This window comes from Melospiza melodia, chromosome 23 (genome assembly GCF_035770615.1).
Source record: "Melospiza melodia melodia isolate bMelMel2 chromosome 23, bMelMel2.pri, whole genome shotgun sequence".
In the NCBI taxonomy this organism is placed as follows: domain Eukaryota; kingdom Metazoa; phylum Chordata; class Aves; order Passeriformes; family Passerellidae; genus Melospiza; species Melospiza melodia.
In genome coordinates, this window is record NC_086216.1 from 10254626 (window position 1) to 10397911 (window position 143286).

The window sequence follows — 143286 nt, forward strand, 5'->3', positions numbered from 1 at the left end:
TAATAATTATCAGTACCTGCAGTAATAAATAGCCAGTACCTGCAGTAATAACTCGAGTCAGTACCTGCAGTAATAATTTTAGTATTTAGAGTAATAATTGGAGTCAGTTCCTGCAGTAATAACTGGAGTCAGTATCTGTGATAATCACTGGGGTCTCTGATGCTTTGTTCACCCTCTGAGCTGTGAATCTGACCGGGGAGGGCAGGTGTACAAGGGAAATGTTCCCTCCCTCATATCCCCCTGCCCCCTCCATGTGGAAATGCCCAAATTCACCAAAACTGGGCTGGAAGCAGCAGGAATTTGGCCTGGGCTGGTTCCTGGAGCGATCCTCGCAGGGGGAATTTGCAGGAGATGCTGCAGGGACCCAGCACAGATGTGCTGGAAGCAGCCCAGCACGATCCTGGAGTTCATCAGAAGGGAGAACCATTGGAAAAGAAGATTTCCCCTCCCTTGTTTCACCTGGTGTGTTCAGCTTTACAGCAGATATCTCAAACATTGTATTTTTAGCATGACTATTCAGGAATTCCAGTGGTCCCATGGAGAAATGGCCCATCCAGGCTGCAATAAAACTTCTTGGGTTCATTACATTCATGATTTTATTGTAGTAAAAACATTCAAAAATAATGTGGTGAGAGTAAAAGCACCTCTTTCCTATGAAGTTTGCAATTTAGTAAATTATTTTTTAAAAGAGCTGCCAAATCCTCAGAAGCCCTGGAGTTGAATAAACTGCAGAATCTCAGAACCTCTCTCAGATTAAATTTTAAAATCTGTTTCCCATTAAAAACAACCAAACAAACGTGTACAAATATAAACAGGGAGGAAATAAAATCGTAGATAGCTGAGTGAATCCCTGTTCATTATATTTTTATTACCTGTATCTCTCAGAGGATAGGTTGGAGTACACAGCACTGTGCTCCCGTGCTAAAATAGGGAGTTTTCTGATGATACATTTCATCTTTTTGATTATGATTACACTTGAAATGCTCTGAATTTCTGCTTCTCTGGGAGTCAGAGCTTGGCTAAGGAAAGAAAGGAGCGGAGATGCGTTCAGCAGCAGATGGCAGCCGAGCCCCACGGCTGAGCCTTCCCTGGGATGAGAGAGGGAGCGGGAGAGGCAGTGCTGACACCTGCAGGGCTCCGGCAGGAGCATCCCGAGCCGGGGGAGCATCCCGAGCTGCGGGAGCATCCCGAGCATCCCGAGCTTCAGGAGCATTCCAAGCCTCAGGAACATTCTGAGCATCCTGAGCCTCAGGAGCATCCTGAATATCCTGAGCCTCAGGAGCATCCCAAGCATCCCAAGGCTCAGGAGCATCCCGAACCACAGGGGCATCCCTAGCCTCAGGAGCATCCTGAGCATCCTGAGCCTGGGGAGCATTCCAAGCCTCAGGAACATCCCGAGCCACGGAAACATCCTGAGCCGGGGGAGCATCCTGAGCATCCCGAGCCTCAGGAGCATCCCAAGCATCAGGAGCATCCTGAGCCTCAGGAGAGTCCCAAGCCTCAGGAGCATCCCAAGCACCCCGAGCCTCAGGATCATCCTGAGCATCCTGAGGAGGAAGGCACAGGGACAGAGAAGGGAAAAGGCACAAGGATAGAGGAAGAAGAAGGCACATGGACAGAGAAGGAAGGCACAGGGACAGAGGAGGACAAAGGCACAAGGACAGAGGAGGAGGATGGGAAAGGGACGGAGAGAGGATGGGACAGAGGAGGAGGATGGCACAAGGACAGAGGAAGAGGAAGGCACAGGGGCAGAGGAGGAGGAAGGCACAAGGACAGAGGAAGAGGAAGGCACAAGGACAGAGGAAGAGGATGGCACAAGGACAGAGGAAGAGGATGGCACAGGGACAGAGGAGGAGGAAGGCACAAGGACAGAGGAAGAGGAAGGCACAGGGACAGAGGAAGAGGAAGGCACAAGGACAGAGGAAGAGGATGGCACAGGGACAGAGGAGGAGGAAGGCACAGGGACAGAGGAGGAGGATGGCACAAGGACAGAGGAAGAGGAAGGCACAGGGACAGAGGAAGAGGAAGGCACAGAGACAGAGGAAGAGGAAGGCACAGGGACAGAGGAGGAGGATGGCACAGGGGCAGGGACAGAGGAGGAGGAAGGCACAGGGAACTGCTGGCACAGAACTGGCCCAGGGAAATGCTGCCCAGGGCTGCTGTCCTGCAGCTCCCAGGGTCAGCTGGAAATATCAGTAAACACACACACACACACACACAAGCCACCAGATTGTGCTGACTTGTTAAATACAAACGAAAACATAATTAGATTTATAATGTGTCTCTCCTCATGCCCAATCACATAATTTACCAAAGCAGGTGGGGGGAGAAGAACAAGCCCTCACAACCTGCTGAAATATCATTATTAACATGCACATGAAAAGTCAATTATGCCAGAGGGAGGTATTTAAGTGAAGTGAGTTTCCATACTCTGGGATTACACCTTGGGGATTATGTATTTCTTATTTATTTATTTCTTTTCCCTCAGATCTCTGCTGCTGCTTAGCAGTGAGGAACAAAAAAGGTACTAGGAGATATTTTTAATTCCCCTGAAGAAATAGCCAAATCCGCAGATGAATAATTGTTCCTCTCCCCATCAGTATTCTCCCCCAGCCACACTCATAAAGACTCCGTGTTCCAGGCAGTCACACAGGTCTGGTTTGTGGTGTTTAGTTTTAAATGACACCAGGGACTGGTCTTGCAGCCCTTCCCTGGGGAGGACATTTGAAAGTGCTGTTATTATTAGTTGCAGTATTTATTATTTGTATTACAGCAGCGCCTTGGGGCTTCTGCTGGGACCGGGATCCCATTAGGGGTGGCTGCTGAGCAGGGAAAGGCAGCTCCGGCCTCAAAGAGCTCTCAGCAAAAGCAGAAGGAGCAGACGAAGGTGGGAGGGAGTGGGGAAGGGTGAAATGAGGAGTTGGAAGTCAACAGGGGAAACCTCCCCGGGAACTGCAGCTCTTAGGGGCTGTGTGACAGCAGAGCTCCAAACTGATCCTGAAGAACTGGAACCCCAAAGATCTGGGATCCCAAAGAGCTGGCACCCTAAAGAGCTGGAAACCCAAAGAGCTGGAAACCCAAAGAGCTGGAACCCCAAAGAGCTGGAACCCAAAGAGCTGGGATCCCAAAAAGCTGGAACCCAAAGGGCTGGAACCCCAAAGCGCTGGAACCCCAAAGCGCTGGAACCCCAAAGGGCTGGAATCCCAAAGGGCTGGAACCCCAAAGGGCTGGAATCCCAAAGAACTGGAACACCAAAGAGCTGGAATCCCAAAGAGCTGGAATCCCAAAGAGCTGGAATCCCAAAGAGCTGGAACCCAAAGGGCTGGAACCCCAAAGCGCTGGAACCCCAAAGGGTTGGAATCCCAAAGAACAGGAATCCCAAAGGGCTGGAACCCCAAAGAGCTGGAATCCCAAAGAGCTGGAACCCCAAAGAACTGGAACCCCAAAGAGTTGGAACCCCAAAGGGCTGGAATCCCAAAGAGCTGGAACCCAAAGAGCTGGAATCCCAAAGAACTGGAACACCAAAGAACTGGAACACCAAAGAACTGGAACACCAAAGAACTGGAACACCAAAGAACTGGAACACCAAAGAACTGGAATCCCAAAGAGCTGGAACCCCAAAGAACTGGAATCCCAAAGAGCTGGAACCCCAAAGAGCTGGAACACCAAAGAGCTGGAACACCAAAGAGCTGGAATCCCAAAGAGCTGGAACACCAAAGAGCTGGAACACCAAAGAACTGGAACCCCAAAGAGCCGGAACACCAAAGAACTGGAACCCCAAAGAGCTGGAATCCCAAAGAACCCCTGCAGAGCCCCCTCAGCCGAGCCCTGCCTTAGTGAGAACTGAGCTGCACCGAGAGGAAAACCAGGTTAAAGACCCAGCTTTAGCTCCCTGTTAATTGCAACTTATCTGGGGCCTGGATAATTGCTCATAAATACCTGCTGAGTTGTCAAGCCTGTGTTAAGGCTTGTCAGTCTTTAATAAATCTCCAAGATTTAAGATGCTGCTCCTTGCTGGTGCCCATCACTCCCCAGTGCAAGGTAGGGCAGAGCCAGGCAGGATTCCTCCCAGGCTGCAGGGACGTGTGAGAAGGGCTGTGCAAGAGCTCCTGGAAAGGTCACTGGTATTTTTGGAGCAATAAATCATGGAAGGGAAAGATTTGCATTTCGGCTGTATAAAATCCAGGGCTGGATTAGAGAGAGCATACTTTGCAGTAATATTTCTCTCCTGACTTGTTTTATTAGCTTCCTTTAAACATGTTACATTATTGCTTATAGAATTTCATTTACTTGGATTGGCAGCTTGATAAATATGTCTATTGGCGATGATTTGGATTGCTCTGGGCATTAATATTATTAAAACCTGTCACAAGGAAATGTCTGAAAGATGACTTACTGTAAAGATTACAGCATGAAATAAATCATACAATGGTATTTGTTACCGTTTATGGCCTCTTGGAGCCGAGTCAATCCCTTTTTATGTTGCATTATTTTTCAAGTTTTTATAGCCTTACATTATATATCGCTGTCAGAAATGAACAGATGGGGTGTCAAACACGAGCCTTCTGAATAATTCCCACCCTCGGGTTATTTGTATGAAGGACAAGTGTAAAGCTGTGTTCTGCAGGAAGGCAGCGGGATGGAGGTGCAGCGAGTGTTGTTCCAGCGGGCAGCTCCTTTGGCACATTTGTGCTTTTGAGCAGCACCTGGGCTCTGGGGCAGGGCAGAGCTTGGCACAGCAAACCCAGCCCCGCCATCCTCCAGCTCTGCTGCTGCTGCTGCTGCTGGAAGGGCCAAACCTCCCAGGGATGGGGGAACACAAACTGGGGATGCCTGGAGGTGCCTTGCACACTTCAGGGGTGGGATTCTAAAGCAGCCCCTCCTGAACCTCCCAAACGGCATTTCTGGAGCTTGGGAAGTGCACAGAGGCAGCTGAACAGGCATTTTGGACACTGATGGTATTTGGGATGCTCCTCTGGAACCCTGAAGAGCTGGAACCCCAAAGAGCTGGAATCCCAAAGGGTTGGAACCCCAAAGAGCTGGAATCCCAAAGGGTTGGAACCCCAAAGAGCTGGAATTCCAAAGAGCTGGAACCCCAAAGAACTGAAACCCTCCTCTAGGAAGAAGTGATATTTTGCACGCTCCTTTTTGCTGAGTTGGGAAGTCCCATTGTTCCTGCTCTGTATTTTTGAGGCTTCTCCTCAGAGTCAGGGGGGCAGTGGGGATGGAGGGATGGTTAGGCTGATAATGCACAGGCAGTTAGTTCAGTTTATTTGAGTTACAAACGCTCAGATGGGAGATATGGTCCAGCAGGGATTCACTCCTCCATTCACTTTGTGTTGGATTTTGTGAACAGGCCTCCTCCAGTTATTCCTTTTTCCATTCCCTTTCTTCCTCCTGAACCACCCAAATGGGGTTTCTGGAGCTTGGGAAGTGCACAAAGGCAGCTGAACAGGTATTTTGGACACTGATTTTGAGAACCGATAGTATTTGGGATGCTCCTCTAGGAAGAGGTGATAATATTTTGCACGCCCCTTTTTGCTGGGTTGGGAAGTCCCATTGCTCCTGCTCTGTATCTTTGAGGCTTCTCCTCAGAGTCAGGATGACAGTGGGGATGGAGGGATGGTTAGGCTGATAATGCACAGGCAGTTAATTCGGTTTATCTGAGTTACAAACACTCGGATGGGAGATATGGTCCAGCAGGGATTCACCCCTCCATTCACTTTGATCCTTGTACCTGGGCCCATTAATCCCACTCCAGGTTATACAATGGAATAATCACCTGAGGAATCTGCATGACTGATGCTGCTGTGAGTTCTGAGTGCATAAGGATAAGTTCATAATTAGCTTTCCCTGTGAACTTGTGCAAACCAGCCTATTCATAATTTGGTCAGCTCCTGGTTTTTAATGAGGGTGCTGAGAGGGACCGAAGCCTCTGGCAGCATCGTTTCATATTTTAATTACCCACAGTAATTCTGACAATTACACCAATGCCATAAATCACATCATAATGACCCATTAAAGAAAACACCCTTATTTAATGATTGGATGAGGATTTCAATTAAACACACACGCAATGGACTAACAAGAAGCCAAAAGCTCCTAGGAGTTCCAGAGACTTCCAAATCTTTTCATTGAGCCATGGCTCTAAAAGATTTTGTGCAAAGTTTCCTTTGCAGGCCAAGTCCTGATTTCCTGTCCATGGGATGAAATCCATTCCTGTGTCCCAGGCTAGGACTGGAGCTGTACATGATGAGAGCCTTTATTGGCCATTCTGGTCTCTTTTGTACTCCAGGAGGATTCAGCAAGTCCCTTGTTGTTGGCACTGCCAATCCCATGGTCACCAACATCCCCGCAGCTCACTGACACTGCATTTTAGCCAGGAAAGTTGAGTTTTAGGAGAGGTTGCATGGAGCCACAGCTCCCATGGCCTAGCAGGGAGCTTTTGGGGGTTGAGTGAAGCCTGAATTTATCCCTGAGTGTGGTTCCTGCTCACCACAGGGCCGCTTGCTGCTGGGTGAGGGATGCTCAGCATCACTTCTTCCCTCTGGTGATTGTCACAGACATCTTTTATGAAAAATCCTTTCCTTAGGATTTTTCCTCCTGAGAAGCTGAGAGACCTCAGGAACAAAATGTAAACATTGATTAGCTGCTGCTGTGGAATGCAACAGGTGCATCTGTGATTGGTCTCATGGGGTTGTTTCTAATTAATGGCCAATCATAGCCCAGCTAGCTTGGACAGAGAGTCTGAGCCACAAACCTTTGTTATCATTCTTTCTTTTTCTATTCTTAGCCAGCCTTCTGACGAAATCCTTTCTTCTATTCTTTTAGTATAGTTTTAATGTAATATATATCATAAAATAATAAACCAAGCCTTCTGAAACATGGAGTCAGATCCTCATCTCTTCCTCATCCTCAGACCCCTGTGAACACCATCACAGGTGATCTCTTGTGGGCACCTCTCAGACCCAAGGCAAGGCTGGGCTGGCCTGCAGGTGACTCCTCTGAGCAGCAGAGTCCCCACAAAGGTGCCCCCAAATCGGGCTGTGCTCCCCAGCTCAGGATTCAGCCCTGGGGCCCTCGCTGAAAATCACCTCCATTATCTCAGGTTCTCCAGCAAGCCAACTCCTGCTCTTTCTATTATTTTGCTATTAATAACGTCACAATAAGTGGGTGGAAGTAGCTAATGGCTCCAAGCCACAAATGATCCCAAATGTTCCCAGTCTCTGCTCTCCTGTAAACCTTGACAGATTGGGAGCGCTTAGTAAAATATTGTAACACTCAACACGCATTTACAAGACAGAGATCCGTCCCATGACGGCTTCCAGATGTGCGAGTGTGTGCAATTTCATCATTCAGGAACAGACTCTATTGCCCTCCGCAGATCCCCCATCAGGCTGCTCATAAATGCTGCTCATAATTAAATTAACCCACTAACTAGCCATGCAAATTTTGATAAGCGGCGACCGAAAAAATAAAAGCAGAGAGCTGTTGAGATGCTCTCAAGAAATGACAAGGTTGTCTTCAGGGATTTTTTGTCATTATGAGAAGATTTGTTGTTTTTTCCCCCCTTCCTGTTTGCCAAATTCTACTTTGTCCCTTCGTACATGACAACTGTTTTGAGGTTTTAATCTAATAATTAGGAGCTGAATTTCGCCACCCTTGCTCAAGCTGTCTGTCTGCCTCTCAGAGCAGCCTCCCTGGCAGCAAAGCAGCCTCTGATCTGTCTGTGGGGAGCAGGAGCAGCTTTTGGGGTTTGGGGATGAAACCTGTGGGGCTGGGGGAGAGCGGGATGGGATGGGATGGGATGGGATGGGATGGGATGGGATGGGATGGGATGGGATGGGATGGGATGGGATGGGATGGGATGGGATGGGATGGGATGGAGAGCAGGAGGAAAGGGGAGCAGAAGGGAGAGGCTGGGATGGGATGGAGAGCAGGAGAGAGGGGATGGAGCCCAGGAGCAGCAGGACAGCAGGAGAGAAGGGAGAACAGGAGAGAAGGGATGGAGAGCGGGAGGGATGAGATGGAGAGCAGAAGGAATGGAATGGAATGGAATGGAATGGAATGGAATGGAATGGAATGGAATGGAATGGAATGGAATGGAATGGAGAGCAGGAGGGATGGGATGGAGCCCAGGAGCAGCAGCAGAGTAGCAGGGATGGGATGCAGTGTTTGTTGGGAGTGCTTCAGGTGGGGCTTGGATGAAAAAAGGAGAGAAATAAAGAAATGGAGAGCAGGGGACAGTGGCCTCCCTTCTGTGTCACTCTGAGGTTTCTGTAGGGCCCTGATGCACCGAGCTCCATGTTCAGGCACTTTGGGATTTCTCCATGAACTCTTCAGGCTTTGCCATAGGAATTCTTCCTAAGAATTCTGGTTCTGCTCTGCAGTGTGGTTCCAAACAACCCCCTGTGACACAAGGATTCAGCCTTGTTTGTGCTCTGTAAATCCCAATGTCACTCAGCTCTCTCTCCTCAGCTCAGCTTCCTTCACCTCTATTGTTCCTGTTCCAAACTCTAAACAAAGCTGGAGTCCCTAACCTTGGTGGGGAGCTGGAAGGATTGCTGCAGTACAGATGATAACTACAGACTATTTTTATTTTAGTGTTTTCTGTGCAACTGCACCGACTTCACTGGGATTACATGTGCATTGCTCAGGGGCAGATTCGGTTCAGTGGATGTAATTAAGAAAAATTTAACTACTCATTTTTAAGATTGGTTTTACTTGTTGCCTGACGTATTCGTTAATTATGGGATGGAATACTCTAAATTAGAATATTTTGCAGCAACACGTAATACCTCTGTGCCGAGTAATTAAACCTTGTGAGGCAGGGGAGGCTCTGGGATGCTTTGGAGTGATTCCATCCAGGAGGAGGAGTCAGCCAAGCCCAGCCAAGCCCCAAATCCCACCAGGGCAGGGCTGGGTGAGGGCAGGGGGCTCCAGAGCAGAGCCAGAGTTCTTTGGGGTGTGTGGGTGTGAAACCCCACTCCTGCCATGGGGCAAGGGGAGCTGGAGGCAGGAACAGGGAGAGGATTCCCAGATTGGGGTGGGAACAGAGCAGGCAGGGAGTTCAACCATGCCCAGACAGGGAAGGAGTTGGGGTTTGGGCTGGTGGAGCCCCAGCCGTGGGGCAGGCACCCACAGGGCTCTGCCCTCACCTGGCTGAGTTTGGGGTGAGATCCTCACAGGGCTCTGTCCTCACCTGGCTGGGTTTGGGGTCAGTCAGGCACCCACAGGGGTTTGCCCTCACCTGGTTGCATCTGGGGTCAGATCCTCACAGAGCTCTGCCCTCACCTGGCTGGGTTTGGGGTCAGATACTCACAGGGTTTTGCCCTCACCTGGTCATGTTTGGGGACTGATCCTCACAGGGCTCTGCCCTCACCTGGCTGAGGTTTTGGGTTCAGGCTCCCACAGGGCTTTGCCCTCACTGCCCCCTCACCTGGCTGCACTTTTGGGCTCAGAGCAGCCTCACCCTGAGACCCTGCTTGCTCTGAGGGGCTTTGTGAGTCAGCTCTGACCCCACCACCACTCTGGGGCAGCTTCAGGACACCCACCCAGCCCTGATTTTGGAGAAATCACTGCTGTTCCTGGCTGGAGCTCAGAGGAACCCAAACCCCAACCCTCAGAGTGACACCAAGGCTTGCTCTGGCCACGTTTTCTGTGGCAAGGAGGAAGAGCTGACGTCGGGAGGCTGCAGGCGAGGGATCCAACAAAGCTTTAGGGCTTTGCAGAGGCATTATGAAGCATTTAAAGATCGCTTGTCAGCAGGAATTTGTTGGCAGCTCACAATTTGATAAAAGGACTTCCACTCCCTGCCTCCTAATGCTACAGACAACTGTTAATCACTTATGTTAGTCCTCAAATGAAGTTTGAAACATCTTGGATGTGTCTGGCCATCTTTTAGCGTAGCTGAGAGCTGCATTATCTCCTCTGATTCATGGAAATATGAGTGACTGCTTTGTACTAGGTCACGGCTGAGGGAAGAGGCTGAAAAGAGCTGGAATTTGTGGAGTGTGAGGCAGAAGGAAATTAATTTTAAAACTTTTTAAAAATTCAATTAAATTAATTTAAAAAGAGGGGCTGTTCAGGACTGGGCTTGGCCATCACCAAGAGAGGTTCCTGCAGTCTCTTCCCTCTCTCTCCCACTTTTGGGATCCAACAGGTGCCTCCTCCCAAGGCTGTGCATTCCCGCAGCATTGAAGGAGGAGCTGTCATCGCTGACAGGCTGTGTGCAGAGCTGATGGCTTTATTGTGATCAGGAGGCATCCACTGATTGATTGGGAGAGCTGAGTGGGGAAGGACCTCGTGAGGAGAGGCTTGACTCGCCAAAATGCCACGGGATCCGTGGTGGGCTGGGATTTGCTGTGTGAGGAGGGCACCAATGACTGCTGGAGATTTCTGGGATGCATTTTGGGGTCCAGCTTGCTCCCAGTTTGCTGAATTCGGGGGAACCACTTGGCAGCCTCTCCCTGCTCCTTGTCAGGAATGCAAATTTACCTTTCCTTGTGCTGAGGGGTGGGTGATTCACAGCTCTGCCAAACCCTGCTTGGTAAGGAGCTGTTTGCCTGTGGAGCCTGTACAGGAACGTGGCACCATCACATCTCCTGAAAAATCCTCTTTGCCCAGGATTTTCTCCTGGGAAGCTGAGAAGCCTCAGAGAAAAATGAAAACAATAATTACCTGATTTGCTTCTCCTGTGTTTTGCAGCTTTGGAATGTGTTTGGAGATTGTTTATCCAGCAAGTGATTTTTTCATTGGTTTCATGTGAATTGTTTTTGATTCTTTGGCCAATCACAGCCAAGCTGTGTTGGGACTCCGGAAGGCATCACGAGTTTTACATTATTGTATTTTAGTCTTCTGTCTGTATGCTTTCTGTATTCTTTAGTATAGTTTAGTTTAGTATTCTTTAATATAATATAATAATATAATAAAATTATAAAATCGCTTTAATAATATTATTATATCATATAAATAAATACATAAAATAATGATACATAATGTAATACATAAAATATATAAAATAATACATAAAATAATAATAATTTCATAAAATAATAAATTAGCCTTCTAAGAACATGGAGTCAGATTCATTCATTCCTTCCAACGACAGGCATCCCATCGTTGGGAAAAAAAATAAAATAAAAATAAAAAATAAAAAAGGAACCCTGCAAGGGGCAGAAGGGAACAGCAGGGACAGGCGCTGTATCCTTTAATTTAGTTTAGTATTTTTTAATATAATATAGATAATAATAAATTAACCTTCTAAGAACATGGAGTCAGATTCATTCATTCCTTCCAATGACAGGCGTCCTGTCATTGGGATAAAAATAAAATAAAAAAAAAATAAAAGAGGAACCCTGCAAGGGGCAGAAGGGAACAGCAGGGACAGGAGCTGCTCCTTTGACCTGGTGACTTCTCCAAGAATTTATCTCTGCACCAATTCCTTCAATGGCCAGAGCAGCCCCTGACTGAGACTGGTGTTCCATTCTTGCTGCTCCTGCTGCTGCTCACAACCACAGCACAGGAATCTGAAATTGGCCTCTCACAACGTCCTGCTACGTGGATGTAATTTAAAGTCTCTGAAGACAGGGGGAAAATTCCTGCTGGCTTCTCTTTGCTCTTAATCAAGCCTGTGTTTATATAAATATTGCCTCAATGAAGGTCCCCACCAAAGAGATCATTATTTAAAATAATCCTCGGGACTGAGTCCAAGCAGCAGTAAACATCCCAGCTGATACAATAACTCAAGGAAACACTTTGCAGTATATTTTTCCTCGTGTTTGTCTCAGCTGACATTGACAAAGGAATTCCTGCACCACACAACCCTTTCCCCACGCTGGCACGGGTAATGTGTGACTCACACAAGCTCATTTTTCCTCGCTGCCACAGACAGGAAAGCTGCCATGCCGACAGGGAGGGCACCTCAGCAGCAGCTGGGATGGGATCTGAGCTGCAGCTGCTGAGGGGCTGCTCTGGGCTGGGCAGCTCCTCGCTATGCCCTGGGTCTGGTGGCCAAGGAGGGACAGCAGGGCCTTCCTGGACTCTGCAGGGCTGTCCCCATGGTCTGATGGCCAAGGACATCACAGGGACAGCAGAATTGTCCTGAGCCCTGCAGGGCTGCTCTTGTAGTGAGGAGCTGCTCCGCTGCACCAGGCTCTGCTGGTTTTGGGGTCTTGCTGCCCATCCAAACCCTTCCTCCTCATCCTCTGGAACAAGCTGGAGCCCTCACCACTCACTCCAAGGCCGTATTTCGTCGTGGTTTTGGCGGTAACCTGGGAACAGAGAGATCTCCAAGGTAACGAGGGATCAGCGATGCCTTCTGTGCTCAACCAGAGCAGGGCAGGAGCTGTTGGGGAAGATGAAACAGGAAAGCTTTACAAATATGATTGCCTGGCAAAAGATTTTGAGAATATGGAAACTATAAGTGAGAATGAAATGAAAGCAAGCTTTGAGATCCCTCAGTTACTGAACAACTGGAAAACAATGGTGTGGCTGGCTGAAGGTGATCCCCTTTGGATGGAACAACACCCTCTGCTTGCAGACAGCTCCAAGGCTCAGAGCAGACCCTACAGCTTGGCAGAAGGGCCCAAAGAGGAGTTTGTAGGGTTTAAAATGTAACACAGTGTGCTAATGTAGTGATTCTTATAGGCTGTATGTAAATGCTGTAGGATTTGTATCTTGTACTAGACTGGTTAGTGAGAATCAGAATATTCAGCACAGAAGAAGATTTATTGTATTGTAACGAAAACTTCACTCTCTTAGCTCTTACCTCTTAGCTCTTACTTTTCTATGCTCTTACCCCTTTTACTCTCTTATGCTTTTACTCTCTTACCCTCTCATCCTCTCTCCCCCTCTCTCCTCTCAGGCCTCCTCCGAGCTGTACCTGGCAGCTCCAAACAAGGCCTGCACTTGGCCCTTTGCAATAACCCCAAATTCCATGACCAGAAGAAGATTTATTGTACTGTAATGGGAACTTTGCTCTCTCATCCTCTTTACCATGCTCTTTCTTTCTCTCTCTTTACCTCTCTCTCCCTTCTCTCCCTCTTTGGGGTCTGCTCTGAGCTGTGCCTGGCAGCTCCCAGCAGGGCCCTGCACCCAGGCCCTTTGCAATAAACCCCAAATTCCATGACCTGGCTGCAGAGATCTCTCATCTCCATCCATCCCCACCATCCCACCCTCCAACACTCCTACAAGGCACCTTCCCCCAGGAGATGAGCACAGGAGGCTCTGCCTGACACCTTTCCACTCCTCAGTTCTGTGTGCTGTGTCCCCTGGGCCCATGCCATTATTGATCAGGATATCTCGGAGACAGTTTGGTTTATTTATTTAATGCTCCTAATCCGTAAAAGAACAAACCCCATCTCGAAATGGCAGGTTGTGCTCAGAGCTGCCAGGGAGCTGAGAGTAGGCAACCAGATCTTGCAATGAGGTGATCAAAGATTTCATCAAAAATACAGAATGTTCAAGCTGTTCTGCCAGCTGGGAGACTTTGTAGCAGGCTGGAATTCATGCTGCTTGAAATGCTGCAGCTTCCTCCCCAGCAAATAAAAGGGCCCTATTGCCCAGCAACCTCCAAAACAGGATTAGTCACCACAAACGGGCAGATAGCCCAACAGGCTGGGAGCTCAGCTCTGGCAGCTCAGGGGGGATGTTTGGAGAGGATCTTACAGGCAGGTTTACATGAGGGAGGAGCTCCTGAGTGCTGGAGTGTCCCAGCTCCCAAGTGCTGGTGTGTCCCTCTTCCCACTGGTGTGTCCCAGCTCCCAGTGCAGTGTCCCAGCTCTTACTGGTGTGTCCCAGCTCTCATTGGTGTGTCCCAGCTCCCAGTGGATGGATGATGGATGGATGGATGGATGGATGGATGGATGGATGGATGGATGGATGGATGGATGGATAAAGGATGGATGGATGGATGGATGGATGGATGGATGGATGGATGGATGGATGGATGGATGGATGGATGGATGGATGGATGGATGGATAAAGGATGGATGGATGGATGGATGGATGGATGGATGGATGGATGGATGGATGGATGGATGGATAAAGGATGGATGGACAAAGGATGGATGGATGGATGGATGGATGGATGGATGGATGGATGGATGGATGGATGGATGGATGGATAAAGGATTTACATTACAGAGTCCCTCCTTGATAGCCATGCAAAGCACAAGCCATGAAAACGTGTCACAAAATGATCCTCTTTTTTTTACGTGATACATTAAATATTTATGGGGTTTTTTTAATTTTAACATTGACCAAGATGTCTGGGAATTCCAGTGGTTTTTTCCCCCTTGACCTCAGCCATAAATGCCAGAGCTGGGCAGTGTTTTGGGAGGAAGGCCTGAATCCTTCCTGGTGCCTCACCTGGCCTTACTGCACATTCCCTGCTCTGGCTGCTCCTCTCGGGCTTGTAATTGTGCATTTCCTCTGCAGATTTCAGCAGTAATAGTTTTTCCAATTGTTCCTATAAAATAAGCTATAAAATAGATTGTGTTTTTAATTGTTTAGCTTCATTCAGCAGACTAATCGTTGGACTTCAGGCATGTTACATTAAATACAGCTAAAGGTTTCATTATTCAATTTAAACTAATCTAATTAGTCAGAGACAATCATTTAATTTGGTTATGATTCTAATCTCTCATCAGGAAACTTCTCCCTGACAAAGTCCCTGCTTTCTCTTTGGGAAATAAAACTGCCAAGGAGGGAACGTTGTAGGGAATTAGCCAGGAAAAAACCACCAGGCCAAAGTCATTACTGAGCTCCTGGCATTCAAGTGGTGCTGCTGCCTTGTTCTAATTTCTGATGTCTGCAGCCAACAGGGATGAAATTTTCTCTGCTGTAGGGCACACTTTCGGAACTCAGCACATCCCTCTGGGTGTCCAGAGTTGCTGAGGACCCCGTCAGGGGGCTCAGAGACCCTGGCACACAGCCCAGAGCACCTGGGGATTTGATTTTGGCCCCTGGAGCAAGTTACCAGCTTTGTATGAGGACATGAAAGTCACACGCGTTTGAATGGTGTAATAACAAAATGATCACAGGGTGAAAAAGTAGATTTTGGGGTTTTTGGTATGGGGGTTATGGGGACAAGATGGAGGAATCTGGGCTTGTCCAGCCTTTCTTCTCCTTCTTCTTGTTCTCCATTTTCTGCAGTGATGTTGGCACTTTGGGATTGGTCTAGAGTAGAAGTGCACTGTCTAACACAGGTGATGGGTATTGGGAATTCAGTGTAAATATGTTACACGTAGTTTGTAGTATAAAAGGACAACACAGAGTGCCCGTGGCTGCCCTGCTGAGCACATCTCGGCTGGGCAGAGAGAAAATTTTATTGATAAGAATTAATAAACAACCTCAAGACGGAAAAGTGAAGAGTCCAGACTCGTTCTTCAGTTGTGCGGGCTGGAGTGGAGACATCCTGCACATCTCAGGGCAGCAATTAACAACCAAAAACCCAAGACCCAGCAAGAGAAAAATAATCCCTTTTTCCTCGAGGTTACAAGGGAGGGTTTGCTGAGCTCAGAACTGCAATGGAAGCAAAAGCAACTCCAGCCCAGCAGAATATTTATGGCATCTCTTCCTTCCTTAATTTGGCGAAGGAGCTGAGATTTCTCCTCTGGAGAATGTGGAGTATTAATTAACTGAGGACGGGCTGAGAAATGGATGGCTCTCCTAAGTGTTTTCCCTATACTTTATTATCATTCTAGGCTTTTAAAACAATGGCCGTGCCAAGGAAAAGATTAGAGTGAGGCAGAGACAGGGTTTTTTTAATAATAACCAGACAAAATAATATCAATACACAGCATATACCATCAGAACAGAAGACAAATTCGTTACAAGGCATATTTGAGTAAGAGGTAATTGTGACTTGAATAGATTACTTTTATCTAATGTATTTATTGCTACATAAATATAAAGATGTATAGAGCTTTTCTGACGGTATCCAGAGACGAAGTAAATAGTATGGATTTTTATACCTGTAATTTATGTCTCTCCATCTGCAGTGACAGATACAGATGCTGTACCTTACAGCCTGCCCTGCATCTTTGCAGCTGGGGGTGGAAAAAACACTCAGGGCAGGAAGATTTCAGCCCTTCCATGGCCGTGCTGCTCCGGGAAGTTTTGTTTTATCAGAGCTGCAGTGCCTGGAGTGCAGAACATGAGGTTCTGTCCCCAAGCCCCTCCCCAGCTGCCTGCCCTGTTCCTCTCAGGGGTGGCAGCTCTGCCTGGCTCTGGGTCTGTGATGGTGTTCACAGGGGTCTTAGCATGAGGGAAGAGACGAGGGTCTGACTCCATGTCTCAGAAAGCTTGATTTATTATTTTATGATATATATTACATTAAAACTATACTAAAAGAATAGAAGAATGGGTTTCATCAGAAGGCTGGCTAAGAATCGAAAAAGAATGATAACAAAAGCTTCTGTCTCCGACAGAGAGTCCAAGCCTTCTGATGAAGGTTTAGGGTGGCACTGTGACCATCCCCAGTTTAGGTTTAGGGTGGCACTGTGACCATCCCCAGTTTAGGTTTAGGGCGGCAATGTGACCATCCCCAGTTTAGGGTGGCACTGTGATCATCCCCAGTTTAGGTTTAGGGTGGCAAAGTGACCATCCCCAGTTTAGGTTTAGGGTGGCAATGTGACCATCCCCAGTTTAGGGTGGCACTGTGACCATCCCCAGTTTAGGTTTAGGGTGGCACTGTGACCATCCCCAGTTTAGGGTGGCACTGTGACCATCCCCAGTTTAGGTTTAGGGTGGCACTGTGACCATCCCCAGTTTAGGTTTAGGGTGGCACTGTGAACATCCCCAGTTTAAGACTGCAGTGTGACCAACCCCATTTTAGGGTGGCAGTGAGAATATTTCACACCCCACAAACCCCAGCTGAGCACATCCCTTCCCCCCAGGGTGGGGAACAGGCAGCTCTGAGAGAACCAGACCAGAACAGGGCAAACCCTGCAGGAATGAGCATTTGTGGGGTCACTGCTGCTGCCAAGGGCTTCTCATCTTTCCCCTGGAAAAATTTTGGTTTTGCAGTAATGCTGTAATTACCCCCCTGTCATGTCACAAAGCAAACAGGTTGGCAAACCTAGGCACAGAACTAAATAATCTGTGGCATAATCTAAACACATAATGGTAATTAAAGCTGACAGCTTAATAAGATACTGAGATCCAAATGTACAGTAGTAATCTGCAATTAAGTAATCTTTTGTAATAGCACCCTGCCAGTTGGTGAAATTTCAGGTAGAAGGGCTGTGTACTGTTCCACAGCACAAATATTGACACAAGGAAAGGGAATCCAGGCAGTGAGCAGCACCCAAACCCCCTGGTACTGTCCAGGGAAGCCCAACAAGGATCTATCCTAGCCTCAGCTGCTGCCCCAAGTTTAGCTGAACATCCCCAATCTGAACATACCCAGAGCTGCCTGGCAGCAGAGCAGAGCCCCCAGCCCCTTTGAGGAGACCCCAGCCCCTTTGAGCAGCCCCCACTGTGACCGTGTTCACGGGGGTTTGAGGATGAGGGAAGAGACGAGGATCCGACTCCATGTTTCAGAAGGCTTGATTTATTATTTTATGATATATATTACATTAAAACTGTACTAAAAGAATAGAAGAAAAGGTTTCATCAGAAGGCTAGTTAAGAATGGAATGGGAAAGAATGATAACAAAGGTTTGTGGCTTGGACTCTCTGTCCGAGCCAGCTGACTGTGATTGGCCATTAATTAGAAACAAGCACATGAGACCAATCACAGATGCACCTGTTGCATTCCACAGCAGCAGATAACCATTGTTTGCATTCTGTTCCTGAGGCCTCCCAGCTTCTCAGGAGGAAAAATCCTAAGGAAAGGATTTTTCATAAAAGATGTCTGCGACACCCCAGCCCCTCTGAACAGAGCCTGAGAGTGGAGCTGGCACCTCCAGGCAGCCCTGGGAGCTCCCTGCAGGATGTGGTGTGTCAGCAGAGGGAAAACATCTGCACTCTTGTTGACACGGTTTGGGTTTCAGCCCCGTCAGATCTCTGACAGAACAACAAATTGAGCCCAGTCCCGAGCTCATGGATGCCTGCCCTGCTGCAGCCCTGAGCTGCACAGAAATGTGGTCACATTCACAGGGATGGGCTGGGAGGCAAAGGAACCCCAGGAATTTCGGACCTGGAAGCAGCAAACAGCTGAAAAAAGGCAGCTGGAGAGACTGAACAAGCTTTCCACCAATGCCTCTGGTGGAACTTGCCCAGGACAAACGCTCAGCGCTGTGCCCACGGCTCAGAACAAGCTGAAAGGGCAGAGCTTGGCATTTCCCAGAGGGATGAGCAGGGCCTGGCACTCCTCAGGGCTCTTGCTGGCTCTGACCCAGCCAGAGGAGACCCTCAGACCCTTTATACCTTCCCCATGGAGGCTGGGGGGAGTCTCACCATTAACCAGGCTCATGCAGGACCATTAATTGCCAAGCTCAGCACAAGCCCCATTGAGCTGACCACAGTTCCACATTTCAGGAGTTTCTGAGCTGGTGGGAAGCTCTCAGGGCTCAGAGGCAGGTCAGAAATGGAGATTTCTCAGAAACAATGGACCAGGATCTAGGAAACCCGTGCCACGAGGAGTCAGAGAGCCAGGAGAAAAGCAGCAGGGTGGTCTGTGAGGAAACAGGAATACTGCAGATAATATGGGGAGCAGAAAGGTGCAATAAGGCCCCTGTGCTGTGGCTGCAGCCCAGGAGTTTCCCTGCAGCCCCTCAGGGAAAATGGATACTCTTGTGTTTGTGGGGTGCCCCGTGGCAGGGAGGAAATGATGAATCTGACTCCTTGTTCTCAGAAGGTTAATTTATTATTTTATTATGTATATTATATTAGAGAATGCTATACTAAACTATACTAAAGAATACAGAAAGGATACAGACAGAAGGCTAAAAAGATAATAATGAAAACTCGTGACTCCTTCTAGAGCTTGACACAGCTTGGCACTGATTGGCCAAAGAGTCAAAACAATTCACATGAAACCAACGAAACCATCACCTGTGGGTAATAATCTCCAACCACATCCCAAAGCAGCAAAACACAGGAGAAGCAAATGAGATAATTATTGTTTTCATTTTTTCTCTGAGGCTTCTCAGCTTCCAGATTCTTCTCAGGAGAAGAATCCTGGGCAAGGGGATTTTTCCAGAAAATAGGATGGTGACAGGGTCCACGAGTTCTGACCCATTCCTCCCCTTCTGTGCCCCAGCTCAGACCAGGGGACAGTGGACTGTCACTGGACAAACACCAAGCAAGGTGTGACTGCCCAGGACAAGGGCGCCAGGCCCTGTTAGGCTGTTCTGGGAAGGCTGCAGTGCGAGGAGAGGATTGCATTGCTGCTGCTCACTGATATGTCAATCAGCCCCAGGGTATATTAATGAGCAGCTCCAGACAGAGCAGGGCCTGCCTGAGAACATCAAATGTCCCTCAGGAACTGTCCTGAGCCTGCCAGGAATGGGCAGCACTCAGCCCTGCTGCAGAGGACGGGCACTCCGGGCTGAAATCCAGGCAGAAATCCAATGTTGGTGCCAGCAGTGCAGGGACAGAGGCTGTGAATGGAGGGACAGCAGGGAGGGAGCCCCCAGCAGCTCAGAATTCCCTCCTCTGTCACTGGGAATTTCTCAGGACACTTCTCAGGAGCTGCGCTGCTGGCTCCAAGTGAAAGCTGAAACCAGACCAGAGAGGAGTTTGGGTGGCATAAGGTGAGCTGGGGTGAAATGTTCACTCTCAGAGAGGCAGCAGAATTGCCAATTGATCCAAGAGCTCCCAGGAGCTGCATGGGCAGAGAGAATCTCAGTGAGCACAGTGCCATGGCCCAGGTCCTCCAGAGAGCCCCGAATTCCCCCTGATGCAGCCCTGGGTTCCTGAGCCCAAATGAGCCCTGAATTCCCCCAATTCCAGCCCTGAATCCCCCCTGATCCAGCCCTGAATTCCCCCTGACCCATTCCTGGGTCCCTGATCCCAAATGAGCCCTGAATTCCCCCAGTTCCAGCCCTGAATTCCTCCTGATCCAGCCCAGAATTCCTCTTGATGCAGCCCTGGCTTCCTGAGCCCAAATGAGCCCTGAATTCCTCCTAAGCCCAAATGAGCCCTGAATTCCCCCAATTCCAGCCCTGAATTCCCCCTGATCCAGCCCAGAATTCCTCTTGATGCAGCCCTGGCTTCCTGAGCCCAAATGAGCCCGGAATTCCTCCTAAGCCCAAATGAGCCCTGAATTCCCCCAATTCCAGCCCTGAATCCCCCCTGATTCAGCCCTGAATTCCCCCTGACCCATTCCTGGGTCCCTGATCCCAAATGAGCCCTGAATTCCCCCAATTCCAGCCCTGAATTCCTCCTGATCCAGCTGTAGGTCTCTGAGCCCAAATGAGCCCTGAATTCCCCCTGATCCAGCTCTGAATTCCTCTTGATGCAGCCCTGGGTTCCTGAGCCCAAATGAGCCCTGAATTCCTCCTGAGCCCAAATGAGCCCTGAATTCCCCCAATTCCAGCCCTGAATTCCCCCTGATCCAGCCCTGAATTCCTCCTGATCCAGCTGTAGGTCCCTGAGCCCAAATGAGCCCTGGATTCCCCCCGATCCAGCTCTGTGTTCCTGACCCTGCAGTCCCAGCTCTGGAAGCTCAGCACCACCTCAGGGTGGGTGGCACTGGGCAGCTGCTGGGTGATGGCAGCAGATTTTGGCCTGGCTCTGCGTGCAGAGGGGTTCCCAGCAGTGCAGCTGCCACCAGAGGAAGGACACATCTCCTGGGCACGTCACACACATGCTGCTCCTTCAAAGTGCCTCCAAACCCTCCCCAGAGCTGCCGTGTGTCACTCCTGAGGGCTCGCACACACACAGCACACCTCCACAGCCTCCCCACCTTTCAAATCCCTGCAGTGTAACTCAGCAAAGGAAGTACAGAATGAGGGTGACATGCAAATCCTATTAATCCACCCAAGTATGGAAATGCAATCCTTTTGATGTCAAAAAGTACAGCAATGATATGTTAAAGAGCTCAGCACGCTTCTGTTAAATATGTAAAGTGCAGATTCCCCCCTCAGCTGTACCACTGCTGCCTTTGAAAGCCTGGGAATTACTCTAACAGCATTACAGGCCTGTGCCCAACAATGGGGGCAGATGTTGCTAAGAGGATTTGGGATCAGCCTAAGGGATTTAGTGACACCCTTCTTCCCCAGCTCGGGTGTCGGGATCTCTGCTGGTCAGAGTGACCCCGAGAAAAGTTCCAAAATCTCTTTTCCCAGCCTGGAGCTCGAAGAAGGGGTCAGAGCTCTTCATTTCTCAGTCTCAAGGTTGTTTATTGCATCTTATCTATAAAAAATTTTTCTCCTGTCCTGCCGAGGTCCGTCCAGCAGGACAGTTCCAGGCACTCTGCCTGCCCCCAGGGCGGTGTTATGTCTTTATACTAAAAACTACGTGTACAATATTTACAATTCCTTCCCAATACCTATCACCTATGTTAGACAGTGAGCTTCTACTCTAAACCAACCCAAAAGTGCCACATCACAGCAGAAGATGGAGGCCAAGAAGAAGAAGGAGAAAGGCTGGACACACCCAGTTCCCTCCATCTTGCCTCCTGAACGCCCATACCAAAACCCCTAAAATCTACTTTTCCACCCTGTGATAACTTCACTAATATTCTACTTTTTTCCTCCTGAGAAGCTGGGAGGCCTCAGGAACAAAATGTAAACAATGGTTATCTGCTGCTGTGGAGTGCAACAGGTGCATCTGTGATTGGCCCATTTTGGTTGTTTCTAATTAATGGCCAATCACAGTCAGCTGGCTCGGACTCTCTGGCCGACACAGAAGCTTTGCTATCCTTTCTTTTTCTATTCTTAGCCGGCCTTCTGATGAAATCCTTTCTTCTATTCTTTTAGTATAGTTTTAATGTAATCTATATCATAAAATAATCAATCAAGCCTTCTGAAACATGGAGTCAGATCCTCATCTCTTCCCTCATCCAAGAACCCTGGTACCACAGTCACAGACAAGGGCACAGAGAGATGTTTTCAGAATGTGGCAAAAAGGAGAGAGACAAAGAAGGAGTGTGGCACTCCAGGCCTTGTTTTGCCTTTGATCTGAGTTTGAAGTTTTGAGTTTTCTCCAAAAAAATACTGACTGAAGCAAGGGCACAGAGAGATGTTTGCAGAATGTGGCAACTTCAGGGGGAGATGGAAGAGTCCTGGTGGGATTTATTTCAGGGAGTTCTTCTCCTCTCACCTGCTCTCGCCACTGATTCTGCCCATGTCAGGATTTCAGTGATGGTGCAGCTCCAGCTCTCCTAGGGAGACATTGAGTCTTGGTTTAAAGACTCTGAGCAATCAAAACATTCATCCCATCCTTCAGCAGCTGCTCCAGAGCCAAATTAGCTCTGCTTGAAATGTGTGTGTCCCATTCCTGAGCAAAATGAAACCATTCCAGAAACCAAAATTCAGGTTTTTTGCAGCTTGAGCCAAAGACTGGATTGATAAGCATGAAAAAAACACAAACAAAAAAAAAAAAAAAACAAACCCTGAACTTGTCCCATAAATCAGGCCCTGCCTGCACATTACTGAGTCAGCTGAGGGAGGAGAGTGATGGTGTTTGGTGTTTTTTCTCCCTCTCTTTCCCCTAACACTAATTAGGTTTGAAAGGCTGCAGCTTGAGTCCAGATCCCACATGCTGAGAAGAAAGGAACCCAAACAGCTGACGCAGAGCTCAGACTAAACTAACTGCAAGCTCCCCAGGGACATCACAAGGTAAACCTGATAGTCCCTGTCATTTACAATCATTATCAGGCTGCAGAGGCGCTGTAATTTTAATGGGGAGCCAATTAACAGATTCCCAAAGCTCGGGGAGAAGGTCCTGCTCCTTTTTTGCTGGTTTGGACAGCGAAATGGGGGAAGAAAGGCTTTGTTTGCAGGGGATGTTCCAGGAGGTTTCGTGCCCAGGGGAATGGGCAGGGCTGGGCTGGTGAGGAAAAATAAAAGGGCAGAGGGTGGCAGAGGCAGAGCCTGGCTCTGGTGCCAGCCCTGCACGGCTGGATGAGGTGTGGGGTGTCCATCTCCATCCCAGCACAGCTGGGTGAGGTGTGGGGTGTTCTCCATCCCAAAGCTGCACATCTGGCTGAGGTGTCCATCTCCATCTCCATCCCACCACATCTGGATGAGGTATGGGGTGTTCTCTGTCCCATCCCAGCACATCTGGCTGAGGTGTCCATCTCCACCCCAGCCCTGCCCACAGGACACAGAGCTCTGTCCCTGACCGCTGAAACAGCCAGGGCTGGCTCAGCACGGGGCACTCGGGTGCCCAACACCAGGGAGAAGCACGAGCAGAGCCTTGACCCAAAGCTGCAGATGGAAATGTGGCTGTGCTGGGGAGCTTTGGGAGCTCTGGGAGCTTTGGGAGCTTTGGGAGCTTTGGAGTTTGTGAGGTTTGGGAAATTTGGGAAGTTTGGGAGCTTTGGGAGGTTTTGGAGCTTTGGGATTTGGATCCAGGTCTGGCTGTTCCTGTGCTGGACTCATCCTCCCTGGAACAAACTCCTGGTGCTTTTGCACTTGAGGACAGATTGCAAGCAGGACTCAGTGAACCATGCACAGAGGAAGTGTTCAGCCTTCCCCCAGCCAGGCCTGAGCTGCAGCCAAGGCAGTCAGCTGAGCTCCTGTTAAGAGATTTTTGGCCTAAAAGCACCCCTGGAAATGCAAACTTAGCTGAGGATTTGTGCAGGGGGATCTGTTTACCATCCTGGCCAAGCAGCAGTGTCTGAGGCCAGCCCTCAGCACAGGGAAATTCTGAATTTTAATCTCTGGAAACACAGAGTTTATAATTCAGAAGGAAAAGCCTGGGCAGGGTTTGCAGCCTCTGAGTGCTCAGGATCCTCACACTGAGATCCTGCAGGTTCTCTGAACCTTCCCTCACTCCCAGCTGGAATTCTGTCCCACAGAGTGTCACATCCCTTTCCCTTCCTTATGCTTTGCCTGCTTTAAAGAACCACACATGCCTGGGCCCCTGTGTTCTGATATTAAGCAGATTTTGTGCAGTGCCAGGGCATTTTGCACTACGAAAACTGCAAGAAACACCAAAAGCTGTTCGCAGGTGACTCCTGTCCCTGGCAGCCTTTGTTCAGCTCTCTGCCTGAGCCAGCACTTCTGCTGCTGGGGAAGGAGGGAACAGGCAGAGAAATCCTAAGAAAGGTAAAAGCATTAATGGGTCAAGGCCTCCTTTGCATAATTCTATTATCACCAGGAAGATGCTGCAATAATCATGTTAGGCATGTGCTCTGGAGCATCAAAGTGACTTGTCTTACCTTACTTTTTGATGTTAGACAGGTTTAAATGCTTTGTACAGCTGAGGCACCTCCGACAGCTGATCAAGAGAGCCTGTGCTGTTCAAGCAAAGCAAAGGCCTGTTTTGCCTTTTTTTTTAATGTCAACAATGCCACATTCTTCCAGCAAGGAATAATCTCTGTTGTCACAAGCTGTGAGAAGCAAAGGTGTGGGGGAGAGGCTGTGTGGGGGTGCCTGGAGCTGCCAATTCAGCCTGCTGGGCATTGTTGGGGCAGAAATGCAGGGAGCAGGGTGGCACAGCCCCTGCCCTGTGCCCAGGGATGTGCAGAGCTCCCCTGGTGTTGGGGAAGATGGAACAGGAAAGCCTTATCAATATGATTGTCTGGCAAAAGATTTTGATAATATGGAAACTATAAGTGAGATTGAAATGAAAGCAAGCTTTGAGATCCCTCAGTTACTGAACAACTGGAAAACAATGGTGTGGCTGGCTGAAGGTGATCCCCTTTGGATGGAACAACACCCTCTGCTTGCAGACAGCTCCAAGGCTCAGAGCAGACCCTACAGCTTGGCAGAAGGGCCCAAAGAGGAGTTTTTAGGGTTTAAAATGTAACACAGGATGGTAATGTAATGATTCTTATAGGCTGTATGGAAATGCTGTAGGATTTGTATCTTGTGCTAGACTGGTTAGTGAGAATCAGAATATTCAACACAGAAGATGATTTATGGTATTGGAACAGGAACCTCGCTCTCTTGTCCTCTCATCCTCTCTCTCTCTCCTCCTCTTTACCCTGCTCTTGCCTTCTTTCCCTTTACCCCTCTCTTCTCTCAGGCCTGCTCCGAGCTGTGCCTGGCAGCTCCCAGCAGGGCCCTTTGCAATAAACCCCAAATTCCAGCCCTGGCTGCAGAGATCTCTCATCTCCATCCATCCCCACCATCCCACCCCTCGATGCTCCCACACCCTGGTGCCTCCTCCATCAGGCTGGTAGAGCTGTGGGGTGGGATTAGAGCTCCCTGATGTTCCTGACTTCTGCTGGAGCTTTCATGGAGAGCTTGGGGGTTGATTTGGTTTGGGTTTTTTGTTTTGTTTTGTTTTTTTCCCCTTTTGGTGGAACAACAGGATTTTTGTTTCCAGCCAGAAGGAGGAGCCAGATCAGTCTGGAATTTGGCTCTCTGGTTTTCTGCTACAACAAAACAAAACAAAGTAACTGTGAGAGTCATTCTTTGCCCTTTGGGGAAAGGAGAAAGGAATATTAGTGTTTTGTGAAAGGGAAGTGGATTTTTAAGTTGCTTTTCACTGATTTCAGGGTTGGGGTCAAAGCTTTAGTCCTGTTTCACTTTCACCCCTGACTCAGCCCATTGCTTAAGGAAAGCTTTAAAGAGGACAGGGCTGCTCTAACTTGATTTTGTGACTCTGTGGGACACAATCTGAGCAGGATGAGCTCCCTCCTCCCTGGGTCTCCTCTGGATCCTGTGGAACAGCAGCAATGAACTGGTCCCAGCGCCTTCCCTGCTGTGTGAGCCTTTGTTCCAGCTCTGGTGTCCTCCCTTCCCCAGGCAAGCACCAAAGAGAAGCAGAAATGCCCTAAATGCCAGCCTGGAGCATCAATCATAATTGCTGAGCTGCCAGCAGTCATGTAACTGCTTAAAGACCTCAGCAGCCCTCTGGCACTTAAAGAAAAAAAATCTTCTAATTAATCACAGGTGAAACAGCTTGGACCTGCTCCAAAAGCCCCTGAATTTACTGCCAAGCTTTGATGCTAATTTTCCTTCTAAGTAACCCCCTAAAGAAATTTACGATTAGGTAATTAAAGTGATGAATAAAGAGATACTTAGAAGAAAAGAGGAGAAAGAGGGGGGAAAAAAAACCTTGAGTCAAAAGCCTTAAATCTCCTCCCCTCCTCAAAGAGAAATGTTAGTCATTTCTGCACGTGCTTTGTCTCTGGAAATTGGGTTGGATTCCCACAGGAGACTTGAGAAATACTCCTTAAATTAATGTTTGCATAACCAAATAAAAGAGAAAAGGAGGAACTCCTAAACAGATTGTGATTCCGAGGTGGCTGAGGGGAAAAGGGACTTGTGGCTCCTCTCTGAGCAACCCACTCTGAACAACTTCTGTCAGGAGCTGCCTCCTGCCTTCCCCATGGCTTTTAAAGGTAATTAGAGACCCAGGAATGCCAGCTAATTAAAAGATGCAGTGATATCTAATGAAGAACTCTGGAGGAGGTGAAGCTTTAAAAGTCTGACCAGGTCCCAGGTGCTGTGTGAGGCTCTGCTGTGGTTTCCAACACAGGAGAAGGATCTCAGCAGCCTCTGCTCCTCCCTGTGCTTTCTTCAGGCAAATGTTCCCCACCAAACCCAGCACAAGGGAGCTCAAACATGGGCACAGAGGCTGAGATTTTGTTGTTTCCACTAAAAATGCAGAGGTGCCCCCAAAATAATGGACAAATTCAGGATCCAGTGTCAGTTCCAGGCTCTGCCTGACACCCCTGACTGTTCTGTCCACAAACCCCCTGAGCTGAGGGAAGAGCTGCTGGGTGATTCCTGAGGGGACCAGAGAGGATAAAAAAATGGGAATAACGCAGAGATTTCGTTATTCCCACTAAAAATGCAGAGGTGGCCCCAAAACAAAGGAAAAAATCAGGATCCAGTGTCAGTTCCAGGCTCTGCCTGATACCCCTGACCCTTCCCTGTCCTGCTGACCCCTCACAGCCCCCCTGAGCTGAGGGAAGAGCTGCTGGGTGATTCCTGAGGGGACCGGAGAGGATAAAAAATGAGAAAAGGGGAGATTAGATCTGAGGTGACAGAGATGAGGAATAAAAGCCATTAGAGCCCATTTGCAATGTGCCCTCATTGAGTCAAGTTTCAAGGTGTTTTTTGCAGATTATTAATAGGCTGACAGCAGTTTTTGTACAGGGATCTGATAGGGGAACTGCCACTCGTGTGTGCAGTGTGAGGGAAAGTGGAGGCCCTGCATTTATTCACCTGGAGAAGTGAATTTATTCACCTGGAGAAGTGAAGTGCAGCAGAGCTGCAGCTGGACAGGCAGAACCAAATTTCTGGGCTCCAGCTGTGCCATCTCCAGGCTCACATCTCTGTCACCCTGAAGGGCCACCAGAGGAGAACCTCTGCAAACCAGCCTGGGCTGCTTCCAGTGCTCTCCATCACTTGGTGTTCATCAGCTTGGGTTCTGCAGACTGAAAATCTCCCAGGGATCCAATTTATTCCATGTGGCTTCTTTTAAACCCAACAGAGCAGCAATCCTGAGAGTTCTTCTGTCTCCTGCCCTTATCTGAATGATCTCAGCTGTACCCAGGGCAAGGGAAGGGGGCAGAGGGAGGCGAGCACAGCAACACCTGGGCCTGTGGGAAAGGAAAGGTTCAAACATTCCCAAAGTTCCACTTTGGAGCTTGTAAAAGAGAAATACCAGGTGGGGAGAGCTTTGAACTTGCCAGGCTTTGTGGGGCTTTGCTGTCAGCCGTGAGTAATTGCAGCTTTCTGCAGGAGCATGGGTTGGGCTGGAGCTCTGCAGATGGGGATGGCTGCTCCTCCCTGGCTTTCTGTTCTACTGCAGCTTTCCCTTCCCCAGCCCGTGCTGCTGATCAGAAATAATCAAGTTTCACTTTTTTATGGCGGAGGCAGTGTCTTGGTTTGCAAAGCCAGGAGTCTGCTGAGGAAGGCAGGAGCCTCCCCTGAAATGGAAAATGTAAAATGTAAATCCTCCCCACCCCTCTGAATTGCTATAAATTTTAAATTAAGGGGCTCTCAGGCAAAAATATGGGAACAGGAAATAACAGTTCTTTAATAGGGAAAGGAAAAAAATATAAAAGGGTAAAATAAACAATGCAGTGCACTAGAGCAACACTGCCAGAGTCAGAACCCAACCTGACGCCCTGTGGGTCAGGGTGTTGGCAGCAGTCCCATTGGAATTGTGGCTCAGCCCTCCTGCAGTGTCAGGGGTGGTTCTGCTGGAGCAGGGATCCTGTAGAGAAGGATGGATTCTTCCTCTGAAGATCCAGGGGAAGAAGAGGCAGCTGCTGTTCCTCTGGGGAATCCAGTGCAGAAGCCGTGCTGGTGTCTCAAAACCTCTGGATTATACCTGGGTAGCAATGCTTGGCTGGTGTTCCAGAATCTCCAGATTATATCCAGGCAGGAATGCTTGGCTGGTGTTCCAGAATCCCCAGATTATATCCAGGCAGGAATGCTTGGCTGGTGTTCCAGAATCTCCAGATTATATCCAGGTAGGAATGCTTGGCTGGTGTTCCAGAATCTCCAGATTATATCCAGGTAGGAATGCTTGGCTGGTGTTCCAGGATCTCCAGATTATATCCATGCAGGAATGCTTGGCTGGTGTTCCAGAATCTCCAGATTATATCCAGGCAGGAATGCTTGGCTCCTCCCTCTGGGCTCACATCTCCCAATGGGATGCTGTAGTTCTTATCAGCCATGCAGTGACATTCAATAGCTGTTATCAGCATATGTCCCCTCCCGAGGGAGGTGTGATTGTGGTCACTCAAAGAGAGAGTTAAGGCAAACTGCCCACTTGACAAAGGTAATCTGCCATACAGAAGGTAATGGAAAACATCTTGCACTGCAATCTTCAACAGGCAGCCAAGCCAGTGACCAGTGGAAGTCCAACACAATACAAAAGAAATAAAAAAGCTTTTCTTCTAAGAATATCTAAAAAGTGACTTTTTCAAGTATAACTTTTTTCATGCAGTTTTTCAGTGAGGTTTTTCTTTGACCCTATCCTCCAAACTGCAATTTCTTAACCATTTAAGACTGAAATGATATTTCAGCCCTGCAGGACAAAACTCAACCCCAGGCTCAGAGTGCTGAGCTCTCCAGCCTGGAAACTGCCTGCCCACAGAACATTGGGGTGTTACTGCCCTTCCTTCGTGGCTCTGCACACCCAGAATTTCCTATGTGACCCCTCCTGTGTGGTGGCAGCTCTGCCCCAGCCCTGCTCCTTCCCTCCCCAAGCTGCCCATGGCAATTCCAGTGGCTGAATGCCTTCCTCCAGTAAAACCTTAACAAGTCGAGCTGAATCTTCAAACAAATCCACGTCTCCCTCAATAAATATCAAAAGGGAAATCCAGCTTAACATAAACAGGGGATGGTGCTGTTTATATGGCTCCGTTTCCCTCCAGTTAAACCACTAATGGCACTTGGAGGGCTCGTAATGAGCAGCCACATCTGACAGAACAAAGTCATCCCTGGCAGCCAAGGCAGGGCAGGATGAAAGCACCCCCAGCACAGGCCCAGGGCCCAGCTCTAGGCCTGGGCTTGTCCTGCTAGAGCAGGGCTTGGCTCTTGTGCTTGATCCAGGCTCAGAACAATTCCCATCTCCAGGGGATTTGTGCCTGTTCCTGTGCCTGGCTTTCCTGAGGCCGAGTGGGTTCCTCTGCCTGCGCAGGATTTGCTCAAACCCCACAAATTTGGGGCTGATCACAGACTCCAGCCTTTCTGCAGAACCTCAGACTCCATCCTTTCTGTACTTTGCTTTTGCAGAGCCCCAAACTCCAGCCTCTCTGTGCTTTGCTTTCTGCAGAGCCCCAAACTCCAGCTTTTCTTTACTCTGATTTCTGCAGAGCCCCAAAATCCAGCCTCTCTGTATTTTGCTTTCTGCAGAGCCCCACACTCCATCCTCTCTGTATTTTGCCTTCTGCAGAGCCCCAAACTCCAGCCTGTCTGTACCTTGCTTTCTGCAGAGTCCCAAACTCCATCCTCTCTTTACTTTGCTTTTTGCAGAGCCCCAAACTCCATCCTCTCTTTACTTTGCTTTTTGCAGAGCCCCAAACTCCATCCTCTCTTTACTTTGCTTTTTGCAGAGCCCCAAACTCCATCCTTTCTGTACTTTTCTTTCAGAATCCGGCCTGTGAGTGCTTTGCTTTTGCAGAACCCCAGACTCCAGCCTCTCTGTATTTTGCTTTCTGCAGAACCCCAAACTCCCGCCTGTCTGTGCTTTCTTTACTTTCTGCAGAACTCCAGACTTCATCCTTTCTGTACTTTGCTTTTGCAGAGCCCCAGAATCCAGCTTTTCTTTACCTTGCTTTCTTCAGAGCCCCAAACTCCCATGAAACCAATGAAACAACACTGTCAATACTTTGCTTTCTGCAGAGCCCCAGAAGTGCTCAGGAGTGCAGAGCCCAGAAAAAGCAGCAAATGATGAACACCAAGCATTCAAGCTGGAGCTGCAGTCACACCTGACTTTTATTTTAGGGTTTTTTTCAGTTCATCTCAGCTCTTCTGCCCAGCCCTTGCCTGTGCCACTCCCCAGCACAGCCAGGAGCAGCCCATTAGTGTGAGGGATGCGTGTCACTGCCTGCTGATCTAGGCCAGGGCTCGGCTGCTCCTCAGAGCCAGTGCCCAGAAGCACAATTAGACACCAGCCAAGGCTCTCAGCAGTGATTTAAAACGGGTTTTGATTTTAGAGGCGCGTCTTAAAAGCACCTGGTTTTGTAAAAAAAGTCAGAGCTGCTCAGGTCTCAGTGTCTGCAAATCAGCAGCTCTCAAATGAGGTGCATAAAAGTGGCAGCATCCCATGGTGAGAGTCTGCTCTGGAATTGTTGTCAGTGCTGCTGGAGCAGAGGTTCTCTGAGCCTCACAGCCATCCCTCTGATCCCTGCACAGCAGCTGTTAACTCTTCCACTGCTCCACACACAACGAGGATGGGAATATTCTGCATACTTCGGCCCAGGAATTCAGTTATTTACAGTCATCCCTCCAAGGCTTGAAAGGACTACTGGTTGTTATGGGGGAAAGGAGATTTATTTAGGCAGGATAAAACCTGAGCAGAGGCACAGCTGCTCAGAGTCTTTCAACATTTACCCCTTCTCCTTTTTCTTTTTTTTTCTGTATTTATTTCTGAAGGCAATTCAACAAGTTAAGCCTGAGCAAGTGCGTCTGACCCACAGCTAAGTAACATCTGTGATTGTCCTGTGCCATTTGCGAGCTGGAACAGCTCTAATCTCCAGAGCACACTGCTCTGCCCTGACATTTCCAGGACACCCGCACTCCGAGAGGCAGTGGTGGCAGTTTAAAATAGAAACTCTGCGTTCGTGCCGTGTAAGAGCCGAAATGAGGGATGCAGGACTCCAAAATGCAGTTTATTCCATCCAAGGTGTTACAGCAGTCCAGGGTGGTGGGTGACAGAGCTGTGCCCACAGCTGTCAGCTCCAGCTGCAGGCAGGCCTGGAGACCCTTTGGTTTTGGTTACATTGCATTATAAACTTTTCTTTTGGTTACAATGCATTATTTACTTTTCTATGCTGAGCATCTTCATACAGTAGAACCAATCTATACCTTAACTATTATCTACAGCCTATCAAAATTACTATAATTACCATATTCATGTTACTGTTCTCCAATCACTAAAAGTCAGTACATTACAGTTTAAGCTTGAAGTTGTTTTTCAGTTTTCTTGCAGTGGAAAATTCTTTTTTCTACTTGCCACATCTCCAGGCAGCCTTGTTTGCCTGTGCTATCTTCCTGCTGGGTAAAAACATCTTCTTGTTTGGGGTGGGTTTATCCTTTGCTCTAAGCCATAAAAACCCCTTCTAACTAACACACCCTTTGCCTCCCTGGTTACCGAGCAAGCCTGGCTCGGCAATTCTTTTTTTCTATATCAAAACTTGCTTCCTCTCTATTCCTTCATCAGACTCTACATTCAAAAATCTTTCTGCCGAGCACACATATCTGTGAGAATTTCTTGTCAAACTTTCATCCTTCCCAACAGTGCCGCGCTAGGGATGGGCGGGGAGAGGCTACCCCTGCGGAGGAGCTGCGGGTACCGGCGGGGCTGGCTGGGACCCGCTCCATGCTCCGCATCCCGACCCGGGATCCGCTCCCTGCTCCGCATCCCGACCCGGGAGCCTCTCCGAGCTCCGACCCGGGAGCCGTTCACCGGCACGGCCAGGGGAGCCCTCCCGCTGCCCCAGAAACCACCCGGGCACTGCTAATTAACAGGATAAATTAGAGCAGAACCGAGGCTGCTGCTGGCAACGGGGGCAGGAAGCGAAGCGATTCCAGCGGGCCACAGAACCGGGAGAGGCTGAGCGCTCCCCGGAGCGAGGGATGAGGGATGGGGTGGGGAAGGTGCAGGGATGGTTTAGGGATGGGGAAGGTGTGGTGTAGGGATTGTGTAGGGATGGGGAAGGTGTAGGGATGGAGTGGAGATGGTTTAGGGATGGTGTTGGGATGGTGTAGGGATGGTACAGGGATGGGATGGGATGGGATGGGATGGGATGGGATGGGATGGGATGGGATGGGATGGGATGGGATGGGATGGGATGGGATGGGATGGGATGGGATGGGATGGGATGGAGATGGGGACAGTGTAGGGATGGTGTAAGGATGGGGATGGGGTGGGGAGGGTGTGGGATTGGGGTGGGGAAGGTGTAGGAAAATGTGCAGGAAAGGTGTAGGGATGGTATAGGGAAGGTGTAGGGATGGTGTAGGGATGGTATAGGGAAGGTGTAGGGATGGTATAGGGAAGGTGTAGGGATGGTGCAGGGATGGTTTAGGGATGGTGTAGGGATGGTGTAGGGATGGTTTAGGGATGGGGAAGGTGTAGGGATGGAGTGGAGATGGTTTAGGGATGGTTTAGGGATGGGGAAAGTGTGGGGATGGTGCAGGGATGGGGTGGAGATGGGGAAGGTGTAGGGATGGGGTGGGGAAGGTGTGGGGATGGTTTAGGGAATGTTTAGGGATAGTGTAAGGACGGTTTAGGGATGGGGTGGGGGACATGCAGGGATGGTTTAGGGATGGTATGAGGAATGTGGGTGTGGGATGTGTGCTCTCTTTCCCTCTTTCCCTCGCTGCAGCCCCGACCTGCCGAAGCTGTGGCAGGCCCCTGGGGTCAGCCAGGCTGCTCTGGGGCCGGCGTGTGGCGGTGGCAGTGCCATGTGTGAGCCGGGAGCCGCTGTGACGTTGCGCCTCCTGCTCGTTTCGCAGGCTCAGCTGGTGGCAGCTCTGCTCTTTCTCCCCTTCTCTGTAATGCAAAGCAAAAATCATTCCTCTCGCGTTGCTAAAGGTGCTTTTCATAACTGTGAGCCTGTTAACGCCGGTTTCCTAACAAATACCAGCTGAAAGCCTTTTGTTTGTTTGTTTTGGGCGCGGTGTTTTTAAACACTCACAGCAAGCGGCTGCTTGGCTCTGTTGGTAATCAGGAGCTGCCAGGTCTACCTGGGCAGAGGCAGAATCTGAACAAAACCCGGGTGGAACTGGGACAGGGCTCTGTCCAAGGGGCAGCTTCAGTCTGAAGCTGATTTTCCCCCTCAGCTGGCCTTACAGAGGAAACTCTTTTGGAGCTGTTCTGCTCGTATCTCAGATTTCCAGGTAGGGTTGGATGGGACTTAGAGGGGCAGATTCTTGCCTGAAGCTGCTTTTCTCCCTGAGCTGGGCCCTACACAGGAGCTCTTGCTCTGGAAACTCTTTTGGAGCTGTTCTGTTCGTAACTCAGATTTCCAGGCCCGGGAACAAGCCAGGCTTGTAGGAGATGTCCCCACCCACGGCATGGGGTGGCACTGATGGCATTTCTGGTCCCTTCCAACCCAAACCTTTCTAGGATTTGAGCTGGACATCCCTCTCTAGCACAGGGAAGTGGGACCAAGTGAGATGGATGCTCAGCAAACTTAATCCCCTTCTCCTCCTCCTCCTCCTTCCTGTCCTTCCTCCCAGCGGCCCAGCGCCGCTCACTGGTGCCCATCCTCGTGTTTTGTGGCAGCTTCCCGGGGGTTCGCAGGGAGCAGCCGGTGATTTATGGCTCCCAGCGCCTCTCGGGTTTGTAATAAAGTTTTCAGCAGCTCTGTCGCGCCCGTCCCCGCCCCCGCGCACGCACAGCCCCGCGCTCGCTTTGTTCTCCTCGCGCTGAATGTCAACTCATAAACCTTTCATCAGCTCAACCAGGTGGAAAAAACCCATTACTGAAAGAAGTGTTCATTCAGGTTCCGATGGGGGAGGAGAAAGTTCCCCGGTGGAAGGAAAGAAAGGGAGAGGGGGAAACGCGGGGTCCGGCAGTGCTGCCAGCCCCCAGGACCGGGAGCATCCCTGGGCATCCTCCAGGAGCGTCCCTGGGCATCCTCTGGGAGCATCCCTGGGCATCCTCCGGGAGGCAGCGATTCGGGCCCCGCGGCGCTGCTCAAAGGGAAAGGGACCCTCGGTGCCAGCCCTCGGTGCCTTTGTGAAGCTGGAGCTGCCCCAGTCCCGCGAGGCTTGGCTGGGGCAGCGCTGGAACTGTGGGAGAGGAGAGAGACACAGGGACAGGGACAGGGACAGGGACAGGGACAGGGACAGGGACAGGGACAGGGACAGGGACAGGGACAGGGACAGGGACAGGGACAGTAAGGTGCCCTGGGACAGGGACAGGGCCAGCAGAGTGTCACCGAGGGAGGACAGGGCCAGTGGGGTGTGTGGGAGAGGGAGAGGGACAATGGGGTGTCCCAGAGGGGAAAAGGGACCAGAAGAGTGTCTAAGAGAAGGACAGGGACAGTGGGGTGTCTCCAGGCAGGGACACGGAGAGTGGGGTTTCTGAGAGAGGAGGAGGGACAATGGGGTGTCCAAGAGGGGGACAGGGACAGTGGGGTGTCTGAGAGGGTGACAGGGATAGCGAGGTGTCCCCAGAGGATGACAGGGCCACCAGGGTGTCCCCAGAGGGTGACAGGGCCAGCAAGGTGTTCCCGGCAGCACCACCCCAGGAATGCTGAGCTCCAAGCTGCAGCCGCTGCTGCCACACCTCACTGCACAGGTGTGAACCCATCCCTGTTCCGGGGCTGGCAGTGTCCCACGGGCAGGGACAACACAGCAGGACCCCGGGCAGGGACAGCACGGTAGGACCCCGGGCATGGCACCTTCCCTGCTGGAATTCCTGCTGGAATTCCTGCCTCCCACCGGGGTGCAAACGCCAGGAAGGCGCTGCTGCCTGCAGGGGCCATCGATCCCCGTCATTGATTGGGGATGGGATTTCAAAAGGGCTGTGGGTGGAGTTGGCTGGAAAATGAAATCTCCATCTCCCCAGCGTGTTCGTGTTTCAGGCACGCGCTCCTGGGGTTGGCGGATCTTTCTTTACACACGGTGTGTAAAGTTCTGCACTGAAGTGTATTTAAATGAGGTTTTAAGCTGTGCAGCCCAGAGGTAAAGCTCTGGAGAAGGGCAAGAGGGCCCTAGAGGATGGAGAAAGGACGAGAAACAACAAAGGAGAACAGGCGGTGACATCTGTCACTAGTATTTTATAAGTTAAAAATTCAGCATAATCTCCTGCCACCCTGTCCGCTATACTGAGTTCCAACAGCAACAGAATTGTCATGATTTCTACATGAATTAATTCAGATCTCTCTTTGCATGATATGGCGTAAGAAAGGGGCCATCTGGTTTATGTTCAGGGTGTCAGAACCACTCATACCAGCACACTCGCAGAGTGCAAGATGGGAGCTGACTGCACACATTAACGTCTCCTTACCCTCTGCTCCCCGGGCCCCAGCGCTGCTGTCCCACTGCCATTGCCACTGTCAGTGCCAATCGTGGCCCTGAGGCAGAGCCTGGGCACCTCCTGGCACCTCCAGCCCGGGGCTGCTCCCCAGAACCCACCCAGGGCTGCTTGGGGGAGTCGTGTTTTGATTTCAGGGTTTACCCCAAAACCTTGGGTTCTCCCCTGATAATTCCCTGCCAGGTGTGTCAGTCACGCCTCCTTTCCCCTCCCAGCCCTGTCTGTCAGTCCTGGAATTCCTCTGTCAGTCCTGGAACTCCAGAAGGTATCGAGTGATTGGCAGATCCAAAGGATGCCCTCTACCCTTGGGTTTTCCTTCCGATCCAGCAAAAAAAACCTTCCAATTTTTCAATTTTACACTTTGTGCTCCAAACCTTCACTGGGGACAGGGAGAGGTCAGCAGGTGGCTGGATATGAGGATTTGGGGCTGATTTATGGCTCCCTGTGACTCCAGGAAATGCAAACCCTGAGCCCAGCTCTGCACAGGCTCGGGAATTGTTGCGTTGTGATTTCAGGGTTTGCCTCAGAACCTTGGGTCCCTCCCTGATAATTCCCTGCCAGGTGTGTCAGTCACCTCTCCTTTCCCCTCCCAGCACTGTCTGTCAGTCCTGGCATTCCAGAATTGGCAGATCCAAAGGATGCCCTCTACCCCTGGGGGCATTGGGCCATCCAGGTGTCCTTTGTCCCTTTGTCCCTCCCCTCCTGTCCCTGCCTGGTGGCTCCCTGCCCCTTCCCTGCCCCTCTCCCCGGGGTTCAAAGGAGCAGCAACCACGGGCTCAGGGAGTTCTGTTGGAGCTGGTGCTGCATTCAGAGGCCTGTGGGCCAGAATAAAGCTCTGGGTCCAAACCCTCCATCAGAACCGACTCCTTTCCTTCACCATCGCCTCAAAGCTTCTCCACAGAGGGAAACCTGAGGAGCAGCCCCTGTTATGGGGGGCAGCTCCATCCCAGCACCACCAGAGCTCCTGCAGGCCTGGATTTCTCAGCTTCCCAGCAGAAGAAATCCTGGTGAATTGATTTTTTCCAGAAAACATGACAGTGACAATAATAACTGAGATAACAGTCAAGCTTTAATGGGGGTGTCTGGAGGTGATGACATCATACAGGTTTACACTGCCTGCTTTTCCTGGATGCATTATTTTTTACCTGGATATACTAATTTTTACCTGGACGCATTCTTTTTTACCTGGATATATTAATTTTTACCTGCATGCCTTAATTTTTACCTGGATATACTAATTTTTACCTGGATGTATCAATTTTTACCTGGACACATTAATTTTTGCCTGGATGTATTAACCCTCACAACACCCTAAACCACAGCAGTGCTTGCAATTCCCAAGTAACTGCAGGGAAAGAAAAGGGATGAGGAAAACAGGTCTTTTGAGGCTGTAAACCAGTGCACCACATTTTGATTAATTAATTATTACAGCAATTTTTGTTTTGCCTGTGTTACATCCCAAACTGGTTCACTATGATTTTTCCAGCAGTTACTTGAATATACAAAATCCAAGTAAAATTGGTTTGCTGAGACAAGGCACCAAAGCCCCAAATTCTGTTCTCTTTGCTGGCTGAAAGGGGTTTGGGAGAGTGGGAAAGAAGCCCCACAGCAGAAAATCCTCATCTAGAACAGATTAGCTCTGTTTATATTGCAAAGGCTCTGGCTCAAGCGAGGGCTCTTTTTGCTTAGAAATATTGTCTTAGCATGAATTTATCTTCAAATGAACTTTGTGGTAAATAGAATTCAAACATGAGCTTAAATTTAAGGTCTTATTTAAGTGCTTTCCTACCTCACTTGCCAGCTGAGGATCTGGCCTGAGCTTTGAACATCTTTGGGGAGAAGCAGCAGATTAATGAGATTAGAACATTTGCAATCACTTTTGTACTTCCCTGGGCCGCCTGATCTCTGTAATCCCTCGTCTCCACGGGGCTGGGGAGTTGTTGGCTGGGTGCTGACGGACAGGGGTGATGAAAACAGGGCTGGCTGAGCATCCTTTCAGCCCTGGGAACACATTCCGTGGCCCCTGGGGATCGCGCTTCCAGCCGTCAGCGCGTGTTTAATCTCTGCGCTCTGCCAGATCCATTCCAGTGCTTCCCTCTCCACCCCTGGGCCTCATCTCCTGGCTGAGCTCTGCAGCTGGTGCTCCACAGCCAGAGCATCAAACTCGTGCTCAGGGAAGGTGGGAAGGGCTTCACCCAGAGCATGGAAACCCCAGGGAGATCCAGGCTGGTCCCTCCTGGCCATTCCCAATGGAACATCCACAGTGGATATTTTCACCTCGGACGAAGGAGGAATGATGAGGAGGACTCCGTTGATATCAGAAGGCTAATTAATTATTTTATTATACTATATTATTATAGTATTATATTATTATTATATACTACATTACATTATATTTCATTACATCTAAACCGAATCTGCCAAGCGCTCAACTGCTTTTGCAGCTTTCCCAAAACCCTCTGATTTTAGGGATTCCCACAAACTGCACAGAATCTCATGACTGTCAGCCAACACACGAGAATCCAATGATCAATTCCCTTCAGGTAAATCATCTTCCACTCGTGGACAACACAGGAGCAGTAAATGAGATAAGAACTGTTTTTTTCTTTCTCTGAGGTTCAGAGAAGGTGAAACCCAGAAATATTCCTGGGAAGAATTGTGCCTTGTTTTTCTCTGTGAAGAGAAATGTGGTGACAAACATCCTCTCCCAGCCCTGGGACTTTGTGAGCAAAAGGCAGATCCTGAGTTTTAATGCAGGATTGCCAGAAATGCAGCCAGCGAGTCGTGCAGGGCCAGGACAAACAGGGCAGGAAATGCAAACCCCACTCACTGCTCCATTTCCTGCACCGAAAGAGTAATTATAATTAAAAATGAATCACTGCTGCTTTTAGTTTGATGAAATTACCACTCCTATTAAGAGCAGCTCGAGCTGACTGTAAATCATTTTCTGCAGAGTGTCACGTTGGGGTTTGGGATATTTGATGGGGTAAAGGATGTGTGGTGCATTTTCTGCAGGGTATCATGTTGGGGTTTGGAATATTTGATGGGGTAAAGGATGTGTGGTGCTGCAGCTGCAGAAGGAGAGGGCAGAGAAGGAATCACACCAGGCTGGGAGCAGCACGTTCCTGTACTCTGGGGTGCCTGGAGCCTGGAAGAAATGAAATTAGCACTTCTGAAAAAGAACTGATTAATGCAAAGATGCTCCAAACCACTCAGTTCATCTGCCTTAATGGGATGTGGGAGGCAGTTTTGACTTGCTGGCCAAAGGAGGGGCTCCCAAAGGCATGAACTCTGTTGACAGCCATCACTTTGGTGCTTTTTTGTTTCTTTTAATGTGTCAAAAAACTCGGCTGCTCTCCAGAAGTATTAGAAGTTCAGAACTAAAACTTTTCTGTTGTTGAAGAGCATTTTCTGCAGTTGCTGAGGGGCAATGGGAGCCTGAACTCCTGGATGCTGAGAGCCTGGGCTTTACGAGGCTGCAGAAAGCCTGGTGAGCACAGGGCCCAATCTGGAAATGCATTTAAGGCACTCACGACTTGGAGCACATAAATACTCGCACAGAAGTCAATGGGACATAAATTCATAAATTTGCCTAAGTGCTTTGCTGGATCTCTGCCGAAGGAACCACTTACCAGGAGTTCCAGTCACAGAATCAGGGCCCTGTTAATGAGCAGAGCCCTGGAGCAGAGCAGCAGGGAGATGTGAAATCCAGCCCCATGTCATGCCCGGGCTGCTGAGATCCATCCCATCCCATGGTGGGTGACACTGCTGTCCCCTGCCCTCTCCACATGGATTTACAGGGTCTGTTTTACACTGCAGGCTCTGCAGAGCTCAGATGCAGAGGGCAGGAACCGGAGCAGCTTTTTCTTCTAGAAAAAGGCTGTTCCGGGTATTCCTCAGGGAATTGTGCCTTTCACCTTCCACTTTTTTCTTTTAAAATTCTTTTGGCAGCAGAGGAGGCTGGTCAGGAAAGAGGAACACGAGTGACTAAGATCAGTCAATATTGTCAGATCTCTGCATGCTCCATTAGTGCTGGCAGGCACCAGAAATGCAGATTTCACTGTGCAAGAGCCCATAAATCACGTTGGGAGCAGCAGCCGGGGTGGGGATGCTGGGGAGGGAGAAGAGAGATGGTCAAAACCCAAAGCAGGACCAGAGCAGCTCCTGTGCCATCTTTATCCATGTTTATCTTCACAAGAGGAGGGTGGCAATGGGACAGGGCTGGAACACCCTGGATCCTCCAGCATGGGCAGCTCTCACGTTGGGCTTTCCCCTGAACCAGAAAGCAGGAGCAGCCCTGGGAGAAGCGAGGCAGAACACGGGTTTGTTTGCTCAGTGTCACTGTGAGCTGTTCAGCACATTTGGGTGTACTCAATAAATCCCTGTCAGGATCCTTGCACTGAGAGAGGAAAGGCTTGTGACAAATCGCTTTTGTCTGTTGTTCTGCACAGGCATTTCTTTCAATCAAGGGAGAAGCGCTCACACATCATAAGGAACTTCCCCCAAAAGCTCTGTGTGTGAGCCAGGGCTGGCCACTGGCCTGGAGCCCAGGGCATGGGGGACCAGCAGCTGCTGCCAGGGGTGCCCAGCTGGAGCAGGAACACAGAGCTGACCCTGCAGGGCCACATGGATACCCTAAAATCCATGGTAACTCAGGAATGTCAGGGAAGAAAATGCTTGGAAGGTTTGATTTGTGGAGATCAGCACGTCACGTTCTGGTGGTGGGCTTGGAATCCAGAGGTTTTCTCCAGCCTAAACAACTCAGTGATTCTGTGTTTTGGGAGCAAATTTTGGAGTTGTTTTCTAGAAGCAAATGACAGAACTTTTCCAGAATTCCCAGAGAGTTTGTAGGCGAAAGGACCTTCAGTGCTTCCCATTCTCACAGCATCCTCCGCTGTGGTTCACACAGAGCTGTGTTAACATGAGTCTGGAATATCTCAGCACATAATTATTTATCCTTCAATAAAACAAAGAAAACCATGTCTAAATCTGACTAATATCCCCTCCTCAGCCTGCCAAGTGGGGCCTTGTGTTTTCAGCACTGAAAAGCAAGCCTGACTCGCTGCATATTTTGTGTTACCATGGTTTATGTCCAAATGCAAGGATTTAATTTTGTCCGTCATCGAGCCGTGGTTTCCATATGACACCAGTGCATTTCTCCCCTCTGCCTGCTGTTCTGACAGACGACAGAATCGAATTAAACCTTCCAACAACCCCGCTGCAAACTCAGGAGCTTCTGTTCCTTTGGCTTTGGGGATCAAGGGGCAGATCTTTACAGGGTAGGAATTGTGCTCAGCACAGCCACAAATGTTTGCATTGTTTGCTCCATGTTGGGGAAGATGAAACAGGAAAGCCTTATAAATGTGATTGTCTGGCAAAATATTTGGAGGATATAGAAACTATAAGTGAGATTGAAATGAAAGCAAGCTTTGAGATACCTCAACAACAGGAAAACAATGGTGTGGCTGGCTGAAGGTGATCCCCTTTTGATGGAACAACACCCTCTGCTTGCAGACAGCTCCAAGGCTCAGAGTAGACCCTACAGCTTGGCAGAAGGGCCCAAAGAGGAGTTTGTAGGGTTTAAAATGTAACACAGGATGGTAATGTAATGATTCTTATAGGCTGTATGGAAATGCTGTAGGATTTGTATCTTGTACTAGACTGGTTAGTGAGAATCAGAATATTCAACACAGAAGATGATTTATTGTATTGGAACAGGAACTTCGCACCCTTACCTCTTGTCTCTTAGCTCTTACCCCTTTTACTCTCTTACCCCTTTGACTCTCTTATGCTTTTACCCTCTCATCCTCTCTGCCCCTCTCCTCTCTCAGCCCTGCTCCGAGCTGTGCCTGGCAGCTCCCAGCAGGGCCCTTTGCAATGAACCCCAAATTCCACACTCTGGCTGCAGAGATCTCTCATCTCCGTCCATCCCAACCATCCTACCCCCATTGCTCCTACAGCCCCGACTGAGGTCTGGCCTGGGATGTCTTCATTGCCCAGGATAGTCCAAGAAAATGGATCAAGCAGGACTGACAGATGAGACAGACTCTCCTCTCCGCTGTGCTGGCCCTTCTGAGTGTTGATTATTGTGTTTCCTCCTGGACCAGCCCCACTTCTCCCTCTGGAGCCAGCAAAGAGAAAGCCCTGCACATATTTCTGCACTAACTCCCTCCCTCCCTCCCAGCCAACTGCAATTTCATGGTATCAACATTTTAAAAAAGCCAATCCCCAGGCTCTGCCTTGCTGAGACCTCGAGTAGAAAAATGACCAGTTCCTTCTGCAAACACCGGCTGGGCTTTCAAAGCAGCCTGAGGGGATTACACACACATCTCACTTTGAAATTTAAGCTCTGGATCTTGAAAGAATCAGGTTTATTCTGCAGCTTCACACCCTGAAGGGACAGCTCATTGCCTGGGATTGCTGTGATGTCATCCTGGCAGGGAAACTTTCCAGACACAGCCCCTTGTTCTGCACAGAGCAGCTCTGGGTTGAGCCTTTGGGGTTTGAGTGCTTTGGGTGCCACAATTCCCTGAGTGTCCATCCTACTCCGTTCAGGAATTGAGTTATTCCTAAACAAACCCCTGTGGGTGGGAAGGGGAGAGCCAGGATCCCCAGGAAGGAAAAGGAGTGCAGGAGGATGCTGGCAACCATCCAGCTGGGCCTGCAGGTCACTCCTGGAGCTCACAGAACCACAGAATCACTCAGTTCTGGGATTCTGTGGTCAAAATCCAGCTGGGCCTGCAAGTCAGCACCGCTCCTGGAGCTCCAGCAGGGCTTGCAGTGCTGCGTTTGTCCTGGGTTTGTCCTGGGCTTACAGGGCAGGGTTTGCAGTGCTGAGGTTTCAGTTCTGGGTTTGCAGTGTTGGGTTTGTCCCGGGCTTGTCCTGGGTTTGCAGTGCTGGGGTTTCAGGTCTAGGTTTGAAGTGCTGGGTTGGTCCTGGATTGGTCCTGGGTTTGCCCTGGGTTTGCAGTGCTGGGTTGGTCCTGATTTTGTCCTGTGTTTGCAGTGCTGGGTTTTCCTGGGTTTGTCCTGGGTTTGTCCTGGGTTTGTTCTGGCTTTGTCCTGGGTTTGCAGTGCTGGGCTTTGCCCTGAGCTTGTCCTGAGTTTGCAGTGCTGGATTTGTCCTGAGTTTGCAGTACTGAGTTCGTCCTGGCTTTTTCCTGGGTTTGCAGTGCTGGGTTTGCAGTGTTGGGTTTGTCCCGGGCTTGTCCTGGGTTTGCAGTGCTGGGTTTGTAGTGCTGGGGTTTCAGGTCTAGGTTTGAAGTGCTGGGTTGGTCCTGGATTGGTCCTGGGTTTGCCCTGGGTTTGCAGTGCTGGGTTGGTCCTGATTTTGTCCTGTGTTTGCAGTGCTGGGTTTTCCTGGGTTTGTCCTGGGTTTGTCCTGGGTTTGTCCTGGGTTTGTTCTGGCTTTGTCCTGGGTTTGCAGTGCTGGGCTTTGCCCTGAGCTTGTCCTGAGTTTGCAGTGCTGGATTTGTCCTGAGTTTGCAGTACTGAGTTCGTCCTGGCTTTTTCCTGGGTTTGCAGTGCTGGGTTTGCAGTGTTGGGTTTGTCCCGGGCTTGTCCTGGGTTTGCAGTGCTGGGTTTGCAGTGCTGGGGTTTCAGGTCTAGGTTTGCAGTGCTGGGTTGGTCTTGGATTGGTCCTGGGTTTGCCCTGGGTTTGCAGTGCTGGGTTGGTCCTGATTTTGTCCTGTGTTTGCAGTGCTGGGTTTTCCTGGGTTTGTCCTGGGTTTGTTCTGGCTTTGTTCTGGCTTTGTCCTGGGTTTGCAGTGCTGGGCTTTGCCCTGAACTTGTCCTGAGTTTGCAGTGCTGGATTTGTCCTGAGTTTGCAGTACTGAGTTCGTCCTGGCTTTTTCCTGGGTTTGCAGTGCTGGGTTTGCAGTGTTGGGTTTGTCCCGGGCTTGTCCTGGGTTTGCAGTGCTGGGTTTGCAGTGCTGGAGTTTCAGGTCTAGGTTTGCAGTGCTGGGTTGGTCTTGGATTGGTCCTGGGTTTGCCCTGGGTTTGCAGTGCTGGGTTGGTCCTGATTTTGTCCTGTATTTGCAGTGCTGGGTTTGTCCTGGGTTTGTCCTGAGTTTGTCCTGGGTTTGTCCTGGGTTTGTTCTGGCTTTGTCCTGGGTTTGCAGTGCTGGGTTTGTCCTGAGTTTGCAGTACTGAGTTCGTCCTGGGTTTCTCCTGGGTTTTCTGGGCTGAGTTTGCAGTGCTGAGTTTTTCCTGGGTTTTTCCTGGGTTTTTCCTGGGTTTGCAATGCTGGGTTTGTCCTGGGTTTGTCCTGAGTTTGCAGTCCTGGGTTTTGCAGTGCTAAGTTTTTCCTGGGTTTTGTCCTGGGTTTGCAGTGCTGGGCTTTGCCATGGGTTTGTCCTGGGTTTGCAATGCTGGGTTTTTCCTGGGTTTGTCCTGGGTTTGCAGGGCTGGGCTTTGCCTGCATTTTCAGACTGCAGAGCTGCTCTCAGGGTCTGGAGCTGTGGCTGGGTGATGCTGCTGCTGCCAACAGCCCAGGAGAGGGGTCCTGGGACCTGCTGGGACTGGGGAAGGAAACAAATTTGTATTAATTAGGAACAAATGCTCGTTGCTGGCTAATGGGCTCCACAGCAGATGTTTGTCCCAATAGCCAAGAGATGGGTCATCTCCAGCAAAAGTGATAAATAACAGGAGTGAGGTTTCTGCTTGTTTCATGTTTTCTCAGGTCAAAACCATGGGTTACTCAGGGCTGGAAATACCATTAATTAATGCTGACACCTGAGTTTGAGATGCCTTACTCACACACTGCCCTTTGCTGAATTAACCACAGTCCCAAGATGAGGTAAATCTTCCCTGGAGCATTAATATCCAGAACCAGCAATTTGAGATTCACCTGTCCTGAAGTGAACATGACCTGCAGCTCTCCCCTGGTGGCCCCAAACATCCTGTCCATGCTGTGGTGCTCGCAGACCATGTGGGACAGACATACAGACACCTGGGGCTCACTGCCAGCACATTGAAACCAAGACATGGGTGGGCATTGCTGGTGATTCTGAGGTTAGGAATGGCTCAGCATGAAGCAACTCCTCAGGAATATGGTCCTTAGTCTGTTCTCACATTGACAAACAGTGTGAGTAAGCAGTTTTAAGAGGGAGAAATGAAAAATGTGGGTGCATTTTTCACCTGGGAGGTTCCCAGTGCTGGTCCTCGTGTGTGTGTGGATACTTAGGGAAGTGTTTTGTACTGAAGCTGTGTGTGCTGGGACAAAAAGCCTCCATTTGAAATTAATTTGTGTAAATACACATGTGCATGGGAAGCCCCCTGCTGCAGACACCCATACATATGTGCATATCTAATCATATTTGTGTACACAAACACTCACAAATTAGGGACAGAAAATTAAGCATATGCCTGTCTCACCCCCCCAGTGATGATCCCTCCAAGGAACATCAAACCTGTTTGTGTCAACACAGACCCCTGGGCCCTGGAGATCCCCATCCAGCCTGAGAAAAATATCTCAGTGCCTGCGCCATCCCCACACCTCTGTCCCCTCCCACTGCAATCTCTGTCCCTCCCAGGCACAACTCCCCAGCCAGCATCCTCTGATCTTTGCCCTCTTTTCCTTCAAATTAAATTTCAACTTTTTTCAAATCTCTGCTGAGTGACAAGCCAGAGCCAGAACTATCTTTTAATACACAAAAGCATAAATAATGCCATCCATCAGAGCTGTCACTCAGCAAGATGGATTGCTACTTGTCCAGACACTGGAATGACACAGAAGTGAAAGTTAGGAACTGTCTCTTTTCTTTGCTTGCTTTCTTTTTCTTCTCCTCTCTCCCTTTTTTTCTTTTTTTTTTTTTTTTTATTTGCTGGACTGCTTGATTCTGATTAATGGTGCTGTCAGGGAGGGATTCCGCTTGCCCGGATAATGAGTCAGGAATGTATTCCCTGTCACAAACACAGCAGATGTCAGGGGCAGAAGGGCCCGGGAATGCCAGAAACAATATACAGTTTCTTCCTAGTCCCCTGACAGGCCAATATGCTGCACAAGGTCTAATTTATGTAGACAAAATGCAGGCAAGGGGCTGTGGCAGCAGAGAGGCTGTGGGGAAGTCTGGAGTACAATGCAGGAGGGAGGTAATGAAGGCGAGCACTGGGACTCAATAGCACTGCATCAAACGGCCTTAACAAGAATGGCCCAGGACCACTTTGACTCCATTAAAGTGCACTTTACATCATTATAGAGAGAAATCAAACAGGGCAGAGGGCTTCTGTTTCTTTTAATGGCTCGATTAGGTTATTCACTCATCGGGCTCGCAGCTGTCACCGCGGTGCCAGGGAGGGACACTGGGCTGGTGGCACAGGGGCACTGCAGCAGTGACTCTGCACCCCCTGTCTTGGGAATTCTGCTGCTCACAGTGACCCCAAGATGTGTTAAAGTCTCTTTTCCCAGCCTGGCAGTTGAAGAAGGAGTCAGAACTCTTCAGATCTCAGTCTCAAGGTTGTTTATTGTTTCTTATGTATAAAACTCTTTCTCTGGCCTGCTGAGATCTGTTCACAAATCTGCTGTTCTTCTCACAGAGATGGGGTTGCCCAGAGCCCCCGGGGAGCAGGAACTGTTCAGAAAGCTCAGGCAGAGCTGGGGCGGCCAGAACTGCTCCAGCTGAGCAGGATTTTGTGCTCAGCCCTGAGCTGTCCCCTGACGTCCTGCGCAGTGTCACAGTGCTCACAGCAGCTCTGTCCTGTGGCTGGCACCTGGGATAAGAGTGACACACTCTAGAGAAGTGTACTGTCCCTGCTCAGGGGCTCTGTACAAATCACGAATGGGACAGGACTGCTGTGGAACGTGCCTTGAGCTGTTTTATTTTTCAGCATCAGCCTCATTCCATGGTTATGACAATGGGAAGATGCCACCAGCTCACATCCCAGGAAGCAGACTAAGAACTTAATGTTACAACTCACTTTATAAGTTTTTTGACCAATCACACAAAGCAAAAGCACATTGACAGTAGTTCTATCCAACCACTATAAGCACACATGGTTAAAGCAATGCTTGCTTATTTAGAATACAATACTTACTTGTTAAAACACAACGCACAGATCTCCATTATTAAGCTTCAAACTTCCTAATATCTCTCTAGATAAACTTTCTGTAGCTTAGAGAGTTATTCTAGACAAGCATTAATACACAGACCATTGTTCTATTTGTCCTTGCTTTTCTACAGTTTAAATAATTTTTCTGCTGACCAATCTCATGGCTGCTGCTTAGCTCTGATCACAGTTCTGCTGTCTCTGAGGCCTTTTGCAGTTTTCCCAAAACCCTCTGATTTTGTGGATTCCCACAGATCATCTTTGCCAGACCCTTCTAAATTGATGAGGTCATGCTTTTTTTTCCTCCCCCTCTCCCCCGAAACTCAACATGGTTTTTATTTAAAATATCTTTATTCCTGCTCAGAATGTCCCTAATCAGAACCAGCACCTAACTGCCTGAACATAAAGGAAATAAAATTAAAGGCTGCAATTGCTTTGGTTTTACAAGGCCGAGGCCTGGTGAGCTCTGCTCCAGGGGAGGGGCAGGAGGGTTTGTTGGTTTTGCTGGCATTACCCTGATCAAAGCAGCTCATTGTTAAGCGAGAACAAAAGTGGATTTAGAAAGTTAACACATTAAAATAGGTGTGATTGACACCAGAGGCAGCGCTGGGAGGGAGAGCAGGGCCCAGACGAGGAAGGCGTGACGGGCAGCTCCACCGGCCTGAGGGGTGTCGGGATCTCTGCTGCTCAGAGTGACCCCGAGAAAAGTTCCAAAGTGGATTTAGAAAGTTAACACATTAAAATAATATATATCATAAAATAACAAATCAAGCCTTCTGAAACATGGAGTCAGATTGTCATCTCTTCCCCAATCCAAGAACCCCTGTGAGCACCATCACACTGGAGCTCCTGAAGCTGCCACCAGCTGAACCCTGCTCAGGTCACAGCCCAGAAGATTGATGCCTGTGGGAGCCAGCACAGCGTTTTCAGTAACCTGAGTCCTTCCCGGACCAGGTCAAAACCTGGGCAGTGCTCAGGCACCCCCTGTCCCACAGCCCCACCAGAGGGGATTGGATTTCAAATGCGCTCTGTGTGCCGTCCTTGGGAGACAAAACACCAACAATAACCACCCCAGGAGCAGGCACCGGGGCACGGGGAAGGCACAGCGCTCCTCTGATCAAAGGGACCCTTGGCTGAGGCGCAGCCCTGGGGAGGGAGGCTGCAAAGACCAATTTTCACAGATCTCAGCACCAGGAAATAGGCATTTCATCATGAGTTGAGTCATGGGAAGGAGGATTCGGACAGGCTGCTGCTGCTGCAACACAGACAAATGTAATTTATTACCCCGAGGCCTGGGGAGGCTTGGGGAACTCAGGAGGAACATGCAGCATTAAGGAGCCTGGCCCCCCTGAGGAGGCTTTTTGGAGAGTGACTAATTGAGATGGGATATTGGGATATTCTCCTGTGCCTGAGCACATGCAGCCCTTTCCCACAAACCCTGTGCAGCTACAGGGAGGTGGCACAGACTGTCCTGCCCAGGAGCAGCTCCAGGCTCTGCTGCTTCCAGCCCTGGGTGCACCTGGTACCTGGAAAATAGTTGGGATTGGTTCTCTGACCCAAGGCTGGGATGGAGCAGGGCCTGCTGTGCCCCAGCTGCTGTCTGGGGGTGTTTCCTTGGGAATTCTGCCTGTTCTTCCCCATTTCTGTCCAGTCTGGGTGTGTTTTGGGAGATCAGGGAGCGAGGGAAGGCTGTGACCTTGCAGCAGAGATTTCCTGCGGCCACGCCACAGCTGTGTCTCTGTGCCTGTGCTGTGGGGAGGGCTCATCAATATATCTGAGGTGTGTGAAGAGTTTTCAGGTGAACTGGGGCCTTTTACAGCCGTGCAGGAAGGTACTGGGTGCTTTTCCTGCGCCTGGTGATTAACTGTTGGTATTAAACACCAAACCCACCCTCCCCATATGTGCGAGTGTAGCAAGGCCAGGCAAATGACTAATGCAGACCTGAGCAGAGACAGCAGAGCATATTGTAAAGATCAACCCTATTTCAGCTTCTGCTCGCATCGGAAATGCCAGAGATTGTTTCATAGTCTTCTGCAATGTTCATTATAAAAGTCCCCAGATGGCAGATGGCTATTAGCTCACTGTGACCTATATAAATGTCAAACGTAAAGCTATTGCCCCAGTGAAAATCTCAAAATAAATAACAACAGGAGGGATGCTGTTCCGCTGCCACCAGGATTTATGGATTATGAATTCGTGCTAATTCATCCCAAAGCCAGTGAAAGAATGAATCTTGTCCTTTTGGATGAATTCACTTAACACCTGCTGGCAGGCTGAGCTGAGTCCCCTGTGCCTGATCCTTGCATTTCAGAATCTTTGCTGGTTGTTGCGTTGTGATTTCAGGATTCACCTCACGACCTCGGGTCCCTCCCTTGATAATTCCCTCCCAGGTGTGTCAGTCACCTCTCCTTTCCCCTCCCAGCACTGTCTGTCAGTCCTGGCATTCCAGAATTGGCAGATCCAAAGGATGCCCTCTACCCCTGGCGGCATTGGGCCATCCAGGTGTCCTTTGTCCCTTTGTCCCTCCCCTCCTGTCCCTGCCTGGTGGCTCCCTGCCCCTTCCCTGCCCCTCTCCCCGGGGTTCAAAGGAGCAGCAACCACGGGCTCAGGGAGTTCTGTTGGAGCTGGTGCTGCATTCAGAGGCCTGTGGGCCAGAATAAAGCTCTGGGTCCAAACCCTCCATCAGAACCGACTCCTTTCCTTCACCATCGCCTCAAAGCTTCTCCACAGAGGGAAACCTGAGGAGCAGCTCCATCCCAGCACCACCAGAGCTCCTGCAGGCCTGCACTTGTCCCCACGGGCCCAGTGCAGCACCCAGCCAGGCAAAAGTGTCTGTGGGGTGAAACACCACATACCCACAGCCCAAAGTGTCTGTGGGGTGAAACACCACACACCCAACAGGCCAAAGTGTCTGTGGGGTGAAACACCACACACCCAGCCGGCCAAAAGTGTCTGTGGGGTGAAACACCACACACCCAGCCAAAAGTGTCTGTGGGGTGAAGGAGAAAGAAGGACAAAACACTCTTAAATTCTCCTATCTTGGGACTCTGAACCAGGAAATTAATTACACACCATGAGCAATTGCATGTTTATATTTTGATTTTTATTTTATTTTAATGTATATAAATAAACATGTTTATTTATATTTATGTGAATAACACACCACGAGCAATTACATGTGTATATGTATATGTATATGTATATGTATATGTATATGTATATGTATTTTTAGTTACAATTATTTATATTTATATTTATATTTATATTTATATTTATATTTATATTTATATTTATATTTATATTTATTAAGCTAAACAAATATGTTTATTTATATTCATATGAGCGACACACCACAAGCAATTGCCGGTGTATATTTATATTTAATTTTATTTTTATTTTATTTATATTTATATTTTGTAACAATTTTATCTACTTCTATTTTATTTATATTTATTAATTTAAATAAATTTACTTATTTATATTTATGTGAGTGACACAGCACAAGCAATTGCACTTTTATACTTATAATATACTTATAATAAACATATAATATACTTATAATAAACATATATTAATAAATGTTTATTTATATTTATGTGAATAACACACCACAAGTAATTACAGCTTCTGTGGCAAAACTTTACCCGTCCTGCCTGCTGTGCTCCAATTCCTCATGTGGCACAAAGGATGCAGAATTCAGCAAGAAGCTCATACAGAACAGGCTGGTTTAAAAAATAGATTATATTAAATGGTGGTGTATTGGAAAAAAAGGCTCCCAATATTACCAGTTAGATTGTGCCTGGGCCAGTCTGACCCTCGCTGCTGGGCCAAAGGCAGCAACTGCGGTGTATCACCCCAGAGATACCTTGGCTTGCTGGTGGTTGCAGCTGGGCACTGAACAAGTCCAGGCTTGTTAGGACCCCGTTACCTCAGGAGGAATGGCTTCAGGCGATGGTGAAGAGAAAAAGGAGATGGATTCTGCTGGAGGGTTTAATGTCCAGAGGTTTATTCCATGGTTACAGAGGTCTGAACGTGAGCAACTGCTCCAACAGAACAAGGACCGCATGGTCTGATCACCTTTTTAAGCTCAGGGACAGGGGGAGGGGAGGTACAGGTGAGCCACCAACCAGGTGAGAGGGGCAGGGTCTCAGGGGAAGATGACACCCAGTCAGGCCAATGACCTCTGGGCATAGGGGCATCCTTTGAACTTGACCAACCACACGACGCCTTGCTGGAACGTTTAGCCTGATTGACAGGACTCACTCAGCATGGGGGCAAGGGGGAAGGGATCGACGTATAGGCACACCTGGGAAAGTGACCTGGAAGGCCAAAATGGGACATCACAGCACACCACAACAGTGGTGTCTGAAAAAGTCGCTTTTTTCCGCCTCAAAAGCAATTTTCACAAAACAAGTTGTTGTTGCTGCTGTCAAAATTCTTTGAGTTTCACCAACACATATTATGTTTTGTTTTTTTTTAATATATTGCTTGGTGAAAAACATAAATGAGCAGATTTTAGAAATATTTCATCTTCATAAAAGGCATTTTTAGTAAACAAATGCAAGTGAATATTTTATTAATGTTTTTGATAAAGGTATGAACATGTAGTGATGTCATGCAGGGAATGAATCAGCTTATTAAAAAATTAAGAGAGAAATAGGAATGTGGGTCATTTCTATCCACACAGGAACAGCTTCAACCATATTTTTCTCACAAATACGAGATTTCATTTTTGAACTGTTGCAATAATAAACATTCCCAAGGAGCATAAACTTGCTTCCCTCTCTTAGCACACCAATTTATCTCAGCTGAAAGCTCCCAGGCCTCTGAATCTGAGGATCTCCCTTTTTTGCTGCTTTTACCCTCCCTTTTCATGGGAAGGAGGGTAAAATTCCACTCCTCTTCCTGGTACCTATGGGTATAAAACGAGATTGCACCTCCCAAATCCATGAAAATCAGCCTGACCGTGATTGGTCATTAAATAAAAACAATTCATATGTTGGATAAACAATCTCCAACCACATTCCAAAGCAGCAAAACACAGGAGAAGCAAATCAGAGAATTATTGTTTTCATTTTTCTCTGAGGCTTCTCAGCTCCCTAGGAAAATAAATACTGGGCAAAGGGATTTTTCAGAAAATATGATGGTGACACCCGGGTCCCGTTCCCATGGGATCCATCCCCACCATTCCCTGGTTCTGGATCAACAGGCTGCTGAAATTGCACTTGAGAGTTCATTTCCCCCCAGCTCTGCCCCCAGCTGACAGGTGACAGATTGCTGCTGCGCTTGGGGCTTTATTGGCTGTGCCCTAACGGGAAATGGAGGTCCTGGAGCTGCAGCTCTTGGGTTTTCTGGGCCTTTTTCACACCTGCAATTCCCCAGGGCCACGGCCAGAGCTGGGCAAGGGCAGCAGGGGGGCCACAAGCCCAGAACTCAGGTAATTGGGCCCCAGGTAATTAGCAAGGAGGGATAATGATCCTCACTGTGTATCCATAGGAACTTTGGGATTGAGGGTTGATTGTCCTGGAAATGGAGGGACAGGACAAAGGAGAATGGCTTCACATCTTCACATGGACAGACAGAGGGTTTAGATGGGATTTTGGGCAGGAATTCCTCCCTGTGAGGGGTAAGGCCCTGGCCCAGGGTGCCCAGAGCAGCTGTGGCTGCCCCTGGATCCCTGGCAGTGTCCCAGGCCAGGCTGGATGGGGCTTGGAGCAGCCTGGGACAGTGGAAGGTGTCCCTGCCCTGTCCCTGCCATGGGATGAGATGAGCTTTAAGGTCCTTCCAATCCAAATCTTTAAGGTCCTTCCAATCCAAACTATGCCAATCTGATTCTCAGATTTTATACTGGAAGGATGGACAGATTCTCTTCAATCTTCTTCATATGCCACACCAAACTTTTCTCTTGCTTTTTTTTCCTGAAGTGAAGGAGAGGGGCATGAAAAACAAACTCTTCATCCCATGCCCAGTTCTGCCCACAGCAGCTCCTCTGCTGCCCCGAGGGCACTGCTGGCACTGCTGGGACTCTGGAGGCTCCCCAGGGGATGCAGGGCTGGGGAGTGATGACAGAGCCAGCCCTGTTGTCATGCCAGGCCTGCAGAGAAAGGAAAAGACAGCTTGGCTGAAAGCACATCTTTTCTCAGAGGCCCAGCTCCAGCTGCCCATGGAAGCCAAGGAAATGTGTGTGAGATGCTGGTATTTGAGGAATTGCTGTGGGAAGGATGTGGGGCTGGAACAACAGCGTTCCCTGTGCTGCAGCACGGCAGGGCTGGGGTTAACCTGACCCAGAAGCAGGAACAAAGGAGGTTTTCCTTTTCCCCAGCTTTGGCAGGCCTGCTCCTCGCCTCCCCGAGCATTTGCATGGCCATAAATCCCGAGCTCTGGAGGATATTCCCAGCCAAAGCCTACATGTGCAGGATACCGTAATGTAAACTGCATATGTTGTGAGAAGTTGTTAAATGGAACCAGCAGATGACAGCGTGCCCAGCACTGCTGTGAACATCCCTGCACTTCCTGCAGCACAGGGAACACAGGACCTCTGCCCCACCAGCCCTGCCATTCCCACAATCCAACAGAGAGGGGATTTTGGCTGTCAGAGCCCCAGGAGCTGCCCCATGGCACAGGGAACCAGCAGATGACAACGTGCCCAGCACTGCCACAAACACAAGCACTTCCTCCAGCACAAGGAACACAGGACCTCTGCCCCACCAGCCCTGCCATTCTCACAGGCCCATCAATCCAAGCAGAGAGGAGATTTTGGCTGTCAGAGCCCCAGGAACTGCCCCATGGCACAGGGAACCAGCAGATGACAACGTGCCCAGCACAGGGAACACAGGACCTCTGCCCCACCAGCCCTGCCATTCTCACAGGCCCATCAATCCAAGCAGAGAGGAGATTTTGGCTGTCAGAGCCCCGGGAGCTGCCCCACGGCGCAGCAGAGCTGGTTCTGAGGAGCTCCAGCTCCTGCAGGCACAACCAGGGCTCGCTCCTTCTCATTCCCATCTCCACGCTCTGCCTCGCAGACAGTGAGACTTGTTAAAAAGTCTGGCACAACCCACTGCATCTGCCACCTTCCCCAGCCTCTTTCCCACTGCTTTTCCATTGGAAAAAGCTGTCCCTCTTCCCTGGGTGGATTCAAGGTCCACGGGAGCTGCAGGGTTTTCTCCTCGCTGGTGAAGCCTCGTGGTGGGCACAGCAAAGCTTCAAGGGGACACAAAACTGGCACCTTTCTCTGCCAAAGCACTTGGAGGTGGGTTTGTGTCAGGAGGATGATCTGGATGCTTCTCCTGCAGTGAAATCCTAGCAGAGACCATTCCACACACTCAGGTAAAAGCTGAAGGAAAAGAAAATTCCAACACCTTTGGTGCTCGTGGGGGGCAGTGAAGAAGCACCTCTGGCAGGAACAGCCAAAAGCTTCAGAGAACAGCGTTCCTAGTGAGGAGGGGGTTAATTAAGAGGGTTTTTTCTATTAAGCCTTGAAGATTTTCCCTCCAGGGCGGGTGTTAAACAGCCTGAGCTCTGTCCTGAACCAAATTCTTACCTGAAGAAGACTGGAAGGAAATACTCTTGGAAACACAGCACAATTTTCATCCTGTCCTTTCCCCAGGGAAGATGAGTGCCCATTTCTGAGACAGCGAGCAGCAGGGCTCCAATGGGGTGAGAAATCCTCCTGCTTCCTTTGCTCCTGCTGGAGTGGGCCCTTTTCATTCCACACTGGCAGTTCCCTGTGATTGAAATTTGAAAGCATGTAGCTGTTAATCTGGGAGTGATTAAAGAGCCTCATTTCTTGGAAGAGTCAGTACTCATCATCTGCCGTGCTGAATGAGCCTCTAACATCCCCTGATCCCATTATATTGTGATTAATTGTGCCAGTTTAAGTCAATAATTCATTTGTTAAAAATAGGCCTGCAAAGTATCATTTGTCTCAGGGGAGATATCAGAATAAAAAAAAAAAATTCATTTGATACTTCTCATTAAATTAGTGTTGGGAGTTCTATTGAAGGGTTCTGTTCATGAAACATTTATTGCAGGCTTATTTGATAAGAAGTTGTATTTGTCTAGAATTATGCCTGCTAACAGATGTAAGGGCCTGCATTTCTCCATTGTTAATGAAAGGATCAGAGCCTAAACAAGTGCGTGACTGGGGAGAGGGGTCTGTGGTGACAGGAACAGAGATTTGGGGACATGTGTTCTACAAAAGAGGCAGAAACAACATCCTCATCCTTCCCTTTCAGAGTGGGGCCCCCTTTTCCTGGCTGACAGCGCGGTAATGGGAGGCTGCAGTGAGATGGATGTGCCTCAGAGCCTGCACATGGTTATCAATGCTGGAAATTATCAATTATCAATTCCTTTCCATCGAGTCATTCCAAATGGCTCTGAAAGGAAGAGATGGGGACCAATGGCTGGTGTGCTGAGGGAAATGGCCAAACCTGACAGAGACACATTCCAGATCCTCATCCTGCACTCAGGAGCATGGGAATGGCACTGGGGTGTGGGCAGGGATGGATGGATGGATGGATGGATGGATGGATGGATGGATGGATGGATGGATGGATGGATGGATGGATGGATGGATCCATGGATGGATCCATGGATGGATAAAAGATGGATGGAGGGATGGATGGATGGATGGATGGATGGATGGATGGATGGATGGATGGATGGATGGATGGATGGATGGATGGATGGATGGATCCATGGATGGATCCATGGATGGATCCATGGATGGATGGATCCATGGATGGATGGATCCATGGATGGATCCATGGATGGATAAAAGATGGATGATGGGTGGAAGGTGGATGCTGGGATCTCACAAAAGCAGCACAACCACCCCTTCATGGGCTGTGCTGTGTCCCCAGTGTCACTCCAGGCCAGGTCACTGGGGCTGACCCTCACTGATGGACATGCAGTGGGATCAAAGGGCTCTTGGGTTTCCTTCTGGAGCTCAACCACAGCCTGGATGGTGCCAGGCAGAGCAGAGGCTGTTTGGTTTGGGGTGAGATGCTCCGGTGAGCAGCGCTGTACCTGCACAGGTGGGAATTCAAACCCTGACCCTGGTGCCACAAGAACACCTGGACTGGGCCTGGCATTTGTTCCAAGCAATGAAATGAAGGATGGGGAGAATGTGCTGGGAAGGAGACACTGGAGAAGACAAGGAAACACTGCACCACTCAAGGAAATGTGCCTGTCAAACCAGGCTGGGTTTGGAAACCCCACCGAGTCCCACGCCAGGGTCTGTTCCAGAATTTATACCAAAAAAATCCCCACAAACCACAAGGCTCTCTTCAAACGTGGGCTCTGTGTTTTTTGCTGGTGTCTTTGAGCTATTTTATAGCTCTTACATCACATTACCTGGTGATCTGCCCATCGGGCCGGACAATCCCCGCATTGTCTGCGAGCCCCGTGTTTGACAGCGCGCTCTATTAATGTGCTGTGCCGGGCCAAAAATGTGTCACTGCTGCCAGGGGGCGAGCTCAGAGCGCCTTTGATGTGTGAGTGACAAGGCTCATGTGTCTGCAGGGTGGGAGAGCAGCAGGGGCAGGGGGGGAGCCCAGGCCAGCAGCTGTGGGTGCAGCTCTGCCCTCTGCCAGCGCAGCATCACTGCTCTGCCCCCTTTCTAACACAATTATGGCTTTGCAACCCTTTAATGCACTCGTGCTGCTCCTGAGGGTGCCCGTGGAGGCACGGGGATGGATCTTGTTTATGCTGAGCAGAGCTCGGCTCAATTAAGTCGATGAAGCCAAATCAAGGACGATTTCTGTTCGATGGAGCTGCGAGTTTGGGCTCTCTGTAAAAGCAGTGCAGGTTGTTTCTCTGTCTGACAGATGGCTCGAGGAAGGTAGGGGTGCCTTGTCATTCTCTCACACTTTGGCAACATTTTGTGTAGCTTCTCCCGTCGATAAAATCTCATTTGAATTGACCTGAATTGACAGATAACTATTGACTTGAGCAAGAGATGGATCCAGTCAATAAGCTCTCATGCCTCAGGGCATAAGCCAGTCACTAACTCAGGGAAGGTTAGAAGGAAATATCCCTGATGTGTTGATTATTCCATAAAATTGTCCACTAGGAGGATTTATGGACATTTGGTTGCTCACAAGTACAACATACAGGACTGTAGGGACCATTAACCTGTTGTAGCCCAACAGCTCTGAGGTTCTGCAACACTGAGTGTCTTTACAAGAACTGTAGAAGAAAAATTGAGTATTGGTGGTGTTTAAAAGCTTGGAAAGAAGAATTTTGTTGTTGAATCTTAATCTAAATATCAGAACCTCAGACATTCTTTCCCTGTTTCCCCTGTAGTTGTCCCGCTCAGAGCTTTTGGCGCCTGAATATAAAATAAGAGCTGAGTTTTGTGTCTCGTCCTTGTGCTTCGCACTCTGGAGCACCCAGGGTTAGGAGGAGGGAACTCCTCAGTTCCAACAGGTGCTGGAGCTGGGGCCCCATCTGTGTGCTTTGCTCTCCAGAGGGGTTTTGGTGCTGAGTCCTGTCCTGGCTCTTCAAGCCTCGAGAATTCCAGAGCATGGGAAGGAATTTCCAGCGGAGAGAGCAGGGGTGAGCTGGGAGGTTGGTACCAAAGTGATGCTGAAAACATCCCCAGGATCTCAACTGCAGAGTCCCCCCAGAACTTTGGGCTGCCTGCAGAGCCCTGGCAGGGGAGCTCCAGGTGAACCCTAAAAGGAAGATCCAGGTGAATCACCAGAAGGGGAGTTCTAGGTGAATCCTTGGAAGGGGAGATCCAGGTGAATCCCTAAAAACGAAGATCCAGGTGAACCCTTGGAAGGGGAGCTCCAGGTGAAGCCCTGGAAGAGAAGATCTGGGTGAATCTCTAGAAGGGAAAATCCAGGTGAATCCCTAAAAAGGAAGATAAAGGTGAATTCTAAAAAGAAGATCCAGGTGAACCCATAGAAGGGGATCTCCAGGTGAATCCCTAAAATGGAGGATCCAGGTGAACCCACAGAAGGGAAGATTCAGGTGAATCCCTGGAAGGGAAGGTCCAGGTGAACCTCAGGGAGGGAAGATCCAGGTGAATCCCTAGAAAGGAGGGCTCAGGGGAACCCCTTTAACTCTCTGAAGCCCCTTAGAGGGAGGTGCCATCCCTCAGGCCCTCCACTGCCCCTTCTGAGGACTTGAGAAAAGCTGGGTCTGGGGGCATTTGTGCCCCTGTGTGTGAGGGGTGGGGAAGCATCTCTGGGGACAGCTCCTGCAGCAGGACAGGCGGGGCTGGGGCTGTGGCCAGGAGCTGTCCCCGCTGTCCCTTTAAGCCATCGGCTGTTCCCAGCACGGGAGGCTGCCTGTCAGCAGGGAGCAGAAAACAGATTGTGACACAGGGCAGTGATTTTTTTTAACAATCCTATTATGAAAGACAGAGTGCTCCCATTTCCTTTGCAGCTTTTATCAAGACTTAAATTGCTGCCAAGGGAGAGAAGGGGGGTGAGGGGAACCTCACTGCTTTTATTTTATTTTTAATTTTTTTAAGAAAGGATTTTGCTTAGTTACTAAATTCCTGCCTAAGTCTCCTCCAAGCAGAGATCCAACAGTATCCCTATTAAATTATATAGAGCGAGTCCAGTCCTTGGCTGTCAGCGGGACCCATCAGTCCTAATTTATCGCCCCAGGAAACACAGTACAATTATGGTAATAAATAATAATAGGATTCAGTACATGACAACATGAATGATGGAGCCTCTCAGAACTCATTTACATTGCTTTGTGTTGCAATCACCCTGCTTCTAATGTAATGCCAAGCAAATGAGCCTTTTTGAATATTGTGCAATCTATTGCAAGTCAACTGGCACAAAACTCACTCAATAAATCATGTTCAAACACATGCCTCTAATGACAGGTAAATCAACAATGAAGTAATTGCATTTAATGTATTGAAATACTGGACAAAAACAGTGACCTCGAAGTGACTTTTTGGAGAAGGTTTGCTACACTTGCAGTGGCAGAGGGGTGGTTTTTATCAGACCCACATGAGGATTGATGATCCTGCTCCCTGTCCCAGCCTCAGCAGGGCAGAGCCAGGCTCAGGGATGGCTCCAGGGATCAATTCCCTGGAAAAGCAGCGCCAGGGGCTCTCTGTGCCTGCAGCAGAGGCAGCTCAGCCCTGCAGCACGCACCGGGGGTTCTGCCCTGTTGCTTCCAATTGCCTCGGTTCACTTTCCCCAATTTCCGTGTTCCATTGGTTTCAATAGGAAAGGGAGCAGAGGTGTTGGACTGTGAAGCTGCTGTGGCACCTCCCCTCAGCCCCTCACGTGGCTCCATAAGTGGCAGGGTGGGTTTTGCCTTGGGTTTTGGGGTTGTTTTTTTCCTAGGAGGCTGGAGAGGGTAGAAAGAAGCAGCTTTAGCAAAGCAGTCCCTCGGTTGTTGCTGCCCCATAAAAACATGATGTGAGCTGAGGAAACTTTTAAGATTCTGTTTAAAGGCTGATGAAGAAACAACTTTGCAGATTTTGGCTCTGAGTTTACTCCCTTACCCTTCCCCTGCAAGGGAATTTGGCAAGTGTCAAAGGTCTCCGTGGATTCTTCAGGCAATCGAAAGGTTTTACATATCCCCAGGCTTGACTGTCTCTGCTGATAGCTCCCATATGATAGAAACTGATTAGCAAAATGTCTAGAGCCGGGACAAAAGAACTATTAACTACAGAAAAAGAAAACAACGAGAAATTTCTGTAATTTCAGAAAATTGTTACCAGTTGTACCTGCCATCCCGTTTGTTCCGTGGCAGCAGGAATGTCAGGATGCAATCACTCAGCTTTCCTGGACACTAGGACTCTGGGATCTCACTTATAAACACATCCAGTGTGGGTGCTGAGGTGGCTGTGCAGGGATTTGTTTTGTTTCCATCGCTGTTGGGATGGATTCCTGTCATCCTGCAAGCGTGGCAGGTATTTGGCAACGTGGCTTCCTGCTGCCACAGCTCATTGCCCAGAGGTGAAACCCTTCCCACCCCACAGACTAAACCCAGGGCCCAGCTGGGGAAGCTTGTTTGCTTTGGGTTTTTCTGGGAATCTCACATAAAGCTCTGCTCTAAACTTTTATACACTTCTGTTGCTGTTTTTAAGAGCCACCACTGGAAAAGCCTGAGCTTCTGGTGGTGTGATATTTGCTGGACAAAGGAGGAAATGATGAATCTGACTCCATGTTCTTAGAAGGCTAATTTATTATTATATTATATTATATTATATTATATTATATTATATTATATTATATTATATTATATTATATTATATTATATTATATTATATTATATTATATTATATTATATTATATTATATTATACTATACTGTACTATACTATACTAAAACTATACTAAAGAATACAGAAAGGATACAGACAGAAGGCTAAAAGATAATAATGAAAAACTCGTGACTCTCTCCAGTCTGATACAGCCTGACCATGAATGGTCATTAAATAAAAACAATTCGTGTGTTGTATAAATAATCGCCAACCACATTCCAAAGCAGCAAAACACAGAGAAGCAAATGAGATAATATTGTCTTCATTTTTCTCTGAGGCTTCTCAGCTTTCCAAGAGAAGTATCCTGGGCAAAGAGGACTTTTCAACAAAATATGATGGTGACAGTGGTGGGAACGTCAGCCTGGATAAAGGCTGATCCTGGCTGTGACTGCTGAGAATCCCAAGCTGGAGGTTGGTTTGAGCCTGAGATTTGGCTGGGGGTTGGTAAACCCAGATTTCCTGCAAGTGAACACCTTTTCCTTGGCTGTCCTCTGCCATCTGTCTGTCCCTGGACATGGTGCCACTGCAGAATGAGAGGAGGATCCCTGGGAAAGAAATAGGGAATAAAAGGGATGTTCTTGGGGTTCCTGCAGTGACCACACGTGCACCAGCGTGCTGCAAGTAGGGCCTGGACTCAGCTCCTTTCCCTCTCAGCTCCTTTCTCTCTCAGCTCCTTTCTCTCACTCATGAATGCCTGGTTCACCTCCAGGGCCTTGTCTGCGCCCCAGAAGTTTTGTCTTTATAAAAAAAGTCTTGAAGGCTCTGTCAGCGCAGTAAATCACTGTGAGAACAGAGCTTGGGTTTCAGGCTGGTTTAAGGTGAATTAAGAGATTAAGAGCACCGCCACAGCCTTTGTGCTGGGTTGCTAAGCCAGTTAAGGGTTCTCTATTGACATGTCAGATGCATCATCACCTCAGTGTGGTTCAGCAGTCGCTTCTCACATGCACAAAGGCAGAGGAACGTGCTGGAACCTGCCCGTTTCCCACTGAGCCTGGGTACAACTTCACCTTTGTTTGCTCGTTCAGTGGCTCTGGTGACTCACAGCGAGGGTGTCGCTGCCTTTGAGGCTCTGCAGGAGATGTGAAATGTTGTTGTTGTTGCCCTACTTTGCAGAATGAGGAGATTCAGTGAAAATGGGAGAAATCAGTCCAATAGCACTCAAGAAACTGGCAATAAAGAAGGCATGTCAGTCATTTGTAGGAACAGAGGGAGATTTTGGATTTAATTCACCTCAAATTGCAGTTGATTCTGCACAAGTGAGTAGTGATTTTTGATTCCCCGCAGACAAGAAAAAATGCTGATTTTGCTGGCTGAGTCAGCTCTGAGAATCTGATTTGTGTATGGCAAGGTTCATTCTTTTGTTATTACAACAAAATAAATAACAAAAAGGTGTTCATCAGAAGGGAAAGTGAGATCCTGCCCTGAACTGACCTGACCTTTCTCTTCTGTGAGTGAGTGATTTCACACTGTGAGAGGCTCCTGTGTGCAAAGCCAGCTGGGCTGGAGATGGCACGAGGGAGGAAAGGAGAAGGAACTGATGCAGTGAAAGTTTCCAGGGCCTTCTGGAGCAGCCATACAAAGTCTGTGTGATTCACATTCTCCTGTGAATCTCTGGTTCACACTCAGCCTTCCCCCAGGGCCCTCCCCAGGCTCACGCTGCTGCGTCCATCAGCCCTCAACAACTCAACCACACTGTGCTTTGCTCTGCTTCCCTCCAGAGAGGGCTTTGCAGCCCAGCAGAGCTCACCAGAGGAAAGATTTCCTGGTAATCAGTCTGAATTTTCCTTCGCTGGCTTTCATCACGTCGCTAATTAGCTGTAACCCATTGGCCCGTTCCTCCTCGGTGAAATGGCCTTACAAACCCACTTCCAGCACCTCCCAGGGCCTCATTTCCTCACCAGTTCCCCCTCCTGTCTCTCATCACTCCCCGTGTCTCTGGACAAGCCATGCCTGGGTGTTTTTTGGTGTTAACCAGCCCTGCTTCCCAAAACCAGCGCCCTCAGAGCAGGGAGGTCGCTCAAAGAATTTGCTGGAGCTTCAAAGATCTCGGGTCAAGATCCAGCAAACTCCATACCCGGGGAAATTGGGTTGCTAGGATCCCAAGATTGTTTATTATGCTCTCAACTTTAATTAGCTGTAAGTAACATCATGTCAGTGTTCTGCCACAAATGCTAAAGCTGTCAAGGCAATTTTACCGAGTCTGGCAGCTTAAATCAGAAACAAGAAAGTCAACATGTCAATAATGGATCTAGACATGATGGATATATTAAAGGGGAAACCTAAAAGTTCTGGACTTCATTATGCTGCCTTCAGCTCTGACAACGTGTGCCAGAGAAATCTGCACCTCGTTGGAAAAGCCCCTTGGAGATGCTGTTCCCAATTAGGGGGCACCTCTGCTCACCTCCAGGCATGGGTTTGGGCTGGAGGCACCTCCCTGCGTAAATTAGGACAAGGGCAGGGGTGGCAAGAAGCTGCTCAGGTTCAATTTCTACAAATAGATCTGTGGAGGTGGGGTGAGGCTGATTTTTCCCATGGATGTTGTTGTGCCTTTTTGGAAAGTTCCCTTAGAAAGGGATGGACACTTTTTGGCCATTGGAAGCATCTACATTTTCCTGTAGAAGCTTTTTGGGCGTGAGCCTGAGCAGGGAGCCACGAGGAGATGATGGACCTGTGGCTGCAGGGGATGTGTGTGGGAGAGGGAAAGTGCAGGAACCAACTTCCTTTCTATTTCATCAGTTAATGGTTGTTTATTTTCTGACATGTCCCATTTTAAGTGTATTTTGGCTTGTGTGTTATACATATGTCTATGAAAATTAAGCAGATTTGCCACGGTCTGACAATGTTAATACTGCTCTGAAAAAATATAAACAGATGTTTTAGGAGCTCTCAGGTCATGGGATCACCAACAGCTGCCTGTGCGTGTCAGGGGCTCTCTGTACCTGGTGGGAAAGAGTCCATGCGTCCTGAGGTGGGGCTGGCAGCAGGCAATGCCTTCTTTTACACCAAATAATGGCAGATTCAATGTTTGTTTTAAAATCTGGAGGTGGGATAGTTCTACAGAGCAAAAGAACTAAAGAAATCCAAAGCTTTGAGTGAAGATGAACCGGCCGATGGGTTCAGCAAATTCTGTGTGCACCTGCCAAGTGTGGAGCTGCTGGAGAAATAATGACATTATTTTCTGAAATAATGCCTGCAGCTCCCCCTCAGCCACGGGCACAGAGCTCCGAGGCAGCCAGGGCCGTGTGTCACCTCTGCAGGGTGACAGTGACAGGCCCTATATGGGGTAGGAGCAGCAGGGACAGATTTGGGGACAGGGATGCTGCTCCTGGTGTTGCCCTCACTCTGCTCACCCTTCCAGAGCTGAGAAAGCTGGGGGGACGATCAGGGGGACTCAGCCTCAGCTTTTGGGGCACGAACAACACTCTGTGCTCACACAGGCCCTGTGTTTCAGTGCTGCTGTCCCTGGCTCCTCAGGTACCCATTGAGTGACCATGGGGCTGCTGCCCCCCAGAGCCTTCCCTTGGCTGCCTCTGAGCCTTTCCAAGAGCTGCTCCTGAGGTTCAGCAGCACCCTGAGCCCAGCACAGAATCAAGAATTTGGCCCCTCTGCTCAAGGTTTCCTTCTCTTCCACATTCTGCTCTCCCAGATGTTTTTGGTCATTTCCAGGTTGTAATTAATGATAATAAATCAGCAGAGTCCGTCAGGGCTGGCTGTTTCCTGCCACCACTTGGATTAGAGAGCTCCGTGTTTTTCCAGATTTTCCAACTGTTGGTCAAGGGAAGCTGTCATGTGGGGACTGTTGGTTAATAATAAACCCCACTGCATTCCTCCCTGGGAAAGTAACATCTTCACATCTGCTTTTGGGTGGAAACATCTGTCCCATCCAAGGCCTGTCTGTCTTGAGAAGAGACAGGCATTGTGGGAGAGCATTCCAGCTGGGTGAGGGCTTGCTTCCCTCTCCCCCTCCCGAAATCTCGCTGACATTGACGTGCACCACGCAGCCAGCACCGTCCCAGCCCTTGCCAGGCATTTGTCTCTTGCACAGAGCTGTGCGAGAAACCCGGGGGAAATCGTGAAAGATGCAATTATAAAAAAAAAAGAAAAGAAAGGGGGGGAAAAAAAGGCTGCTGCTTCTTAAGGATGCAAATATTTGAGGAAGGTGTTAGCAACAGTGTGAGCGTGCAGGAGTGAAGCAGTCAGAGCTCGGGGAGGTTCAGGGTAATCATGAACTAGTCCTGCTGTGTCATTGAGTTTCTGTTCACAGATCTGTAGGGAAGGGAGAGCAGCACCCATAGGTAACCCCAGCTCAGCAAAGGAATGACTCCCAGAATGTTCCTGAGCTGGAACTGCACGTTCAGGGGGCACAGCAAACATTTTGCTTTATCTTAATGCAGAAGCCAAGGAGTGGCTGTGAGCAAGAGCCAGAGCCCGTGGGTCCTTGTCTCAGATCCAGATCTGTGCCAGATCCAGGCTGGTGCTGGAGGAGTCAAACTTCTGGTGAGCCAAAACCTTCCTCTGTGTTACCTGCACCAAGCAGTGCCCCTGTGCCAACCCTCCCCTGCTCCCCTGCTGTGGGCAGAGGGTCCTGCTGACCCAGCTGGGCTGAGGAAGATGAAGGGCAGGAAAAATGCCCAGCTCCAGCTGCCTCTGGCAGGGTGCAGCCCTTCCCACCAGCTGAAAGGCGCAGGGAGGCTCCTCCAGCTGGGTGGGGATTTCAGGCTGCAGCAGAACTTCCCTCCTGCCCTCTGTGCTCAGGCAGAACCAGTGAGACCACAGTGCCAGTGAGACCACAGTGCCCACTGCCAGCCCTGGGTGGATCATGGATGGATGGATGGATGGATGGATGGATGGATGGATGGATGGATGGATGGATGGATGGATGATGGATAGATGATGGGTGCATGGATGGATGGATGGATAGGGATGGATATAGGAATGCATGGATGGATGGATGGATGGATGGATGGATGGATGGATGGATGGATGGATGGATGGATGGACCCATGGATGGATGGATGGATGATGGGTGCATGGATGGATGGATGGATGGACAGACCCATGGATGGATGGATGATGGATGGATGGATGGATGGATGGATGGATGGATGGATGGATGGATGGATGGATGATGGATGGATGGATGGATGGATGGATGGATGGATGGATGGATGGATGGATGGATGGATAAATGGATAGGGATGGATGGATGGATTCCCACATGTGAGGGGGATCTGTCTTTCTGCAGCCGTCTATCCCTGGATCAGGGCAGAGCATCCCCGGCTCTGTCTCTCGCCAGCCCAGGGCTGGACCCTGAGCTGCTGCTGGCATTTATTGCAGGAGCAGAAAGTGCTTGCCTCATCACAGGAGCAGCTGGAGACAGAGAGGCTTTCAAAGGCGTGTGACTGACCTCTACCTCGGCTGCTGGGGGCCGGGGATTGCCGACTCAGTGGAATTTTTTTCTTCTTCTCTCCGTCTCTCTCTGCCTCCCGTTCCTTTCCGCAGTGTCCTGACCTTGTGAGGCCTTGGTCTCCCCCCTATCCATCTCCCACCGCTCAGTCTCTCCTGTGAACTCATGCTGGGAGATTAATTGCCACTATCGCCCCTAATCCATCACACTTCCCAAAGATTGTTTTGACATCTAGTTAATTTTTGGCTGATGATTTATCAAATTCTTATTACCGTGCTCTGAAGGGGCTCATTTATTGTGTTGATTCATGGTAATGATAAAGGGGAACCTTTTTGAATTTTAACTACATTCCCTCATGTTCTCCCCAGCACAGCTAAAGAGGAAAAAGGGAAAAATATAGCTGGGGACTCTTAATTCAGAAAGTAAAAGGGGAGGGGGAAAAAAGCCCCTCTATCCTCCATTATTTGTTTGAGAGCCAAAAGTCCTAAAAGAGGTTAATATATATTAAGACATATTTTTAGAGTTCTGGTCTGGACTGTGTTTCAAGAGCATCCCCCCAAGGCTCTTTAAAACATTTATTGCCCTGTAATATTACCTAAATGTCTACTACCATTTTATTCAAATAGAAGTTAATGCTAAATGATGTCAGTCATGTACCAGTGGAAATGTAAAACATGTCTCTCTGCCAGTCCATATGGCAATTCCAGCTTTTAAAAGTACACAGAGAATTTTCTGCAACCCTTTATGTCATTCCCCCATCTTTGTTCCCACCTATTTTTAATTTGCTGCGCAGTTTTTAATAAGCCCAGATGGTAAAAGAAACACAGTAAATGGCCATTCTCTCCTTCCCTTCCCAGGCAGCTCGGGGAGCTGGAGCCCTTACATGGAGGGGAAGGAACGCAGCAAGGGGTGGACTGGGATTTGTAACTGGTTTGGGGAAGGAGCAGGGGGTACACGTGGATTTGTACATGGTTTGGGGAAAGAGCAGGGGGTACACATTGACTTGGGCCTGGTTTGCAATTTAGGGCTCAGGGCAGACACAGACAGAGCCATTTGAGAGACTCCACAAGGGCCCAGAGCTATCCCCTCCCACATGGGCTATCCCGTGACAAGGAACCAGGCCTGCCATAAAATGGGATATGGTGCTCACTTGGGGCCAGTCCCACAGGATATGGTGCTCATTTGGGGCCAGTCCCATGGGATATGGTGCTCATTTGGGGCCAGTCCCATGGGATATGGTGCTCATTTGGGGCCAGTCCCACGGGATATGGTGCTCATTCGGGGCCAGTCCCACGAGCTCAAGCAGCATGAGCAAGGCTGAGACTTGCACCCCAGAGCCCTCTTGGTGCTCTGAGCAGCACCTGTGTGAATCCTGTACACCCAGTAGCAGAATGCACCCCGCAGAGAGCCCGAGGCAGGCGCAATTGCTCGTTTACATCACGCCCTCTCCTTATCTTTTATTTCTCTTCTCTCTCCTCTTCTCCTCCCCTGCACCCCCCTTCCCTCCCTCGCCCCGTGCTCCTCTGCTGTCCCTGCCTCTCTGCGGGGTCACGGCGAGCGAGTGAAGGACGCGGGCGGCGTTGGGGTCACCCATTAGCGGGGCCGTGCCCGCGCGGCTCCGCGCGCCCGCGGCTCATCCATCACGGCCTCCACCACTCCATTAGGCCCCGCATGAAATATGCCCCGCTCTGGCTGCGGGGGCCATACATCTCCCGTCTAGACACCTTCCTGTTGTGTGAAGATCAATGCCACACGGTCATGCATCATGTGTCAGCCAGTAGCCCTCACTCTAATAATCGTGTCTATTCTCTAGTCTGCACTATAAATTATGGGCGCTGGGAAAGTACTATATTATTCAGCAACCTTGGGCACTAATGGATTATTGGTTTAATGGCTGATAATGCGAGCTCCTTTTTTGGCTGGATCCTACCTTTATTTATTTATCTTTTTTCGTGATTATTATTCTCAGTGATGACTGATTTGGATTCTTATCCAGAGGCTCTCACCCTTGCAAAGCAATTATAATAATAAAGCCCTTTGACCGTGGGCCTGCTGTCCTGGCTCTCGCTTAATAGAGAGGCTTCTGCTGAAACAAACTCAAATACCCATCTCTGCCTCCCAGCTCTCCCCTCCCCAGCCTGTTTTAGCTGGGGTGGGGCCTCAAGGAGGAGACTGGAAGTGAGGATCCCGGGATGGGTGCTCAGGGAATCCCAGCCCTCCCTGCGCCCCACCAGCTCCACATGGTCACAGCCACACACTGCGGTGGCTTTTCCAGTTCTCCCAGCAGTGCTGGGACTCCCTGCACCACGAGGATGGCAGAGGGGGATGAAGGCCACGAGGAGGAAGCAGATGGGGGGTGGTGGTGAAGCCAGAGGCCAGCAGTGGGACACGGGCAGGCATTAATTGCCTGTAACGAGCGCAACGATGCCGCGTCGCTGAGCCGCGGCTCCCGCGCGTGTCAGCTGCTAATTTGTTGCTGTTTGTTTGTACATGACAGTAATGTGTTTACCTCATTAGGGGATGTCAAAGTTCCCCAAATCTGGAGCTGGGAGACAGCGGGTTTCCTGCAGGAAGCGGGAGGCAGGAGCGGGGTTTGGCACCGCGGGATGCGGAGCGAGGGATGCGCTAACCCAGGCTGCACGCCCTGCCCTCACTCCCAAATCCAGAGCCCATGGATCAAACCGTGGCACTTAAACACCCTCGGATAGCACATGATGTAAAAGCTGTAAAAGCTCTTAGAGCAAGGACATGAGGAAGAATGGGCATATAAAGAGCAGGGATTAGGGAGCAGCCGCGATCCATCACCGTCGGCTGCTCGAGCCGCAGCCAGGCCCTTGTGCAGCTCCTCATCGAGCAGTGTCTTCCCATTAATTATGATTAAACCATCCTACAGTTAGTTGTTCCTTCATTTGTAAAATGCTCCTGTTTTCCACCCAGTTCTAATCTTGGCTGTAATTATCCTGACGGTGGAGGAGTCACTCCAAGAGCCTTTTCTCCTCTCCCTGATGTGTTGGAGGCTAACCAGGATTTGTGGCTCTGTCCTGGAGCTCCTGCCCAAAAAGGAGATTCTGGGGGGCTTGGCCATGTCCAGCACTCCTTGCTGGTGTGGGGGCCCTTTGTGACCTTCGCCTTTCCTTGTTCCATGGCATTCATATGACAGGACCGCCCTGAGAATTAATTAGTTAAATTTGTGCAGATTATTCTGAAACTTATTATTATACCAGAGACTGCTGCTGCCTATGTTTTCTGCCAACGCATCACATTTCCCACCTTCCATGTGAATGAATTCCTAGGATACTGTCCAAACTGACAAGAGGAGCAGGAAATGCCTCCTGCGAGGGACGGAGGAAGGTGTTAGGAAATTAAAGGAGCAATTTGAGAGCTGCAGTTTTTCTTTCACTATGAGAGAAAGCAGTCCCCGTGTCCCACTCCCACTGCTCTCCAGGATAAGCCAGGCCATGTTTCCTCAGCCCCTGACGTGCTGGGGAAGCCCAGGGTGGATGGCAAACCCCATTCCTGTGCCAGTGGAGGAGCCTGAGGGGCGGGGGCAGGAGAAGGGGCTGGGGTCACTCAGCACATGCTGGGAATCCCTCAGCAGCTGGTATCTCCCACAGACAGAAGGAATATCTCAGGGAGGATCTCCGCAATCAGCTTGACGGGGGCAGCTGGTTCCGCTTCCTCTGAGACACAGCCCCGGCACCGTTTGACTCGGCTGATCAGATAGGAGCTGCATTACAAGGCAATGCTGTGGTTTGCCTTAATGTCCTGCCAAACTGCATTTATCTTCCCCACCCTCCCGGAGGAAGCCTGCTCAGGTCACAGCGTGGAGAGAAATGTGGGAATCCACAAAATCAGAGGGTTTTGGGAAAGCTGCAAAAGGCCTCAGAGACAGCAGAACTGTGATCGGAGCTAAGCAGCAGCCATGAGATTGGTCAGCAGAAAAATTATTTAAACTGTAGAAAAGCAAGGACAAAGAGAACAATGGTCTGTGTATTAATGCTTGTCTAGAATAACTCTCTAAGCTACAGAAAAGTTTATCTAGCAAGATATTAGGAAGGTTGAAGCTTAATAATGGAGCTCTGTGCATTGTGTTTAAGGCTCACAAGCAGGGATTGTATTTGAAATAAGCAAGCCTTGTTTAACCAAAGGTACCTGTGCTTATAGTGGTTGGATAGAACTACTGTCAATGTGCTTTTGCTTTGTGTGATTGGTCAAAAAACTTATAAAGTGAGTTGTACCATTAAGTTCTTGGTCTGCTGCCTGGGATGTGAGCTGGTGGCATCTTCCCATTGTCATAACCATGGAATGAGACTGATGCTGGAAAATAAACCAGCTCAAGGCACGTTCCCAGCAGTCCTGTCCTGTTTGTGATTTGTACAGAGACCCCCAGCCAGCAATAAGAAAGCCTTCCCTTGGAGGAGGAGGAGGATGGGGCCCTGACACAGAACCTGTTTTTTTATTAGCCAGGAACACGGCACAAGAACTTAATTAGATGTGGTCTGACTGCTCCAGTGTACAGAGGGCTCGACCTACAAGGAAGAACACTCGGAAGGCTGAAGCAGTGGTTGTAAAATCCTGGCATTTATAATACTATTTCAATTATTCAATACTATTCAATACTATTTCAATACTGTTTTTAATACTATTTCAAAAATGTGGCTAAAAAGAGGTGGAATTGTGAATATGTAAATACAAGGAGCAGGCCAGTGTGATGGGGCTGCCTTTGAGGGTTGGAACAGCACTTTAATTCCAGCTCTGCTGACAGAGGGTGCTCCAGGAGCTCCTGACTGGGAAGGGGGAGAGCTGGAACACAGCAGAAAACCCCTGGGTTTAGCCTGGGTGGTGAAATAAGGGCTTCCATCAGCTGGCGGACAGGAGGAAGGATTGAGCTCCAGATCTGGGGAAAGCTCTGCAGGGAACAGGACAGGAGGTGGGAAGAGCTGGGCCTGTCTCTGTCTCTTCAAACCTCGTGAGGAATTGCAGCAATTTGTCCAGGAGCCTCAGCAGGGCTGTGAAGGGCTGCTCCCATCACCCCGAATCAGCTCAGGAACGAACACCCTGAGCAGCACCAGCCAAGCCATCACCTGGCAGTGCCAAGTGCCATCAAGCAGATGGCCAGCCAGGGCACTTTGTCATTTCTGCCTGGCGGGACTGAAACCCTGAGCTGGCAGCTTCCATCTGCACCCCAGCCCAGGAGAAAGGCTTTCCTCACGCAACCTCTGTGAAAAAGGGACCTGTTAGCCCTAAAAACTGGGGAAAACAGCTGGGCTGGGGTTCTGAGCTGCAGCAGTTTGTGGTGTGCTGGCAGCCATGAAGTTGTGGCCATGGATTGGGTGGGCCCAACTCTGAGAGATTTGTGCTGGGTTTAATGAAAAAGGGACCAGTTAGCCCTAAAAAGAAAGGAAAAGCAGCTGGGCTGGGGTCCTGAGCTGCAGCAGTTTGTGGCACGGGCACACACAGAGTCACTGCTGCCACCTTTACACAGGGTACACCTGCCCAGTATCAGTTGGGAGCCCGACAAAGTTATTTTGGGGGTGCAGAGCATTCCAGGACAGGTGTGTGTGGAGAGAGGAGGGAAAAATGCTGGAAAATGAAATGTATTGACATCTCTCAGGTCTCTGCTGCTCCAGAGAGCTCCTGAAATCACATCTTGCTGTGGTGATGGAGGTCTCGCAAGGCTTGGTGGGATCCTCCCTCCACCTTCACAAGAGAAAGAGAAGAAAGATACGGGGGAACCTAAAATTCCCAATCATATTTTTCCACTCCCTTGATGCCAAGCCCAGGCCCTGCACCTGCAGAAATCCTCAGCTATCACATTTCTCCTGCTCCGGATGATAACGAAGATAATTGTTTCATCCACTTTGTCAAGCTGAAATGAAAAGAGGGCAAAGCAAAATGATGCCATCATAAATCATCAGGCTGAGACAGCAAAAAGAGGACAAGATAGTGACTTCATTAAGGGTTATGTATTGTGTCATTAAGCTGGCAGGGGTCACCTTTCATGTCACGAAGCAGCCCCATGATGCATCGCTGGCTCCTCTTTCCAATAAAATTAAACGTAGATGTAAAACTGATTAGGCCGTGTTTGCCCGAGCCCAAGGCAGGGAACTGCGCCGGGAATAATTGATACAAGATCGTGGCTGATTTGTAATGGCAGCCATTTCTCTTCCTGGTCATTTCTCTGCTGACCTTGCCCATTAAAATAAGCCCAGCTGCCTTGAAAAGAGACACGCTCGTTCCACCCCTCCCTCCCCCTGCCCCAGCCACTTGCCTGGAATTCATTTCCTCCCTCGTTTTCCCTGGGATTGCTCATTCCCACCCCTGCCAGGCACAGGCTGCCCCAGCAGGGACAGCCCCTGGTGCCTGCTGGTGTCACTGCTGTGCTGGGGACAGCCCCGATCCTGCCCTGCCCTCCTGCCTGCTCTGGATCCATCCTTACCTGTCCCAAGGCTCTGCTCTCCTCCCCTCTGTAGGGCTGGGGATGATCTCTGGGGTCACAGAAGCACAGGTTCCTCAGGGATGGATCAATCCTGTCCCAAGGTTCTGCTCTCCTCCTGTGCCCTGTGCAGGGCTGAGGATGCTCTGCAGCATCATAGAACCTCTAAAGGCACAGGTCCCTCAAAGATGGATCAATCCTGTCCCAAAGGCTCTGCTCTCCTCCCCTCTGTAGGGCTGGGGATGCTCTGAGGGGTCACAGAGGCACAGGTCCTTCAGGGATGGGATCAATCCTTACCTGTCCCAAGGCTCTGCTCTCCTCTTCTGTGCAGGGCCGGGGATGCTCTGCAGGGTCACAGAACCTCCAAAAGCACAGGTCCCTCAATAGATCAATCCTTACCTGTCCCAAGGCTCTGTTCTCCTCCTCTGTGCAGGGCCAGGGATGCTCTGTGGGGTCACAGAGGCACAGGTCCCCCATAGATGGATCAATCCTGTCCCAAAGGCTCTGTTCTCCTCCTCTGTGCAGGGCTGGGGATGCTCTGTTGGGTCACAGAACCTCCAAGGGCACAGGTCCCTCAGGGATGGATCAATCCTGTTCCAAGGCTCTGTTCTCCTCCTCTGTGCAGGGCTGGGGATGCTCTCTGGGGTAACAGAGGCACAGGTCCCTCAATAGATCAATCCTTACCTGACCCAAAACTCTGATCTCCATTCTGTGCAGGGCTGGGGATGCACTGTGGGGTCACAGAACCTCCAAAGGCACAGCTCCCTCAGGGGTGGGTGAATCCTGTCCCAAAAGCTCTGCTATCTTCCTCTGTGCAGGGCCAGGGATGCTCTGTGGGGTCACAGAGGCACAGGTCCCCCATAGATGGATCAATCCTGTCCCAAAGGCTCTGCTCTCCACTCTGTGCAGGGCCAGGGATGCTCTGTGGGGTCACAGAACCTCTAAAGGCACAGGTTCCTCAATAGATCAATCCTTACCTGTCCCAAAGGCTCTGCTCTCCACTCTGTGCAGGGCCAGGGATGCTCTCTCCATGTGGGTGGCTTGCAGAGGGATTATTTATCCACTTAGAGCTAAATACTTGTGTTTACATGCTCTGCTGGAGTGGAACTCTCACTTGTGTCAGCTGTGCCTCGCTCCCGATGCCTTTTGGCCAAGATTGTCTTAAGTGGCCACTGGATTTGGGACACTCTGCTCAAGAGAGGCCCTGAAAGGGCCCGAGTTTCTGAGCACTGTTAGGAAAATTAATCCACAAACACCAGGGGTTTATGTCCAAAAAGGAGACAGAGGAGTCCTTTGACTTTATTCCAGTTTTATCCCAATTTCCAGCCGTATTTCCCTTCTTTCTTTCCCCATTTCTGAGGTACTTGAGAGGTTCAGATTTCCCAGAACACCTGATCCCAAAGATTCCCCCCTAATGTATAACCCTTCTTTTAATTTTTAATTCTTATGGAATTTAGGGGGTTTTCCCCATTTCTGAGGTACTTGTGAATATTATATGTGTTGTGTTAAAAAGTAATGCTGTATTAATTCTCTTAAGTAGTGTTTTAAGTATAGGTTTAGGTTATAACAAACTGTTAAAATAGAAATGATTCTATGTAGGATACTTTTTTTAAAGAAAGGACTTGCAGCGAGATAGCAGCCGCAGGACACCTGAATTTTTCAGAGAAAGAGAATTTATTGCCCTCTTATCAGAAGAAATGAACTTCTTCCCACCTCAAAGGCGCTGTTAGGATTCAGAGGAAGAAGTTGATGATGACCAGACAGAATCCTGTGTTTGAATGGAATTTATGCATCATGGATGAGGTGTATGAATATGCAACAGGCTGTTGCTTTTAAGGGTTAATCCTCTGTTAACCTGGGTCCTTTTTGGGCTTATTTTGCCCAGTAAAGGTACCCAGATCTGTAACTCCTGATGTCTGTAACTCTTTGTCTCTATTGTCTCATATTGTCTTAATTCAAATTGTCCAAATTATTATTACTGTAATTGTATTACTATTTTTATAACCATTTTATGACTATTAAACTTTTAAAATAAAAAAAAAAATCAAGTGATTGGCGTTTTTCACATCAGGCTGGAGCCTCTGAGAGGGAAAACCATCAGAGAGACAGCAGCAGGAAAACAAACCAAATTCCACGTGCCAATCCCAGATTTATGGACTAAAAATACAGACAGGGAGAGAACGAGGGTGCACTGGAGAGAGAATGCAAAACCTTATAAATGGAGAAGTGAAACCCACTCATTTCCCACACAATAACAAACCTGGGGGAACAAAGGAGCTGGGACCTCATGCCATAAACAACCAGGCAAACACAAACCTTTCTGGGGCGCAGATGGCTGCTGCTCGGATTTTTATTTTTCTTTTCTATACATCTGACAGCTAAATTCAGTCATTTGTGAACAACGCGGCCATAAAAATGAGTAATAATGATTGGAGGTATCTTACTTTTGGTTTAATGGGCTCTGGAGTGGTGCTGAGGAGCTGCTCCCACCCCTGGGGGCAGAGGGGGTTCGATGCTGGGCTCTGCTGGCTGCTCACAAGGCTCAGGCAGCAGAATCACACCAGCTGTGGATGGGGTTATGCAGCTCTGGCTCCAAACTCCAAATTAATGCTGTCCTCAGCTGCACTGCCTCAGATTGGATTGCACAACCCTGTTGCTGACACAGCTCAGAGCTTGTTGTTCTTCCCCCCTCCCCAGGCCAGAGGGGTGGGCTCACACAGATTTTATCAGCTTTTCAACTTTTCCCTCATTCATTATTTCAGTTCTGTCAAACTCGAGCAGAGGGTTTTTGCAGCAGCCCTGCAAAAAAAGAGAGAGTTAGGGCCTCCTTGCCAGACTTAATTGCTTGTGTAAAAACTCTTACTGAGAGACTTTCAGAGGGGTAAAAATGCAGCTTCCAGGAACTGGAAGGGGCTCCAGGACTCTGTCTTGGTTTGGAAAGACAGGAGTCTGCTAAGGAAGGCAGGAGCCTCCTCTGAAATGGAAAATGTAAACCCTCCCCACCCCTCTGAATTGCTATAAATTTTAAATTAAGGGGCTCTCAGGCAAAAAATATGGGAGCAGGAAATAACAGTTCTTTAATAGGGACAAGAAAAAAAAACTAAAGGATAAAATAAACAATGCAGTGCACTAGAACAACACTGACAGAGACAGAACCCAACCTGACACCCTGTGGGTCAGGGTGTTGGCAGCAGTCCCATTGGAATTGTGGCTCAGCCCTCCTGCAGTGTCAGGGCTGGTTCTGCTGGAGCAAGGGCAATCTGTAGAGAAGGTTGGAGTCACCCTCTGAAGATCCAGGGGCAGATAGGAATGCTTGGCTGGTGTTCCAGAATCCCCGGATTATATCCAGGTAGGAATGCTTGGCTGGTGTTCCAGAATCCCCAGATTATATCCAGGCAGGAATGCTTGGCTGGTGTTCCAGAATCCCCAGATTATATCCAGGCAGGAATGCTTGGCTGGTGTTCCAGAATCCCCAGATTATATCCAGGTAGGAATGCTTGGCTCCTCCCTCTGGGCTCACATCTCCCAATGGGATGCTGGAGTTCTTATCAGCCATGCAGTGACTTTCAATAGCTGTTATCAGCAGATGTCCCTCCCGAGGGAGGTGTGATTGTGGTCACTCAAAGAGAGAAATAAGACAAACTGCCCACTTGACAAAGGTAATCTGCCATACAGATGGTAATGGAAAACACCTTGCATTGCAATATTCAACAGACTGTCTGCAAGAGTTTCAGTCTACTCTCACCCACAGATTTGCTATAAAATCTGGGGGAATCAAAAAAATCCACTTTACCTTCCCAGAGAAGATACTATACTACATAAGCAGCTTTGAGATCCTCAGATTAAGGAAATTCCAGGTGATTTTTTTGTTTGCTTTCAGAGCTTTTCCACACTGAGCACTGTGAGCACCTCGTTATTGTCAGGGGCACCAATTCTGGGAGCAGAGGAGCTGAGTCGCGACAGCAACACATTTGGAAATCTAAATATAGAGAACACTCCACAGAAGCACAAACTCCATCCTCAGCACTGTAATTTTAATGAGATTATGTTTAATCCTTCTGTTGACACTTCTGCCAGGGCAGCACAAAAGACGGGGGGGTTGTCTGTGTCCATCTCCCACAGAGATGAGTTTGGCCCCACTTTTAGGAATCTGCCTGGAGGGAGGTGAGGCAGAGCAGGACAGCCCTGCCAGCCCCCCAGAGCCCTTTGCAATAAGCAGATCAAATGTTAAGTCACCATTTCGTGCCTCACCACCTTCCACAGGCTGCTGAGGACAGGGATTGTCCACAGGGGAGCCAGGGATGGTTCTGGTGAGCTCAATTTGTGCCTTTCTCCAGGAGAGGTTTTCAGCACCTCCTTCTCCAGGCAGGGAGAGGGAACACAGAGCTCTGGGGCCGGGCTGTGCCCCAGCTCACCAGGAGCAATAAACAAAACCCTGCAGCAGCTCCTGAAATCCAGCAGGGTTTCTCTGAGGGGTGCCAGGCAGCACCAGCAGCCCCTTATCAGCAGCAGGAGGGGCAGGCTGGGTCCTGCCAGCACGGAGACATCCCCAGAGCTCCTCTGGCTGCCACAGCTCCATCCCTGCCAGGGCAGGAGGCTGAGCTCTGATCCCACAGCGATTTTTCTTAATGTCTTTATATAGATGAGTTAACTCAGAACCTTTCCAACATAAGCATGTTTTTCTGTTCCTTCATCCTGACCTTGGCATTTTCTTTCTCCACTCCAAGTTCTCTGCTGTCCTCTGGCCAGCTTTGCCTCTCATTTGTCAATGTTATTATTGAATTTTCAAATGCCAGTAGTGCACATAAATCAATGGCTGGCTTCTCCCCAGTGGCATATCCCTGCCACGTGTGGTCATTCATTTTTTTTAATAAGTCCTCCTCTCCTTTCACCCATTTATAAAAATGCATCTTGTTCTGCTGCTGCCGTCCATCATCCAGGGAGTCCAGCTATTTGTTGCCCCTGAGTGCTTATTCATCAACGTTTTCAAAAGCAAAATCACTCCTCGCCTCCTGCTCTTATTGTGCCATCAATCTCCGCTGGGGATCAATAAGCCTGGCTTTGGCAATCCTCTCCCAAAGTCTGGGCCCTGATTTCCAGTTTTACCTGCTCTGGAGGGGGTGGGGGCACTGGGTTAGGCTTAGGGTTTAGGGTTAGCCTTAGGCTTAGGCTTAGGTTTAGGGTTTCAGTTAGGGTTTGGCTTTGGCTTTAGGGTCAGGCTGAAATTTAGGGTAAGGGTTTGAGTTAAGGTTTGGCTTTGGCTTTAGGGTCAGAGTTTGGGTTTGGCTTTAGGGTTGGCCTTAGGTTTAGGGTTAGGGATTGAGTTAGGGTTCGGGTTTGGCTTTGGTTTTAGGGGCACGGTTAGGCTTAGGCTCAGGGTTAGGTGTAGGGTTAGGGTTAGGGTTAGGGTTTGAGTTAAGGTTTGGGTTTGGCTTTAGGGTCAGGATTTGGGTTTGGCTTTAGGATTAGGCTTAGGTTTAGGGTTAGGGATTCAGTTAGGGTTTGAGTCTGGCTTTAAGGTCAGGGTTTGGCTTTGGCTTCAGGGTTCAGCTTAGATTTAGGATTAGGGTTTGAGTTAGGGTTTGGGTTTTCATTAGGGTTAGGGTTTGGGTTTGGGTTTATGGTTGTCTTTAAGGTTATTGTTAGGGTTAGTGTTTAGAGTTGGGTGTTATGGTTTAGGGTTAGATTTAGGGTTAGTGTTTGGATTTGGGTCTAGGGTTAGGGCTTAGGGTTTGGGTTTATGGTTAGGGTTTATGGGTAGGGTTTAGGGTCAGCAGTTTTGGTTACGGTTAAGGTCATGTTTAGGGGTTAGTTGGGTTAGGGTTAGGGTCAGGGTTAGGGGTTCAGGGTTAGAGAGCTCCCCCTTCTACCAGGGTGGCATCGCTCACCTAATTCTGTCCAGAGATCTCCACACTCCCCATTGTCCCCTTGTCTTTGTCCCCAGAGCAGGAATTGGGTACAGCAGCACCCCATGCCACAGCGTTGGTTCAAACATAAACCCTGGGGACCAGAACTGGGTGAACATTTGTCTTCCAAAAATCGTTTGAATGACAAATAGCTTTTCCCTGAGAACTGAAATTTCTGTTGCAAAATGTTTCTTGTTCTTCAAGAACAACAAACAAACCCAAAAACCTCTTCCTTAAAAACTTTCCTCTTTCAAATACACACTTAAAAGGCTGACATTTATTTTTGAAACTGTCTCCAAGAAAGCAGACTATTTTATTTTGTGACCAGAAATGTTTTCCTGAGCTGAATATTTTCACGACTTTTGAAAATCGAAACGTTGCAGTTATCAGTTCTATCTTTTGTTGAAATTCTAAAAAAGAAAAACCTTCTCTGGAGCTGAAAAGGCTTTCAGCAACATCGATCAGCTCCTAAAATTTTCCGAGCTAATCTGGGCATTGAATTAAACTTTGCTCCTCCAACCCATTCCTTTGCTCCCAGTATACCCCAGTTCAGGTTCATTCCTTACTGGGAGCAGGATTTTGCTCCTCCAGCCCATACTTTGCTCCCAGTGTATCCCAGTTCAGGGGTCATTCCTTACTGGGAGCAGGATTTTGTTCTTCCAGCCCGTTCCTTTGCTCCCAGTATATCCCAGTTCAGGTTCATCCCTCACTGGGAGCAGGACTTTGCTCCTCCATCCCATTCCTTTCCAGGGACCCTTCCCTGAAGTTTTGGGGCATCTCAAAGTCCTCCACCCCAGAACCTGAGCCAGGAGGGAGCAGCAGATGGAATCTGGTGCCAAGGCAATAAATTCAGGCCACAATCAGCAACATTTTGTGGTTTGACACTTAATTGATTAACTAATTTGAGGCAACAAGATTTAGTGTAGCTGCAGATTAGTGTCGAAGGGATAATTAGGGCTGAGCTGCAGCTTCCAGAGGCTGCAGCCATGGCCTGGAGCTGCAGGAGCAGAGCTGGGGCTGAGCTGCAGGGAGAGGCCCTGGCTGGGCACCCAGGGATTGCAGCAGAAAGGTCAGGCACTGACTTATCAGCATAGACAAAATCCCTTCCTATAATGTATGTGTTTATTCTCAAATTAAATATATTAATGTATTATTTGTTCTTAAAATGTCATTCAATAGATAGTGGGCTTAGCTTTCCTGGCAGACCTTTGAAGCTTAAAGAGTAATGTAATAATAGCACATTAATCCATAAGCTACACAGGCTGCTCCCTGCAGACCCCAAACCCCACGGCTGCCTCTGGAGCTCTGAACCTCTGCCTCTGTTTCTAGGAATTTCTGTCCAACAGCAATAGGCTCGAGCTAAAATTTAGGGAGAATCAGGGAGCCCCAAATCCTGCCTGGCTGGCCCAGCACCCTCTGGGCAGCTGCAGGTGTGTGTGCCCATCCCTGTCACAGACATCTTTTATGGAAAATCCTTTCCTTGGGATTTTTCCTCCTGAGAAGCTGAGAGGCCTCAGGAACAAAATGTAAACATTGATTATCTGCTGCTGTGGGATGCAACAGGTGCATCTGTGATTGGTCTCGTGGTTGTTTCTAATTAATGGCCAATCACAGCCAGCTGGCTCGGACTCTGTCCCAGCCACAAACCTTTGTTATCATTTTTTGCTATTCTATTCTTAGCCAGCCTTCTGATGAAATCCTTTCTTCTATTCTTTTAGTATAGTTTTAATGTAATATATATAATAAAATAATAAATCAAGGCTGCTGAAACATGGAGTCAGATCCTGGTCTTTTCCCTCATCCAAAAATCCCTGTGAACAACATCACACATCCCTGCCCTGCTCCCAGCTCTGTCCCTGTCCCTGCTGAGAGCAGAGCTGCAGAGCCAGAGCTCGCTCTGGGCCAAGCCCCAGTTTCAGAGAGAGGAAATTCTGCATTTGGACTTTTCCCCAGGCTGAATTCTTGGCACAAGCAAATCATCTCTTGGAAAAAAAAAAAGAAAGAAAAAAAAAACCCAAAAAAACTGCTCTTGAAAGAATGTCTCCATCTCTTCTCCAAATCAGCCATCCATCTCCCTGTTTGTGTGTCTAGAGTTGATAGCTTGAGAGCTATCGAAATGCCAAACCTGATGTTTTGGAGAGCTTGGAACCCGTCTCTGAACTGCTCTGATTTTAATTCTGCAAGTCTTAATACTTGATTGACAAACACAGCTAAACAATCCATCATCCATCTTATCTGAAAAATGTAACCTTTTTCTGTTTATGGAACATGCACATGTGGAACATGTTTTTCCCTCACTGCCTATTTATTCCCTTTACTTGGGGCTTTTGGATTTTTTTTCCCTTTTCTTGCTGGCCTGGGCTGGCTCTTCCCACTTCCACCTGGGAGCCCTGCAGGGCACAGGGAGGGGAAAAGAGGAATTGGAGGGTCCCAGGGGATGGGAAAGGGAAAGGGAAAATGGAAAGGGAAGGGAAAAGAGAAAAGGGAAAAGGGAAATGGAGGGAGAAATGGAGAGGGAAAGGTGAAAGGGGAAAGGGGAAAGGGAAAGGGAATGAGAAAAGGGAAGGGAAGAGGGAAGGGGAAAAGGGGAAAAGGGAAGGGAAAGGGGAAAAGGGAAGGGGAAAAGGAAAAAGGAAGGGAAAAAGGAAAGGGGAAAGGAAAGGGGGAAGGGGAAGGGAAAAGGGAAATGGGAGAAGGGAAGGGAAGGGAAGGGAAGGGAAGGGAAGGGAAGGGAAGGGAAGGGAAGGGAAGGGAAGGGAAGGGAAGGGAAGGGAAGGGAAGGGAAGGGAAGGGAAGGGAAGGGAAGGGAAGGGAAGGGAAGGGAAGGGAAGGGAAGGGAAAGGGAAAAGGGAAAAGGGAAATGGGAGAAAGGGAAATGGGAAATGGGAAATGGAAGTGAAAAGGGAGAAGGGAAGGGAAAAGGGGAAAGGGAAATGGGAAAAAGAAAAGGGGAAAGGGAAGGAGAAAAGGGAAATGGGAAAAGGGAAAATGGAAGGGGAAAGGGGAAAAGGGAAAGGGAGAAGGGAGAAGTGAAAAGGGAAAAGGGGAAGGGGAAAAGGGAAAAGGAAGGGAAAGGGGAGAAGGGAAGGGAAATGGAAGGGAAAAGGGAAAGGGAAAGGGGAAAAGGAAAGGAGAAACAGGAAAGAGAAAAGGGGGAAAGGGAAGGGAAAAGGAAAAAGAAAAAAGAAAGGGGAAGAGAAAAGGGGAAGGAAAAGGGGAAGGGAAAGGGGAAGGGGAAGAGAAAAGGAAAAAGGGAAAGGAAAAGGGAGAAGGGAAGGGTGTCTTTGTGCCCACATCTCCTGGGACAGCAGCGGTACCACCTGGCTTGGTGTAGCCCCCACACCTGGGCACAGCCAGGCTGAAATTCCCCTTCCACCCTCACCCAGGCTGCAGCAGGGCTGGAGGGGCTGGGAGCCCTGCAGGGGCATTGTGCCCTGGTTTGTTCATCCCCCTGGACAGGCTGGGCTCGGACTGGAGCCTGGGGGTGCTGCCAGAGCGACGGGAACAGATCTTTTGTTCGTTTTCTCACCTCTTAAGATAAATGTGAATCTTCTGTTGTTCCAGGCAGATTTGGTGGGCTGCCAGCACAGCAAGAATGTCCAACAAAAATTGATGTTGAGAGCTGCTCAGCACTGTGGATGTTCTCACTACCAGTGCTGGCAATTAATAAATGGGAGTTATTGCCATAATGGTGGTGAAAATAATGGTTGTTAACTGCGAAGGCAAATTAACATCTTCTGCAATTTCACCTTTGGGGACGAGTTTAACACCCTGGAGATGCTGGAGAGAGCTGAGATGGGGACAGCCCATGCAATTCCAGCTTCCTGCAGCCCTGTTTGCATCCCATCCCACCCAGAGCAGCTCCTCTGCCTGAGAGAGGCTCAGCTCTGCATGGAAATATGGAATTAAATATCTGCTCAAACGAGTGAGCCTGGCAGGAGGGGAATTCCTCCCTCCTCAGCTTCCCAGATGTTCCTCTGCTCTCCTCCCCACCCTGTGGCCATCCCAGGCTGTCCCCAAGGTCCCTCCCAGGGCACGACAGGGGTGGCCTTGTGTGATGGTGTTCACAGGGATCTCAGGTTGAGGGAAGAGAGGAGGATCTGACTCCATGTTTCAGAAGGCTTGATTTATTATTTTATGATATATATTACATTAAAACTATAAAAAAAGAATAGAAGAAAGGATTTCATTAGAAGGCTGGCTAAGAATAGAATAAGAAGGGATGATAACAAAAGTCTTAGACTCTCTGTCTGATCCAGCTGACTGTGATTGGCCACTAATTAGAAACAACCACATGAGACCAATCCCAGATGCACCTGTTGCATTCCACAGCAGCAGATAACCACTGTTTACATTTTGTTCCTGAGGCCTCTCAGCTTCTCAGGAGGAAAAACCCCAAGGAAAGGATTTTTCATAAAAGATGTCTGTGACAGCCTTGTCCCCTCCTGGGGTGACCCCAGATCTCAGAGCCAGAGAGGTCACCCAGGGAACAAGGCTGGGATCCTTCTCCTCAGCTCTTGTAATGGCATTAGCAATGACTGTTTCTTACTCAATCATACTCCCAAAGGATTTTCAATAAACTTTTTATGTGCCATAACTGTTACATTAAATAAAGCTGAAAGTATTGAGTAAACTGACTGTAAATCACTTTAGATGCCTTGGAATTACATTAAGTGTGAGAATTATGGATCTTTTTGCTGCTTGCAGAAACAGAGGGACGACAGAGCCAGAAATTTTTATGCTCCCATCCCTTCTGAAGGTTTTCTTAAAATTATTTTCTTGCGTCACACTAGGGGCTTCTCTTCTTTCCATGGCCTGTGCAGGACCAGGTGCCATCCCTGGCTGTGGGGGATGAAGTGATGTGAAGTTCTCCCTTCCCCTGGAGCAGCTTTGGGTTCCTCAGCCCGGAGCTGGCCATTAATGCTGGGCAGGGGCTGCTGCAGCAGAGCTGAGAGGTTTGATTGCATCAAAAGCGATTTTCTGTTCACAGCCAATAATGCCCCAGCAGTACAAATCTGTGTTTTAGGGTGGATGAATGCTGAGGGATACCTTCTGTGTCCCCAGAGCTGGCTCAAAGGGTGTCACGCTCAGTGCCCACAGAGGGCAGGCATTCATAAAAGCACCACAAAAAATAAAAGCATCACAAAAAAATAAAAGCACCAAAAAAAAAATTAATAAATAAAAGCACCACAAAAAATAAAAGCACCACAAGCCCCTCCAGGGCTGAGGGTGGGCATGGAGAGAAGAATCACGTCAGAACCCAGGACATCCCTCTGGCTGCCCTGGATGGTTCAAGCCCCTGCCAGGGGGCTCAGAGACCCTGGCACAGAGCCCAAGAGCCCCATGCCTTTGATTTTAACCCGTGGAAAAAAACTCCTGAGCCTCTGTGTCCTGCTGTGGAGCTCAGTTCTGACCCACCCCAGCTGCTCCTGCCCCAAAGCACCCCCAGATGTGGCTCCATGGGACCAGGGGCTGCTCTGACACAAGGAAGGCGTTTCGGAGCTGGTCTGACACCAATCCAGGGGCCCTTGAACCCCAAACTTCAGGAGTAACACCTCAAATTCATGAGGGGAATCCCTCTGCCTGCTGCTGGGGTGTTTTCCTGCTGTAAAAAAGGCACAGAAAGCACAGCAGTGCCTGGTGCTGCTGCCCTCAGAGGCGCTGCGGATAATGGGGTGCAGCAGAGGAGCAGCTTCCCCACGCTGGGTTGTGTTATTAAATCTCGTTTCAGAGCCACATCATGAGTTAGAACTCGGGCAGCCTCTCCCCTGCCAAGTTCCCATGCTCCTGGTGTGGAATATCCATGGGTTTCTGTGGTTGGGCTTAAAGACCTTGTGCTGTTTGTCCCAGGTTCCTCTGGTGCTGGAACCTGCCAGACCCCTCCCGGCTCTGAGCCGCTTCCAAAGGGGTGAGCACTGTGTTTTGGAGAAACATTCTTCTTTTTTTGGTTTTTTTTTGGGGTGGTTTGTGGTTTTTGAAGGAACTGGAAAACTGTTGAAAGCAGAAATTGCATCAACTCTGCTGTTAACTTTGGTCGTGGATCTTGGAAATTTCTCTTTCCTGTGAAATCCCAGTGGCTCTTTGGAGTTCAGCACCCCTGGGCTGTGGTTGCAGATTGGTCTAAGTGGTGACTGGGTGCTGGAGGGTTGTACAGCACCTCCATAACATGACATGGGCTGATTTCCACTTAAAACCAGGCTGGGCTGGCTGATCCATCACCATCTTTTGTCCAACTCCTCTCTCCACCTCTGGAAGTTTTGAACGCCAGTTCTGCGTTTCTGATTTCGGCGCCAGCACTGCACCAAGTCCATGGTGGAAGCAGATCCCAGAAGGGTCCTGGAGGCCTCTTAATTCCCTTTGTGCTCAGAGCAGGGCTCCAGAAGCCCTTGGATGCTGAGAAATCAGCGTGGCTCTGCTGCTTTTCACCCCAGGGATGTGCCTGGGGCTGAGGAGAGCAGGGATTTCCCTGCCAGCCTTTGTCTCACAGGCAGAATGGCTTTGGCATTCTGAACTCCCCTCCATCAGCTCCTAAACGCTTGACAGAAAGGTCACGGCCATGCGGAGATAACGAGGGACCCTGCGAATTAGGAGCAAGAAATAACAGCCTGTGGGGCTGGCTGGAGACTTCAGCGTTCAACACCAGGAAAAGCAGGAGTGAGATTTCCTTGTGACCTTTCGGAGAGAGCCTGGAAGGCTCCAGACTGAAGGAGCGGGGGCTGAAAGGGACCACCCTGGGCACCATCCCTGTCGATTTCTCGGCTGTTTAGGTGGCCTGGAAAGGCCCAGGGTGGCTTTGGACAGCCCGGCGCTTCAAAGGACGAGGAGAGACTTCTGATCTTGTTTCGGTCTCGGTGTTTATTAATTGTTTATTTAAAAGATTTTCTTTCAGCCCGACAGAGGTCTGCACAGCAAGTCAGCCATGAGCACACTGAGAGCCCCCGGGGCGGTCACTTATCTTTATACCCGAAGTTACGTATACAATATTTTTAATTTTTTCCCCAATACCTTCTACCCTTATTAACCGGTGCACTTCTAGTAATAACCAATCCCAAAGTGCCACCATCACCACAGAAGATGGAGGCCAAGAAGAAGAAGAAGAAGGACAGGACACGCCCCAATTCCTCCATCTTACTTCTCCAGACCCCCCTGTACAGAAATCCTAAACCCTGTGTTTCACACTCTAACTAACTTATCCCTTCACCATTCACCCAGTGAAATCCTCCCATCGTCATACAGGTGTCGTCTCCCGTGCAGGATCAAAGTGCAGCCACCAGACACTTCTGGCAACATTCCAGGACTCCCGAGCCCCCCAAGGGGGCTCTTGGCCACTCTGCACATCAGGACTGAGGTGCTGAGATCCCACACATCCCGGGCTCCATCCCGGGCGCTGTTCCCTCGGAAGGAGCCGCTCCGGGCTCTGTCTCCTCGAACGGGGCCACCCCGGGCTCCGTGCCTTCGAATGGGGCCACTCCAGGCTCGTCCCCTCCTCCCGAGCTGCCGGTGGCCGTTCCCCGTGCGGGACCCTCCTGGGGACATTCCGGGCTACCCAGGGGTGGCACAGCAGCGGTGCCTGGGCAGAGCCCTGGGGTGACCCGGGCTGGAGAAACGCGTTCCGTGCTGAGAACCTGCGGGCAGCGCGTCCCGGGCAGCCCGAGCGGTCACCGGCACCTTTCAATGTCCTTTTGTGGCCTCCGGAGCGCTCAGCAGGAGCTGGGGACCCTCTGGGGGTGGCTCTGCCCGTGAGGGGGTCGCGGGCAGGGCCGGGAGTGCGGGGAGACATCACCGGAGCTGCCTGGGACCGGCGGCCGTGCGAGGCGGGCTGGCAGCTGCTGGGCTCTGCAGCAGAGGTCACTGTGCGGCCGGGAGAGCTCCGGGATGCGGGAGGGATGCGGGGCTGCGAGAGCACCGGGATATGGGAGGGATGCAGGAAGGATGCGGGATGCGGGGCTGCGAGAGCCCCGGAATGCGGGAGAGCACCGGGATGAGGGGCTGGGAGAGCCAAGGGATGCGGAATAGTGGGAGAGATGCGGAATGCGGGGCTGGCAGAACGTCGGGACACAGGAGACCTCCGGGATGCCGGAGGGATGTGGGAAAGATGCGGGATGCGGGGCTGGGAGAGCCGAGGGATGCTGGAGGGATGCGGGATGCGAAGCTGAAAGAGCCCCGGGATGCGAGACCGGGAGAGTGCCGGGATACGGGAGAGCCCCAGGATGCCGGAGGGATGCGGGATGCAGGGCTAGGAGAGCCCTGGCATGCAGGATGCGAAGCTGGATGAGACCCGGGATACGGGAGGAATGTGGGATGCGAAGCTAAAAGAGCCCTGGAATGCGGGGCTGGGAGAGCCCCGGGATGCGGGAGGGATGCGGGATGTGAAGTTGGAAAAGCTCTGGGATGTGGAAGGGATGCGGGATGCGGGGCTGGGAGAGCCGAGAGGTGTGGGAGGGATGCGGAGCTGGAAGAGCCTCGGATGCAGGGCTGGGAGAGCCCCGAGATGCGGGATGCAAAGCTGGAAGAGCCGAGGGATGCGGGAGGGATGCGGGATGCGGGGCTGGGAGAGCCCCGGGGATGCGGGAGAGCCCCGGGATGCGGGATGCGAAGCCGAAAGAGTCCCGGGATGCGGGATGCGGGACTGCGAGAGCCGAGGGATGCAGGAGGGATGAGGGGCTGCCGATGATGTGCGGACGGGTCCCTCCTGCTCCCCGCATACCCTGCCCGCTCTCCGGAGCCGCATCCCGGCGGGAGCTGCTGGGACAGAGGGAGGCGGCCTCTCTCCTCCCCTGGTGCGAAATTCCAGCAGGGAATTAGGGACGTTCACCGGCCAGGGCCGGGCTGGAGCTGTGGTGTTAGCGAAGTTGATCCAAACTTCCCCAAAGTTGCAAAAATCACAGTGGGTTTAACCCTGCCTGCCCCGAGGATGGAAAACCTCCCCATTTTTAGGGAACAATGGTGAGGGGACGACTTTTTGGGGCCTAAAGCAGGTGGATATGAGATGTTGGAGGTGGGAATTGTGCAGGTGCTGGAGCAGCACACCTGGAGGGGCTCAGGGTAGACAGCATCTTCCAGGCACCCAAACCTTCCATTATTTGTTATTATTGGTTATTTAATGATTATTGTTGGTTATTTATTGGTTATTATTGCTTATTTATTGGTTATTATTGGTTATTGTGCAGGTGCTGGAGCAGCACACCTGGAGGAGCTCAGGGTAAGCAGCATCTTCCAGGCACCCAAACCTTCAATTATTTGTTATTATTGGTTATTTATCTATTTACTGGGAGAACACTGGAGAGGGAGATGGATAATGGAAAGGTTAAGCAGCAAATTGCTGTGCTGCTGCCTGGCCAGAGAGCACAGGGCACAGCCTTCCCAACCTGTAATACCCGTCCTAATGGGCAAGGAAAATTATTTTGGCTTCCACTAAAGGGCAATTTTCTGATCAGCTCTCATTTTCTCAGTAGAGAGAACAAAAGGAGAGAAATATATATATATATATCTAGGTATAAAAAAAAAAAAAAAAAAAAAAAAAGGAGGAAGAAAGAAAGAAACACTTATGCTTTAATGGAAGCTCATTTTTGTAAAGTACCCTCATGGCCCCTGTGGGCCCGTGGAATTAAGCGCTGTCATTCAGAGCTGAAAGCGGAGCCATCCAGTTTGCAGACACCTGTCATAATTAAACTAATGGCTCTGAAAATGTGCCTTGATATTAAATCTATCTTCCACCGAGGAGCAGGGCTGATTAAAACCGCTGTTTGACAGTTAATGATGAACCTCCCGCTCGCTGCGCTCCGTAACTGGAACAGACCGGTTCAGCCCCCTCCCCTCCCCATGCAGAGCCCTTCCTGCACCCCCCTCCCACCTAAATTCACCCCTAAATTTGTCTTTTTTCTTAATCTTTTTCCAGTGGAAGCGCACCTCTAACTGTAAAGCAAATTTAAGCTGAATGACAATACGCTCATTGGTTCCTTTCTGCAGTCTTCTATATCTTTGAAGCATTCAAAACAGAAGGGCTGTATCCAGATTACCCAGTGGCAATGGTCCCTGACTCACCAGAAACCCCAGATTGTCTTCCTGTAGTTTTGCAGTGATTATGAACCAAGATGCCGACATTAATGAACTTGCCCATTTAGATGTAAGAGTTGTATTCGGTTTTCTAGGTGAATACAGCCCTAGAATCATATCTAACACAAACCAAAAACCAAGCATGGCTTTCTTAAAATCTCTGTAAAGAGGCAATGTGACCGTGTTCACAGGGGTTCTTGGATGAGGGAAGAGATGAGGATCTGACTCCATGTTCAGAAGGCTTGATTTATTATTTTATTATATATATTACATTAAAACGATACTAAAAGAATAGAAGAAAGGTTTCATCAGAAAGGTAGCTAAGAATAGAATAGGAAGGAATGAATAACAAAGATTTGTGGCTCGGACTCTCTGTCTGAGCCAGCTGACTGTGACTGGCCATTAATTAGAAACAACCACATGAGGCCAATCACAGATGCACCTGTTGCATTCCACAGCAGCAGATAACCATTGTTTGCATTTTGTTCCTGAGGCCTTTCAGTTTCTCAGGAGGAAAAATCCCAAGGAAAGGATTTTTCATAAAAGATGTCTGTGCCAGTGCCAGTGTGAGCACCAGGCTCAGCAGTGCTGCTGCTGCCTCACATTTCCCTGCTCAGAAAAGGAGCCCAGGCTGAGCCCAGGGCAGCACTCAGAGAGCTCCTTGCCAGGGCTGCTCCTGGTGCTGGGACATGGATCTGCCTCGCTCCAGGGTTATTGACTCCTGCTCCTTCCCCAGAGGATGCCAGAGCCAATTTCCTCTGACATCACCCCTGGTTGCCAGGGCAATGGGTTTGGTGTTCCAAAAGCAGGATTATTGCTGAACAGAGAGAGTTCTTAGGGAACAGAATCGGTGTTCACTTGGAAATGTGTCCAGCAGCCACTTTGTCCTTCCCCTGGGCCAGGCCGTGTCTCCCTTCTCCTTTATTCTCATCAAGGACAAAATTGAGGCAAACCATGAGGGTGCAAGTCCCAAATGCCCCACAGGGGACTGGTTTTGGCTCTCAGTGATCAGAGGTACAAAAATCCCCCTGTAAACCCAAACAGACACAGCACTGCTAATTAGTGCAGCACAAACTCCGCAAAGTGCAGAGGAGCATCAGCAGCTGCAAGGTTTGAATTTATTATTATTATTATTTTTGTTGTTGTTTGGTGGGTCTGGTGGTCTCTGGATGCTTTAATTCCCCTGCTCTGCAATGGAGATAACAAACCTCCCTTATCTGGGATGTTTTCAGGGGTGATGAGCTCTGTGGGCTGCCCAGATTTGGGACATTCCCCTGTGGGCAGGTAACTCCTGTTTGTGAGGGGTCCTTGAATCAATAAACAGATCAAAAAAGATTAAGAATAGAGATGAGAGGGCAGGTTTGTGGGAGCTGGCTGTGCCAGGAGCAGCCCTTTCCCTGTCATTAGCTTCCTTACCCAGCCCCGATGCCATCGCTGCCACAACAGCAATTACCAGCAGATTAGGCAGCATTAAGCACTCTTTAATTTGACACATTGCAATGATCTCCATTCAGCCTTTCTGCTCCAATAACTCTCCATAAATATTTTGTGAGGCTACCAAAATAAACAGAGGCTGGGGCTGTTTGCACAGCTGAGATCCTGGCAGGGCCCAGGGGGCAGAGCTGAGGGTGGCACCAGGGGATGGAGGGCACTGAGTGGTCAGCTGGGTGTGAGAGAGCTTTGGGGACTGGGAAAACACCTCTGCAGAGCAAAAGGAAAAATTATAACCGTAATATATGCCTTGCACCGATGGCAATTTAATAGGGAACATTTTTTAAACAACAGCCCAATAAAGAGAGATGGGTATTTATGCAAGAAGTGGCTGCATTAGAAGAAATAATAATTACACTGGAGTTGTGTTCTCTCCCCTTTTTTTTCTTCTTTTTTTTTTCTTGTGTGTGTGCTATTAGCCTAGACATTATTCATTAAGTAATGCAATGGAAAACCACTGTTAATACAGCAATAAATCCCACAGGGCCCCATTGCTTCTGAGATAGGATCATTTGGTAATTACAGTGCATTAGAAGTTCAATATTCTTTCATTTTTTTTTCCCCCCTCAGCTCCTCAGCCTGGCTGAGGGGTGGAGGGTTCCTGGGAATGCTCTGGGTGTCCCTGCACTGGGGACACCTCCAGGGACAGGGACCCTGGGCTGGTGGTGCTCCCAGGGGCTCTGAGCTGGAGTTTCAGGGGCTCTGAGCTGGAGTTTCCAGCCCTCTCTGTGGGCAGCCTCTCCTCCCTGAGTGAGGAACAGCCCAAGGGGTCAAAGGGGGCCAGGAGGGGTGACTGGGACAGAGCTGGGAGAGCCAGGGGCAGGGAAGGGGGGTCTGGGTGGGTTTTTAGTGAGATCTCGGCTGAAATAACAGGGAATGATGGCAGAGGGTCAGGGACAGAGCTGGGAGTGGCAGGGCCAGGGAGGAGGAGTCAGAGTGGGTTATTGGTGAGATCAGGGTGGGTTATTGGTGAAATCTGGGCAGAAATAGTGGCTGCTCTCAGGGAATGATGGCAGAGGGCCAGGGATGGAGCTGGGAGCTCAGCTCACTCAAACCAGAAGCTTTCAGAGCAGCTGGGGGGTGTGACATCACGGGGGTGTGATGTCACGGGGGTGTGATGTCACAGGGGTGTGATGTCATGGGTGATGTGATGTCACAAGTGGTGTAATATGATGGGTGGTGTGGTGCAATGTGATGTCATGGGTGATGTCACAGGTGATGTGATGTCACAGGGGATTTCACAGGGGGTGTAATGCCATGGATGATGTCATTGGTGTGATGTCAAAGGTGGTGCAGTGGATGATGTCATGTTGTGGGTGGTGTGATGTCACAGGTGGTGTGAGGTGAGAGGTGATGTCACAGGTGGTGTGATTGATGTCACATGTGATGCAATGTCACAGGTTACGTGATGTCATGGCTGATGTCACAGGTGATGTGATGTCACAGGCAGTGTGATGTCACATGTGATGTCACAGGGTGACACCATGTCCTGTGTGTTCAGCCTGTGCTGTGGCTGAGCAGGCTCTGGGTTTTCCCTGCTGTACCCTTGCAGTGCCCCCATGGCAGAACATCCTTTCCCCCCTTCCCTCCCCTTGCTGTTGTTTCCCATTTTGTGGTCTCACTTTCCCCTTCCCCAGAAGGTTCCCCAGCCCCTCACACCTCCCAGCTCACTCAATTCTGAGACTATTTCAGGCCCTGGGAGTTTTATTTTTTTCCTGTTCTCAATTGCTCAGGGCCAGTGCTTGAAATTAAACTCTCTCCGAGTGATGCAAATCAGACAAGAGAAGGCAAACGAGCCCTGTGTGTTCATCTGCAGAATCCTGTTCTGCTGAAACTCCTTCTGCTCCCTTCTGATCTTAGACAGATGTAAATCAAGAGCACTTATTTTAAACCAATGTCAGCAGGAAAAAGCTCAGCAGAAATAACAGAACCACCGGGTCTCGTGTGTTTATCGCCCTTTGAGGTAAAATAAACTTCCAGCTGGAGATCCCTCCAACGTTGTGCAGGCTCTGGTGCAGCTCCCAGTGACCCAGGGGCACTGGTCTGTTCCAGTTCCTTGGGCTGGCCCAGTTTGGGAAGGGCAGCTCAGAGTGACTGCAGGAAGGGAATTTGGGGAGCTCAGATTGTGGAGCAAAGCAAAAATCTGCAGCAAGAACGAACCCACCACAGTGAGGAGGAGGAGCAGGGGATTGGGACAATCTGATCTCTACAGGCCCTTCCAACTCAAACCTTTCCTGAATCTGTGCCTCACCCACCCCACGGGTCACTCTGGCACAGGGACACCCAGCACAGCAGCCCCTGGGGATGCCCATGGCACAGAGCTGTGGTCATGGCACTGCTTCCAGAGCAGCAGCACAAAGGAGGAAGAAGAAAAGGGGAAAAAAAATCACAAGTAAATAAAAAGGAGCCCATTTGCAAATATTGTAAGGAATGCATGTTCTCATACGTGCTGCTATTAAGTCCGTTCGTATCATATCAGCAAACATCATGTCAGCTTGGAGAGGTTCCTGCTTATTTCTTTTTCCCTGTGAAATGTTTTTCAATGCCTGAGCGAATCAAAATGAATGTAAATGAGGTTTATTAAGTCAGCCCCACACGGCGCTGCATTGTCGGCGTTTGTAGCTGTGACAGGTTAGTTATTGCAGCTTGAAGGGAATGTCACAGGCACAGCAGTCTGCACAGGCAACTTTTTCAAAGAATAGTAATAATAATAACAACAACAGCAGCTCAGGACTCTGGGTGCCTCTCTGGGAAGCTGTTCTGAAGGGTGGGGGCTCTGCAGGGCTGTGCTGGGACAGCTCTGTGCTCTAGAGCCCTTTCCTCTCCTGGTGCCATCCCCAGGACAGCTGGAGCACATCCCTTTGTGGATGTAACCCCGTTGAGCTGTCTCAGTCTTGCTGGTCTTCACTGAGCCAGGCTCATTATTTTTAGTAAATTACTTGGGCCGTGGCTATGCTGCCAAAAAAACAACTGGTAGGGGTGGTGTTAATGTAGTTATTTATTTAGATTTAAAATAGCAGAGACGCCCATCCGAGGTTCTGGGTGTTAATTGTACAATAAATTCCCATTTATTATACACTCAGCTTGTTTATACCCACATTTCCATGGGCACTGAGCAGCCCCCACCCCTTGTCCTGCAGAAGCTCTGTCCATCCCTCTGCAGAGCTGTGGGACATGGGACAGGCCAGTAAATCCTGGGTGGTTCTAGAGGACACAGCCTCAAGCTACATCAGGGAAGGTACAGGTTGGATATTAGGAAGAAATTTTTCACCAAAAGAATAATAAAGCACTGGAATGCTCTTCCCAGGGAGGTGGTGGAATCACCATCTCTGGATGTGTTTAAACAAAGCCTGGACATGGCACTGGGTGCTATGGTCTGGGTGAGGTGTCAGGGCACAGGTTGGACTCGATGATCTCAGAGGTCTCTTCCAACCTCATCATTCTGGGATTCTGTGATCCTGTGATTCTGTTCTGACCCAGGGGCTACTGGGCTTCAGGAGCAAAGTCAAAACAATTCACATGGAACCAATGAAACAATCACCTGTGGGTAAACAATCTCCAAATACATTCCACATGTGAGCACAACACAGGAGAAGCAAATGAGATAAGAATTGTTTTCCCTTTTCTCTGAGGCTTCTCAGCTTCCCAGGAGAAAATCCTGGGCCAAGGGATTTTTTAGAAAATATGAATGCCACAGGAGCTGGAGGCTCCGGGAGGACAGGCTGGGCAGTGAGGGCCAAGTGCCCGTGGTGGGAATTTGGGGAGCCCTGGTGAGACAGAGACTGAGAATGAGAATGAGCAGGGGCCATGTTTGGGGGCAGATGGATGTGTTTGAGAGCAGACTGATGTTTTTCGGAGCAGCTGTGCCCTCACAGAGCCCTGGGCTGCCAGGGACCCTGTCCTGCCCACACACAGCCCAAGTGGGACCTCCCAAAGCCCCATCAGCCAAGATGAAGGACTCTGTTGCAGACATCTTTTATGAAAAATCCTTTCCTTAGGATTTTTTCTCCTGAGAAGTTGGGAGGCCTCAGGAACAAAATGCAAACAATGGTTATCTGCTGCTGTGGGATGCAACAGGTGCATCTGTAATTGGTCTCATGTGGTTGTTTCTAATTAATGGCCAATCACAGTCAGCTGGCTCAGATGGAGAGCCTAGCCACAAACCTTTGTTAGCATTCTTTCTGATTCTATTCTTAGCTGAGCTAGCCTTCTGATGAAAACCTTCTATTCTTTTAGTATAGTTTTAATGTAATATATATCATAAAATAATAAATCAAGCCTTCTGAAACATGGAGTCAGATCCTCGTCTCTTCCCTCAACATAAGACCCCTGTGAACACCGTCACAGGACTCCTCCTCATCTCCTTGTCCATGGCAGAGGGGCAGGAAAGGCCTCCCAGCATCATTCTGGGGGCTGTGCCTGGAGGAGGCACATCCCTGCCCTGGGGAGCAGAGCTGCCCAGCCATGGGCAGAGCTGGCAGAACAGCCAGGGTGCCAGGGCAAAGGTGGGGCTGGATTTTCCAGCCTGGTGCTTTTTTTGCCTTCAAATCCCAGCCAGCTGCCACATTAACTGGCGTGACTCCTTGTCTGTAACAGCACATAATGCAGCTCGAATGATGTAACTCACTGTGATGCCAGAATTTATAGGAGAAGACACTGCTTGCCGAGGTCAGGCTGGTATCTGATTTAAGCTGGCAGCAGGAGCAGCAGTGTTTCTGCAAACCTACACCAGGGCTCTCCAGCAAATCACATTACTCTGAAAGACTTTGGCGGGCCCCTCATCCAGACAGCTCTTCAAAGCCAGGGACATCAATTAGGCTGGAGTGCATCAAACCCACGCAGGGCACTCCAGGGGCAGACTCGCACTAACTCCAAAAGCACTTCCAATCAGAGAGATTTTTTTTTATTTTTTTTTGGGTGGCTTTTTAAATTTTTTTTTTTTTTTCTTTTAAATGAGCAGAAGGATTCTAGATAAACTCGATAAGGGCTGGAATCAAAACAGGATCCCGGAGCCAAAAGTGGAGTGACAGCTACTGGGGGTAGTGAAATCGCTGACAGCTCCCGAGCAGACAGAGAGGAGCGCGATCAAACTGGGGCTGTCACCTCCATCCCACCCCATCCCCGCCACACACACACGTCCCAGCGAGGGAGCAGTGCCAGGAGCTGGGAAAGGGAGCCCGAGGAGCAGCCCTGGAGCTCAGGGTGTGGGGCTGTGTTGTGGTGTGATTTCATGGTTTACCTCAGAACCTCGGGTTCTTCCCTGATAATTCCATCCCAGGTGTGTCAGTCACCTCTCCTTTCCTCACCCTGACCAGTGCTGGAGTGGTGTTATCTTTTTAGACTAAAAACTACGTGTACTTCATTTACAATAATTTTCCAATACCTATCACCTATGTTAGACAGCCTGTCTCTACTCTAAACCAATCCAAAAGTGCCACCACCACAGCAGAGGATGGAGCACGAGAAGAAGAAGAAGGACAGGACACACCCAGATTCCTCCATCTTGCCTCCTGAACCCCCATTCTAAAAACCCCAAAATTCTACTTTTTCACCCAGGAATAAATTGACTATTATTGTATTATTCTATTTTCCTTCTGAAGGCAAGCAGAAATTCAGGACTGCAATGGAGTTTCAGCTCCTCTGGTTTTCCAAGACCTTGTGAAGTGCTGTGGTTTGTTCTCTGGGAGCAGCTCTGGAGATTCTTGTGCTGCACCTGAAGCTCCATTTGCACAACATTACCTTTAAATTAAGTGCAGATTTTTAAGCAGTGGTGAAGGTCTCACACAAGGTGAAGGTGTCCCTGTCCTTGGGAGGGAGTGGAATGGGTTGAGCTTTAATGTTCCTCCCAACCCAAACCATCTGTGACTCCATGGTTCTCCTTCCCAAAGCAAGCAGAAATTCAGCATATTCAGAGTTTCAGCTCCTCTGGTTTTCCAAGACCTTGTTGTGTAATGCTGTGTTTTGAGCTCCAGTTGGTCTCTGGGACCAGCTCTGGAGGTTCTTGTGTGCACCTGAAGCTCCATTTGCACAACATTACCCTTAAATTAAGTGCAGATTTTTAAGCAGTGGTGAAGGTCTCACCAAACAGCTTAAAAGGATAATTTAGAGCAATAATGCGCTCGGACACGAAATAAACTCACTGCTGGTGACACCAGTAATGCACAGAATAATCAAAGCTGTGCTGCTTGTGGTCAGCCTGCACGTGCCAGCAGAGAAACCCGGGGAAGGTTTTCCAATCACTCCAGCCACCATCTCTAATTCTTTCCCTAAAGTATAAAATCATTCTTCCCCCGCTCTGGCTTGTGGTCAGGGCTGGGTAGGGGCCCATCACTCACGGTGGTGATTTGGTTCAGCAGGTGTTGCTGGGGCCATCGCTCATTCCGGGCTAATCTGCTGGCGGCTGTCAGGGGTTATGGAGTATTTATTGAGTTTGTGTCAGCTCCAGATGACCAATAGCCAGCAGCCTCTGGATGCCCATTGACACTGATGATATTGCTGAATTAAACTAGGTGATGTATACAGAACTTGCTTAGAGCTAGTAATGAAGCTGGGAACCATTTGAAACACAATACAGGGCCCCCAGCGCTCGGGGCTTTGCTCTCTACCTTTTAAATAAAAAATTATTATTATTTTCTTTGAACGCCAAAGGAGAAGCCATGAATCGAGCTCCCCCTGAAATATTTAGAGAGAAAAATAGAGTAACCCAATGGAAATGAAAATCATCTTTATATTCTGCAGATTTACTGCCTGCTAGTTGGGCAGTGACTGAGGAATTTCTCAGCTGCTTTTTAGAAAAGGCATCGTGGGGCAAGGAGAAGCAGGGAGGATGATGAACTGGTTATTGATTCCGCTTCAAGGATCCTTTAAAAGGTTTTGCTGAGCACCTTCAAATCTCATTGACGTGGGCTCAGCACAGGGCAGGCTCTGGCTGTGCCTGGGCTGCTATGGCAGCTGAGCTGCATTTGGGGAGCTGCACCCCTGTCCCTGTGGTGTTTTGAGCTCTGGGGCTCCCAGTGCTCCCAGCAGCTCACCCTGGATGGGAATGGGAGGGGAAAGTCCCCCCAAAAAGGCCGAGTGGGCCATGCAGGACAAGTGTCCTTCTAGCAGGAGGCAGGGCTGGGGTTTGGGTTTTGAGGATCAGGGGCAGGATGGAGTTTGGGGTGACCCCAAAGTCCCCATCAGAGCAGGGCTGGGGGATGTCCCTGAACACCCCTGAGCAGCCCCAGCCCCCTCTGAGCCTCCCGTTTGACATCCTCCTGGGGATGGAGCCAGGCTCGGGTTGGTGATCAGAGCAGGCTGCTGCTGAGTTATCCTGCTCAGAACACCAGAGATATCTGGAGTTCAATCAGCCTGTGTGGGGCTGGCTCTGCACACAGAATAAATGGTTAATTTGGGGTGCAGTCAGCCTGTGTGGGGCAGTCAGCTGTGTGGGGCTGGCTCTGCTCAAAGCACCAGAGTTAATTTGGAGGGTTTCAGTCAGACTATGTGGGGCTGGCTCTGCAGAACACCAGGGTTAATTTGGGGGACAGTCAGCCTGTGTGGGGCTGGCTCTGCTCAGAACACCAGAGTCAGTTTGGGGGTTCAGTTAGCCTGCATGGGGCTGGCTGTGCAGAACACCAGGGTTAATATGAGAACAGTCAGCCTGTGTGGGGCTGGCTGTGCACACACCAGGGGTAATTTGGGATTCACCCAGCCTGTGTGGGGATTGCTCTGCAGAACACCAGGGTTAATTTTTGGGGCAGTCAGTCTGTGTGGAAATTGCCCTGCTCACAGCATCAGGGTTAATTTGGGGTTCAGTCAGCCTGCGTGGGGCTGGCTCTGCACACACCAGGGTTAATTTGGGGTTCACCCAGCCTGCGTGGGGCTGGCTGGAACACACCAGGGTTAATTTGGGGTTCACCCAGCCTGTGTGGGGATTGCTCTGCAGAACATCAAGGTTAATTTGGGGTTCACCCAGCCTATGTGGGGCTGGCAGAGCTGCTCTGGGTAATTTGGGGCTCACCCAGCCTGTGTGGGGCTGGCTCTTCACACACCAGGGTTAATTTGGGGCTCACCCAGCCTGTGTGGGGCTGGCTCTGCACACACCAGGGTTAATTTGGGGCTCGCCCAGCCTGTGTGGGGCTGGCTGGAACACACCAGGGTTAATTTGGGGCTCACCCAGCCTGTGTGGGGCTGGCTGGAACACACCAGGGTTAATTTGGGGCTCACCCAGCCTGTGTGGGGCTGGCTCTGCACACACCAGGGTTAATTTGGGGTTCAACCAGCCTGTGTGGGGCTGGCTGGAACACACCAGGGTTAATTTGGGGCTCACCCAGCCCGTGTGGGGCTGGCTCTGCACACACCAGGGTTAATTTGGGGCTCACCCAGCCTGTGTGGGGCTGGCTCTGCACACACCAGGGTTAATTTGGGGGACAATCATCCTGCATGGGGCTGGCTCTGCACACACCAGGGTTAATTTGGGGTTCACCCAGCCTGTGTGGGGCTGTCTGGAACACACCAGGGTTAATTTGGGGCTCACCCAGCCTGTGTGGGGCTGGCAGGGCTGCTCTGGCCCCGTGCTGCAGCAGGAGCACTCGGAGCTGTGACCTTGGCGGGGCCAGGGCAGGCTGCAGCAGTGATGGATGCCGGCGAGGAGGCTCTGGAGCTGCTGTGTGAATACCTGTTTACATGTGGGATAATGGATGGGCAGCGGCTGCCTGCAGGCTGTAACTCACCCCGGGGATGCTGGGACCGGGTGACACCATAAAGCAGGCAGCAGAGAGCAGGAGCAGCTCGGCCCCAGCGGGATTTACAGCCGGGGCTCGCTCCCTGACCATCTCATCTCTGGGCTTTTATTGCACGCACGCTGCACGGGGGAATTATTATTGTAAAAATTTGTTTAAAGGAGCTGGGTAAACTCTCTTTGATCTGACAATTTCACCTTAAAAATCTTCCTGTTCCCGTGGCTGGAGGAGAGGGAGTTTGGCACGTAAATCACCAGCAGGCACAGCTGCATCCAAGTGTGTGCTGTAATCGTGGGAGAGAATTCTCACTTTGCTTTGACCTCGGGATGTGGAGCCCTGGGTGGGGAGGTGATGCTGGCTGGGGGCTGTGTACAAATCACAAACAGGGCAGGGCTGCTGGGAACGTGCCTTGAGCTGTTTGATTTTCCAGCATCAGCCGCATTACTTGGTTATGACAATGGGAAGATGCCACCAGCTCACATCTCAGCCAGCAGATCAAGAATTTAATGTTATAACTTAATTTATAAGTTTTTTGACCAATCACACAAAGCAAAAGCACATTGACAGTATTTATATCTGTATAGTATATATTCTATATTGACAGTAGTTCCATCCAACCACTATAAGCACAGGTACCTTTGGTTAAACAATGCTTGATTATTTCAAATACAATCCCTGCTTGTGAGCCTTAAAACACAATGCACAGAGCTCCATTATTAAGCTTCAAACTTCCTAATATCTCTCTAGATAAACTTTCTGTAGCTTAGGGAGTTATTCTAGACAAGCATTAATACACAGACCATTGTTCTATTTGTCCTTGCTTTTCTACAGTTTAAATAATTTTTTCTGCTGACCAATCTCATGGCTGCTGCTTGGCTCTGATCACAGTTCTGCTGCCTCTGGGGCCTGCCTTGTGCTGCTTTCCCAAAACCCTCTGATTTATGGATTCCCACAGGGAGGAGCAGGAGACAGAGTTAAGTGACCTCGGTGTGGGTGGCCTGAGTCCCACAGAGCCATGGGGGCCCTGTGAGACCCAGGCTGGGCTGGTGTTTGCCAGGGCAGAGAGGGGTTCCAGGCTCTCCCATCATTATCCAGCCTACCCTGAGCCCCCCAAAACCAGGGTGGTGCTGTTGACAAGGGCTGGGGACAGAGCAGAATGGGTCACCTCGTTCTCCTGGCAGGAGAAAAGGTGCTGATGGCTGCTGGGAGCTGCTGCTGCTCCTCCTGATGAATAATCTCCCTGCAATCTCTTCCGAAAAGCCTGGCTCGGGATTAGGGCTGAGAGCTCGATTTGATTAAAAGAGTCAGGAGCAAATTAGGAGCCACTGGGTGCTCAGTCTTGCCACTTCTTATAACGGGGCCCCAGATGAAAATATTTCAGTTGCTGTTTGCTCCTCTTCAGTGTCTCTCTCCAAGGGGCTCTCCCAGCCCAGGTGGGCACAGGGACCCAGGCTCAGCCACTCTGTGACCTTGGCTGGGCTCTGCCTCTCTGCTGCCTGTGCTCAACAGGAGATAATATTTCTCTATTTCCTGCAGCGCAAGGTGAAAATAAATCAGGTGAGAACGGTGGCTGCTGGAGATGTCTGGGAGCCAATGCCCTCCCGAGGTTCAGCTCTAGACCTGGGGCAGATAATCAGGAGTTTTATATTTTCTTTATACAAATACAAAGCCAATGGGGAGCCAATGCCCTCCCGAGGTTCTGCTCTAGACCTGGGGCAGATAATCAGGAGTTTTATATTTTTTTATACAGATACAAAGCCAATGGGGAGCCAATGCCCTCCCGAGGTTCAGCTCTAGACCTGGGGCAGATAATCAGGAGTTTTATATTTTTTTATACAAATACAAAGCCAATGGGGAGCCAATGCCCTCCCGAGGTTCAGCTCTAGACCTGGGGCAGATAATCAGGAGTTTTATACAAATAAGAATCCAGTGCCTGCCTCCCACCCTGTGGTTTGCCATTCCTTGGCACCCAGAGCTGCAGATCCTGATGCCCTGAGCGTGTTCCCCTGGCTGGAAAGCAGGAGGGAACTCCTCCTCTTGTGCCTAATTGTCCAAAGCCATCTCTCACACAGAGATGATCAGTAAATGCTGCACCTCTCCGTGTCTGCATGGCAAGGAAAGGCAAAAAGCAGTTTGGAAAGATCAATCATGCACACTCATCACAAAAGGCATTGGCACGCAGGTCCCTGCCCCTCCTGGCTGAGGAAATGATGGTGCTGGGAGATTAAGGCTTGAGAGGAGCTGTGCTGTGTCTCCTCAGCACTCTGATCCTGAGATAGATTACCCAGAGAGCTCTCACTGCTCCCTGCTTGTGCTAAACAGAGATAATGGCCTCTGGAGTCACCTCCACGTAATGATGCAGCCACCAAATAAATGATCCTTCCTCCCTGCCCAGCACAGAGCAAGGGAGGGGGTTTGGTCACCCTGATGGCTGGGAGGAGGAAAGGAGGAAACAGGCTGGGGTTTGCGCCCTGCCTTTAAAAAACCCCACAAGTTCCTAAACAGCTGAAGAAAAAAAAAAAAAAAAAAAAAAAACATTAAATGCTCCATATACTCTCTATAAACAAGCAGTTAGAGAAATCCAGGCTGGAAAACACTTGGTGGGATAAGGTCAAGCTTCTCATATGAATCAAATTAGTGGCCACTCAACGAGCAGCACACAGCGTTGGGCTGAGGGGAGCAGGGAAATGCTGCATTTTCAAGGTTATGCTTTTGTTCCCTGCTGGGGCTGCTCCCTGCCAGAGGACTTTGGCCACTCCGAGTCACTTTGAGGATGTTTGATGTTCCCCGATTGAGGATTGGGGATCAGAGATCAGGGGATTGGGGATTGGGGATCGGGGGATCAGGGATGAGGGGATCAGGGGATTGGGGATCAGGGATCAGAGATATGGGGATTGGAGGATAAAGGATCAGGGGATCGAGGATCAGGGGATCAGGGATCAAGGGATTAGGGGACATGGGGATCAGGGATTCAGGGACTGGGAGATATGAGAATCAGGGATTCAGGGACTGGGGATATGGGGATCAGGGATCCACTCCCCCTGCCCTGCAGCCGTGCTTTGCAGCTGTCTCATTCACTGTGTGACACAGCTAGGCTGTCCCTGTCATCCCTCCCTGCCTGGCTGCGTGCAGGAGGGCCTGCTGTGGTTTCCTGCAGGAGAAGGAGATGCAGCATTGCTCTGGGTGCAGGGAGAGTTCCTGAGACTGAAGTGTTCAATTTTACTCCAGCGAGCATCCAGTATAATCCATTGAAAGGGCACTGTCCTTCAGGCCTTTCAGCTGGGCTGACAGCTGCCCACTGATTAATTGACAGGTTAAAAAGATTGATTCCACATGTCAGAGCTGTAACCCTGCCAGAACAATGCTGCTGTCAATTGGGCTGTAAAACAGACGCTTACATTAACGGCCCTGACAGCAGCAGCACACCAACACATGCACCTGCCTTTATGGAGAGCCTAAGCACACAGCCAGGCACAGATTAATCATCCTGAAAGCAGAGCTGGAGGATCCAATCAATGTTTCTGCAGTGCACGAGTGCTGCAGCGCTGCCTTGGCATCAACTCCCGCTGCAGATGGTGCCTGGTGGGCACCTGGGCATGGGGGCTGCCCTGGTGTTCGCTGCCTTGGCCTCGTGTGCCTCTCTCCAGCCTCCTCCAGCTCTGAGTGTTTGCACAGGGCACAGCTGTGCTCACCTGTGGAGCCCTGGCCCCTTTGTCCCCTCCCAGGTCAGGAGATTTGGGCATAGGGTCCCCAAAGCTCCTAGGCTGGCCCAACTGAGGGGGTTCTGGTGTTAGAACAGGAGTGGCCCTGAATGGGACAAGCCCAGAGCCCAGTGTGTCCCTCACTCCTCCCTTTCTCTCTCCTGTTTTCCCCCATCAGCAGTATGTAACTCATTAATATCATTAATATCCCAGAGCCCCTCAGCTGCAGCACTGTTCAGTGCAATATAAAGACCACTCTGTGCAAATCTCTGATAACCCAGTGCAAAACAACAACTAAATAAACTCTTTGGTGCAATACAACAGCACACCTCATGTTGGGGAAGATGAAACAGGAAAGCCTTATCAATATGATTGCCTGGCAAAAGATTTTGAGAATATGGAAACTATAAGTGAGAATGAAATGAAAGCAAGCTTTGAGATCCCTCAGTTACTGAACAACTGGAAAACAATGGTGTGGCTGGCTGAAGGTGATCCCCTTTTGATGGAACAACACCCTCTGCTTGCAGACAGGCCCAAGGGTCAGAGCAGACCCTACAGCTTGGCAGAAGGGGCCCAAAGAGGAGTTTTTAGGGTTTAAAATGTAACACAGGATGGTAATGCAATGATTCTTATAGGCTGTATGGAAATGCTGTAGGATTTGTATCTTGTACTGGATTGGTTAGTGAGAATCAGAATATTCAGCACAGAAGATTTATTGTATTGTAATGGGAACTTCACTCTTTAGCTCTTACCCCTTTTACTCTCTCACCCTCTCATCCTCTCTACCCCTCTCTCCTCTCAGCCCTGCTCTGAGCTGTGGCTGGCACTCCCAGCAGGGCCCTGCACCCAGGCCCTTTGCAATAAACCCCAAATTCCACAACCTGGCTGCACAGATCTCTCATCTCCATCCATCCCCACCATCCCACCCCCGACGCTCCCACACCTCAGTCACTGCTCATTGTCCTGCTGCCCTCTGAGCCTGGAAAATGGCACAGGGAGGGACCTTCCCTCAATCCCCAAGGTCTGAGCCAGGCTGCAGCCAGTTTCCAGCCCCAGCCTGGAGCATCTCCGGCTGGAAAGTGCTGACACCGCCCCAGCTCCCCACCCAGCGTGCTGAGGAATGAAAAAAAACCCTCTGCAATCTGGAGAGATAAGGAGAGGTTGAGTCACGAGTGAGCTGGGCTCTGCCAGAAGACGTTTCAAAGCTTTTATGGCGAGATTCAATACAGATATACAGAGATCAATTATCTTAAAAGCAGCAAGGAGGTTCAGCAAATATTTCCAGCTTTAAACAGGTTTATTTCCATCTGCACTTATCTGTGCTATTTAAACTCCATTGCTTGCAGTTAATCTTTTGTAATGCAGCATAAGAGGGCTTATTTACTTTCTAATGACATCAATTGGCCATAAATATTAGACATCTAAGGTTCGCTGGAGCTATAGGGACAGTTTTCCATTCCTACTTGACATTTGACTATTTGCAGTGCTTCCTTTCTGTTTGTTCTTGTGTGACTCACTTATCGGCTGTCATAGGCCCGCTTCGATTTATTTAAATGGAATGAATAAGTACATTAGGCAAAGCTGTCAGGAGGGGAGAGAATGGGAACTCACAGGGATGAGTGATAAGTCAACAAGCTGCGAGGGAGATTCTCAGCAGAGCCGCACAAATCAACGTGCTAAATGGGAGCAGCAGAGACAGCGCCGTGGCAGGGGCTGGGATGAGCAAAACTGCAGATGCCAGGGCAAAGAGGAGCCAGCAGAATCTGTGGGACACGGAACAGGTTGAGGGATGAGGATCTCAGGGCAAACAGGAGCCACGGTGCAGATTCTGGGATGAGGATTTCAGGGCAAAGAGGAACCACCATCATCTGTGGGACATAGCGCAGATTGTGGGATGAGGATCCCAGGGCAAACAGGAGCCACCACAATTGGTGAGACACGGTGAAGATTGTGGGATGAGGATCTCAGGGCAAACAGGAGCTACCATAATCTATGGGACTTAGTGCAGATTGTGGGATGAGCATCCCAGGACACACAGGAGCCAGGGTGCAGATTGTGGGGATGAGCAGAGCTACAGATCTCAGGGCAAACAGGAGACATAATCGTCAGGACATGGTGCAGACTGTGGGATGAGCAAAACTGCAGATCCCAGGTGTCACCGTCATATTTTCTGGAAAAATCCCCTTGCCCAGGATTCTTCTCCTGGGAAGCTGAGAAGCCTCAGGAAAAAAAAAGGAAAACAATAATTATCTCATTTGCTTCTCCTGTGTTTTGCTGCTTTGGAACGTGGTTGGAGATTGTTTATCCACAGGTGATTGTTTCATTGGATTCTGTGAATTGTTTTGACTCATTGGCCAACCATGGTCAAGCTGTGTTGGGACTCTGGAAAGAGTCACGAGTTTTCATTATTATATTTTAGCCTTCTGTCTGTATCCTTTCTATATTCTTTAGTATAGTTTAGTATAGCATTCTTTAATATAGTATAGATAATAAATAATAAATTAACCTTCTAAGAACATGGAGCCAGATGCATCATCCCTTCCTTCGTCTGGCAACCCTGCAAATACAAGACCCAGGGCCAACAGGAGCCACCACAATCCACGGGACATGGTGCAGATTGTGGGACGAGCATCCCAGGGCCAGCAGAAGCCGCTATAATCTGTGGAACACAGTGCAGATTGTGGGATGAGGATCTCAGGACCAACAGGAGCCACCACAATCCGTGGGACTCAGCGAGATGCCAGCTCCTCTGGCAGCCACAGCCTGTGGCACTCAGCAGCACCAAGAGCTGGGAGAGTTATTAGAGGATCAAAGGCTCCAGACTATTATCTGCCACTAAGGTGGGAGTTGTGCAAACACCCAGACAGCTCTGGACTTGGGAAGATAGTTTTTCTTTTTAATTTCCTTCGTTGTGTAGTACTTAGCCCGACTAATTAATTGTGGAGAGCTCGTATCACAGCCCTGCTGGAAGTGTGTGCTTTGAGTATATTAGTGATGATCTGCGAGGGGGAAGAGCCCTGGAGCCCTTTTTTTCAGTTTTAGGGGATGGATGTACCTTGCTTGGTGTGAGAGGGATAAAGTTTGAACCCCCTTTTTCACAGGACTGCTGCAGCAGGACACAGGGGGACATGGTGGGCATTCTGTTCCTCCTTTAATCACAGCACTTCTAAACTCCTCTGCTCCTTTTTTCCAATATGCCCAAGCCCAGGTGAGCCCCTGTGCCAGGCTCTGGGCTCTGGTTAGCCCAGGGAAGGGCTGGGACAGCCCCATTCCTACTCTTGTTTCAGAGTTCTTCCCCTCCAACGACGTGGTTTTGGTTTTCACTCCTAATCTTTGAACCCCCCAAAACCCCTTAATTGGCTGCACACAGTAAATCAGAGCTGACAGTGGTTGAATAGCAGCTGATTAAAATCATTTGTTTTCAAACTCAGCCAGCTGCACACTCCTGCCTGCATGACTTTTGTGGCATTCCCTGCATATCTCTCCCTCTCTCTTCCTTTCTTTTAAAAGAGTTGCATCACATTTTTCTCATTCTTGGAAAATGAGATCCTCTTCTCGGCCCTCTTCCCTTCCCCGCACAGCACCAGTCTCCATTTTACAAGCCCAGCCTTGTTTATCTCCAGGACCACTCGTGAGATTCCTGCTTCATTCACAGTGCCCAGGCCACATCTGGTTTGGGTTTGTTTGTGTTTGGTTGGTTTTTTTTTCCATAAAAGAAACACAAGAAGGGAGAGAAAAGCATTTAAACTCCTGATTGCCCATTGCCTGCCTCGCACTGCTGGCCAAAGCAGGGCTTGGGAAAGCTGAGAATTGTTTAAAAGGGTTGTAAGGAAGGATGGCACAGTGAGCAGGGGCTGGCCTGCTTCAGCTGAGGGTCTGGCCCAGGTGGCAAATGGGGGCTCACAGAATCCCAGAATCCCAGAATGATGAGGTTGGAAGAGACCTCTGAGATCATCGAGTCCAACCTGTGCCCTGACACCTCAACCAGACCATAGCACCCAGTGCCATGTCCAGGCTTTGTTTAAACACATCCAGAGATGGTGATTCCACCACCTCCCTGGGAAGAGCATTCCAGTGCTTTATTATTCTTTTGGTGAAAAATTTCTTCCTAATATCCAACCTATTGGTCTCTTCCACCAGGCAGCAACTGACAGAACCAGAGGACACAGCCTCAAGCTACGGCAGGGAAGGCATAGGTTGGATATTTGGAAAAATTTTTCACCAAAAGAATAATAAAGCACTGGAATGCTCTTCCCAGGGAGGTGGTGGAATCACCATCTCTGGATGTGTTTAAAAAAAGCCTGGACATGGCACTGGGTGCTATGGTCTGGGTGAGGTGTCAGGGCACAGGTTGGACTCGATGATCTCAGAGGTCTCTTCCAACCTCATCATTCTGCGATTCTGTGATTCTGTGATTCTGGGATTCTGTGATTCTGAGATTCTGTGATTCCTTGTGACCTCCAAATCCCTGAGGTTGGGAAAGCCCTCCAAGACCATTGGATCCATCCTGTGACCCGTCCCCACCTTGTCAACCCAGAGCCCTGAGTGGCAACACGTCCAGCTGTTCCTTGGGCACCTCCACGGATGAGGATTTTACAGGGGCCTGGATCTTTCAGGGGCCCTGATGGGCACCCAAATATCCCTGTTGAGAGGAGTTGGGGCACAGGTTGGACTCGATGATCTCAGAGGTCTCTTCCAACCTCATCATTCTGGGATTCTGTGATTCTGGGATTCTGGGATTCTGTGATACCTTCCCTGACATAGCTTGAGACTGTCCCTCTGGTTCTGTCCATGCTGCCTGGTGGAAGAGACTGACTCCCACCTGTCTCCAACCTCCCTTTAGGCATGCCCAGGATGCTCAGAGGAAGAAAAGCTCAGGGCCAGGCTTGGGGGACACCTTGGCGGCACTTTGAGGACACCTTGGTGGCCCCAAACCCTGGGGCTGGGGTCTCTCTGCCTCCCAGCCCAGGCTGGGTGCTGTGGCTGCAGTGTGCTCGGCCACCAGCCATCCCTGGAAATGTGTCCTGGCTGCGAGTGCCATTCCCCAGCTCAGGCATCTGCAGCCATATGCATCAAATTAAAAGCAAACGTGGGATATAAATCTCCTCGCCATTCCTGGGGAAGGTTTCGCATGACAGCCACATTCCTGTGACACTTTCCATCTTCTGTTTTACCGCACGCACCAACAGCTGTTTCCAAAACAAACCCTGAGTGATGAACAGACAAAATCTTGGCTATTTGGACAAACCTGCTGTTGCAGCAGGGTCGTGCGTGAGTGGAGGGAGATTCTGCAGGGCTGGGGCCTCTCCAGGCCTCTGCCAGCATTCCCTGCCCTTTTTTCCTCTTTTTTCTCCGCAAAAACATGCAGTGGAGCCGTGCAGTGGATGGTTCTGGAGGGGTGTCAGGACCCAGGACATTTTGAGACCCTGGCAGGGGGCTCAGAGACCCTGGCACACAGTCACAAACACCTGTGCCTTTGATTTTAGCCCATGGAAACAATTACCAACTTTGTGAGAGGAGTTACAAGCCACAAGGGTTTGAGTAGAATGATGGTGGATTTGTCACAGGGTGAAAAAGTAGAATTTTGGGGATTTAGAATGGGGGTTCAAGAACAAGATGGAGGAATCTGGGTGTGTCCTGTCATTCTTGTTCTTATTCCTCTCCTTCTTCTTCTTCTTCTTCTTCTTCTTCTTCTTCTCCTTCTCCTTCTCCTTCTCCTCCATCTTCTGCTGTGATGGTGGCACTTTTGGATTGGTTTAGAGTAGAGACAGACTGTCTAACATAGGTGATAGGTATTGGAAAATTATTGTAAATAAAGTACAGGTAGTTCTCAGTATAAAAAGCCAAAAGCACCCCCGGGGCAGGGACTGTGCCACAACCCGACCTGCTGGACAGACCTCAGCAGGTCAGAGAAAGAATGTGATGGATAAGAGAAAATAAACAACCTTGAAAAGCAAAACCAGCAAATCTCGACTTCTTTGGTCATGGGGCTGGGGAAAAAAAAAGACTTTTTAATACCTCAGGGGTCATCTGAACCACGGAAACCTGAGGGGTAACTTCTCTTACACAACAGGCCTGACTGCACCTCAAATTTCTCCAGCCTCACAAGGAGAAATTCAGGTCACTGCTTGATGAAGACTTCTGAAGTTCCCTTATTGCAGTTGTCATTTCTGCTGTGCTGGGAGCTGGCGAGCCTCGGGCCGTGGGAATTGGGAAGCACAAACCAAAGGAGCCGCCCAGCCCTTGATGAGCCCGGGCTCCTAAATCACCCAGCCCCATCTGGAGGGAGAGTTTATCCCGCTGGATCTGGGTTTGGCAGCCTCAGGGTGTGCATCCCCGGCTGGCTGGGAATGGTCCCGATCCATGGGGATCATCCCAGATCTCTTCCCACCACTCCCTGGAGCAGGATTTGCTCGCCGTGCCCAGGTACAGCTCCACAACTCCCCCATCCACCTTTCCCCGCAGTGATTTCTGCCCTGGGAGGATGTTTACCTTCCCCAGCCGCCTTTTCCTTACATTTAAACAGAAACGTTTCCTTCTCTAAACAGTTTACATTCCCGACTCCAGAGCTATCCCGCTTGCCAAAGCCACCAGTATTTGTCTCACTTTAAATGCATTTGTATGCTAATGCAGACAGGCTCTCCAGCTCGCAGGGAAATTAGTCCTTTCTTGCTGGATTTACAAACTGCAGCCATCAAACATCCTCTGGATTTATCTGTGTTAATCAAAGCCTCTCTTCCGCCCGGTGCAGGTGTGATGTGGCCGTTCCTGGTGATAAACCACGCTCACAGCCCTGGATTATCTGTCCAGGCTTGACAAATCGGTGCCACGTTTGGGGGAGGAGGAGGAGGAGAGGGGAGGAAGGAAATGTAATTTCGAGGCTTCTCTGTGTGTGGCTGGGCAGCGTTTCTCCCTGTTTTATTGCCTTGGGGATCATCTCACAGCTTCAGGCATTACCTGATTGCAATCTGCAGAGGTATGGAGAGCTTCCCCAAGGTCAGGCAGCCTCTCCTGGTGTGGAATCCCTGATTCCCAGAGCCATTCCAGCGGGACAGACTCATCTCCCTCTCCAGAGGGAGCCAGATGATGCTCCCACCTCAGTGATGCTCCCACCTCTCTGCAGAGGGCATGTGTCGCACACATCTTTTATGGAAAATCCTTTCCTTAGGATTTTTCCTCCTGAGAAGCCGACAGGCCTCAGGAACAAAATGTAAACAATGGTTATCTGCTGCTGTGGAATGCAACAGATCGATCTTTGATTGGCCCATGTTGGTTGTTCTAATTAATGGCCAATCACAGTGAGCTGGCTTGGACAGAGATTCCAAGCCACAAACCTTTGTTATCATTCTTTTCTAGTCTATTCTTAGCTAGCCTTCTGATGAAATCCTTTCTTCTATTCTTTTAGTATAGTTTTAATGTAATACATATCATAAAATAATAAATCAAGCTTTCTGAAACATGGAGTCAGATCCTCGTCTCTTCCCCCATCCAAGAACCCCTGTGAGCACTGTCACAGGCATGGGGAGCTCTGAGCTCCCTGGGACCCTTCCACTGAATCCTTCCATGCATTCAGGATTTATCTCAGGTGCCTGTTGCCCATTTTGTCCTCTCCTGGCCCCATTCTCACACCTCTGACAGCTCCACACAATTCCCAGTTCCTCGCTGCTGTCAGGAGAGCTGGAAACCCCCCAGGCCTGTGTTAGACAGTGCTTAAAAATAATGATAAAACTGGATGAAAAGGATGTACCTGGAATGGTTTTCTGTGGAAAACTGATAAATCAACAGAAAAAAAAAAAAAAAAAAAAACGTTTTGCTTTAACATCTAGGTTCTGTTTAACTTTTTGTCTCAAACATTGCAACGTTTTGCTTATAAAATCCCCAAATCTTTCATTTTGACTTCACTGTGCTGTATTACAACCATAATGTAATTGATATCCAAGAAGAGGATTAATTGTTGAGTTATAACACAGTAACAGATACTGGTTTTCTGTCTAGATTTGGGACAAAACCTCAGAACTTCTCGTACAATGGAAACTCCATTTTCCATCCAGCTGTAACAGTAACCCCAATGCACCGAGATTAATCTGGAGAGGAGGATAGAAAACATCCAATCACTCACTCATAAGATTTAAGGAACAATGTCATCCCCAAACCACCTTTCTTCCTTTCAAGTTTTCAAGCATGAAAACTGACACTGGAAGGGAGAAAATTTAGCCTGGGAGCAGACAAGTTGGACAAGTTGCCAAATCATCCAGGGCCCGCTCAAGTTCAGCCTCATTCTTCTGGAAAATAATGATGGAAAATTCATTTGAGTATCGTGTGCAGCTTCGCTGGGGTGGAGGAGGGAAAGGGGCAAATTTAATTCCAAACTGCCCTCAAACGGATGCGGAATGTAAACTTTCGCTGCATTTCTGTCAGACTTAATGGATTTCACTTATGGGAACTATAATAAACAGCTCATTACAGAGTCAGCTGTGGGAGCGTTGGGAGCCCAGCAGAGCCATTTGTTTTCCAAGGCAGATTTAGTCTAAAGGGGGTGGACAGAATAATCCAGTGTTTGAAGTGTGGGGATCAAAACTTGAGGGACTGGCAGGGTGGGATTTGGGGTCTGTAGGACATGGGCATGGTGTGCAGGAGCTCCAGAGCCCAAGTGGCTGCAGCTCTATCCAGTGGGGTTCTGGTGGCTGGTGGCAATTCTCACACAACAGACTTCCAAAAAGTTGTTGTCATTAAAAACCCCAAAGGGCATAGGAAAGTGCAAATTTCTGGAGCTTCTTGCTCCATAAAGAACAATACTGTGAGAAGACCAAGGGATGTCCTTTGTACCGTGGCAGAGTTTTCTTAAGCAAAAAGGTTCAAATTCAACACATAATAATAACACAGCTTCTACAAGCTAAAATTTAAATGCTTAATTCATATTGCTAACTCAAGTGAACGCCAAAAATCTCATTTTCATTGGCACCTTCTCTACCTGTCGTGAGCCAGCTGAGCCACAACCCCACCATGGCAGGGCAATGTCCCCATCCCAGGACAGCAGAGCCACCACAGCAGCTCTGAGGACCCTCGTCAAAGACTGGATTCATAACTCAATAAACATCTGGGGAGCTGAGGGCTGGGATCCCAGTGCCCCCTGGGAGACAGAGGAGTCCCTTTGTCTGGGTTCCTTGCATCCCTTGGTCTTCTCCCTCCTGTTCTATATACAAGGAGCTCCAGAAATTTGCATTTTCCGATGCCCTTTGTACCATGGCAGAGGTTTCTTAAGTAAAGAGGTTAAAATTCAACACATAATTGTGTTGAAGCCGGTGCAGGTTCAAGCTGAAATTTAAATGCTTAATTCCCATTGCTAACTCAAGTGAATGCCAAAAACCTTTATTTCATTGGCGCCTTCCCTACTCGGCCAGCTGAGCCACGACCCCACCATGGCAGGGCAATGTCCCCATCCCAGGACAGCAAAGCCCCCACAACAGCTCTGAGGAACCTCGTGGAACACTGGATTTATAACTCAATAAACATCTGTGGAGCTGAGGGCTGGGATCCCAGCTCGCCCTCTGCAGCAGCTCCTCCTTCTCTGCCGCACATCTGGAGGGGAGCAGCGCCATCAATCTGCTCCTCCACCCCCGCGCGAGCCCTGGGGGAAGCCAGAGGACAGTGGTTTCAAACAGTGGGACTGTCAGAGTGCTCAGCACGCCGTAAATCACAGCCAGAATCTTCTCTTTCATGTCCCTGCGGCCGGGGACTGGCGGACACCCCTTATGTGACCGTGCTCACAGGGGTCTGAGGATGAGGGAAGAGATGAGGATCTGACTCCGTGTTTCAGAAGGCTTGATTTATTATTTTATGATATATATTACATTAAAACTATACTAAAAGAATTGAAGAAAGGATTTCATCAGAAGGCTGGCTAAGAATAGAATAGCAAATAATGATAACAAAACCTTCTGTCTTGGACTCTCTGTCCGAGCCAGCTGACTGTGATTGGCCATTAATTAAAAACAACCAACATGGGCCAATCAAAGATCGATCAGTTGCATTCCACAGCAGCAGATAACCATTGTTTACATTTTGTTCCTGAGGCCTCCCAGCTTCTCAGGAGAAAAAATCCTAAGGAAAGGATTTTCCATAAAAGATGTCTGTGACACCCTTAAACACTTCCATACCCGCAGAGATGCTCTGCTGGCCGGGGCCCTGCAGATAAATCACTGCTGCTGGAGGGGAGAGAGAGGGGCTGGGAGCAGGAGAGGGCTCAGCTTCTGCTGTCCTTGGGCCATTTGTGCACGTTCATGTCACCCTTGTGACCTCTGGCTCCTTCCTGCAGGCACAGACAAAGCCATGGCTCAGCACAAGCTGGCACCACACCTGCATTCAGGGCACTGAGAGCACTTTTTGTCCTCCAAGCAGGAAAAAACCCACACTGCTTGGAGGAACAGAGCTGTAGAGGATCCCTGGAAGCGTCCAAGGCCAGGCTGGACAGGGCTTGGAGCAACCTGGAATAGAGAAAGGTGTCCCTGCCCATGGCACTGCATGATCTGTAACGTCCATCCCAACCCAGAGCAGTCTGTGGTTGACACCCAGGCCATAGTGTGTGGTTGCTGGGCTTAAACACAAAATACATTGGTTTATTTTCATCCTTGTTGGTATTTCAGATTTGGACAAATGGAGAGAAAGCTCTGCCCTCCATTTGACTGAAGGAAGAATCAATTCTTTTGTCAGATCTGAGGTTTCACCCACTCTCATTTGATGCTAGCCTCGAAATTCTGTGGTGGGTTTTAAACACAAAATACATTGGTTTATTTTCATCCTTGTTGGTATTTGGGATTTGGACAAATGGAGAGAAAACTCCAACCTCCATTTGACTGAAAGAAGAGGCAATTCTTGTGTCAGATCTGAGGTTTCACCCACTCTCATTTGATGCTGGCCTCCAGCTCCTGTGGTGGGTTTTTAGCCACATCTAGAGATGGTAAAAGACATGTTGGGAGAGGTACAGAGGATTGTTTCTTCAATTTTTCCTATTAATAGTGCCAAGAAAAATAAAAATCCCTGTAAATTCAGTCTAGAAACAATCCTGGTTAATAACCCTGCAATAAACCCCGAGACTTGTACGTGCCATTACAGTTGTTGTTGTTGTTGTGGACACTTTGAAATCTCTGTTTTCCTTGCTGGAAAAATGATCTCCACTGTGTGATGACCCTAAAAATTTAGCAGTTCTAGGAGATGACAGAAGAATTGAGAGCTTGGGGAAAGATAATTACTGCAATAAAACCAGATTAGCCGGTTTTGAGCTTTATTCCTGAAGATGCTGTTGATGTTTGACCAGGTTTTTTTGAGGTCAGCCTCATAACTTCTCATCCCGTAATTATTCTAACATTTGTTAAACCAGTGAGTGTTATTAATCAGAGCTAACGAGGCAGTGGAACAGATACAGGTCACGGCGTGGTTCAGCCTTTCCATGGGTGTTTTCTGTGGCCATGTGCTGCTGGAGCCACTCTGGAGCATTGGAGAGGAGAAATAACCCAAAAAACTCCACTGAGGAACCTCCTCTGCTTTGAGAGGAGCACATCCCTGGGGCGTCCTGGAGCAGAGGGAAAGCAGCACCCTGCCCAGGGTGGTTTTCTCTGTCTGTGATGGTTCTGTGCTGATCTGGAGCCGTGCCTGAACCTGCACCACTTTCACAACATCCCCTCCTTTCCAGAAGTACTTTGAGGAACGATGCTCTGCTCTGCTTTGCTCTGCTGCGAGACTCAAACCATTTTAAATATTAATTAAGTCTCTCAGCTCTGGTCTACAATAGCTGGTTAATATTTGAGTTAAAGATCTAAAAACAAAGCTCTGCTGACAGCAGCAGCGTGAGAAATCGGAGCCAGGGGCAGGAGCAGCAATCCCGGGATGTGCCTGGAGCTGCAGAGCTCAGGGCTCCTCACACCCTCCAGTGCTGGGACCCAGGACATCCCTCTGGCTGTCCTGAGCAGCCCAGACCCTGCCAGGGGGCTCAGAGCCCAAAATGCCCCTGTGGGTTTGATTATGACCCATGGAGCAAGTTACCAACCATCTTGTATGAAGATCAGCAAGCCACAACAGTTTAAGTAGAATATTAGTGAAGTTATCACCGGGTGACGGGATGGAAAAGTAGATTTTGGGGTTTTTGGTATGGGGGTTCAGGAGGCAAAATGGAGGGAACTGGGTGTGTCCAGCCTTTCTCTTTCTTCTTCTTGGCCTCCATCTCCTGCTGTGATGGTGACACTTTTGGGTTGGTTTAGAGTAGAAGCTCACTGTCTAACATAGGTGATAGGTATTGGGAAGTTGTTGTAAATATTGTACACGTAGTTTTTAGTATAAAGACATAACGCCACCCCAGGGGCAGACAGAGTCTTGCTGAGCTGACCTCGGCAGGGCAGGAGAAAATTTTTTGTAGATAAGACACAATAAACAATCTTGAGACTGAGAAATTAAGAGCCCGGACTCCTTCTTCAAGCGCCAGCCTGGGAAAAGAGACTTTGGAACTTCTCTCGGGATCACTGTGAGCAGCAGAGATCCCGACACTCCAGCCCCGGCACTGAACTCCATCCCCAGGCTCTCCAGCTCCGTGATGCTGGAGTTTCACTCAGATGAGGTTTCTGAGCTCCTGCTTGCGATTCCTGCCCGAGGGAAGGGCTCCCATCCCGCCCCGCATCCTTCCCTGCATCCCTCCCTGCATTCCTTCCTGTATCCCGCCCCGCATCCCGAGGGATGCTCGGCACATCCAGGGCTGGCACCGCTGGAGCAGCGAGGAGCTGCCGGGCCGGGAGCTGAGCCCGCTAGTGGCAGCACGAAGGAAGGAGCCCGGAGGCAGAGGAAGGCAGGGCTGCGAGCTCCGAGCTCCTCCTCGCCGGCAGCAGCAGCGCCCAGCTGGCTGCGTGCGAGCCGAGTCTGATGTTCGAGGGCTCTCTCGGGCGGAATATATTTCCCTTCTTTGTAGCTGGCTGTAACTCACCTCCCTGCAAAGCTCTCTGCCAATACAGCGTTTGCTGATGTATAGCTACAGCCATTTTCCCTGTTTCCCTTACTCTGTCTCCGTATAGAATAATATGCGATTAATTGATTTTCTGTCGCTCTTTTAGTACGGAAAATTAATTTTGGAGCAACCTTGTTTTCTCAGGGTATGAATTCTCTACATGCAGAGTAATTCCACTCCTACATTATTCATGAGAGAAAATAGTGATGGAGTGTGTAACTGAGGCAGCCCCAAGGCCACAAACTGATAGTCTGCTTTACTGATACAACAATATTCCACTGATGCTTCTAAATAATTCACGGCTACAACTCAATTTGGCACCAGGCACACGGCTCGGGATGTGGCTGGTGCAGAGGGGAGTGGAGGCACCTTGGCAGGACACTCGGGTCCCCAGAGAAAGCCTGGGGCCACCAAACCTAGGGGCATGGGCCACCAGGAAGGGAGGGATCCACAGCTCCTGCTGACACCAGCGGGATTCCAGGGACTTGGAGTCACAGCATGAATAAAAGGCTGAGGAGAGCATGGAGGGACACCTGAAGGGCCCAGCTGTGTTTTCTGTAGCTACAGATCCTCTCCTGCTCTGCCCCCAGAGCATCCCTGCCATGGGCAGAGCTCGTGGGCATCAGCCCTGAGGGAACCAGCACTGCTGAGCTCCTCAGGGATGTGCCTGGAGCACTCCCTGGGCCATCCTGATTGACTCCTGAAGGCCCTGCCTGTTACAGAGGAGAAATAACCCAAATGTGTTACAGCATTTCCGTGTGGATGAAAGGGTTAACGGTGGCTGAGGGGCTGGGGGGGGCCAGAAGCTGAGCATCACCCTATTGTAGATATTTTTACCCTGAAAAAGGGGAGAGAATGATGCATCTGACTCCATCTTATCAGAGGGCTAATTAATTCCTTTATTATGCTATATTATGCTATATTATTCTATATATTCTATATACAATCTATAATCTATAATATATAATATATTGTATATGGTATATTGTATATGGTATGTTGCATATTGTATATTGTATATTGCATATGGTATATGGTATATTGCATATTGTATATTGTATATTGTATATTGTATATTGCATATTGTATATTGTATATTGTATATTGTATATTGCATATGGTATATTGCATATTGTATATTGTATATTGTATATTGTATATTGTATATTGTATATTGCATATGGTATATGGTATATTGTATATTGCATATGGTATGTGGTATATTGCATACTGTATATTGTATATTGTATATACATTATATTACACTACATTACATTACATCTCAACTGAACCTGCCCCGCTTTTCTCTGTGAGGAGAAATGTGGCAACCTCACCCAGCAGCACCCCCGGCGCTGTGTGAGCTGTGGGGCTGCAGGGAGGGTTAATCCTGGGCAGCCCTTTCAGCGGGAGTGGAAAATGGCAGGGCCTTCCCTTCCTCCTCCCCTCCTCTGGCAGCAGGATGGAGTGAGTGAGAACCTTGTCCTGGCACCGGCCTCCCTTTTAGATTGATGACTTGTGAGGAGATGCCTCAGTCACATGTTGGGATTTTTTCCCTGTTGAACTGTACCTGGCACCCTGCAGCCATTTATCACGGGCTGCAGATGGAAGGCAGCAGCAGCAGGACCTGCAGGGCCAAGACACACAGGATCCCAGCCAGCCCAGGGAGGGTGGGGGATCTTCTGGGGTGTGTGTGCTTGTGTGGTTTTTTTTTTTTTTTTAATCCAAAACGATAAATCTTATTTCTTTCAGGATATTGGAACAGCTGCAGCTGACCTGGCTATTTATCTGACAGATCTTCAGGGTGTAAGATAACAGCTCTTAGAGGATGGATGTGGTGTTATAAACTGTCCAGGCACAGAACGTGATTAATGGGATTCACAGAGATAAACATATGGGGAGGAGAGCTTAGCATCTAAGAAAATCACATCCCTGGAATGGCTGGGAGGCTGTTGATGAGCTGGAGCTCTCACTGGGGTCGATGTTCTGGGTGCCAGCCACCCACCCACCTACCTTGGCCTCTCAGCCTCCCCAGCCTGTGGCAGTTGTTGTTGTTCTGCACAGCTCTGAGGATATCTGTACCTGACATTTGTACCTGATTTTTGTACCTGGTGTTTGTACAAATGTGCTCAGAGCTCTGCCAGCTCGAGAGGTCACTGTCCCACAGCCCCTGCAGCCTTAGCCCCGCAGGCACAGCCTGGCTTTGCTCCTGCAGGACAGAACAGGGGTGCTGCTGCTCAGCCCTGCAGAAATGAAGCACCCCAGAGCTCCTCCCCACAGCCCCCACATCCCTCAAGATCACTCCTTTCCAGTGCTCCCCACATGAGCTTTCCTCGGCCAACAGCTTTCCCCCTCCTCAGGGGAAAAACGAGTTTGGTAAAAGTTGAAAAATCAATCTCTGCTATATTAGCTGGCACGGAAACTCGTGAGGAATTCGGCAAGGCAGCCCCACGACATCCATTTCCCTGTCTGTGGTGCTTTGATGTGGGTTAAGAGGCTCCTCCTGGCCCTCCCTGTGGACCTGTGGTTGTGTCCCTGCTCTGGGCTGGTTCCTGGGTATTGAGCAGCTGGGGCCCAGGAGCAGGGTCCTGCAGCCTTGGGGACATCAAAGTGCTCTGATGGGGAGCAATGTGCAAAGGGGGGAGAGCAAAAGGACTCAAAAAAGCCTTAATGCAGGAATTCTCACCGAGACGGATGGATCAAATAAACACTGAGATTAATTAATCACTAATGGCATGGACTAAAGGTGACCCTGCAGCATTTACACACTGAAGACAGCGGGGTCAGGATTGCAGAGCATTAATCTTACATTAGCACAACTCCATCCTTGCCAGGAGGGAGGCAGAAATCCCTTTGGTTCATGCAGAGGAAGCTGAAGCTTATTGCTTCCTGCCAGGTCCGCGGCTGCATTTTTATGAAACACCTGCAATGAAAAAAAAAAAAAAAAAAAGAAAAAAAAGAACATAAAGAACATAAACCTGAGAAAATTAAAGAGCTGTCCCAGCAGAACTCAGCAGCCATGCCCAGACTCTGATCAGCCCAGCCAGGTGGGGTCACTGGGTATTAATAACCGCAGATCAATAACGATGAGCAACTGGGAAAAGGGATTCTGCAATCCTTCCTCTTCCCTGCTTCAGCTGGGGCTGTGTGTGTAAGCCTGGCCCTACAAGCCACCGGGGATGGGCTATAAAAGGTGCTTTCTTTCCCCTCCAAACTCTGCTCTGGAGCGTGCACCAGATGCAGCAGCAACAGCACGAGGCCTCTAACCTCTTTCCAAATGGTAATAAATCCCACAAGAGCCCAGCACACTTGTAATTTACAACTCTGCTAAAATGAACATTATTTCAAGCTAAGCGTATTCTCCGAGGTGCGGGGAGGAATGTGGCAGCTTTCCTGCTGACAGCGGAGTTTCTTTTTTAAATGTCATGCATTCACTTTCATTACTTCCAAATAATTGCCCGGAAGATCAGCAGAGAGGGCTGTGAGGTGATTCCAACACCCCCAAACAGGGCTGGGGGGTTCTGCTGGTGGGCACAGGGGGAGGCTGTGCCCTTCCCAATGCCAGGGTGCTGGAATGGGGAGAGGAACCCTATAGAGGGGCTTGGCAGCAAAGCTGAGTTAATAGAAAAAATAACAATTGGTGATTTTCCAGTGTATCCATAGCAAGGAAGAAGACAAGCCTGTCAGCATGGGAACAGATTAGAAAAGATACATGGAGATTTTGGGCTCTGTTTGTGCCCTCCATGGGCTCTGTCGGTGCCCTCCATGGGCATCTTACATGCATAAGTAAATGTTTATACACGCCTTATTAAATTTCTGTAAAACTTTTGCCATTTATATTGATGCTAATTGCTCTGCACCAATGAATATAATAAGTTATAGTGATGTAGTTAATGACTTAAGATCACAATTTGTTAAGAGTATATAAGCTAGAAAACATGCAGAATGAGAAAATTTTTTCTTCTTAAACCCTGATCACGTGTGTGTATGTCACATCTGACCTAACAGTAACATGTATTGCCATGGAGTGGTTGGTTTGGGTTGAAAACCACGGGCAGGGACACCTCCCACCAGCGCAGGTCCATCCAACCTGGCCTTCATTCCTATGAAAATCCCTCAAAGAAAGAAAAATGACTTTTTTAGGCCTGACCCTGCCTGCCTGGCGCTCTGGGGCAGAACCTGCCCAGCCTCACTCCAAAGTTCTGGTACTGTTAGAGAACATGCAGAACACAAAACTTTTTTCTTCCTAGACCTTGATCACGTGTCAGGTCTGACCTAACAGCAACAGAACCCCTTTGGAAAAAAAAGTAATTTTTCTTTCTTTGAGGGATTTTCGTGGGAATGAAGGCCAGGTTGGATGGACCTGCTCTGGTGGGAGGTGTCCCTGCCCGTGGTTTTCAAGGTCCCCTCCAACCCACACTCCTCCATGGCAATACCTGTCACCATCAGGTCAGATGAGACATACACACACGTGATCAGGGTTTGGGAAAAAAGGTTTTTTTATTTTGTGTGTTCTCCAGCTTATATACTTTTAACAAAGCGTGATCGTAAGTCATTAACTGTATCACAATAACTTATTGTGTTTATTGGCGCAGAGCAATTAACATCAACATAATTAGCAAAAGTTTTACAGAAATTTAATAAGGCTTGTTTACACATTTACTCATGCACATGAGATGCCCATGGAGGGCACAAACAGAGCCCATGGAGGGCACAAACAGAGCTCTGGAGGGGCACAGAGCTTATGGAAGGTACAAACAGAGCCCATCCCTGTACCCACTGTGTTGTTGGCACTGCTGTCCCGAGGAGGGCACAATGCCACCAGGGACAGGGCTGTGCTGCCTCCTGCTCCCTCGTGGCCCCTGAGGGCTCTCAGGATGCCCAGGGCACGGACCAGGAGAGGCCAGGGCAGAGCAGCCCCCATCAGGCTCTTGCCGTGCTCCGTGTCCCCTGCATCAATGCAATTTCCCTGAATGTCAGAGGGAAGCATTACAGATAACACACTGCGTGTGTCTCTGACCCAGTAAGTGCTGAAATCACAGATCTCATTATTCTGACATGATAGAATTCTTTCCCCTCCCTGCTGCAACCCTGCTGCTGTTGTTTTCCAGACTGCAGACATAATTGCCGAAGGTGCAAAGCCTCCGCAGACAAATACGTCTCGCCTGCTTCCCTAAATCTAGCAAAATGCCAGCTCTGTGTGTGCATAAGCAGGAGCCTGAGCTCCCAGCACGAGCAGCAGGGTTCCCTCAGGTGCCAGCCCCACCTTTATTAGAATTATACCAATATTATACCAACAGGATGTGCCTGAGCTTGTCTGGCCTTGGTGCTGAACCAAACAGCGGCACTGTGATGTTTCACCCCACAGACACTTTGGGCTGGCTGGGTGTGTGGTGTTTCACCCCACAGACACTTTGGGCTGTGGGTGTGTGGTGTTTCACCCCACAGACACTTTGGGCTGGCTGGGTGTGTGGTGTTTTGTCGGAGTGTCGAGGGTAGGAGGGTGGGGATGGAGGGAGATGAGAGATCTCTGCAGCCAGGTTGTGGAATTTGGGGTTTATTGCAAAGGGCCCTGCTGGGAGCTGCTGGGCACAGCTCAGAGCAGGCCTGAGAGGTTGAGAGAGTAAGAGGGTAAGACAGCAAAAGCATATGAGAGTAAAAAAGGGTAAGAGAGTAAGAGGGGCAGGAGCGTAAAAGGGTAATAGGAGTAAAAAGGGTAAGAGAGTGAAGTTCCCGTTACAATACAATAAATCTTCTTCTGTGTTGAATATTCTAATTCTCACTAACCAATCTAGTACAAGATACAAATCCTACAGCATTTCCATACAGCCTATAAGAATCACATTACATTCCCATCCTGTGTTACATTTTAAACCCTACAAACTCCTCTTTGGGCCCTTCTGCCAAGCTGTAGGGTCTGCTCTGAGCCTTGGAGCTGTCTGCAAGCAGAGGGTGTTGTTCCATCCAAAGGGGATCGCCTTCAGCCAGCCACACCATTGTTTTCCAGTTGTTCAGTAACTGAAGGGATCTCAAAGCTTGCTTTCATTTCAATCTCGCTTATAGTTTCTATATTCTCAGAATCTTTTGCCAATCACATTTTTAAGGCTTTCCTGTTCCATCTTCCCCAGCAGAGGACAAGGACAGGCGAGGCCCCCAGGCCGTGCCAGGCAGGTGCTGCAGGGCAGGAATGCCATTCAGAGGATGTGCCAGGTGCAGAGTCCCAGCTGAGCCCATCCTGCTCCGAGCTGGGCACGTGGGGAGCACCTGCCCTGAGCACACAGAGCTCAGCAGATGGGCAGGCAGGACAAGGCTGGACGGCCCCCTCAGCTTTCTGCTGTCGCTGTGCAAAGCTCTGACTTTGAATCTCCCCAGCGAGGAAAATGAAGAGCACAGACACCACCAGGGTCCCCTTCTCCTGTCCCTGCACCCAGCCTGGCCTCCCCTGTGCCCCAGCAAAGCTCTCCTGGAGGGCTGCTCTGTGCACAGCAAACCTGGCAGCTGCATCAGCTGCTCCAGAGCCTTCCCCCCGCGCAATAACCCCTCATTATTTTTTAATGTTGTTGTAACTTTATGGTTTAATCAGTATTTGCAATTTGTTAGTAGTCCAGGCTGCAATAAAATTGTTTTCCAGGTACTGAAACATCCTATCAAGGTTTGTAAAGCAGTGGTTCTTAGTTTATCACGCTCATAAAAAGCACTGGCAACTTGACAGATATAATAACTTTTTTTATCAAGTGTCTAATTTGAGAGGAAATTAAGCCATACATTACATGCCTATCCGAGCTGGAATTGGAAAAAGACCCGGCCACCCCTCTCATCCCACCCTCTCCTGCTCCGAGCTCTGCGCCTCTGCATTCGCTCTGCAGTATCCTCAGCTCTGGGTGTATTTTACAGGGCACTGCACACTTAATAAAAAATTATTTATGTGGCCTGCATTGATGTCACAGCAGTGAAACAATACCTTGCCTTTCCTGCAGCAGAGCCGTGATTTATTCGAGTGCCTGGAAAAGCTTCCTCGAAATGCAGTGCAGATGCTCCAGGCCACTGTAACAGCCTCTCTCTCCAGTTTTCTCACGGGCTGGGGTTTTTAAATCAGGCAGGTGATTCTGGGGGCTCCCATCCATCCATCCATCCCGGGGTGCCTGGGGCTGGGACTGCTCCTTTCCAGATCTTGGAATAATTGTGGTTTTTGTGCTGGAATTTTGGCCGGTCTGACAGAATTCCCCTATCCCAAATGCCTGCTCAGAGGAGCGTGGGTGAGTCCAGTGGGGTTGGCTTTGTCCTGACCTTCCTTTGGGAGGTTCCAGAATCCTTTGGCTGGATTCTGGTCCAAAATGTTCCCTGTCCCACCCCTGGCTGCTCCCCAGCTGCACTCACCCCATGATGGCCACCAAGGGAAAGAACCCAGGTTCTCCTCAGGCCCTCACTGAAGGATTATTTATAATTTTTTTTAGAAATCATAATTTTCTATATTTTTATATATTTTATAGATCTTTATATATTTTAATATATTTTATATTATTTTGTAATTTATAGATTATATCAATTTATAATTCAAACATTATTATCATTTTATAAATATTATATATTATATAATATTATATAATATATATTATGATTCTATACATATTTATATTATAAATATTTATGATATTATAAATCTTATATGATGTTATACATAATTATATATAATTATATATTGATATATACAATAATAATATTTATATATAAGTATGATATGATTATATATTATGTATAATTATTTTAGAATTATATTATTTTATATTTTTATAGTTATATAAGTATTTACATAATTATTATATACTTATCATATAAGCCTCTTATAAATTTTAAATTTTTACTTCCTTATAACTTTTATAATTTTATTTATGATTTTCAAATAATTTTACAATACAATTTTTAATTTTTTTAATTATAAACACAATTTTATATTCCAGTGCTGATATTCCCCCACACAAGCAGCACCAAAACACCAATAAAAACCTGGCAGGGATCACCCAGAGAACTCTTCCCACCATGCAGCTTTGGGAAGCAGCACCCAGGTTTTGCCCATCTCCTGCAGGTTCTGTGCCCTGCCTGGGGCCAGGATGGATCTGTGGGGCCAGGATGGATTTTGGATTTGTGCAGCAAGCCTGCACTCCAAGTCAGATGCCGCCTCCAAGCCGCGCACTTTATTTGTTTAAATTTTCATGCTCGCGAAATGTCTGCGACACAGGAGACAGGTTTATGGAGAGCGAAAAAAAAAATGTTGACAAATGGCCCAGTAATCAACTGGAACATGCAATAAATCATTGGAGTGCCAATAACACTTCCAGGAGGAGTTGCTAAAGGTCATTACGATGCCACCATGTATCATGCAGCGCCAAACAAAGCAAACAGAACATGTTGGGAATAGGATTATGGGAGAAGCATCTGTCAGTTCTAATTAAGAATTAACTGTGGATCCTATATAAAAAGATGTGTGGTTTATTCCTATCTCCCTCCTTTTCCCACTTAGCTCTCCATTTTTTCCCCTCTCCAAAATAAAACTCAATTACTCTAAAAAAAAAAAAAAAAAGGCAGCCCTGTGTCATTTAATCTATTCAACAGCAGGAAAAACAACCCGATGTGACAAAAGAGTGAAGGCTGGAGGGGAGGGCTGGGGCTCTGCTGGCTCCTGAGCTGCTGTGCCCGCCTTGGAGAGATCCCTCAAGTCCTTTGAGGTCTGCGGGATGCTCGAACCAGAAAAACCCGGCCCCCCCTCGCTGGAGATGGGGAAGTGCAGAGAGCTCGGAGGCTCAGCCGCTGAAAAGCTTTTGGCCGCCGATGAAGGAAATGCAAACTGAATAAGTGACAGTAAAATAAAGCAGAGGAGTTAAAGAGAGGAGAGCCAGGAGGGAAGAGGTGCGGGAAAGCGAGAGGGGGGCCCATTGTCCACCTCACTGAAGGTGGCATCTCCCCAGCTCTGTCACAAACGCCTGGGATTTGTCCCCTCTGGCTGCCCAGAGGGATTTGTCCCCTGGGATTTGTCCCCTGGGGTTTGCTGTTCCTCCTTTGGGGCTCACCCAAAGGTGACAGGAGGGACCGAGCTGTTCCCCTGCCTTCAGCCCCGTGAGCAGCATCACCTCCCTCCCTGCAGGGACCCCCCAGCACCTCCTTCCTTTCACCTTTCCCTCTCCTCCCGCAGCTCCCTGCTCTTTTTCTCTCCCCATTAATCTGAGTTGCATCCCATGGGCACCTGGCCCAGGGCTCCAGCTGAGCGGGCTCTGCAAGCACCACGCTTTGCTTTATTATTATTTTTTTTCCCCTTTCTTCCTCTCTATATTTCCAGGCCTCATTTCTGCTTAAGTTTGCATTTCTTCTCTTTCTTTCCTTTTTTTTTCTCTTTTCCTTTCTGCTGACTGAGACAAGACCGTGTCCTACTTCAACATCCCAGGATTTGTTACAACTTCAAGGTGCAGGTTTATGGCCACAGTTGTCCCGTTTATGGTACAGTTCTTCTTATGGGTTCTAATAAACTTTGTAGCTCCAGGGTGCTCTTAAATCCTGATATGAAAGATAGGGAAGAATCATTATTTAGTCCAACTAAATATAAGATGCTTCACCCTTGAAGGCTGGGGATAATGTTTCTCTCACAGGTGTGGAAGGACCCGTAATTCCTGTGTACAGCAAGTGCAGCTGCAGGGGAAAATAATCAATTCTCCCCGTGGAAATAGGTGTGCTCCCACTGTGTGGGATGGGGAGAAGCTTGGATGGCACAGGCTCCCTCCAGCCCAGGGGAATAAGGTGAAAACGCAGGAAATTGCAGTTAAAGGCGTGTGTTGGGTGAGGAATGCAGGGCAGTGGTGTGGAAAGGGGAATGAGGCAGGGGGAGGCACAGCAGGGGGATCCCTGGTGATCTCCAAGGGTGACACAGAGGTGACAAGAGTGCTCAACAGAGGCAGCAAACTGAAAATGAACCATTCAGGGTCACTGCAAATGAACCATTCAGGGTCACTCTGGGCTGGGCTCGTCCCTGCTGGCAAACCCAGGAGCTGCTCTGCGAGGTCGTGGCAGCACCAGCTCAACCCCAGACTGGAACAGCAACCTGCCAGGAAAGTTCTCTTTCCTCTCACTGATCCCTTGAACTGGCTGCTCATATTTTCCGTGCTTCCCGTGGGCTTCCAGCCCAGACAATCCCAGCCTGGACAATCTCAGTTTGGACGGTCCCAGCCCGACCTGGAGCCCCTCCCAGCAGAGCCAAATGCCAGGAGGCAGTGCTGTCACCAGAAGGAAGTGCTGTCCCCATTAGATTGTGCTCACCAGGGTAATAAATTTGGTTTAAAGCCATTGAAAAGGCAACTCACAGCACAAGACATTCAGGTTCATACACGTTTATTTGAAGGATGTATTTCCCTGAGCTCTAGGTGTCCTTATGCCCAGGACAGCACATCCCAGATGCCACCCTAAGAGCAGCTGTGCAGTGCAGGGTGCCAGGCAGGGCACCAGAGGATCAAGGACAGCCTGTGCCCCCAGGCTGAGCCCTGCTGGGAGCAGTGGGACCCTCCCAAATGTGCCCTCGCAGCAGCCTCTGCCCATTTATCCTCCTCCTCAGCAGATGTTCAAGGCTCAGCACTCACACGGAGGAACTTCCAGCACAAACCATCTGGAAGAGAAAACAGCAAACTCTCAGCAGGAGATTTCCCTGCTCTGCTGCTCTGTCCCTGATCCCAAAGTCACCGGGAAGGGCTGTTCTGGTGTGGCCATGTTCACAGGGGTCTGAGGATGAGGGAAGAGACGAGGATCTGATTCCATGTTTCAGAAGGCTTGATTTATTTTTTTATGATATATATTATATTAAAACTATACTAAAATAATTGAAGAAAGGATTTCATCAGGAGGCTGGCTAAGAATAGAAGGGCAATGAAAGAATGATAACAAAAGCTTGTGCCTCGGACTCTCTGTCTGAGCCAGCTGACTGTGATTGGCCATTAATTAGAAACAACTAACATGAGCTAGTCAAAAATCTACCTGTTGCATTCCACAGCAGCAGATAATCAATGTTTACATTTTGTTCCTGAGGCCTCCCAGCTTCTCAGGAGGAAAAATCCTAAGGAAAGGATTTTTCATAAAAGATGTCTGTGACATTCTGGCCTCCAGCAGGTCCCAGTACACCCAGGGTCATTCCCATCACTGCTAACAGCCATAACAGCTGCTGGGTTTTGTAGGACTTTCTGCACTGAGAGCCCAGCTGTGGGCTGTGAGCCCTGCTGCTGGCACTTGGGATTTACTGCTGGACAGAGGGAGATGGACAGGAACAACTGAGGTGGGAAATGTGCCTTGCCCTGGAGCACGTGGAGCTCTGGCTGTGGGTCAGAACTGCAGTGGAAAGAGGTGTGGGGTGATCAGACAGGGGTCGTGTGGGTGCCTCCCTTCCCTTTGGCCTTTTTGGGATCTCTCTGCTCTCTGCCCTTCCCGGGGAGCTCCTGCAGAGCGCAGGAAATGGGGCAGGCAAAGCCGAGTCATCCATCCCCGCGCTGTGTTTCCCGAGGAGCAAAGTGTGACTGTCAGCTTTACAAAAGATTGTTTATGTTCAGTGGCGTGAAATGGGGGAGCGAGTGCGCGGGAGCGCGGGGGCTGACGGCGCCGCAATCCATCCTCCCTGCATCCATCCTCATCCTCCCTGCATCCATCCTCATCCTCCCCGCATCCATCCTCGCTGCTCGCTGCATCCATCCTCATCCTCCGGCCGCATCCATCCTCGCTGCTCGCTGCATCCATCCTCATCCTCCCTGCATCCATCCTCGCTGCATCCATCCTCCCTGCTCGCTGCATCCATCCTCCAGCCGCATCCATCCTCCACGCTGCGGCGGCCAGAGCGCCGGGGCCGCTGACAGGGCCCATAAATCACCGCTGGGAGATGCTGTACCTACAGCTTACACCGCTCCCCGTGACAAACACACAATGATCCACACAGCGCAGCACTTTTTTTCTCCCCTCTCTCTCTCTCCCCCCATCCGCCCGCTGGTGCTCAAGTGACGACAAGAGGAAAGCTGGAAAGCCTGGATGTGTCCTGAGGGAGAGCGGCAAGGAGCGGGGATGGCACAGCAGAGCTAGAGCCTGCTGAGGGACCAGGGTGGCAGGGACACCTTGGCAGAGGGCACAGCAGGGCCTGGACAGGAGGGAGCCCCTTCCCAAGTGGTGATTTTCACTCGCCGTAGCCCAAGGAGGATGGGGTGGGTGGGATGGGGATGGAATGTGTAGGATGGAGATGGGACGGGTGGGATGGAGCAGGGATGGGCGGGATGAAGCTGGGGTGGCTGGGATGGAGCTGGGGTGGGTGAGATGGGGCTGGGACGGCTGGCATGGGGCTGGAATGGGTGATATGGAGCTCAGGTGGGTGGGATGGAGCTGGAGTGGGTGGGATGGGGTTGGAGTGGGTGATATGGGGCTGGGACAGGTGGGATGGGGATGGGTGGGATGGGGATGGGGATGGGGATGGGGATGGGGATGGGGATGGGATGGGATGGGATGGGATGGGTGAGATGGAGCTGGAGTGAGTGGGATGGGGTTGGAGTGGGTGATATGGGGCTGGGATGGGTGGGATGGGGATGGGGATGGGGATGGGTGAGATGGAGCTGGAGTGAGTGGGATTGAGCAGGGATGGGTGGGATGGAGCTGGGATGGGTGGGATGGGGCTGGGATGGGTAGGATGGAGCTGGGGTGAATGGGATGGGACCAGGGAGCGATGCCAGCCCCGTGCTCTGCAGTGTCCTGGGGATGCCAGGGGTCCGTGGTTCCTGCAGCCCAGACAAACCTTCCCAGGCCGTTTGCTGCCCACCCAGGGTCTGTGTGAGCTGGAGAGGTGACCCTGCTGTGGGCACAGGGCTCTGGGGGAGCCCTGAGCTCCCTGTCCTGTGAAACCTCTTGGGGCACAGATGTGCCAGCCCAGCCACCTCATCCAGGCTCCCTCCTGGCATCTGGAAGTGGAAAACATCCCCAAAGAAGGAGCAGGAAAGGCAGGAGGCAGCGGTGCTGCCACCACCCTGGGCTGTGATTTGCGAGCGAACAGGAAGGAGAGAGGCCTATCTGGTTGGACAACCCTTAAATCAATGTATCCTAATTAACAAAAGATCTAATTCATCAAAGTGACAGCAACTCTATTTATATCACCTCCTTCCATGGGGGCTGCTGGGGGTTTAGGCTTGGGGATTTTTCTCCCTTCCCTTTTCTGACAGCTTTATCTTTCCCACACACATTTTAATTTTCCCTTTCTGGGGGAGAAGGACTGATAGTGAAGCTTTCCTTGGGAATATGGACATTTAATTGACATTTTCTGCCTCACCCCCAAAATAGCAGGATATGTAGGGGGAGCTGGGAAGGAGAGGCTATCTTAGGGAGGTGCAGGTCTGATTTGGAGGGGGAAGAAACTGCTGACAGGTGAGCAGGGGGGGTTTGCAAAATGTGGTCAGAATCCTGCAAGCTGGGACTGTGCTCTGAAAATACCCCCAGCAGGAACCGTGGTCATACAGGGATCTTGGCTTTCGCTTGGAAAAGCAAACCCTGAGAGCTTGACAACGCGCTGGCTGACACCTTAAATCTTGAAGTGCATAAAAAGAAACCCAACTGTTTTGTTTTGTTTTAATATCTGGAACCTCGTGGTTTGGGGGCCGGGAGCGTGGGAGGCGGAATTGCCGTATAAATACCGGGGCCCGTGGCAGAGCAGAATTGCTCCGCTGCTCTCAGCGGGCTCAGGCTCGGGAGGAGCCAGGCTGCGACGTGATATAGGAACACAAAAATAGTAATAATAGTAATGAATCCCCGCTCAGCCACTCCTCCCACGGCAGAGCAGGAAGCAGCAAGCCAAGCTGCAGAATGCAAACCGTGCGAAGAGGAAGCTCGGGATAAAAAATTGCCAAATCGAACCAAACCAAACCAAACCAAACCAAACCAAGCCAAGCCAAGCCAAGCCAAGCCAAGCCACGGCAGCCCTGATCTGAATCACAGCGTGCTCAGAGCACACAAAACAGGAGATGATAGGGCCATAAAATGGAGCCGTGGCTGGCGGCTGCAGCAGCCCATCCATCCTGGAGAGCCGCGTACCTGCGCCTCGCGGAGCCTCAACTTGTGATGAACCAACGCGCTGCCGAGCGCATTTATATGCAAAGGCGTATAATATGTCCCCTGTATCTAATTATCTGTCAACCTGAGGCAGTTTGTTTTCCAAATCGGCCTCTCGGCTGTGACTTTATGAGGTCGTAAAGAAAACGGTGCCACTCTCGCACCGGAGCGCCGGGAGAGCCTGGATCAACAAATTACCATCTTTAATGGTGTCTGCTCTGAGAGCCCTGCCCTCCAGCGTGGCCCAGCACAAAGAGACCTGGCACGGGCAGCCCCAGAGCCTGGCTAGCCCCAAATCCAGCCCCAGGGAATCCACAGGGTTCCCAGTGCTGGATGGGGCAAGGAGGGCAGGAGTGACCCTATAGGAGTGACCCCTTCAGGAGTGACCCCCCTGTCTCCACATTTCTCATCAAAGAGAAAAGCAAGGCACAATTCTTCCCAAGAGTATTCCTGGGTTTCACCTTCTCTGAACCTCAGAGAAAGGAAAAAACAGTTCTTATCTCATTTGCTGCTCCTGTGGTTGTTCACGAGTGGAATGCGTGGTGGAAGATTGTTTACCTGAAGGGAATTGATCAGTGGATTTTGGCATGAGTGTTTTGATTCACTGACCCATTGAATCCAGGTGTGTTTGTGTCAGGACTGTTGGTACAGTCACGAGATTCTGTGCAGGAATCCATAAAATCAGAGGGTTTTGGGAAAGCTGCAAAAGCAGTTGAGTGCTTGGCAGATTCAGTTTAGATGTAATGTAAACTAGTCTATGCTATATTACAATAGTAAATATTGTAAATTGTAAATTATGCAAATAGTAAATATTTATGCAAATAGTAAATATAGCATTATTATTTACTGTTATGTAAATAGTAAATGTACAATAATAAATATTGAAAATAGTAAATATGTAAATTATTCTATATCATATTGCAATATAGTGTAATAAAGTAATTAATTAACCTTCTGATACAATGGAGTCCTCCTCATCAGGGGCAAAAATATCCCCTATAACCCCCGTGCTGCCCTTGCTGCCCCTCGCCCTCCTCTGGCCCCATGGACACATCCCAAAGTTTGGCAGGAGCTGCTGAACTTGGCTGGGAGAGCAGCACCACCAAGCCACGGATTCCTCTGCCCACGCTGCTGCTGTGATTAATGATGGAAAGGAATTAAAAAGAAGGAGAAGGAAAAAAAAAAAAAAGAAAAAAAAAGGGAGAGGGGAGGGGAGCGGGTCAACAGCTGAGTGCAAGGCAAGTCGCTAGACAGGGAGTAATTAAGATACTTGGGTAAATATGATTAATAAGCTCAAACTGGCAGGGTGTGCAGTAAACAAGGGCTAACCAGATGGTACCCTTTCCTTTCTGACAATGCTGCAAGCTTTGTAAAAATAGGAAGGAAGGCTCTGGATCCTCCCAGAGAGCTCGGGAGGAGGGAGGATTCAGCACAGGGCCAGGGCAGTGAATCACCTGATAGGAATGAGAGACATTTCCCCCTTCCGTCACATCCCGGTCAGGGACTGGGAAAACACCAACACATGGATCAAACACAGGGCTGAGCCCTGAGCTGGGAGCAACTGGGAGCTGCTGGGAGGGCACTGGTCATGCCCAGCCAGGGCTGGTCAGAAATTTCTCCCCAAAACACTTCCCTGTCAGGAGATGCCATTTCACCAAAGGTGAAACGTTTGAGGGAAATGCGCAGATTTTGATGAAATTGCATTTGGAAAGAAAAATCAAAGGAGAAAATCATTTCGATAAGGCCAAAGCATTTGAGTGTGACCTTTCAGGAATTAAATGGCATAGGGTTTTTTTTTTTTTTCCATTTCAAAAAGCATTTTGTTTCAATGTTATATATATAGAAATATATCTGTAAGAACTGCTGAAGCCAGAATGAAATGTTGTGATTATCCCAACATGTGATGATACATTTCCCCCAGTGCAATCCTACATGAAATTAAGCCCAAATATCCTTCTGCTCTGAAACCTGGAACATCAGAGCAGCAGGACAATGTGTTCAGCTCTCAGAACTATCTGTTTGCACTGGACTATTTACTCTCAAGCTCTTTGGAAACAAAAAATTTGCCAAGTAGCCCCAGGTATTAATGATTGACTAAATCAGCACTTGACTTTTGGCTTCCTCGGGACAAGGATTCTCCTTTTTTCCCAGCTGCAAAGTTCCCAGTGATAATGAGAACAGCAAATGTTTTGTCTCCACAGGAGATGAGCAGAACACAGGGCGTGGGAGGAACTCTCGGGTTCCCGGAGATGGCTCCAGCTTCCCCCAGCACTGTTTTTCCCTCTTTTCAGCGCTGCTTTTCCCACATTTCACTCTTTTCACCACAGGCGAGGTGTTCTCAGTGCTACAGTGAACTTCTCCTGGGTTGGGAGGTTTTCCCTCAGCTAATTTGAGGTCACTTTTGGTGTGTGGCTGCCAGGGCAAGGGATGATGCCACATTTGTCACACCAGTGCAGGGCCTGTGGATGCTTCCAGTGTGAAAAATGCACTGAGATTTGTTGGGAGGCTGCAGGAATAACCAGTGGCTCGGGGTACGTGGGGTAGGGATTAAAGATAAAGAAGAAATTTCAGCTCATTGGCAGGACACATATTTTTCCAATAGAAAAGCAAATGGGGGAACCCTTAAATAAATTGACTCTATAAAAACGTCCCTTTGTATTACCGCCTCACCTTTTCAGGGGGAAAACACCAAGGTTTATTCTCATGGACCCAGAATAAAAATATCAGGGCTGCTTTGTAATTTCCCAGAGCCACTGAGCAGTCCAGAGCTATTTAAAACCCACAGGCCCCCCTCAGCACCCAGGAGCAGCTGCCATGGAATTACAAGTCCTCGTCACAAGTGAGGAGAAACAAGTTGTGGCATTTAGGAAAGGTCTGCAAAAATAGGTGTCAGACCTTAACTAATAGTGATTGTCCTTCCATTCTGCCGTAATTTACATTTAATTCACACATTTCATTTCCATTTAAAATATGATTACAGTGTTTTGAAGCACATCTCACCTGTCCCCTCCGATTAGGGCGGGATGGAAATAACGCGGAGCAGCAGGAGCCAGGCTGGGCTTGGCTGCAGGGTGGGAAACACACGGTGATTCCAAAAGCACTTCCAGAAACACCTCCTGAGCATGGGCGGAGGGGCAGACAGAGAGACACAGCCCTGCCCCACCTTCCTGCTGCTCCCACAGGGCATTAAATATCATCTGAGAAGGTTTCACACCTTCCACCAGCTCCAATCCCCATCCAGGGATGGATGGGGCAGCCAGGGCCTCACCACCCTCACAGGGCACAGTTCCCCTCCTCCTGCCCAGGCCCTCCAGAGGATTTTTTTGAGCACAAAAAGTCCTGGCTCAGATCAGAAATAAATCAGGCAGGCCCTCCCCAGCCCGTGCTCAGCCCGCCCCCGGAGCAGGAAGGCGCTGATTAATATCTGCTACGTGTAGGGGAAAACAACAACCCCGTAAACAGTATTATTAACCCATGGGCTGGCAATAAATCAGTGTGAGAAGGTGACCTCAGCAATGCTGGAGTAATCCTGTGTGTCAGGGTAAATTTATGAGGCCAATTTTATTGGCCTGTATGACCCAGGCTCCTTGGAGATGTCTCAGTAACAAATCCAATCCATATCATTTATTAGCTTTGCACAGTGTCAGCTCGGAGCACGGGAGGGATCCCATTAAATCCTATTGCTCCCTCTGCCAACCGTGGGCACAAATAAGCTGTGGGATAATTGTTGGCTGCCAGGAGCCCCCATTGAGGGATCTGCTCTCCATCCCTGCAGCTTCCCAGGCTGGAAGTGCCAGGGTTGGGTTTGGCCATCGGGTCCTTGCCCTTCCTTACCTGGCCATGGTATAAGGGTGACAGAGGTGGGGACAGAGGTCTCCTCCTCGACTTCCCAGATGCTGCACGAGGATCTGGTGGCCCTGGGAGCTGCTGCTGGGCCAGGGAAGGTGTAGAGTCACAGCTGAAGGAATCTTTCAACAGATCTCTGGTGGGCAAGGGGGACACAAAGAGATTTCAGGGCTGTTGGTGGCTGAAACTCCTGCAGCTTCACAGGCTGGAAGTGCCAGGGTTGGGTTTGGCCATTGGGTCCTTGCCCTCCTTCACCTGGCCATGGGACAGAGGTGACAGAGGTGGGGACAGAGGTCTCCTTGACCTCCCAGGTGTTGGAAGAGGATCTGGTGGTCCTGGGAGCTGCTGCTGGGCCAGGGAAGGTGCAGGGTCCCAACTGAGGGGATCTCTGATGGGCAACAGGCACAGGAAGGGATTTCAGGGCTGTTGGTGGCTGAAACTCCTTCCTTCAGGAGGGAAGGGATGCTCTGGCTGGCCCCTGCAGGCAGTGGCCAAAAATCCTCAGTTTGGGGGCACTTGGGGACCTGGTGGTGACGTGTGTGTGGCTCCAAGAGCCCTGCTGGTGACAGGAGCAGTTGTGCCTTGGCAGCAGCACCTCTGGGTCTGGTCCCTGTTGGCCAAGCAGGGCCTGGTGGAGCAGTTTGAGGCTGTTTGACTGTCCCTGTCATCATAAGGTTTACGGATGGTTAATTTATTCTTTATAGCACAGTCATTGATGGCTGTTAAATCACAAATGAGAGCCAATAAAGGGTGAATTGCAGCTGAAATTACACTGTTTATATGACAGCAGAGTGCTGGCTAAAAGATTCATATGCCGCTGATGAAGTACGTTATAAATTTTAATTACCATAGTTTGTACAAATGACATGTTTGAAATGCTATTGAGTAATGTGACCCTGATAATGAAACTATAAAATAAATCATTAACTTTCTGAATGAGCTTTTTTATTTCCATGCTACATGAAGTAAACTTTCCAATTTATTCCGTTGCAGTCTTCTTCTGACAAAAAAAAAAAAAGTGCAGAGAGAAGAGTCACAAACCTCCCCTCCACTCTGAGGGACTCTGACAAGCAAAGCAGAGGAGGGATGAGTAGGACCATGCTGGAAAGGATGTCAGAAGAGTGGCCAAAGCCCAGCAAAGCCCCCAGAGTGCCTGGTTAATGCAGGATGATGCCGTGCTCCTGCAGCTACAGCCAGCTTAGCTGAGGGAGCGCAGAGATAAGAGCAGGGCTTGAGAAGCAGCTCCGAAGAGCCATAAAAACCACAGGCAGAGAAGAGAGAAAATCTCCATTAAAGCCAGGCTGTGATTATAACTGGCTGGCTGGCCAGGGCTCTGCAGGCTGAGCTGCTGGACAGGGCCCCACTGTCCCCAGGGAGCTTTGGAGCCAGAGCCACAATCCCTGGGCCCTGCTGGTTCTACCCAGCAGCTGGGAGAATTACCTGGATGGGAGAGAGGAGCTGAGCTGGAGCCAGGGAGGATTGCTGAGGAGCATCCCCAGGAAAGGCAGCACAAGCTGGGCACTCACTGCATGTGCGTCTTGTTCTGCTCAGCCAGACCAGGGGATGTTCTGAACCCCCTGCAAGGCACTGGGATCAGGATTTTACCTTATTATATTGCCATGTGTTGGTTTTTAAGGGATACAGGGCATGAAACAAGAGGGCAGCGTGTTGGGGAAGATGAAACAGGAAAGCCTTATTATTATGATTGCCTGGCAAAAGGTTTTGAGAATATAGAAACTATAAGTGAGAATGAAATGAAAGCAAGCTTTGAGATCCCTCAGTTACTGAACAACTGGAAAACAATGGTGTGGCTGGCTGAAGGTGATCCCCTTTTGATGGAACAACACCCTCTGCTTGCAGACAGCTCCAAGGCTCAGAGCAGACCCTGCTGGCTTGGCAGAAGGGGCCCAAAGAGGAGTTTTTAGGGTTTAAAATGTACCACAGGATGGTAATGTAGTGATTCTTATGGGCTGTATGTAAATGCTGTAGGATTTGTATCTTGTACTGGATTGGTTAGTGAGAATCAGAATATTCAACACAGAAGATTTATTGTATTGTAATGGGAACCTCACTCTCTTACCCTTTTACTCTCTTACCCCTTTTACTCTCTTATGCTTTTACCCTCTCATCGTCTCCGCCCCTCTCTTCTCTGGGGCCTGCTCTGAGCTGTGCCTGGCACCCCCCAGCAGGGCCCTTTGCAATGAACCCCAAATTCCGTGACCTGGCTTCAGAGATCTCTCATCTCCGTCTGCCCCAACCGTGCAACCCCCATTGCTCCCACAGGAGCGTGCCAGAGGTTCATTCCCACCCCTCTGCAGAGGTGTTCCAAAGCACAGTGTCCCCTGCTCCTGTGTGCCCACACTGACCCATCCCAGGGCAGGAGCAAAGGGCTCCTCCTTCCCCTCAGCCTCCACCAGAAAATCCACCAGCTCTGGGGCTCGCCAGCACCACTGGCTTCTTCCTCATCCCCTTGGTTAACCTTTAATTAGGAACCTGTTCTTTGCCCACCTGGGGCTGGGTGTGAGCCTCTCCTGCTCCCCAGCTCCTCCTGTCCAGCAGCATGCCCAGGGCAGAAAAAAGGTGGCAGTGGGAATCTCCAAATAATCAAATTATCACCCTGGGAAGGAGGGAAAAGAGCCCTGTGACATTTCCAGCTGGGGATGTAGCAGGAGGGTGCAGGTCACCACAGCAGATGAGGTCATTGATGACCAATAACGAGGTTTGTGGTTCTTTGTGCAGAGCTGGAGATGGATCTCATCGTCCCTGTGTGCAAGGGACTCCTTGGCCATGGGAGCTGTGGTGAATCCCTGGCTGGGTGCCCCTAAATCAGGCCAAGGGCGTTTGCCAGTGGCGTGGTCTCGGGTTGCTGTTGATATTTGCTGCCCCAGGATGTGCAGGGTGTCTCTGCTTCAGCCCGTGCAACTGAAGAACGAGTCTGGACTCTTCACTTTTCCGTCTTGAGGTTGTTCATTAATTCTCATCTATAAAATTTTCTTTCTGCCCAGCCGAGATCTGCTCAGCAGGGCAGCCACGGGCACTCTGTGTTGTCCTTTTATACTACAAACTACGTGTAACATTTTTACACTTAATTCCCAATACCCATCACCTGTGTTAGACAGTGCTCTTCTACTCTAGACCAACCCCAAAGTGCCAACATCACTGCAGAAAATGGAGAACAAGAAGGAGAAGAAAGAAAGGCTGGACACACCCAGATTCCTCCATCTTGTCCCCATTACCCCCATACCAAAAATCCTAAAATCTACATTTTCACCCTGTGATCATTTTGTAATTACACCATTCAAACCTGTGTGACTTTCACGTCCTCATACAAAGCTGGCAACTTGCTCCAGGGGTCAAAATCAAATTCCCAGGTGTTCTGGGCTGTGTGCCAGGGTCTCTGAGCCTCCTGGCAGGGTCCTTGGCAATTCTGGACATCCAGAGGGATGCACTGAGTTCCGACAGGGTGGGCAGCGTGGGCTCCCTCTGCTGCATGAGCCCATGGCACAGCCACCCTGGCACAAGCCACAGGCACCCCCACCCCTCTGGACAGGCCTCACTGGCCCCGTGTCCTCCCCAGCAGTGTTTGGAGCTCAGCACTGTAACGCCCACTTTTGTCTTATCAGCCACACTGAAAATATTCCCAAGCAGGCTGCTCATGCCGCACTACTTACCATTAAAAGAAAGGACCACATTATTGCTGTTATAAACCATTGATTAAGGTTTATAATAGCAATAATCCCCTCGAAATTCATTGTTACTGCAGTTAATGACCAGTTTATTAGAGCGTTAACCATCCTTGGCAATGGGCTGAGTCGTTTAATGCTGGTAACGACCAATTTCTCAAGGGTTATTGCTTAAATAACAAGCCTTTGTTAGATATATGTTCCCCCACCAGATACTGCTCCAGCTGGAACCTTCTCCTGTGAAATAATTGTTAATTATTTCCTCCAAGTTTTGCCTCCAAGTCTCCAAGTTTTAGGTGGGAAGGGTTGCTGAGGGCACAGAGTGCCAGAGATGCTGAGGGCTGATGTGAGGGGACGCAGCCAGAGACACTGGGGCTGTCACTGAGGGCTGTGGGAGCTGTGCTTGGTGAGGTTTTTTCCCTCTTCTGTCACCTGGGAGTGTCCCAGCCCTGGGCACGGAGCCCTGGCTCAAGCCGGTGTTATAGATGGATAATGAGATGATTGGCTCGCAGAATTAAAATATAACTATTGTGTGAATATTAAGAAAAGCTTTAGTGATGTATAGTTGTGTTATTGTGGTTTAGATGTCCTCTGTTCTCCCCATAGTTCCTTTTCCACCTGTATTGTGAGCATCAGACAGCCTGGGCTGTCTAGGACAGGTACAAAGTGTGGGATTTTGGGGGTTCCCCAGATGGAGGAGGAAATGAGAATCTAACTCCATGTTCTCAGAAGGCTGATTTATTATTTTATGATCTATATTATATTAAAGAATGCTATACTAAAGCTATACTAAAGAATAGAGAAAGGATACAGGCAGAAGGCTAAAAGATAATAATGAAAACTCATGACTCTCTCAAAGCCCCAACACAGCTGATTGTGATTGGTCATTAAGTAAAAACAATTCACAGAAACCAATGAAACAATCACCAGTTGGTAAACAATGTCCAAATCACATTCCAAAGCAGCAAAACAGAGGAGAAGCAAATCAGATAATTATTGTTTTCATTTTTCTCTGAGGCTTCTCACCTTTCCAGGAGAGAAATCCTGGCAAAGGGATTTTTCCAGAAAATATGATGGTGACAAAAAAGAAGGTGTGCACATGTATCCTTTACCTGGGGCAGGTGGGAATGGAAAATCTTGGGGGTGCTTAGGGGGTGCAGCAGGGCAACACCTGCCCTCCAATCCAGTTACAAAGCAGTTTGCACTGATAAATGGCACAGAAGAGCTGAGTGACAGACTTTGGGAAGGGCCAGGGCTGGCTGATGCAGCCCCCAGGGGTATAAAACACTGAGCATCCATCTTGAAGTCGTGGTACCCACGAGGGACAGTTCCCAGTGCTGCAGCTTTTCCCTCATGTAGCCCTTTGTTGTATTTTTGTCAAGGTTTAATAAACCTCTTTAAATTTTCAAAGTGAGCAGTTGTTTCTCACACTGGGAGCAGGGAATGTGCAAGGATGAGCCACCCAGGAAGGCTGAGAGCCACCAGAGCTGTCCCCGCTCTCCTCCTACATTAATTTGATGCGAGCGTCTGGCGGCGCTAACGATGTCCCATCGTGTCACGTTAGTGCCATGCCTCTAACAGCGCTGCGGGGCTGACACCACATGAAAGGTACAGACACGGTTACCCTTTCATTGTGTCATATTAGCAAAAATAAATACTGTTACAGCAGCAGGCTGACACGGAGACAGCGGCGCATCGGGGTTGGACTCGCGGCTCCAGTGCGTTTCCAGGCCTGGGTGTTGTTTCACCAGGAAATCATGGAAAGGGGGATCACCTGCTGGGCTTCTGTCACAGACATATTTTCTGAAAAATCCTTTCCTTAGGATTTTTCCTCCTGAGAAGCTGGGAGGCCTCAGGAACAAAATGCAAACAATGGTTATCTGCTGCTGTGGAATGCAACAGGTGCATCTGTGATTGGTCTCATGTTGGTTGTTTCTAATTAATGGCCAACCACAGTCAGCTGGCTCAGACAGAGAGTCCAAGACAGAAGCTTTTGTTATCATTCTTTGCTATTCTATTCTTAGCCAGCCTTCTGATGAGAACCTTAAAACCATACTATTAAAACTATATTAAAGAATAGTAGAAAGGATTTCCTTAGAAGGCTAGCTAAGAATAGAATAGAATAGAATAGAATAGAATAGAATAGAATAGAATAGAATAGAATAGAATAGAATAGAATAGAATAGAATAGAATAGAATAGAATAGAATAATAAAGGCTCCATCTCGGACTCTCTGCCCGAGCCAGCTGACTGTGATTGGCCATTAATTAGAAACAACCAACATGAGACCAATCACGGATCCACCTGTTGCGTTCCACAGCAGCAGATAACCATTGTTTACATTTTGTTCCTGAGGCCTCCCAGCTTCTCAGGAGGAAAAATCCTAAGGAAAGGATTTTTCAGAAAATATGTCTACAACACCTCCCTCCTTTTATTCTTTGTTCCCACGTTTGTGGGGTCTTTGAGGTGTCATTGGGAACAAAAAAAAAATAAGGAAAAGGGAAGGAGGGATTAGTCCAAAATCTGTAAGAACTGTAAGTGGTTCTGGCAGTGAGCTGCTGATCTTCTCCCGCAATGCTTCAGGCTCCTCCAAACTCTAACAGAAATTAAATACAAAACCTGAATTTTTCCCCCCCTCTCTGGGACAGAATTAGGATTTTCTCTCTCCCCCATAGGGCAGAGCTCTGGGATGGGCTCGGGATGGGGGAAGCACGGCTGGGCTCTGCTGGTCCAGCCAGGCTGGGGCTGTCTCTGCTCCCTGTCACAACTGCTGCGGGGATTTGTGCGAGCATCCGTGTTATTTTAGAGATAATGTGAGCAGAGTGGAGCATGTCACAGGATAATGGTCTCCTGCTGCTAGGCTGTTCTTGGCATTTATCAAAAAATGACACCAGAGGGAATATGCTCAAGGGAGCCGAGGTGTCGATTCGATGACTGCTATTTCGTGATAAAAGTTAACAGAAATAAAAATGAATTAGTCACAAAACAGCTTATTTATAGCAGTGCCTGGCCCAGGAGGGGATCCCTGGGAAAGGCAGGGCAGTGGTGCTCACACTGCTGGCAGGAACAGGCTGCACCCCAAAAGTGCCCTGGAGCAAAGCAAACAGGACAGCATCCCCTGGGTTTCACCCCTGTCCCTCCTGCTTTGTGCCTCAGCAAATACCCCCAGACCCTTCTGCACCGAGCTTCCACAACAAAACACTTCCCTGTTTGGCCTAAAACCAAATATTTTGAGCAAAATGTTGCCTGTGTTTATACACAGCTGTGGGGGTGGGAGCTGGATGGAGCTGGGATCATGTGTGGGGCTCTGGATGGAGCTGGGATAATGTGTGGGGCCCTGGATGGAGCTGGGATCATGTGTGGGGCTGTGGATGGAGCTGGGATCATGTGTGGGGCCCTGGATGGAGCTGGGATCATGTGTGGGGCTCTGGATGGAGCTGGGATCATGTGTGGGGCCCTGGATGGAGCTGGGATCATGTGTGGGGCTCTGGATGGAGCTGGGATCATGTGTGGGGCCCTGGATGGAGCTGGGATCATGTGTGGGGCTGTGGATGGAGCTGGGATCATGTGTGGGGCTCTGGATGGATCTGGGACCCTGCACTGGGCTCTGGATGAAGCTGGGACCCTGCTCTGGTCTCCAGTCAGAGCTGGGACCCCACACTGGGCTCAGCTGCGCTGATGGAACTCCCAGCTCCAGCAATGCAGCCTGAGTGGGAGCAGGAAAAAAGGGCAGAATACAGGAAAAAAGGTCAGGCTTTGCTGCAATGGCTAAAAATGTCAGCCATGGGTCTGGTGTAAATGAATTATCCTGGCTGGAGCCATCTGTCCTGGTTGCTGCAGCAGGTTCAGCTGAAGCTGTTGAAGGAAAAGGGTGGGATTTGGGTCCCACCAAAATCCCTGAAGCTCAGGGGCTTCTCCTTTATCAAGGCGACCAAACCCATGGGGAATTGCTGCTGGGGCCAAGTTCTGGTGCGTTTCCAACAGGACGCTCTGGGTTTGTTATCTCAGCTGTGGGCAGGAGCAGAGCACTGGGAGGAGGAGGAGGAGGCAGGAGAAGGACGTGGCAGCACCTGGGCTGGCTGGCCCTGCGTGCAGGAAACAACAGGGGCCACAGGGGATGCGTCCTCCTCTCCACCTCCCTGTTATTCCAGCCATAAATCCCAGTGACCAGCTTGAACTTTTCTCAATTGACATGTTTACAAGGGAAGCCCGCATTTGACAGGAAAATTAAGCATATCAATCACTTAACGAGGTCGTTAATGAATGGCTCTCAGATCTCTCTGATTCTGTGCCTGGTAGCACAGTTTATTGATCAAGCTTTTCGGGCCGGGCCAGATGTTGCCGTGCCTTGATCCTCAGAGCAGGGTTTAGCGAGGGGTCATCCTCTCCAGCAGACCCCAGGTTCCCTTTTCTGTCTCTGTTTTCTCTTCCTTTCTCTCCCTGCTGCAGAACAAAGGGAGCAGATGCGGGCTCGAGGCCCCTCACACCCACTCCGACATATGGAAGTGATCTCCTCTGTCTCTGTAATTACACAGGAGCTGCTCTGCAACGGCTCCAGCTTTTATTGCACAGAAACCAACCTAGTCCTCCATAAAACATCTTTATGGCTTCTTCTCCAGGGGCTCCTTGGCCAGGCCCTGGCAGGTACAAAGGGGAGCAGGACCCCCAGTGTTGGGGAAGATGAAACAGGAAAGCCTTATCAATATGATCTGGCAAAAAATTTTGAGAATATGGAAACTATAAGTGAGATTGAAATGAAAGCAAGCTTTGAGGTCCCTCAGTTACTGAACAACTGGAAAACAATGGTGTGGCCGGCTGAAAATGATCCCCTTTGGATGGAACAACACCCTCTGCTTGCAGACAGCTCCAAGGCTCAGAGCAGACCCTACAGCTTGGCAGAAGGGGCACAAAGAGGAGTTTTTAGGGTTTAAAATGTAACACAGGATGGTAATGTAATGATTCTTATAGGCTGTATGTAAATGCTGTAGGATTTGTATCTTGTACTAGAGTGGTTAGTGAGAATCAGAATATTCAGCACAGAAGATTTATTGTATTGGAACGGGAACCTCACTCTCTTATGCTCTTCCCCTCTCACTCTTCTACTCTCTCATCCTCTCTGCCCCTCTCTTCTCTCAGCCCTGCTCTGGGCTGTGCCTGGCAGCTCCCAGCAGGGCCTTTTGCAATAAACCCCAAATTCCACACTCTGGCTGCAGAGATCTCTCATCTCCATCCGTCCCAACCGTCCTGCCCCCAAACACTCTTACACCCCAGCAGCCAGTAGGGACCCCAGGTAGGACAGAGGGAGGAAGGCTGAGGGGAAGTGAGGCCACAACCAGAGCTCCCAGTAAGAACCAGCAGCTCTTGGAAGGCAGCAGAGAGCACAAAATAACCCTGAAACCTTCATGGGATTTGTGACCCCTGGCTGTGTTTGCCTTTAGCCCTGGGGGTGCCCAAAGCCCACCTGGGTAGGGTTTGTCCAAGCCCCCTTTGCACACCCCAAGGACACCGATGGGGACACTGCCACCCATTTCTCTGTTGGGAATATGGCTCAGTCCCCATATCCAGCTCTGCAGGAGGGATTTGCAGGTCCTGTGTCCCAGCCACAGGAGGGGTTGCTGGTGGTCCCCATGGTGCCAAAAGCCTTTCCTGGCTGTGATCAGGCAAGAAGCAGCTCCCAGGGACAGCCCAGAGCCCCTCCATCCCCCCAGCACCTGTGATCATGGCATAAACTGTGTTTTGGATGTGCTGTCAGCTTGTTTTCATGAGGGGCTGATGAAACAATGCAGGAGTCACTGTGCAATCTAATGGAGTTTAAAAAAAAAAAAAAAATCCTCCTATAGTGCAACATGAATAGTCCAAAATGCAAAGATGACAATTTAAGTGTTTAAAATGTACTCAAGGTAATTCCAAACAAATTTCAAAGCCATTTCAGCCTATAAAACCCCTCAGTTAAATCACTGGTTATATGGTGGCAGTGCTTATGTTGCAAAATATCCCTGGCATGAAAGGGAAACTTCAAAAAATTGCCCGTTAATCCTTATAAATTACTTATTAGTGCTGCAGAGCTGGAGCTGGAGGAGCCTCCCGAGGAAGGCCAAGCTGTTGGGGCATTTCTTGCTGGGCTCTGCGAGGAGCAGCTGGGGCTGGCTTTGATTTGCTGGGCTCTCCAAGGCATTGATGTTCTTCCAAAGCGTGACATAAGCGCTGATGTCATGGCACAGCTCCGGCTCTCCAGGAGCCTCCCCCTCCTCACAGCCTCTTCCAGGAAGCCAAAAACCTGTCCTGATACCCCCACACTGTGGGCCGGGGGAATTGCTGCCCAGGGATGGAGGGGAGGGGGCTCAGACCCTGGAATTGGTATCCATGCTATGGCTGCATCACAGGATGCAAATCCTCACGCTGGGTGTCCATGTTTCACACCCTGCCAGTGGATTAAACCCTCTGGGAGGAGTGCTTGCAAGGAAAAATGAAAGTTTATTCCCTTCCCCTGAGCTTCTGGGCTCCCAACTTTCCTCCTGTGTGTTTGTGCCCTGATTTGAGGAAGCGACACCATCTCTCGCTCGCTCTCTCTTCTCTCGCTCTTTTCCTTTCACCAAACAGATGTAACTATTTATTCCTTATGTCCCAGTTTTCCTGTAATTTCATAAAGTGCAAATTTGCTGTCCTGCTCCCAAATGCCGAGTCGGTGGTTTGTCATAACAGTCATCAGTAACTGTCGCTTTCTGCCTGGGGCTTAATTAACCCACTCTCTCATTAGCATGTCCATGCAGTTGTAAGGAATGAAAGCCTGATTATTTTCTACAACAGTCGCAGCCAATTACTGCACTGAAATGGAACCACATTAATCAAATCTTTAGTACAGTGGCAAATTCAGAGATATCAGATTGCAAAAGACTGCAAACCTAATATGTCACTGTCA

General features: G+C 49.4%; 2 long non-coding RNA genes across 2 annotated transcripts; one reads left to right on the plus strand and one right to left on the minus strand.

Moving 5' to 3' along the window:
• Window positions 1-11920: 11920 nt before the first annotated feature.
• LOC134428469 (uncharacterized) lies at window positions 11921-69498 on the plus strand. Its single transcript, XR_010030398.1, has 4 exons — window positions 11921-12295; window positions 22620-22733; window positions 64428-64530; window positions 69055-69498. It is a non-coding gene; the product is annotated as an uncharacterized LOC134428469 (long non-coding RNA).
• Window positions 69499-125323: 55825 nt separating this feature from the next.
• Window positions 125324-132712, minus strand: LOC134428533 (uncharacterized). The gene is made up of 3 exons (XR_010030405.1): window positions 132673-132712; window positions 131839-131902; window positions 125324-125383 (listed from the first exon to the last, which is right to left on the minus strand). It is a non-coding gene; the product is annotated as an uncharacterized LOC134428533 (long non-coding RNA).
• Window positions 132713-143286: the final 10574 nt, after the last annotated feature.